The sequence below is a fragment of the Myxine glutinosa genome, chromosome 12 (assembly GCF_964187855.1).
Source record: "Myxine glutinosa chromosome 12, kmMyxGlut1.1, whole genome shotgun sequence".
Classification (NCBI taxonomy): domain Eukaryota; kingdom Metazoa; phylum Chordata; class Myxini; order Myxiniformes; family Myxinidae; genus Myxine; species Myxine glutinosa.
The window spans coordinates 103,587,672-103,715,265 of NC_136272.1; the positions used below are offsets into that span (position 1 = coordinate 103,587,672).

General features: G+C 43.2%; 3 protein-coding genes across 6 annotated transcripts in view; 2 read left to right on the plus strand and 1 right to left on the minus strand.

The window, feature by feature from the left end:
• Positions 1-5,073, plus strand: part of MTIF3 (mitochondrial translational initiation factor 3) — a 6,051-nt gene extending 978 nt beyond the window's left edge. Inside the window, exons 2-7 of one of the 4 annotated variants that reach the window (XM_078766154.1) lie at positions 894-1,044; positions 1,352-1,624; positions 1,730-1,798; positions 2,308-2,592; positions 2,916-3,073; positions 4,617-5,073. In XM_078766154.1, coding sequence (XP_078622280.1) covers positions 1,399-1,624; positions 1,730-1,798; positions 2,308-2,592; positions 2,916-3,073; positions 4,617-4,898 — 1,020 coding nt within the window. In that variant the 5' untranslated portion in view covers positions 894-1,044; positions 1,352-1,398 and the 3' untranslated portion in view covers positions 4,899-5,073. The remainder of the gene's footprint in view (positions 1-893; positions 1,045-1,351; positions 1,625-1,729; positions 1,799-2,307; positions 2,593-2,915; positions 3,074-4,616) is intronic. The other 3 variants (XM_068096472.2, XM_078766155.1, XM_068096470.2) reach the window with 3 other exon arrangements.
• An 8,234-nt stretch (positions 5,074-13,307) lies between these two features.
• On the minus strand, positions 13,308-60,505 carry GTF3A (general transcription factor IIIA). The gene is made up of 9 exons (XM_068099247.2): positions 60,068-60,505; positions 49,951-50,051; positions 49,595-49,691; positions 49,336-49,424; positions 48,983-49,056; positions 31,504-31,587; positions 31,173-31,402; positions 24,349-24,405; positions 13,308-14,846 (listed from the first exon to the last, which is right to left on the minus strand). The coding sequence occupies exons 1-9, from the start codon at positions 60,194-60,196 to the stop codon at positions 14,700-14,702; spliced, it is 1,008 nt and encodes a 335-aa protein (XP_067955348.1). The 5' UTR covers positions 60,197-60,505; the 3' UTR covers positions 13,308-14,699.
• A 5,243-nt stretch (positions 60,506-65,748) lies between these two features.
• Positions 65,749-76,742, plus strand: LOC137416280 (spermatogenesis-associated protein 4-like). Its single transcript, XM_078766355.1, has 6 exons — positions 65,749-65,852; positions 66,113-66,248; positions 66,350-66,456; positions 67,932-68,152; positions 69,939-70,036; positions 76,519-76,742. Exons 1-5 carry the CDS (start codon positions 65,749-65,751, stop codon positions 69,989-69,991), a joined length of 621 nt encoding a protein of 206 aa, XP_078622481.1. The 3' UTR covers positions 69,992-70,036; positions 76,519-76,742.
• The last annotated feature ends 50,852 nt before the right edge of the window (positions 76,743-127,594 follow it).

The following is a 127,594-nucleotide window of genomic DNA, read 5'->3' on the forward strand; positions in this document are numbered from 1 at the left end:
CTGCCTGCAGTGAGTGAGTGAAAGGCCCTCGGAGTTGGCTTCATCGCAGGAGATTCCAATGATTCTGAAAGCTTTGGTTTCAACAGCGTGAAGCCGAGCTAGGTGAGAGGCAGGAGCACCGGCCCAGAGGGGAGAACAGTATTCCATTGAGCTGCGGATGAAAGCCTTGTATGTGGTGAGGAGCTCAGGTGTGCCAAGGAATGACTTTACACGACGGAGGATGCCCAGTCGGCGACTGGCATTGGAGGCCAGCTTGGAAATGTGGTTTTTCCCAGGAAAGATCACGGCAGATTGTGAGACCAAAGAGCTTGAGTGACAGAACTTCTTGGAGAGGATTGTTGAAATCAAATAATCAATAAATCAAATAATAATCATATAAGCAAAGAACAAAGCAGAGGTGTGCATCAGCCAGGATTTTGCTGGTTGAACCAGGTGGGGGTTCTTCGTCGAACGTATACAACCTGGAGTTACTGAGGAGGTCCGAGGGAGTGTTTGAGAATAGACGTTAGAAAACAGATTACCGTCCTACCTGCGATGTGGGAGCAACAAACCTTGTGCTTCGGCCTCATCACGGGATATGCGAATCGTTTTGAGAGCTTTAGACTCCACAATAATCCAAGAGGTAGATGTGATGCTGGGGCACCAACCCATAATGGACAGCAGTACACCATTGAGCTACAGACCAAGGCCTTGTTTTTGAGAATCTAACGGTTTAACGGGTGAAATACACGAGTGTACAAGCATTGGAGGCACTGATGACATCATACATGGCCATATGTGGTTAGGTGGTTGTCCCTAACCAGACCGTGAGGAACATTCATTTAAAAAAAATTTCCCATCAACAAATAACATCCTCTTATGTTACCATTCTGTGTTCTACATTCTCTGTCCAGGAATATTCGTCGTAAAAAGGCGACAAAAAGGGTTGGCGGCAGGAAGGGCATCCGGCCGTAAAACATTGCTTCAAAAAGGGGACCAAAAAACAACAACCACGGTCCCCGAAAAAGGCCAACCCCCGCTTGCGGGGAAAAATGGCCTCTAAAGGTGGTATTTTATGTTACCGTGTATATAATATTAGGCTGTAGTTCCCTGTCAGCATAAAAACATCAATTTAACCCACGCAAAGGTAATAAAGCCATTCCTTTCGATACTTTATGTTGATTTTAGAGAAGGATCCGACAGTGGTGCCCAGGTACTCCACTTACCTTTGAACTGTCTGGACAGGATTTGATTCCCACCAACCTGTTTGTGAAAGGCTAATGTTTACATTATGATTTAGATCTTTATATTATGTATAATTACGCACCAGCTGAGATGCAGCAGCACGTCATTCTGTGTTCTACATTTGCAGACGTGCGCTTCATTGGTAATTTTGTGACATGCTCATGAATCAACACCATGGGCGCTTTTTTGCAAGCACGAGGCCTGTACCTCATATCCAAAACAAACATCATCGTCTCCATTATTGCCCCGAAGCCCACCCTGCTGCCAGCCCAGCACTCTGTGCCAGCACCGAGATTATTTTCCACACTCCTGAGCCTCTCCTTGTCCGCTCCTTTGGCCATGAGCTGGATGAATCAGTGCTGTCGATGTCTGGTGGCGAGGTCGATCAGCAAAAGTGCAGGTACATAGCAACCAGGACTCATGCATGATATGATCAAATTAGTGCAGTCTCGAGAAGGACATGGTGTGAGCCAACTGTTTTTTTTCTTTTTTCTCTGGGCATTAGGCTTTGTCATTCAAGGAATTCCAGGAATTCAAGGAATATGCGCTATATCAAATGATCATGTAACATGTGGTAAATATTCGATTTCCTCCGTTGAACGGTTTTTGAGGTACGCTCTTAACAAAATGCAGACACATACGTACATACAACGTACGCAACCGATCGCAGCATGCATTTAGAAAACGTTTGCAGTCCTTTAACATGAGGTATATATGTATATATATATATATATATTTTTTTTTTTTTGGACAACGACCAAAAATCTGAGTTTATTGTGATCTATTCCAGTTCCCTTTCCCTGTTGCCTTGAGGCCATTAAATATCTAAACACATTGCTTTGATTCATCCATAATGGAGGCCACATAGTTGATGAGCCTGCCCAAAAAGGCCAGGTCGGCTGCATCACCAAAGCTTGCAGAAGAGCCAGCAAAATGTACATAAATAATGTAAATAATAACTCGCACTCACCCTTACCCAATAGGACAGTGATGGTATTAAATCAATCACTCTCCATATGACTAACTCCTCTGAGGGTTTTCCATTTTCTTTGTGAAAGTGTTCCCTTCCCTCTGTCTCGGCAGTACAAGGTCCGCTGAGAAACAAGGGGAGGAAAAACGTGCGCGACCCCTTCGCCAGCGTGGGCCGAGTCATCAATGCTCCCATCGTGGAACTTCAGGATACAAGTGGCGAGAGTTTGGGTCACATGAGCCGTGCAGAGGCTCTTGGCAGGACCGACAAGCTTTACCTGCGCCTCGTGGTTATTAACGAGAGGCGGGACCCGCCCGTTTACCGCATGATGTCGAGCCAAGACATCCTTGCAATACAAATGGATAAACGTGCAAAGGATAAAGCCAAGACTAAGACCGGTTAGTGTTTACATACTCTCTAGGTTGTCTAACCTGTCGTTTTGCATCCAGTAGTATCACCATGCGGTTGCACAATCTCCACTACGTGTTTCAGATACAGTATTGATAATGCATAACCAACATATTGTGTTTTTTTAAATTTATCTGCATGTCTAACATGTGACGTTTCGTTAAAATTTGAAGCACGAAAAGCATGGGGCTTGTGGCACTGCGGTTGACGAAATTATGGGAAGCATCCCGATGTGCGTACTTGGAATTGAACCCAAATCCTTATCGAAAAACATGTCTGCCTTTCATCACCTGTGCCTTTGTATGATGCCAAGGAACCTTCTGCACAAAGGAGTTGCGCTTCACGTCAATGATCGAGAAAAGCCACCTTGGGGTAAAGCAGAACCAGCTGGTACGGTGGCTCCAAAAGGGCCCTTGCCACATTCGCATAACCATCACTCGAGGAAATAAAAGCACCAGTGTGGAGGACGTGGTATGCTCATCAGTACGGTTTCACCAATGGCTTGTTCAAAAAGAGGAAACAAAACTGAGTGGCAGGATGGTCGGCGAGATTGGGTGAACGCTGTCGGTCTATCCGTGTCGTTAGAGCATCGGAAGTTTACACATCAAATCACTGATTTATTAACTCAACAGGATTATGTCAAGCTGAGTTTTTGTCGACACCCAGTGTCCGTCATCCGTCTGTCTGTCTGTCTGTCATCTGTAAACAATTCGTCTTCACTCTAAAAGTCACAAATATTGACCAAATTTGATGAAGCTTGTTATGCAGCATCTTTAAGACATAAACTTGTTTGGGATTGCATTTGGGCGTTGCATGCCCAAAAATGGGCGCGGCAGGGCGGCCATATTTGTAGTTGTAGTTTTACTTTTCATGCCTCACTTAAAACTCAATTTTTTCTAGTTTCCTGTTTAAACATGAGATACCTTCAACGTTACTGTACCTCTTTAGCACATGTAAACTATATAGTTTGTGGTTCTATTATGCATATTCTAACCATATTGTTATAGACCAATTGAGTTCAGGTTCCCTGGAACCTCTCGTTTTACCTTGAGATGGCTTTGAATGGGAAATTTACATTAATATAAATATAATGCATGGGGCTTGTGAATTTGAATGGGAAATTTACATTGATGCATCAAAACGGCAAGGTTATCATATGCAGTATATATATAGCCGAGTTTCTCTGTCCATAAAGCTTTATTACCTCTGCCACTGAAGGTGGACAGAGGTTGTGTTTTCACCCGTTTGTCTGCAAGCAGGATATCTCAAAAGGTTATGGACAGATTTGGACGAAACTGGGTGGACAGGTTGGGTGTGTGACAAGGACAAATTGATCAGATTTTTTGCGAAGATCCGGATCTGGATACTAGAATTAGTTTGTTGAAAATTATGAAAAAAAACAAGTTGTATTCTTTTTTAAAAATCGCTCTACAGTGCTGAAGCTTTTGTAGCTTTGTGAAAGGTAATATTAAATGATCCCCGACCCCATCCCTTAGTGGGTGTAGGGAAGTGTTTTTGTCTCCCCACAAAAAAAATGAAAATCTAAATCATTTGATTTGTTCAAAATGCCAACAGAACTAGAACGGCATTGAGAAACGCTGGGTATCTCCGCTAATACATTATCTAAAAAAAAATAAAAACGTGTTTGACTTCTATGCATTCCTGAACGGCTGGACGGAATGAGTTAAAAACTGCATTGGAAGCTTTTAGGAGGTTAAAAAAATTCATAGTCCCGGGGTGTTCAGGTTGAGCCCCCCCCCCCCCCCCAATTTTCTCGATGTAAATGTGTATGCCATAGCACCATCTAGTGTAAGTCAATAAAACACGCCATAGACGTCATAAAAAGTGGGGGAATTAAGCCGTCTGTCAGAACGGGTTCTTTGCTAATTTATTTAAATTTCCTTCAAAATGATAATTTGATTTGGTCACCACTTCAACATTTTACTTGATTGAAAGGATATTGGTGTATTGTATACAGTAAAACCAACAAGAAGATGATGTTTTTATTTTTCAGAAGGCCTGTCTTGACGAATTTCTCCATCCGTTGCTGGAAGACAGCGTTACGTTCGTGTCCAAACCCAGGCCGGTGCAGAATGAACGCGCCCTGCTTTGCATAATACGAAAAATGACCGACAAGGAAATGTCGCAAAATAGGAAACTGCAGTCGGCGGAGCAGCCAAGTTCACGAACCCCAGCCATGAAAGGGTCGGGTTTGGTCAGGAATCAAACCCAAGAAATTGACCAAAATTCCTCGAATAGCCTTACTTACCAATATGGCTTCAAAGATGAGAAATGATGTTGATCAAATGCTGAACAGGATTCTTGGTTGCAGCCGAATTTAAAATGATGCACAACATGGACATTTGGGATTAAAGTGGGACTTTGCAAAGAGTCATTGATACATTGAAAGGAGCAAAGCCACTTCACGTTCCTTGGACGAACGAATGAATAAAAAGTACATTTTGCTCATTTCCAACTGCTTTGGGTAGATTGCTGTGATAAGATTGGTCTTGGCATCCACCATGGTCCACTTGGATGAAATGCAGCTTTGGTTGATTTGTCTATGGGAAGGTTTTGCTTCAAGTCATGAACTGGCTGACCAGGCCTGACATTTGAGTGAAGGTGATTTGGGCAGGAATTTGTAATTTGTTCAGGGTGTTGGTGATAACTCGCCTACTCTTCACAAAATACCAATTTGGGATATATGTCCACTAAATAAACTGCCAAACTTAATGTCCATCTGAGATATTGCAGACTTTCTAATGCAAAGTATCTTTCTAATGCCCTACCTGCAAAGTATCAGTGTGACAGTTTATAGACCGTGGGCCGAACAAGCAAAAAGTCTTGTTTTTTTTACTTCCATGACCCACCTCTGGTATCTAGCTGAAATTTTGCATATGTTTAGTTTAAAAATCACTTATAAAGAATTCATAACTCGTCAGTGCAAAAACCTGCACATTAATTAGTTATTCTAATTAGCAAAAACTATAGTGCCATCATGTGCCCATTATTATATAGCTGTGTATAACTGAATGGAAATTCCAAATATAAAGTATGTAGTCTATGTAGAGATGAGGAAACTGTCCAGGAGTGTGGGTGATCGAGGTCCTACACACCCTCACACACACACACACACACACATAATTATCCACATCCCCAAACACACACACACATCCCCATACACAGACACACACACATATGCACACACACACAAAGTAGATGTCAATGTAATTCAAAGGCAGATAATTTGGCATGAAAAGTTTTTATTGTCATTTAAAGTCGCCTTCCATAGCTGCATCTGACGACATGTAAGTCGCCATGACAGCTGCACCAGTACTGTATGTACAGTCTGAAATGAAGTGCATGATTGGCTGATTTAGCGCTCACGGCCGCTCATGGCCTTTGTTACCCGTGCTGTGATTGGACAATATTTATTAAAAAGATCGTCAACATTTTGGGTGTTTTTTCCACATTTTGAAAATTTGTGCAAGTTTTGTGCTTCACGTGTTTCAGATATGAATTTTGTAATATTTTTACACAACATCTCTATATAATTCCAGCAATCTCTGTGTGTGTGTGTGTGTGTCTGTCTGTATGCGACCGCTGTTTCTCGACAACTACCGGTCCGATATACTTGAAACTTGCCAGGTATATTGCTGGGGACCCGAGGATGTGCCTTTTCAAGGTTTGAAATTAATCGGACAAGTGGTTCCCAAGGTATGGTCACCGTACTCGCAAGCCGTTCGCTTTGGCTTTGCGAATGGACCAAACCATTTCATGTAAATAGAGGGGGGGGGGGGGTTCTGTGGTCGTTACTGCCACGTGGTTTCAAAGTTTTTTTTTGTTGTTGTTTGCACGCATGTTTTTTTGCACGCACGTACGGGCAAGCACGTACGTGCGGGCACGCCCTAGTATTATAAATGCAGGTAGATATGTGAGGTGGGTCACAAAAGTAAACAAAACAGGGGCTCGGCCCACGGTCTATTATAGTTGAGTTGGGAATAAAACTCAGATTTTAGCAAATCAAAGGCAAATGCGCTACCTATGCACCATGCTGATATTCCATCGCCATATTCATATGATATTCCATATGCACCATCGCCGGATATTAAAAGCATCAAAAAGGGAGAATGGTGTGTATTTAATTATGGGACGTTTCAAACTTCCTCACGCATGACTTTATATAAAGCTATCTCAAGGTAGTGGACAAAAAAATGGAATCATCAATGTAAAGTTGTGATAGGGCCTTGGGCCATGACATGTGGCCAATACACGCAATACAGCCTGTTAGTAGGGAGAATATGTGGCATATTTGAGGCAAGACGTTCCATGTCTGCAGAAAGCATTAAATTTGGTACATAAGGGTTTTAAGGTCTGCTGAGTACAATGGGAAGCGGAGATATTTGATACGGGCAACGGAACCTGTTCAAAATGGCTGCCGTCCGAGCTGAAAATGCACTTTGCATAATTTCTAGATGCAGTAGAGTTGTGTAGTTGGTGTCAAAATAGGGCTTTCGATGTCATTGGTTATGCTTTTATATACTACAATACTCTAAATCTATATTATAATAGCCGTAGATGATTCTGTCTGTCTGTCTGTCTATCTGTTGGGTGTCTGTCCGGGGTGTGGCTTACTCGGTTTGCAGAGTAGCTCCACCCATAGCTCCACCCATTCTGGGAGTGGCTATAAACAAATATCCACCATTTTATTAACTCGCATAGCTTTGAGTCCTGTTTTGTAGGCCCGTGGTGTCTTGCTCTCCCCCAGTTTTATTTCAAATCAAATTCGATAAATCATTTCATTTTTCACAGTCGCTAACATAGTTTTAGACTCGGTTGAAAAAAAACGGGAAGAAAATCCGATGAAAGTTGCCGTTTATAGAACGAAATGAATTCTCAAAGGCCTGTAACTTCAAGGCCATTGAGTCTCTCTCACGCCTTTATCTCCAATCTAACTCACCATATGATTTCATTTTTATCGATGGTTTTACTTTTAGACTCGGTGTCAGCAATAATTGAGAACAATCCACACACGCGGGAAAATGCAGAGATATATTTTTTAAAATCGCGTCATGGTGTATCATACACCGCCCAACATGACACCGACGGCAACGTGTCGATATATATTAAAAATTCGCTTTTGCTTTTCCGTTAAGATATATTACTTTTTCGTTTGATGACAGTCGTCACAAAAACGTCAACAATGATGCCGACATATATTTCTTCGTTTTTATTTAATTCAACATTATTAGCCGGAAGTAAAATATGTTTCAGGAAATTACCGAGAGATATTTCTTCGTTTTTTAAAATTAGTTATGTGCGAATACACTTTAAATAGGTTTATTTGAAATCTTTAATTTTCCACAATATAATTTACTTGCCATTTATCATTTGATGATTACGAGACAAATTCCTCTTGAGGATCGTGACAATTCATGCGCTGCGTGGAAACTTCTATTTCCAAAATGAATGAGACGATCGATGAAGAACGCAGACTTGAACAGGATGCAGCAAGAAAACGAATGAGACGGGCGAACGAGTCCATCGACGAACGTCAATGCAAACTTGCGGGGTCACCCGTGGGAATCCCACGGGCATGGATGTGTGTGACATTTCGACATATTGAGTTAGATGCTGCACATTCATTTTTACAAAATGGTTACTGGCAAGTCATCAGATCCAGAAATGGTGTAAAAACCACCGTTTAGAGGCCATTTTTCCCCGCAAAGCGGGGGTTGGCCTTTTCAGGGACCGTGGTAGTTGTTGTTTTTTTGTCCCCTTTTTGAAGCAATGTTTTACGGCCGGATGCCCTTCCTGACGCCAACCCTTTTTGCCGCCTTCAACGACAAACAGGGAATTACCAGTGAACTGGTACTCAATTAGCCGACCTCGGAAGGATGACAGGCTGAGTCAACCCCCCTGGCATTAATTCGGCGATCGACCGAGATTCGAACCCAGGATCCTAAGCCGGCACCCTAGCCGCTAGCCCAACACCAGAAATGGTGTCATGAACACAATTTATTTACGCACAAGCACAAAAGCAAGACGGGCCGATTTCCGATTCCGACGGCCCGACGGGCGAGACGGGCCGATTTCCGATTCCGACGGGCCGATTTGGAGCAAGAAAAAGAACGAGACGGGAGAAAAAGGAGAGAAACGAGACGGGGAAAGCCGATTGGAGAGGCGAGTGAGGCGCGATTGGAGAGGAGTGTGAGGCGCGATTGGAGAGGAGTGTGAGGCACGATTGGAGAGGAGTGTGAGGCGTGATTGGAGAGGAGTGTGAGGCACGATTGGAGAGTAGTGATTGGAGGGGAGTGTGAGGCACGATTGGAGAGGAGTGTGAGGCACGATTGGAGAGGAGTGTGAGGCGCGATTGGAGAGGAGTGTGAGGCGCGATTGGAGAGGAGTGTGAGGCGCGATTGGAGAGGCGTGTGAAGGATTGGAGAGGAGAGGAGTGTGAGGGATTGGAGAGGTGAGGGATTGGAAAGGAGAGGGATGTGAGGGTTTGGAGAGGAGAGGAGTGCTAGGTGGAGAGAGGAGAGTGTCAGGTGGAGACAGGAGAGTGTCAGGTGGAGACAGGAGAGTGTCAGGTGGAGAGGAGTGAGGGGTCACATATTATGTGAAATAACTAAATTCACACCATTTCTGGATCTGATGACTTGCCAGTAACCATTTTGTAAAAATGAATGTGCAGCATATAACTCAATATGTCGAAATGTCACACACATCCATGCCCGTGGGATTCCCACGGGTGACCCCGCTAGTATATAAATATTCCCTCAAAAAAAATAAAATCTAATACTGGCACTGATATATATAAATATATATATATTTTTTTCTTGCCTAAATCCAGAACCACTGCTCACCACTCACCATTTAATCCTTTTTACCTCAACTGGACTATGTCCAGCTGAGTTTTTGTCGACACCCAGTGTCCGTCGTCTGTCTGTCTGTCTGTCACCAATTCGACGTCTACGCTCTAAAAGTCACAAATATTTATTAAATTTGATGAAACGTGTTATGCAGCATCTTTAAGACATAAACTAATTTGGGATTGCATTTGGGCGTTGCACGCCCAAAAATGGGCGCGGCAGGGTGGCCATATTGAAATATCAATTTTTGTCATATATTTTTTAGCACATATAAACTATATAGTTTGTGGTTCTATTATGCATATTCTAACCATATTGATATAGACCAGTTGAGTTCAGGTTCCCTGGAACCTCGTTTCCACCTGTGGAGCCATCTTCCATGCTCTCTTCAATCTCATTCTTCCCTCCAGGTCTTCAAGACAGCTGTTCATTATCTCAGGTAATCACCCATCCAAAATCATGATCTTTTCTACACCTGTTAAACCACCCCTTCCCTCCCAAATATTTTGCTTATGTATCCATCTTGTCCACCCTTTGTGTTCTCCCTTACCCCTCATCGTTATCTGCATCCCTTGTTTGTCCATCTCTATTTTCTCCCTCCACCCTACTGTTGGTATTTCCCCCTTCTGTTGTTCCCTTTGTTATGTTGTCATGATTTGTTCTGTGTCATAGCTCTTTCACGAGCCTCGACCATGTAGTGAATTTTTTTTTTTTTTTTTTTACCCCTATTCAAACAACGGCCCCACATTTGCAGATTCGACATTTGTGGCATTCTCCAGGAACGTATCCCCCGCGAATATTGCGGTCCGGTTATATATACTACATTTCATGCTTACTGCCAAAACGGAACATCTTTTTCACATATCCGCCCTACTACGTATGCACCGTGGCATAGAGTCCATCAACGTTTGGAATTCTGTAGGAGGGATGCGGCACTATTCTATCACAAGAAAGTCAACCAACTCATACCTATTTGATGAAGGTGGAATACGCTGTCTCAGGCATCATTCCTGAATAACCCATAAATGCTCGATTCAGTTCAGATCTGGTGACTGAGAAGACCATAACATGTGAATAAAATCAGTGTCATCTCATCAAACCATTGGGTGAACACACCTGCTCTGTGGATGGGGGAGTTGGGCAGGGTCTCCTCTTGCAGCCATAATTCTAGGCATGTGCAGCATCTTTATGCATGACCCTAACCATGCTGGGATGTTATTTGCTTAATTAACAAAGGGGCCAGACCGTTGTTTGGTGTCCTTCATTTACCCAGGTGTTTCCATTTTTTGTCCATAACCTGTGTGTCAGTAATGATATTAACTGGTTACAAACCCCTGTTTTCTGTTTAAATTGGATGTGCTCGATTCAGTTTTTTTTGTTAAAGTAAGGAAAGGATTCCTTTCAGTAAATAACCATCCACACTTTGATAGACTGTATTTCTTTACAGAAGTTATAAACAAAATATTTTGTTTATGCATTTTGATATTTGGGGATTTGCAGATCAGATGTTGGTTTTCACAACCCTGAGACCCTGAAAGCAGAAATATAATTGCAAGCTCTGTTAACCGCATTGTTTGAGGGGATGCCCATTTCTTCCTCTCCCAAACTAATTACCTCCACTACCGAAGGTGGATGGAGGTTATGTTTTCATCCGTATGTGTCTGTGAAAAATATATCTAAAATAATAGTGGACGGATTCAGACGAAATTTGGTGAAGTTGGGTATGTGAGAAGGACGAATGATTTGATTTTGGTGAAGATCCGGATCCGGATACGAGAATGTTAAAAGTGATTATTCACCATTGAGTGACAGGGCTGAAACCGATAAATAGCAGACACAACAACAACAGGCATTTTAAGGCTATTTTCCCTGCGAGAGCAGGGGTTAGCCTTGCGGTCCCCATGAAAATATTCTCCATTTTGCCCTATTTTCTGCATCTCTCCTTGTTAACCCCCTTGCCCGCATTTCTTCTTCCACCACCTTTAGCCAAGTCTTTCTCGGTCTTCCCCGTCCTCTACTTCCTTCTACATTCATTTCCATCACTCTTCTCAACCAGTCACTTTCATCCTTCCTCAACACATGACCAAACCATCTCAAACTGTTTCTCTACACAGCATCCATAACAGGCTCTATTCCCATCATCTTTCACAATTCATCATTTGTCTTCCTCTCTCTCAACGATACTCCACACATCCACCGAACCATTCGCATTTCCACCCTTCGTTGCTGCTCTTTGTTTATTACCCATGTCTCGCTCCCATAAATCATAACACTTCTCACACATGCAGCACCCACCTTTCCCTTCAGCTTCAACGACACTCCCGTCCTCGTCAGCACGCCACTCAGTTCCTGAAACTTCTTCCATGCACATCTCACTCTCGGAACCGCTGCCGAGTCTGATCCACCTTCTCCATTCAGCATGTCTCCTAGGTAACAAAATGTTTTCACACCTTCCAGCTTCACGCCTGGTGTTGGCTTAGCAGTTAGGGTGCTGGCTTGGGATCATAGGATCCTGGGTTCGAATCCCGGTCAAATCGCTGAATTAATGCCAGGGGGGTTGACTCAGCCTGTCATCCTTCCGAGGTCGGCAAATTGAGTACTAATTCACTGGTCATTCCCTGTGTGTCGCAAGAGCTGACTAACAGGGTTGGCGGCAGGAAGGGCATCCAGCCATAAAACATTGCTTCAAAAAGGGGACCACGGTGCCCAAAAAAAGGCCAACCCCTGCTCTGCGGGGAAAAATGGCCTCTGACGGTGGTTCTTTTCAGCTTCACGCCGTCTCCAAGATCCAACTCAACATTTCCTCCATCTGCAGCTCCCTCTGTGCACACCCTACACTTGAATGTAGCTGCCACACTGGTAATGACCCTCTCAAACCACCACATTTTTGATGAACCCACTCTGCGCACATTGTACATTGAATGGAGTTCACTCCGACACCCTTCCTGCACACGGCCACTTCCCAGTTCTTTCCACCTCACCACATGCTTTACCACCTGCCATCAACCTTCGTTTTTCCGATATTCACCTTCAGACCTTTTGCCTCCATACATTCCTTCCACTTGTTCATCTTCTCCGACAGTCCATCCATACTCTCCCCAATAAACACCAGATCATCTGCATACAACAACTCCCACGGTAAACCCTCCTTTACATTCCGAGCCAGCATCTCCATCACAGCTACAAATAGTAGTGGACTTAGTACCGACCCCTGATGCACTGCCACCCTCACCTCAAATTCACCACTGTTCCCGTCCTTCGTCCTTACAGCTGTGCGATAGCTATGGACAAATATATAATGGACTGCGATAAATAGCATGATATCTCAAAAAGCTTTTTTTTTTTTTTTTTTTGTATACAAGATCGAGGCTCGTCGGCTCGAGATCGAGATCGAGATCGAGGCTCGAGGGATCGAGCCCAACACCAGGGTCCCAGACTTAATTAATCGCTAATAATTAAATAACTCCTCAATTTATTGATTAATCAAATGGACGGATTTGGACGAAACTTGGTGGACCGGTTGGGTGTGACAAGGTAGAATCGATTTGATTTTGGTGAAGATCCGAATACGGATCCGGATCAATTAATTATTTTATTTTGAAGCGATTCTTCACGGTGGAGATATAGGACCAAAAACGATATATTTCATTTCATGCTAAATTCATGCTTTCATGCGAAGGCATGATATTTCAAAACCTTTTGGACCACTTATGATAAAACTTGGTGGACGAGTTTGTTTGGTGACAAGAACAAGCCGATTCCAGATCTCGCCCATTGGTAGGATACAAAACGTAAACTGCTCAGTCTGGCGGAGGTATGCTCTCCGAGTGCCATTCTGGTTTAATCCAGAGTTTAATTGCACCACACAAGAAAATGACAACACCTTAACTTTAAACGAACGATTTATTGTAAACATACAGGTCAAAAAAACCAAGGAACATGGGAATGAATAACTAACGGTTATGCTATGAACCATTGGAGGACGCTAAACAACGAAAGGAGGGAATAAAATCAAATGGGACGGATTAACCCTCAAATGCATGGAATTGGTTCGCGTTAGGGATGGGGGAGGGCATGGGTGAGGGGACCGAGCATCACATTGTTGCTTTAAATGTCCTGTGTGAAAGGTTTTTATAACCGATTTTTTTTACGTATTCCTCTTTTAATACATGCACTATCATATATTATAATACTATAATATAAGACCCGTCGCTTCGCTGACGGAAATACGAATCTTTGCTGTGATGGCTAATCTATGGGGTAAGGGGAAAAAAAAAAAAAAGGACAAGGGATAACCAACGTCACTGTTGGGATTTGCAGTTTTGACACGCGTATCCATGTACCCATAAAAAAAAAATCTAAATTTTTTTTTTTGCATCACAAACACTCCCGGGAGTTACCCGAATCCACCGTAGTTGGATTTATTGAAATCTGTTGATCCGTTCTCAAGTTATAACACGAGTTACGATCACCCCCAGCTTCGCCATCATGGATGATACACATGGTTTATATTTAATATAAGTATTATTTGCATCTCAACGGTGGAAACAAAGAGCAAGATGGAGAGATGACTGAAAATCTCAGGAGGTGGATAATGAGGGCATCCATGGCACGCACAACACTGCAGTGGCGGTAAGGATTTGTGGGCACAGGCGGAAGCGAGCCAGAAGTGCAGGAATCGTGTACACGGGCCACAACGCCAGCATTTCACCACCAGAACCTCTTTTACACTCTCTCTCATATCCTCAATCCGAATCTCCCACAACTTCCACATTGTGATCAAGACAACTCTAATTTCAATCTCTCCCTCTAAATCTCCCTTTTACCCACTGGCGAGTTCTCTCTCCCTAACCTCCACTCCAAATGACGAGGTTAATGCAGTTTTGGTGGAAAGTTCAGGAATAAATAAATAAAAATCGACAAAATACAAAACCTTCCCTGCACGGCCTAATGATAAAACAGCAACATCCTTCACAAAATCACCATTATGGTAAATAATGTCATTTTAAAAAGTCTAGAAAAAGTCCATTTTATATTCTATTTTGTACAAACATTACACAATGTGGACGAAAAAACATCACCGATATATTTCGTTAGTCCAAAATAAGCAAACTTTGTGACGAGGTCCTTCCAAAGCATTGAAGCTTAGGATGTTGTCACAAACAATCCTTCGGTCGCCTCCACTCAGTACTGCATTCCTGTCAGTAGAAGCAGTCGACTGGCTTTTAGGAAGGTCCTTTTATATCCCTGTCAACCGGTGGTGAAATGTAAACAGCAGACCGAGGAAGTCCATGTGATGGCGAACCTTTGCCTCCACGCCGCTTGTAACCGCTCAGATGTGAAGCCAGGCTCCTTTTCCGTGCTCTTTTTACCTTTAAAGGGCATCAGGATTGGTCAATGGCCATTTGCTTGCACATCAGACTTGTCTAGTACCAGTAATACTCATACAATAGCAACGGGTACAGCGTAGGCCCAGGAAAATCATGGACTTGGCATGATGGTGCAACCTCCCCATAATGGGATTACACCATCATTAAACAGCCAATCAGCTTCTTTTTGTTGTGTTTTTTCTTTTACAGGTTTTGAGAATTATAGTGTAGATAACTAACAAATATGTTAGATAACTAACAACACTAACTAAATACACACTCAGATGACTATTAGATTAGACAAAACACAGCCACTTCCCAGGGGCATTCTGTGTACCAGCGACGCCACAACAATGGTACCTGATTTCCTGAGGAATTTTCTTATGGGGATTGTCCGTGCTCTTATCCTTTTAAATTCTGAACGTCAAGCAAGGAAGCAAAACATACCATTTTAAAAAGTCTTCAGTATGACTTTCCTTTCGGTATTTGCGGCGGTCTGAACTGCCGACCTCCCAGACTGGGAGCAGATGCTCTAACCATTACACAGAGTCTGGTTAAAAAGAGCAATGCACAGTGCACCAAAGCGCACTCCAGCTTGGAAGGTTTTCTTTTATCAGGGACAAAGACTACTACAACAAGTACACTGTTATTGAAAGGAAATTCATTTTCCCAAATGTTGAAAGAGATATATGATAACTGCTGTCAAAAGAAGTTTAAGTGACATTTCAGGTATGTATCCTTTTTAAAAGCAAGAGAGAAAGAAGGAGAGAGAAAGAGAGAAAGAGAGAAAGAAGGAGAGAAAAAGAGAAAAAGAGAAAAAGAGAGAAAGAGAAAAAGAGAAAAAGAGAAAAAGAGAAAAAGAGAGAAAGAGAGAAAGAGAGAGAAAGAGCTGAATATGAAGAGAAAGTATGATTACGAGAAAGGCGCTGCCATTTTGTTTTGTTCTGCTCAAAAATGCTTTGCGTTGGAACCACGATGACCTCTCAGACGAATTAAAGTATATAATCGAATTTGAGGATTAAATAAGTGACTCGATCGATTAAATAAGGTCGTGGACTAAATAAGTGGCGAAATCTGGAGTGAAATCTGAAAATTTTAAGAAGCTTCCGATTCTTATAACTTAGCATATGTTTATTTACAGAAGGCCACCATCCCTCCGAAAAATTTACACAAAAAAAATGTGAAATTGCCAAAGCATTAATCTTAACTTTTTTCTACTGTCTGGACGATTATATTGTGTGAAAAAAAGGATTAATGAATTTGCTGAAATTGTAACTTCATTGAGTGCAACAAAAATAATTAACGAGCAGGATCGCTGCGAAGGTTCCTATGGCTGTGCCTGGGTTCTCTATAGGGGAAATCCCTGGAGTTTGGAAGGCAAAATAAATAAAATTAAAGATCAAATTAAAAGAACAATTAACATAATGGGAGGATAAGAATGAGCAAAGCAACGGGACCACCCACCCCCTCCTCCTTTTCTTCCTCTTCCTCTTCCTCTCTTTCTCTCTCTCTCGCCACCTGCTGGCCGTTTGTATGCTGGTTGTACTGTCATGGCGTCTGCTTGTGGAGGCCTGTGAGTGCTCTGTGTTGTTGCTCCATTTCCCCCCCCCCCTCCCCGTTTTCCCCCCTCTGTGTCCTTGTGCCTGTTCGTGGAGTCTTCCTGGTGATTCCCATATACGTTGAGACGGGAGAGAGAGCCGGAGAGCACAGGGTGATCGCTGGTAAGGGTTCGCCGTTTTTGGGCGTCGCCCGATCGGTGTTTGCTCCTTCATCTTAAACCTCTATTTCCTTTTTTTCCTTTCGTTTATCTTTCCTTCAGTTTGTTTTGTTGCCTCCCTTTTCCGAAGTTAGGGGAATCGGAGAGGTCTGATTACTTCCCATTCCCGGAGTTCGGGTAGGGAAGATTATATTATATATTCACCCTCCCCGAGTTGGGGAGGGGTTGTAAGTGCAGCTGATCCAGCATGGCAGCTGCACTATCTCGATTTACGGCCTTTCAGAGCCTGACCCGTAAGCACGGGTTCTTTTGTGTACCTCCGGAACGTGAGGTTAGTGTCGAGGACGTTGTCCTCGCAACCGGTCATGTTGTCGGGATCGACAAGGTTGTTGCCGCTTCGCGGATGAACAAGCGGATCGTTATTTTTTTGTCCGACGTGGATTGTGTCCCACAAATTGTCGAACAGGGTTTGACAATCGATCCAGATTTATTTGTTATGATTTCCCCACTAGATAGCCCAGCGATAAAAGTCGTGATATCCAATTGCCCCCCATTTGTATCCGACGATGTACTCATTAAAGAATTGTCCCGATACGGTACCATCGTGTCTCGTATCTCCATGATTCCCTTCGGGTCACGAAACAACGATTTAAGGCACGTGGTTTCATTCCGGCGGCAAGTGTTTATGATTTAAAAAAAATTCCCAGAAGGATTTAAACCTTATAATAAAATTAAAACATCAACAGAACGAATATACAGTGTACGTGTCCACCAACGTTCTAAAATGTTTTGGCTGCGGACAATTTGGGCATGTTAAGCATGACTGCCCCCGAAAAGAGAATTCTCCACAAGTACAACCTCCCCTCCGAACCGGGAATAAGCAACCCCCCCACCTTTCCACCATCGAACCAAGCCTTCCCGCTGCCGAACCAAGCCCTCCCACCACCGACCCGAACCTTCCCACCATCGACCCAAGCCTTACCACCACTGATCCCAATCTGTCTACCACCGACCCAAGCCCTCCTACCACCGACCCAAACCCCCCCGCCGTACCCCCTTCCCCTCCCCTTGAAACAGGGGCCCCTCCCTCTACTGAAGGATCTAATTGCAGCCATCTCCTGTTAACGATAGACCTCACCCCCCAGGCGACATCGTCCAATCACAGCTTGTTGCCTGCTATAACTGATCCTACCTCTCTCGCCGTGGTAGCCGATGGGAATCCCCTCCCGATGATCACGTCCCCCCCCCTGTCCCCCCCCAAACCCTTGCAATCTCTTCCCACTAACCAGGACGAGTTTCAATTAGTCTGCCCAAAAGGAAAAAGACATCTGCAAACAACAGATGAAAACGGTCATCTCTTTAAAAAACCTACAACTGAAAACCGACAGCCCCTCCTCTCTGCCCTAGATTTGTCCCTCGTCACAAAAATCGTTTCTCGGTATTGGAGGACATAGATGTGGATGAATCCTCGCCCTTGTCTACTGACCTAGAAACTGATATGGTTGAACCGCAAAAATTAGTACCCCCCCCCCTCCCCTGAAGATGGCTCATTTCTCTCCCTCCCCGTCCCCTCCCTCTATGGACTATGCCCCATCCGATAACGTGGAGGGATGTGATGACGGTGAGGAGATAAATGATGAAAACCAGTGTGACACACCATCTGAGCCATCTGATATAGATGACTCTGTTAGTGAATGTGGTAGCCTTAAGGAAGAAGAAACCCCTCCAATCCCTCCCTCCGAGATAAAAAGTTTTCTTAAGGACACATTCCGAAAAAGGAATGTTGTTATAGAAACCTTTTTTCCGGAGCTACCTGATTTTATACATTCCGCTAGATTGATGGTAAAACGGCCCCACGTTTTTAATTTCAATTCCTCCCAACGTCACCGTTTAAAGAAGTGGTTGCAAAAAGCTAAGAATGAACTGCTATCAAAAAATTGAGTGGTGGTCACTCCTCCTTGTAGCTGTAATGAGTTTTTCCATTTGTAGCCTGAATATTAACGGAGGATGTAGCTCTGTCCGTAAAGTTCAAGTAAGGGATTTTTTATTACAGAAGAAAGTTGACATTGCCATCTTACAAGAGACCCATGCCAACGACTGCTGTGTCGCAGAGTGGTGTAGGCTCTTCCCCGGCCTGTCCTTTTTTAGTAACGGTGACTCCCGCAAAGGCGGTGTCGCAAAAATTCTTAGCCCCTCCTTTTTGCCTTCATCACTTAAATTCGACGAAATACACAAGGGATCCCTAGCATTCCACTACTGTGGAAAATTCTATACTATTTTTAATATCTATGCCCCAAGTACGCCTGTAGCTCGGCGAGTTTTTTTTAATGCCCTTGGGACACACCTAACGTCCCTCGACAGCCAAAAGCCCTAAAAAACCAAGACAATCATGTTTGTATTGGTGGAGATTTTAATTGCACCCTTCAACCCCAACTAGACAGGAACAGTGCAGAGCCCCATCCTGCCTCCACAATCCCTCTCACCAAATTTTTAAAACAAATGAATTTGACAGATATATGGCGGGTACAGCACCCATCAATCAGGCAATACACATGGTGTCGATGCATTCAGGGTAATATTGTACTTGCTCGCTTGGACAAGTTTTATATTAATCCTCCACTTGAACGCCTCGTTCTGTCATCCAAAATTTGCCCATCAGGATTCTCGGACCACAGCGCAACATTTCTCAAAATTTCTGCCCCCTGCCCGAAACACAAGAGTGCTTTTTGGAAATTTAATAACAACTTACTTGATGATAGTACCTTTAAGGACATTTTTCCGGAAATTTGGAATATTCTAGTTGCCTCCCAAGGGAATTTCTCAAACCTCAGACAATGGTGGGATAATGCCAAAACGCACATCAGACTGTTCTGCCAACAATATCGTGCGTATGGTGTTCAAGAGGAAAGAAAAACCACAACCTTACTTGAAGATGAAATCCTGGAATTACAGGAACAGCTTCAGGGAACTGCAAGTGTGGGCTACCAGGGAATGAGGCAACAAATTCATGGAAAAACGGCCTTACTGAATTCCATATCCGAAAGGCGAGCACAAAATGCTTTATTGCACCTGAAGATGAGGTACATACACGACCTTGATGCTCCAACCAAATTCTTCTTCAGCCTTAAAAGGGGGGCCTCTTCGTCAATGATTACACGCTTGCTCCATGATGGGGAACTCCTTTATGAAGATGGCAGAATCAGGGAATGTGCCCGGAAACATTTTAAACAACGGTTTATGCGGCATGACATTAACCAGGATGCAATATCGGAACTTGTTTCTAACCTTCCAACATTGGCGGAGGATCAGAAGCAGCAGTTGGAGGATCCTCTTAGGTTACCTGAGCTCACCGCTGCCTTGAAGGCCTTGGAACCTGATAAAGCCCCTGGACTGGATGGGCTGACTAGTGAATTTTTCCAGTTTTTTTGGGACGCCATTGGACCTCACCTACTGCGGGTATTGAATGAATGTTTAGAGGATGGACAACTGCCGTGGAGTTGCCAGAGAGCAGTCACCACCTTAATTCCTAAGAAAGCGGACACTCAACTTATAGAGAACTGGCGTCCTATTTCTGTTTTATGTACGGATTATAAAATTTTAGCCAAAGCCTTGTCTAATCGAATGAAACCTTTTATGAATGTACTAATAGGAGAACATCAATCCTTTTGTATTCCTGGACGTACTATTTTTAATAATATCTTTCTTATCCGTGATACCATTCGGTTTTGTAACAATTTTAATATGAATGTTGGTCTGTTTTTCATTGACCAAGGAAAAGCCTTTGACTGTATTGACCACATGTACCTTTTTAGAGTTTTAGAGAATTTTGGGTTTGGACCTATTTTTATCTCGTACGTTAAACTTTTGTATTGTAATATATCCAGTGTTCTTAAAATTAATCAAGTATTGTGTAGCCCCATTGCTGTACAACGGGGAGTACGGCAAGGTTGCCCGCTATCTGGACTTTTATACTCTCTTGCCATCGAACCTCTTCTGCTCCAATTACGTACGCACATTTCTGGCTTCACTGGATCAATTCTTACCACACCGCTAAAAGTCTCTGCCTATGCAGATGATGTCTGTATTTATATAAAAAATAGTGCTGACGTCACTGCGGTGGCTCAGGCACTAAAGACATATTGTCAGGCTTGTTCAGGCCAGGTAAACTGGAAGAAGAGTGAAGCCCTTTGGATAGGACCTGGAGATTGCCCGCCAATTGTCCTACCAGGAGGAGTGAACTGGCAGAAAAGTGGCATTAAATACCTCGGTATTTTCCTAGGAGACAACACCTTTGAGCAGCAGAACTGGGTGGGATTACCGGACAAGGGAATGGCAAAACTGGCCCGCTGGAAAGGACTTCTTTCTCAACTTTCGTACCGCGGAAGAACTCTCGTCATTAACAATCTTGTCGCCTCTATGCTATGGCATAAGATGATATGCCTACAACCGCCCGGGAGCCTTCTTATTACACTGCAAAAGAGCATTGTCGACTTTTTCTGGAGCGGGAAACACTGGCTCCAACCCCCCGTGGCATACTTACCACTCACTGAAGGTGGCCAAGGTCTTATTGATATCCGCAGCCGGATTATGGTCTTCCGGCTTCATATCGTGCGCCAACTTGAATATGGAGATGAAGCCCTACTCTGGAGGCCTCTGGCTAACTGCATATTGCAGCTTACATGCAAGCTGGGTTACGACCGAGAACTTTTCTTGATGAACCCTCATCAAATCGATTCATCCTTGCTGCCCACCTTTTACCAAGGGGTGATGAACGCCTGGCAAGCCCTGTCCTTTTCCCGTGAAATGGCAACATACAACATGGAAATGTTGTTGAATGAGCCCCTATGCTACAACCCCTTCCTGGAAAACAGCTTGAATAATAGGGGACTCGTTCAACGTTTTGTTGATGCCAAGCTGCTGCGAGTGAAAGACCTCATGACAGAGTCTGGGAGCTGCCGGCTGAGTGCTGCCGCTGTGGCACAAAAAACCGGAATAAAATCTGTCAGGATCATCTCTCGGTTCCTTCAAGGGATATCCACAACGTATCGTAATACCTGCGAGGAACTTGGCCCTTCCCCCGAGGAAACAGCGGGTGACTTCCCCAAACTCCTAGTCTTCAGCCCGCCACTTAATCTGTCCCCTGGCCTGAACAGCCCTGATGATACTGCATTATCCCTTCCCGCCTTTCCAAAGAAAACTTTGTACAACGCGTACGTTAAAATTTTATACGCAAAAACATTTTCTGAGCACCCGAGGCTTCGATGGCGGGATGTTTTACCCCCAATACCCCCCAATTGCCCCAATTGGCGAAGTTTTTATCTCTTGCCTACTCCAAAGTATGTTGGAGATATTCAATGGAAACTTGTACACTGGATTTTACCTTATAATGTTTTACTGAACCGGTTTTCTACTGCTAACTCTAATCTATGCCCTTTCTGTGCATCCATTGAAACCCTACCGCATATATACCTTGAGTGTGAACGATTGCAACCTCTTTTTTACATTCCTTCAGGAACGCTTTGTGAAGCTTGGTTCCCTCTTCAATCACAATGTTTTTATTTATGGTGTTTTAGGACCGTCTTCCCTTAGAAATGTGGTTTTAATGAATTTTTTAATTGGCCAGGCCAAGTTTGCAATTTATAAATCCAGGAAGAAAAAAATGGGAAACGCTTCTGACTCATCATATGATGTACTGCTCACCTTTAAGGCTCTTGTAAATGCAAGACTAAAGCTAGAATACCGGTTTTTTTAAATGAACAAGAATTTAACATGTTTTAAAGAAAAGTGGGTTTTTAATGATGTCATATGCACACTTGATGATGATGATTTGATAATAACTTTTCCTTGAGACCATTTTTATTGTGTTTTGTTTCTTTATGACTGAACATAACTGATTTTTTGTACTCTTGTAATAAAAGGAAGAAACAGTCAGTCTCTCTCTCTCTCTCTCTCTCTCTCTCTCTCTCTCTCTCTCTCTCTCTCTCTCTCACCACTCCCCCCATCAATATACCCATCAGCAAAGTGATGGGTGGTATTTGCTAGTGGTGAATAATAAAAGAAAACTGGAAGCGATTAACAAAAAAACGGTGCTTCTCACGCTTGACATGCTGCGGTGGGGCTAATAAGGGCTAGTTATAATCAATACAACATTGCCCTTTCTCATAATCAATTTACCCGATTTTTAGCTTATCTGGAGTTGGAATTCCAGATAAGGTATTGTCATCATGCACCGTCTGTCCGTCCATCCGTCGCCTACTTCGACTTTTCCCGTCAAACCGCTGGGCTGAACCGGCTGAAATTCGGTGGTAAGGTTCCGCTCCTGACTGGTAACGGGCATTGCAAAGCTCGTTCCAGTTATGTGACCGGAAGTGTATCGAATGGATGTATGGATTTTTATTTTAATTGCTCTATAGTGCCGAAGCCTTTTTGATTAATGACAGTTATATACAAGTACATATTCACATAAATAAAGACTAAAAAAATCACCAGACATTTGAACACAAATAATAAAACTATTCCGGAAGCCGTCAAAGTTGGTGGTAAGGCTTCTTCCTCTTCCTGAACCTCATCATACTTAACTCAGAAATGTGATGAACGGCACATTCCGCAGCATATATTCAACGAAAAGGTAAAATTATGATTTGACATTTGTGATGGATTCTGATTTGGATGTAATTGTTTTTCCATTATATTTGCTCTCATTTCAAATATGTTAATGTTTCGTTTTCGCTTAAGCAACGCCGGGTACACCAGCTGTAAACGCTTTTATACTTTACTCGGGGTACAAATACAAATACAACTTTGTCTGGGGGAGGGGGGAGGGGGGTGGGTAACATAGGATATGTGGCCACAGCCTCATGCAGGGGTGTGGGGGACCAGGAGAGGGGGATAAATTCTCCATGTAAATGTGTACCGTGTAGCGCCACCTGGTGATGGTAGCAGAGGATATTACAATTTCCTTTTTTACCTGGGCAACACTGAGGTTATGAAGGACTCTTTGCACAGGAAAATCTTTCCTCCTTCCCTTCCCCTTCTCCCCCAAAATTGAGGGGCCTATCAAAGCCAACCCCCTGGCCCCCCTCCCCCCCCCCCCCCAAAAGATGTCTGTATATCTGTGTATGTAGTATATCTTTCCCCTCCCTCTCCCCTCAACTCCCCCTTCCACTCCCCCCTCCCTCTCCCTCTCCTGCTTCCTCCACCCCTCCCCACCCCCCCAGCAATGCCAAGTACTCCTGCTAGTTTGTAATAAAATAATGATTTTAAAGGTTGTAGAAAAAAAGGATTTTTGGAAGTTTACTGCCGTCTACCATTTACTTTTACACCACCTAATTTAAAATGTGACATTACTTCTTCATGCCTGTTTGTGTCCTTTATGATGTCCCGAAAAACAGCAAGTTTCCTGGTTGCAATGATTTTCTATTTTGTTTGACTGCCACACAGGCAAACAGTAAAAAAAAAATAATTATCACTCTTTTCTGCGCATGTGCCACCGGGACAAATTCAGAGCCAAAGTACTGCTTAACTGGAGGTTCGTGTTCGATTTGTGTTCAAAATATAATAACCAATTGAAATCAAGTTGTTCCTCGATCATAAACTGATATTTGTAGACAGATCGTCAGGCAGTCAGACAAAGTGAACCAACTGCTTAACTCCGCTTTTCGCTTCGCACGTGCGGGGTAATAATCACAACTTGCCATCAGGTATAAAAGATGGTTAAACATCTGACCTTTTCATGAATAGTACCCAAGTAATTTGTTAGCTTTTATTCCTATTAAGTAATTACCGTACCTTTGCGTTTGCTCTCTGAGCCGTGTGGACCGCCATCACATGACGATCCAGTCCGCACTGCACACACAAGGAAAGGCAACAATAATATTCCCACATTATATAAATTAACGTGCACTTCCGGGTTCGGTTGCGAGAGGACGCTGGCGTTGCATATTCGCCGCTTCTCCGACTGGATGGATGTACAGGGTCTGCTTCTACTTTTCTGACCTGACATCTCACACCTGTCCTGCCTTTTCACACCCGCACGTGCCGCGTGTTCTCCGGCTGGATAACGGAATCTGCTTTTGATGGTACGGAATACGGAATCGAAAGGCCCGCTCCCGTTGTTTGTGGCCGTGGCCTTGTTTGCCGGTGGCCTTGTGGTCTTGGTGGCCTTGTGGCCTTGTTTGCCGCTGTGGTCTTGATTAGCGGCTGCAGTCGTTTGCCGCTGCGTTTGCCGCTGCGTTTGCCGCTTTGCCTCCTCGACCTTGGCCTCGTACTCGTCCCTTCGCTCCTGCCTGGCATGGCTCTGAAGTACTCCGCCGCAAGGCTTCTTCTGCTCAATACCCGCTCCACCCCATCATGCATCTCTGCCATCAAATCAAATGGACTCCTCCGACGACCCAGGTACATTCACCGTGGCTCCGGTCGCAAGTTTGTTTATTTGCAATCAGGTCACTCCATCCCCGTCCTCTGGTCGGCTCAGCGCACTCTCACTCTTCGTCCCAGCGCACCTGGTCACAGCAACCCACACGATCGCACCTCTTGCCTACGAACCCTGGCTAAATCACCTGAATTCATCCCTGCTGTTCAAAACAACATCAAGCTCACCCTGTTCAACACCCGGTCCCTCAACAATAAATGCCTCATCCTGAACGAATACATCCTGGATAACAAACTGGACTTTCTCTGTCTCACCGAAACCTGGCAACAACCTCTGGACTACTACACACTCAACCTCACCACACCCAATGGATATTCCTACGTCAATAAACCACGCTCGGAGGGCCGAGGTGGTGGAATTGCCGTTATCCACCGTCAAGACATCAAGACCAACCTCATCTCCATCTCATCTGCTCCATCATTTGAACACCTGGCTTTAAAACTCTCTGGTCACACGCAGTCAGTCATGGCTGTCGTCTACCGCCCTCCCAAACCACACCCATCATTCCTGTCTGACTTCTCCTACTTTCTGACCCAGCTATGTTCCCTCTCCCCCTCAATCCTCCTCCTTGGTGATTTCAATATCCACATGGACTCCACTGACTCCACAATAACCACTGACTTCACTGATTTACTCACCTGCTTTAACCTCACTCAACATGTCGACTTTCCTACCCATATCCATGGTCACATTTTGGACCTTGTCTGCTCCACTGGATTAAATTTGCACCATCTCTATGGCTCCGACCTCACCCTCTCTGACCACTTAGCCATCACTCTGACCATCAACATCCCCGCCCCAACACCAAGGCATTATCGCACAATCAACTTCCGTAAGCTAAACGCTCTTTCACCTACCTCATTCTCATCCACCCTCTCTGAAAAAATGTCCACTTCTCCCTTCATTGACCTCCACACCCCTTCCGACCTCACTGACTACTACAACCACACTCTCTCCTCCTGCCTTGACCAGCTTGCGCCTGTAAAAACCAAAACAGTTTCTTTCACCCATTCTGCTCCCTGGTTTACCCCTGAACTCCACCTGATGAAAACTCGTGCTCGCCAACTTGAAAGACTCCGCAATAAAACGGGTCTCACAGTTCACTCCCAAGCCTACAAGGACCACATACAACACTACAAAGATGCCCTCTCCCGCGCCCGCTCTGCCTACTACTCTCAAATTATCCACTCTGGCTCCGGAAACCCAAAAGCACTCTTCTCGACAATAAACAAACTCCTCCGCCCCCTGAACACCACCACCCAGTCATTCACAGTAGACAACTGCATCTCCTTCCTCTCTTTCTTCCAACGCAAAATTGACAACATCTACAACAGCTTGACCACCGCCGCACCCGCTCCCCCTCCAACCACCTGCCCCCCCTTGTCCTGCCATCCCCTGTCTCGGTTCTCCCCAATCTCTCCTACTGACCTCTCTGAACTCCTCATAGGAATGAAAACTGCCACCTGCACTCTTGACCCCATCCCCTCCAGCTTTGTCAAAGCCTCCCTCCCTGCTCTCTCTCCACTTATCATTGCAACAATAAACTCCTCCCTGTCTACAGGCATCGTCCCACCTTCCCTCAAAATTGCTGCTGTTACCCCCATTCTAAAAAAACCTGGTCTAAACCCTGACACCCTAAACAACTTCAGACCCATCTCCAACCTACCCTTTCTGTCAAAAGTTTTGGAACGCGCTGTAGCCACTCAACTCAAACATCATCTCTCTGCCAATAACTTGTATGAAACATTCCAATCCGGATTCCGCTCCAACCACAGTACTGAAACTGCTCTCCTCAAAATCACCAACGACCTTCTCCTCTCCTCTGACGCTGGCAACCTCAACATTCTCGTCCTCCTCGACCTCAGCGCTGCCTTTGACACCATCGATCACACTATCCTCCTCACCCGACTTGAATCCACCTTTAACGTCACCGGCACTGCCCTCTCTTGGATTAAATCATACCTCTCTGACAGATGCCAGTTCATCTCCATCAATAACTGCAAATCCCCCACTGCTCCCCTCCCCCAAGGTGTCCCCCAAGGTTCAGTTCTTGGCCCCCTCCTCTTCATCCTTTACCTGTCCCCGCTCGGTCACTTAATCCGCCGTCATGGTCTCCAATTCCACTGCTTCGCCGATGACATCCAGCTTTTCATCTCCACCAAGTCCGTCTCCACCGACACCCACTCTATCCTGACAAACTGCATCACTGAAATAAAATCCTGGCTTCAAATCAACTTCCTCAAGCTTAACTGTGATAAATCCGAAATAATCATCATTGGCCCAAAAACGCTCACAAAATCCACCCATAACTTTGCCCTCAACATCGACGGTATCCCAGTATCCACCTCCCCTCACATCCGGAATCTTGGCGTCATCTTTGACCAAACCCTTTCCTTCGACAAATACACTAAACAGATCACAAAGTCAGCCTTCTTTCACCTGAAAAACATTGCCCGTCTCCGCTCATCCCTCTCCTCCACGGCTGCAGAAACCCTCATCCACGCCTTCATCACCTCCCGTCTGGACTACTGCAATAGCCTCCTCTATGGTTCACCCTCAAAAATCACCAATAAACTCCAATACATTCAGAACTCCGCTGCCCGTCTACTCACTCATTCCCGGACCCGTGACCACATCACCCCCGTCCTTTACAAGCTTCACTGGCTCCCCATCCCCCAGAGAATCCAGTACAAAATCCTCCTCCTGACATACAAAGCCCTCCATAACCTGGCCCCATCCTACCTGGCTGACCTCCTCTCCAGACACACTCCCACCCGCAACCTCCGCTCTGCTGGTACCAACCTCCTGACCCCCTCCATCCGGACCAAATTCAGATCCTGGGGGGACAGGGCCTTCTCCATCGCTGCTCCCACCCTCTGGAACTCACTACCTCACACCATCAGAGACTCCTCCTCACTCACCACATTCAAAACATCACTAAAGACCCACCTGTTCAACGCTGCATTCAACATTCAACCCACAGCATTTAACCCCTGACTATCTCTTCTCCTTCTCCCTCCTTTTGCTTTAAATATTTCCCTATTGATTCTTGTCTTGTCTTTTTGATTCTTGTCTTATATATATGCCGTATATCGCTGCTGTTTGTTTTCTTGATTCTTGTCTTTTTGCAATTGTTGTTTTCATGTATTGTTATGCATTATGTTTTCCACTCTGTCAAAGCGCCTTTGGGCTTCTGGAAAAGCGCTATACAAAATAAATGAATTATTATTATTATTATTATTATTATTAATAAATAATTCCAATTATTAACATGTCAAATTACAATAATGAGGCAGTGGCATATACAATATTATAATCGATTCCTGAAACGATGCGACTTTTTCCTGCTTTTCTATACAACAACAACATGCATTTTAAGGCCATTTTCCCTGCTAGAGCGGGGGTTAGCTTTGCGGTCCCCATGACAATCTTCTCCATTTTGCCCTATTTTCTGCATCTCTCCTTGTTAACCCCCTTGCCCGCATTTCTTCTTCCACCATCTTTAGCCAAGTCTTTCTCAGTCTTCCCCGTCCTCTACTTCCTTCTACATTCATTTCCATCACTCTTCTCAACCAGTCACTTTCATCCTTCCTCAACACATGACCAAACCATCTCAACCTGTTCCTCTTCACAGCATCAATCACAGGCTCTATTCCCATCATCTTTCGCAATTCATCATTTGTCTTCCTCTCTCTCAACGATACTCCGCACATCCACCGAACCATTCGCATTTACACCGTTTCCAGCCTTCGTTGCTGCTCTTTGTTCATTACCCATGTCTCGCTCCCATAAATCATAACACTTCTCACACATGCAGCATACACCTTTCCCTTCAGCTTCAACGACATTCCCCTCCTCATCAGCACGCCACTCAGTTCCCGAAACTTCTTCCATGCACATCTCACTCTAGCAACCGTTGCCGAGTCTGATCCACCTTCTCCATTCAGCATGTCTCCGAGGTAGCAAAATGTTTTCACACCTTCCAGCTTCATGCCGTCTCCAAGATCCAACTCAACATTTCCTCCATCTGCAGCTCCCTCTGTGCACACCTTACATTTGAATGTAGCTGCCACACTGGCTTCACCTTCTTCCCACACCTCTCAGACCACTGCATTTTTGATGAACCCACTCAGCGCACATTGTACATTGAATGGAGTTCACTCCGACACCCTTCCTGCACACAGCACATGGCCACTTCCCAGTTATTTCCACCTCACCACATGCTTTACCACTTGCCATCACCTTCGTCTTTCCGATATTCACCTTCAGACCTTTTGTCTCCATACATTCCTTCCACTTGTTCATCTTTTCCTTCAGTCCATCCATACTTTCCGCAATCAACACCAGATCATCTGTATACAACAACTCCCACGGTAAACCCTCCTTTACATTCTGAGCCAGCACCTCCATCACAGCTACAAATAGTAGTGGACTTAGTACCGACCCCTGATGCACTCCCACCTTCACCTCAAACTCACCACTGTTCCCGTCCTTCGTCCTTACAGCTGTGCGTGCTCTTTTGTACATTGCCATCACTACTCTGATCAACCATTCCTCCACTCCTAACTTCCTCAATGCCCATGTCAATACTTCGTGTAGAACCCTATCGAATGCTTTCTCCAGATCAACAAACCCAAGAAACAACTTCTTCCTCTTCTCCATGTACTTCTCCTGCAACTGCCTCACAATAAAGAGCGCATCTGTCGTTCCTCTTCCTGGCATAAATCCAAACTGCATTTCGTCGATCTTCACCTACTTCCTTATCCTCCTCTCCAACACCCTTTCCAATACCTTCATTCCATGCTCCAATAACTTTATCGCTCGGTACGAGCCACACTCCAGAGGGTCACCTTTCCCCTTAGAGGGACGAGGGTACTCAGTTCCCAATCCACTGCAAATATATATATATACATATACAATATTATAATTGATTCCTGAAACGATGCGACTTTTTCCTGCTTTTCTATAATAAAACTAAATTGCATCAATCAAAATACTCCACGTATCTAATGTAAGAAGTTTGGTCACCAAATCAAAATCGAATTATTTCCCTGACCAGAGGAGATGGTTTTGTATGTGGGTCCATTCTGTACATCTATAAAGTACATATTACTTGAATGGGAGTATGTCTTTAAAGTACGTGAACTAATAATGTGAGTGCATCTATTAAGTTATCTTGTTATAGGGTTCCGTCAAATTGTGTCCGACTTCTAGTGACATTCATGATCAGATTTCTCCAAACATCCCGATCCTGCACTGCTTCCTGAAGCTCTGGAAAGGACAGCTTTGTTGTTGCCTTTACCCGAACCGTCCAGCGCATACAAGGTCTGCCTCTTCGTCTGCTTCCCTCAACCATCGATAAAGTATGTAATATAAAAATATGTCTACGTCAGTAAAATGTGTGCAACTATAAAATGCGTACATACATATGTCCATAAAATACATACAATTAAAATGTGAATCAATACAATAAAACCTAAAAAGTCTGTTTGCTCACTGTATGAACATAAACATACATCGTCAATGCATTGTCTACACACCACACAACATTTCTTTGGTACATGTCGATCCAATAACATTTCCAACCGATATCAGCATACGTTCAATGAATACCTTGTATAAACCAATGTGATACCTTTGATGAAGGAGGATGAAGACAGCTTTGAGCCGTCTGGAAGAAAGCGGAGTTGAAGGCTTTCTCGTACTTGTTGTATTCACATTAGGACATCTTTGTAGACAATGTTGTGGGTACTGGTGTCTTATGTATACATCGTTGGTGTTTTACTTGAATTTGCTTGTGAAGATCTAGCATAGGACTGGCAATGTGCGAAGCAGAGATCGTGGTGTACGCCGGTCAAACATGCATGCCTAATCCAAGCTCCACCGTAAGAATGGCTAATTATGATATCTCATCTCGTTGGACACTTTCCATAGAGCCTCAGCAGACTGTTAGCATTTTTACATTATGGAAGGTGTTCATGAGGTCAGGTGGCTAACCCCAGCTGCAAAGTTGAGATGGACCAGCATGCAATTGCAGAACACAAGTAACTGTTAAATATGTCATGAGACCATCTACGTGCATATTTATGCGTCGGTGAGACAGCCAGGTTAATAGCATGCCCCATTAAACACACCAATTTCAAACGTACATAACACGTGTTTATCAACACACATTGCACACCTTCAAGCAGAAGGTCTTGCCACATCCAGGGTATGTGCACGGGTGTGGTCGTTCATTTTCGTGGAAGGTCAAGAGGTGTACTCGCAGGCCCCACATGGTCATGTACGTGCGCTGGCAGTCAGGCCTGGGGCAGGTCAGCACTTGGCGTATCCTGTCGTGTGTCTGGGCATGGACTTTAAGCCGGTAGTTCTTGGAGAAAACTCGGCTGCACGTCTCACACTTGTATCGTCCTGCAAAGAAAAGGGAAGCACCTTTTATCCTGTGTCCCGAAAAGGGGGTTCCACTTGTGCATGACATGATATTGGCTTCGGTGACAGATGAGACTTTGTACCTGGATGTTGGACGAAGACGTGTTTCCGCAACTCGGTCCAGGTTTTGGCAACGTAATCACAGCTTTCCTTTTGGCACTTGTACCCTAAAATAATAAAGGTATCATCAAGAAATAATCCAGTGTCAGAAGACAGTCCACGTCTGTGGCTATCAAGTGTTTCACATCTGCGATTAAAAGAACAGAAAAACAGGAACACTTTTAGTTCCCAAAAAGCTTGTGTCTACTCAAACATAATAAAAGACCGGTAGTTCATTGTCATTCTGGTGGTCCAAGGCACAAGATCAATGTTATTGCAATGTGCATGGCAATGGTAACCATTTGAAACGGTGCCGCAATATGGTCGCTCATTACTTCTGAACTCAGTGGAGCTTTTGTTCTGCTCGTTAACCGGCGAATATTTTGTCGATTCCTTCTTAGTGTGGGGAATGTCCATCAATAGGAAATTTTTACGGTGTAGCCTGTGGGGCAAAGCCGTCTCGAATAGTGTTTGTCCGTATGTATGTATGTCCCTCACAAATGTACACCAATCAGAGCTGAGGATCTGGTCACATGGCAAGAGTGATGTTATTACGTCTGATGTCATTATGGCATACTATTATGGCATTATGGCATACCATTATGGCATTATGGCACACCACACACCGCCATTTTTATTTATATGCCGTTCAGGCCGAACATATTGTGGAACCTGTCATATATCACAATTGCCATGCTCTACCTTTACGTTTTTCATTCAGTGTGAAACATAAACAAACTGATTGTTAAAATAACCATCAAATATCGAAAACATAACATTACAGGTCTTCCAATGACACAGGACGTATAGGCCTTAGGCTTCATGCCTTTATGCCTCACCTTCAGGCTACTTCAACCAAATTAGCCTCGGTTTATTCATACAGTAGTATAGTTTTTGTAATAATATCAAAAACGTTAATTATATTAATATAATAAATACTAGAACGGCACTCAGTAGAGAGCATACCTCCACCTGGTTGGCCATATCACTCAATGGTGAAGAATCACTGAAAAAATTATATTAGCTGGATCCAGATCCAGATCTTCACCAAAATTGAATCGATTATTCATTGTCACACACACAACCTGTCCACAAAGATTCGTCCAAATCCGTCCATAAGCTTTTGAGATATCCTGCTACGTATAGTGTTTGGCCGTATCTCCCAATGGTGAAGAATCACTTTTTAAAAATTACACGAGCGGATCCGAATCTTCACCAAAATCTAATAATTTTGTCCTCGTCACATACGCTACCTCTTTGCCAAATTTCGTCCGAATCCGTCCACAACCTTTTGAGATATCTTGTTCACAAACAAACAAACAAACAAACGGACAGACAAACGGGGTGAAAACATAACCTCCATCCACCTTTGGTGGCGGAGGTAATACTCGTAACACTGCAATCCCTTTGTCCTTACTGCAAAGTTACTGGATTGAAGCAGTGTATGGTTGGTTCATGGTTGACTCGAAACATATAGAATAAACCAGTGTCTCAATACAATCTCTTCACTTCCATGGTGACAGACAGCTTGGAGACAGACAGCAGACTTGCAGTACTTCAAAATAATGTAATACTCACATCATTTGCTAACTACCAGGTACCCCGGTTTAGAATAGGTACACCGTATCCCTGCGTGTCATAAGAGGCGACTAAAAGGGTTGGCGTCAGGAAGGGCATCCGGCCATAAAAACATTGCCTCAAAAAGAGAACCATGACAATTACAACTACATATGGGCAGGGTACAGCCCGAAGTACCCCATGGGGGATCTCACTCCCTCTCTTCAAAAATCAAGGTGGGGAACCCGATCGAAGCAAGGGTGGAAATCACTCCATTTATGACGACGAAACGTCTGATGCCCCGCGTGGACATCGGCTTCTGAGGTTTGGGACATGGAATGTAGGGACAATGACAGGGAGATCAGGAGAAGTGGTGGAAGTATTGGTCAGAATAAGAGTGGAGATATGTTGTGTGCAAGAGACGAGATGGAAGGGAAGTGGTGTGAGAATGGTGAAGGGTAGGCAGGGACAGAAATACAAGTTTGTGTGGCAAGGGTGCCCAGAAGGCGTGAATGGTGTTGGTGTCCTGTTTTCTGAGGAGTTTGTAGACAGTGTGGTGAGTGTGACTAGAGTGAGTGAAAGGTTGATGATGGTGAAAATGATGATTGGAAAGCTCTTGGTGAACGTCATCTCGGGATATGCTCCGCAGGTTGGTCGGAGCGATGAAGAGAAGGACAAATTCTGGCGTGCAATAGAGAAGCTGATGGAAAACGTGAAAGATGAGGAAGTTGTTGTGGTAGGAGGATACCTAAATGGACATGTGGGAAGGAGTATGAACGGTTTTGAGGGAGTTCATGGGGGTTATGGATATGGTGTGAGGAATGGAGAAGGTGAAAGGATTTTGGAGTTTGCTGATGGAGCCGGTTTGTTGATTTGTAATACTCAATTCCAGAAAGAGGATAATAAGCTTGTTACATACACGTCAGGTGGGTCGACGACCAGGGCCGTCTTAAGAGCATTGTGGTCTGGGCAAAGCAATCCATGGGGGCCCCTTCCCACCCACCCACGGGAATAAAAATGTAAACGGTCAATAAAATTAAACCTATAGATTTGTTGGTACTTTCAACAAAATCAATGTTTAAACATAAAAAACATGCTGTAAAACGAGGATTAATCAACACAAACTTTTGAACAATATAACATACACTACCGGTCAAGTTTTAGAACACCTCAATTTTTCCAGTTTTTATTGAAACGTATGCAGTTTAATGTCAAGTGAATAACCTGAAATGGTACAAAGGTAAGCAGTAAACTGCTCGAGGTTAAAAAAAAGTTTAGGTTATCAAAAACTGGAAAATAATGTAAATTGCAGTTATATTGTAAAAAAAAAGGCCTTCTTCAGGGAACAAGTAATAGGTTAACAACTTACAGCTGTTCTGTAACGATGTAAGTAAATTAAGTCTTGAAAGTTGATGCAAACAATTCCTACAGGTGTCCCAACCTCTGCTGATTACTTGATTACAAACCCCCTGTCTGTGTAAAAGCAGTATTGGAACAGACTGTTATTACACCCTGTGAATCATTATTTGGACAATATTGCACTGCACGAAGTAGTATATTGGAAACTGGAGGAAACTCTGACAGGAAGAGGTCTGGCAGACCCAAAGCCACAACAGAATCAGAAGACAAGTTTCTGAGAGTCAACAGCTTGCGTGATAGGCGGCTCACAGGACAACAGCTTCAAGCACAGCTTAACACTGGTCAAAGTAAGCAAGTCTCTTTTTCAACTGTGAGGAGAAGACTTCGAGCTGCAGGTTTGACAGGTCGAGTGGTAGTAAGAAAGCTATTGCGAACATGGCAAAATAAGAAAAAGAGGCTTGCCTGGGCTATGAAGCACCGCCAGTGGACTACTGAAGACTGGAAGAAGGTCTTATGGACCGATGAATCAAAATTTGAAATCTTTGGTTCATCACGCACACGCAGGGTTTTTTAGTCCAGGCCCTGCTCATAACCCCGTATACAACTCATCCACAAGAGATTTTGAAACTTGATTTGAGCTATTGGACCATTTACCTTTAAAAATCACACAGGTGCTTCTTTGGAACTGGCTGCGAATGGAACCATTCACCATAGAAGTATGTGTAATACCTTGTTTTATGGGTTTTTGGGTGTGGGGAATCCATTTGTGACATCATTTTCATGATTGAAGGCCAAGGTCACATGCTAAGGTCAAGGTCAAGGTCAGAAATCACAAAAAACGACCAAAATCGCAGTTTCACAGACATCGAGAAGCAAATTATCAAAGTTTGATGAGTGATACAATTACTGATGTTTTGCAACTTAACTGACTGTGGGAATACGTGTAGGCCATGTAGTTTTTTCAAATCTTGTTTATTTTACAACTTCTCATTTTATTTGGCTCACAATATCGTCGGCATGCACATTGTTCACTTATGAATTGGAACATTTTAATCATTCTTTAGAACACACAATCTGAAAAAAAATAAAAAAAATAGCTGCATTACAGTGCCATATAATACCTGTATATAAGCCATATTCCTTATAATTATGACGAAAAATGAATGGGATATGAATCAGATGCCCAGACAAGAGAGCTCAGGTGGGAACTTGGCATTTGTTTATTTATTCACACAGATGGGCTCAACAACCTTCTTATGGCAGTCGATCACACACATAACTTCTGCTGCTTTGCAGGAACAACGCTTTGAGTTACACTTCCCACTACAGCCACACAGGGTCAGAATTTTGGTGGGGATCGGCTTCAGAGACTTAAGGGGCAGGAGCGTGCCATCTTGGTTGATCCAACCATAATGAATAGGGTCAAGCTGACTGGCATCAGCTAGCAAGGTTAAGGCATTCCGGATCACCTAGAATGCTTAAAATGTTTAAAACATGGGAATTCTTCTGGATTATTTGTAGATAATTAGACTTTTCAACTCAACTTCAACAAGACGTGCTTCACGTCGTTCAACAAATGGCAATCGGGATGCGCTGTGAAACTTGTTTGTATTTTACACAGTGAATAAATGAGTGGAAATCTTAATGAAATAAGGTAAATGCATATTGTTACGGAACCCGACGTCAGCCTCGGTTCCCGTTATCGAGGGGGGATTAAGCCCCTCGTCTGTTACTGACCGACGTGGTCCCGGGGGTATGACGCCACGCCCGGTCACCGCTGGGTAGGGTTTTAGGCCCACAAGTCCTATGACCTAAATACCAGCGCTTCCCGGTACGGGAAGGAACACCCCTCGCTCACGGCCGCAGCGTAATGGATGTTGCGCTGAGCGAAGCGAACTGCGGCGTGAGCCGTTTACCAAGACTAGACCCGATTCCTTAAACGTTGGCCAAATCGTGCCACCGGTATTCAATTGGGAAATCACCAAAACGACAAGGATGTGAAGAAGAGGAAGACGAAGGCAAAAGGGTTGGAAATGCTACTATATTTATTACTATTATTTACACAACTAGGGCATGCCCGTACTATATATAAGCTAGGACGTGCCCGTACGTGGGTGCCCGTTCCTTGCCAAAAAAAAAAAAAAAAAAAAAAATTTGTGTAGGGGTGTGTGTGTGTAAACATCCTAGGGCGTGCCCGTACGTGGGTGCAAAAAAACATGCGTGCAAACAACAACAACAAAAAAAAACTTTGAAACCACGTGGCAGTAACGACCACAGAACCCCCCCCCTCTATTTACATGAATGGTTTGGTCCATTCGCAACGACCACAGAACCCCCCCCTCTATTTACATGCAATGGTTTGGTCCATTCGCAACGCCAAAGCGAACGGCGAACGGCTAAATCGCCATAGCTCGGTAAGTACTTGTCCGATTAATTTCAAACCTTGAAAAGGCACATCCTCGGGTCCCCAGCAATATACCTGGCAAGTTTAAAGTATATCGGACCCGTGGTTGTCGAGAAACAGCGGTCACAGACAAACACACACACAGACACACAGACACACAGACACACACACACACACACACACACACACACACACACACACACACACACACACACACACACACACACACACACACACACACACACACAGAGATTGCTGGAATTATAGATAGATGAAAGGAACCAAGGAGAAGGAAGGATAATCAAGTAAAAACAGAAGAAGAAGAAGAAGAAGCGGACACAGTGCACCTTAGCTTACCTATGCAGTCTTAATTAATACCCCAGGACAAGACAAAGACAGACTACAAGCACACTTACACAGGGGACGATGACAGGAATGGCAGGAGGTGGATGACTGGAGGGAGAGGAAGGCACGGAGCTGGCTGGAGCTTGACCCCGCACGGGACGTCGGGCTGGACCTCGACGGCCACCGATGCCACCGCAATCTGGCTCCCGCGGGGTAACGGGTCGGAGCTGCCTGGTGGAGCCAACGCTGCCTGGTGGAGTCAAATCTGCATGGTACTGCTCTTGCTTGCTCTCAGGCTTCTCTTTCAATGCTTGCTCTCAGGACTCCTCTCTTACGCGTCTCCCGTCTCTCTCTGAAGCTCGTCTCAGGACGCGTCTCCCGTCTCTCTCTGAAGCTCGTCTCAGGACGCGTCTCCCGTCTCTCTCTGAAGCTCGTCTCAGGACGCGTCTCCCGTCTCTCTCTGAAGCTCGTCTCAGGACGCGTCTCCCGTCTCTCTCTGAAGCTCGTCTCAGGACGCGTCTCCCGTCTCTCTCTGAAGCTCGTCTCAGGACGCGTCTCCCGTCTCTCTCTGAAGCTCGTCTCAGGACGCGTCTCCCGTCTCTCTCTGAAGCTCGTCTCAGGACGCGTCTCCCGTCTCTCTCTGAAGCTCGTCTCAGGACGCGTCACCCGTCTCTCTCTGAAGCTCGTCTCAGGACGCGTCTCCCGTCTCTCTCTGAAGCTCGTCTGAGGTCGGGGCCTCGTGGTGCGGGTTATATATGCCCCTCCCTCTAACCTTTTTGAACCTCACCGATCGTTCTTTCTCCGCCCGCTCAAGCCAAACCCCTTTGGCTGGGTTGGTTGAGCGGGGCCGACTCACTCCTCCTTTCTATGACGAGGTGGAGACACGCCTTTCTTCTCCGAGCCGGAGCACATGGCAATGGCGGCGAATGCAGTTGGCAATCGAGGCTTTGGGAATGGGGCTTTGGGAATGAAAGGGGATCTACCTTATTTCATTTGGTGCAATGGAGAATGTCAACTAGTGGGAACAGAGCCTTAACCTACATAGAATAAGGAGATAACTGTAAAAGAAGGATATATGATTGGCTACGTGTGGTATATGAAATAACTAGGAGGACGCCCTTTGATATTTTACACTTAGAGGTATTTACAACAATTCATTACATTTTACAGAGGGTGATATTTACACAACAATTGACACAACAATTTCTCAAATCCACAACACTGCACCCTCATCCTCCAGGCATGTCCTCGGGCCTATAAAACTTAACTTTAGTTTGGCACGTAGGTGTAGTTCCCTCTACATTTAACCTGACCCTGAGTGTGACAGTTTTAAAACACAAATAAATATGTCCCGCTGCTCCATTGCACCCTGCCTAACAGATTTACGCCCACAGCTAACCGAATTGCGGAATGGTCTTCAAACTATACATTTACGATGGGGGAGTATTATTTACAGTTGACGCTACTTTAATTTACAATACGCAACCCAGGACCTGTGATTGTTCTTTTGGGGGGGAGACAGTCTGCCCTGCATCTACGCACCATAAAGCACCCAAAACACCATCAAGCACCACAAAGCACCCTTTGGTGCATACTGCACAGTCACCACAGTTCATTAATAAAAATAAACCAACAAACCCTTGGTAGTGTCTTGCTCTTCGGCTCCCTCTGCTGGCTATTGTTCCCTTCCAGATGTTGTCAACTTCTTTGCTGGCGGCCTATTTGGACATAAAATGAAATGCACCAAACGTGTCCGTTTTTATTTATTTATGGCCCACAGGGCCGACTATTGTGGTTCACCTGTGTGGCATCGGTGCCCTGTGACCAAGGTCCGCCAGCAAGATCTCGGGCCTTCATGGCCGGTTCCAGCAGAGGGGCCATGCCCCAACCCATGGGGTCCATGAGTGGTGCTCAGCCACAGACATGTGGTCCATAAGGTGGTGCATCGATGCAGGCAGCTGTGGTTGCAAGAGTTTCGGGCGCACAATGGCGGACTCTCGCACGCTCCCCTCGGCGCCCAGTGGCGCACGGTCCTCGTGTGGGAGACAAGGGGGAGGGGGGGAAGAAGACAGGTGAGCGAGGGGTAAGGTCACAAGGGTACACATCAATAAAGGCAATGCAAGGCGAGGTGCGTATGGAGACAGAGCGGAGAAAAGCTCGTCCCTACCGTACGTCACCCCCCCTGTCACCTACTCTACCCTTGCCCTTACCCCATATTTACAACAATCTACATATTTACAAATTCGTCGCTAATGTCTCGTCTTCCCCATATCTCCCTACACCAAATTCGTCCCCACAATTCCTTTAACCACAATTTGCCATCACCAATTCATCATCAATCCTCATAAGGAGGGAGAGATGGAACACAAAGCACAATGTCACACCCACATCATGATGCATCTCACATTCCAAACATTTGCACAATAAAAATAATAAAAACAACCTGGCATGGTGTGGAGGTACGTCATCTCAGGTGAGTGGATGTAGATGGTGCAAGGAGATCTCAATCCTAACGACCTTCTAAAATGACTTTAACACACTTTACACTACCCGGGGTCTTTCCCTGCCAAACCATTGGCCCTCTTACTCTATGCGGTTTTAAGAACCAAATTCCCATTGACCAAACTGTGGTGCTTCCTCAATTTGGGGTCTCACTCCCCCGATTCAACTCTCTGTGCCCTTGCACAATTTCAGGACTGGGGCGTGTGGCTCTCCCAGCAGGTCTACCCACCTGCACACCTCCACCACTGTAGTTGCCTCCGAGCTTACCTGCTCCTTAACCTAACCTATCTACTGGGGAAGGCCCTCTGGCGCTCTCCCCACTCGGTGCCCTCTGGCACTGGGCTACCCGGGTCCGTCCTCCGGATCCTCGGGCCCCATCCACAACTCTAACGGCTCCCAGAGCCCACCTGCGGCCTCACCTGGCCGACATCCTCACAGTGGCGGAGTGTCCATTCAACTACACACACTAACAGGCCACACGCCCAGCCATTTCCACGTCACCAATGCACCCATCCAAACTCCATTCTTCCACACACGCACCACAGATGCCAATATCCAACCACAATTTACCTGTACCCTCTACCTAACGCTTAAACTACCCTCCCCGGGTATTCGTGACGGGGTCCATCCTCCTTTCCCCCATCCACACCTTCGCACCATCCACCCCACTCCACAGTTTCCACCATACTCACTCCACGACCATCCATTCCATACTCCATATATTCCATACCATTTATTCCACACAACCATTCTCCATTCACCTGCAGTTGCACACCTGTGCAATCTCACCTGGTGCCACCTGCACCCTCCTTCCTCCCTGGACAATTTTGTCAACACAACACACATCACCATCACTCACTCATACACTGCTCCATCCACCTGTTCAGTTGCACACCTGTGCAATCTCAATTGTTCCTCACTCACTGCTCCATACACTTCCACGCTCAATACAACTCACAATCACCTTCTCACAATACACTCCTGAGTACACCTCCAACACTCACACGACATCATCTGAACTACCTGGTGCCCTGCTAAAACTCGCGCTTCCCAGTCGCCCCTTATATTATTGCGCTCCGTCATTATAATCCAAACTAATCTACCTGCGTCCCCACTACAGGTATCGGTGTCACTACCTAACCTTATCGTTACCTATGGTCATCTTCTCTAGATCCCTATCATTATCCTAACCCTCCCGGGCTAGTTTTCACTGCCAACCCCATAACTAGTGCTCCTTTGCCCCCGCTGTGAGGGATGGCAGAGTTGCCATCCCACCACATCGGGCATCTCTCACTATAAATTTTGCTCACCAAATTACAGCCAATTAAAAATTTGCCAATCACTACCAATCATTTGCCAATCATCAATCTGCCAATCCTTTGCCAATCATCAAATTTTGCTTTTCAATTTCGGGTCCAAAACACTATCATCATTACACGTCTACTCACTTGAGCCTCTCGGTGCGCCAATTCATTTCTAAAGCTAGGCTTTGCAAAGCCGAGCAATGAATGCAGGTTGTTTGGTGCCGGCGGTTGGGTTCGTCTGGCATTCGGTGCAGGGAAGGAGGTTTACCCGGGCCGAGATCCCACGCACCATCTCGGCACGGAGCCGTCCAATGGCCCGATCTCGCCCTGCCGGAACGCCTCAACAGAAAGGGGTCGCCATGACGACCCTTCCTACCGGGCCGCCCGCTCCGCTTAGTGGAGCACGGACGCGGCCGTTCAGAGCGCGGCCCGGTGTGGATCGCGTACGGCGAATCTTTCGAAACCGCCGCGGTTACGATCCCCGCTGGTCCCCGCGGCACACGAAGCTGCCCAGCATAAACCGAGGGCTCGCTTCGGCTACACGTCGATCTAACCGCTAACCCGGTTACCGTCGATGCTCCACTTGAATGCTTACACCCCGCAGCCCGTTCCTTGCTCATACATCCAGCCGTTCCCATGCTCTTTGTCATTGCACCTTCCCTGACACACCCTCCGGGTTCACTCATAGACTTCTTCACACACCCGACCACCGCACCCCTTAGCACACACTCGTCGTTCGCACACCTCACCAACACACCTCTTTGCGCCCCCTCCTCGGTCACATCCTCTGTGACAACCACGGGTGTGCACTCACTTGCACACCCATTCACGTGCTTTACAACTAACTTCAGTGTGCATTCCCACACGCGCTCGACCATCTCAGGTGTGCTTCCTTCCATTCCAGGTGTACATCCTCTCTCTCACCTGCCACAACCAACTCACGCTCCGTGTCACTCTTACTACTTTCACCACCACTCTCGGTCGCGCATTCACCCTCACTCTTGACAGCGCACTCTTTCCTCATGCACCCGTCCGTTACACACCTTTCTTGCGCATTCTCTTGCGCACACTCTCCCGTTACACCCTCCGTAACACTCACCATAGGTGTGCATTCTCCCGTTACATCCCTTGTAAAACTCCCCATCCCGCGCTTCCATGTACCCCCCCCCCCCCCCCGCACACGCGCTACGACCAACTCACTCTCGACAGCACACTCACTCCTCGGCGCGCACTTTTTCCTCACACACCCCATAGTCGGACATTCTCGCACACCTCCTCAGCCCATACACTCCGTACCTGTCGCACACTTCACCAGCGGCCTCTCACGAACACCCGGGTCCAAACCAACCCCCAAGCCGACTGAATCTCCCCTCACTCCATACACATTTCCGCGTATATCGCCACTCACCTTGGCACCTCGTCTCCGCACCTCCTCCGCCACCTGCAAACTCTTTATTTGGTTAGTGAGCACACCATCACGATTTGAGCACCGACCTTGTACATATTCCATCACCTCCTTCTTTATCTCCCTCTTAGTTTCCCTCCGTCTCTTCTTAATTTCACTCACCCCCTCTTCCACTTCCTCTAATTTTTCCTTTACCTCCTTCATTTCCCGGTGCGCCCCCTCGAGTTCTTCCTCTAATTTTTCCTTTACCGTCTCTATGTGCGTCCTCACCTCCCGTTCTTTCGTCTCCATTGCCTCTGTCACCTCGTCCAACCTTGTTGTTAGTCCCTCATGTACCGTCTGACACTCCTTCTTTATTACTGCTACGTCCCTCTTTATCTCCTTCTGTGTCGCCTTCAACCCCTCGATCACAGCCGTATTCTTTTGTACCTGATCCTTCAACTCCCTTTGTCCCACTGTCAGCTGTCCCACCCCCTGCGTCAACTCCTCTATGCCACCTTGTAACTTGGCCGTTCCATTTCTCACCTCTTTCTCCATACGCTTCTCACCTTGCTTTACCTCCTCGCATACCCCCGAGACCTCCTCGCTTACACCTCGTCTTATTTCCTCCCCCATCTCCTCCATTTCTTTAGTAGGTGCCGCCCTCATCTGTCCCAATTCATTCCTCTGAGCATCCAATTTAGTGTCTAACCCGATTTTTACCTCCTCTATCTGCTCTCCCATTTGTTTAATTTCCCGGGCGGATTGCTCCCCTATTGCCCGCAATTTGTCTTCCATCCTATCTTCTAGCCCCGTTAACCCATTCTTTACCTCTTTTATCCCGTTGTCTAACCCCTCAAATTGATTGTCTAACCCCTTAAATTGATTGTCTAAACGTTCACTGGTACCCCTTGCTTCGTCCCTCATTGCACCCAATTGCTCACTGGTACCCCTTGCTTCGTCCCTCATTGCTCCCAATTGCTCACTGGTACCCCTTGCTTCGTCCCTCATTACCCCCATTTGGCCCTCCAATCGCTCACCCATTTTTTCCATAAGAGCCCCCATTTGTAGCAAAAAAAGGTTTGAATCCACCAGTGCTGCGGGCGCGGCTGCCGCAACCTCGTGTGAGGGGCCATTTTGCGCCTCTCCAGCCACATGCGCGAGGGCGCCATTTTGTGCGCCTGATCCCCCCTCAACCACTTCACCCTTGCTCTCCTCCTTTTCTTCCCTCTGGTCCTGGGTTACCCCTAACCCCTCTTCTAGTTCCCCCACCGGCATCCTGTCGTCTTGACCATCCATGGCACGATTTTCAAATTTTGAATTTTATAACAAAATTTCGGCCCACTCGTAATTTGAGCGCGCTAAGCGCTTCAGGTCCGTATCTCACTCCCAGACACCAATTGTTACGGAACCCCCGGGACCACGTCGGCCTCAGTTCCCGTTATCGAGGGGGGATTAAGCCCCTTGTCTGTTACTGACCGACGTGGTCCCGGGGGTATGACGCCACGCCCGGTCGGCGCTGGGTAGGGTTTTCGGCCCACAAGTCCTATGACCTAAATACCAGCGCTTCCCGGTACACGAAGGAACACCCCCCGCTCACGGCCGCAGCGTAATGGATGTTGTGCCGAGCGAAGCGAACTGCGGCGTGAGCCGTTTACCAAGACTAGACCCGATTCCTTAAACGTTGGCCAAATCGTGCCACCGGTATTCAATTGGGAAATCACCAAAACGACAAGGATGTGAAGAAGAGGAAGACGAAGGCAAAAGGGTTGGAAATGCTACTATATTTATTACTATTATTTACACAATGAAAGGAACCAAGGAGAAGGAAGGATAATAAAGTAAAAACAGAAGAAGAAGAAGAAGCGGACACAGTGCACCTTAGCTTACCTATGCAGTCTTAATTAATACCCCACGACAAGACAAAGACAGACTACAAGCACACTTACACGGGGGATGATGACAGGAATGGCAGGAGGTGGATGGCTGGAGGGAGAGGAAGGCATGGAGCTGGCTGGAGCTTGACCCCGCATGGGACGTCGGGCTGGACCTCGACGGCCACCGATGCCACCGCAATCTGGCTCCCGTGGGGTAACGGGTCGGAGCTGCCTGATGGAGCCAACGCTGCCTGGTGGAGTCAAAGCTGCGTGGTACTGCTCTTGCTTGCTCTCAGGACTCTCTTTCAATGCTTGCTCTCAGGACTCCTCTCTTACGCGTCTCCCGTCTCTCTCTGAAGCTCGTCTCAGGACGCGTCTCCCGTCTCTCTCTGAAGCTCGTCTCAGGACGCGTCTCCCGTCTCTCTCTGAAGCTCGTCTCAGGACGCGTCTCCTGTCTCTCTCTGAAGCTCGTCTCAGGACGCGTCTCCCGTATCTCTCTGAAGCTCGTCTCAGGACGCGTCTCCCGTCTCTCTCTGAAGCTCGTCTCAGGACGTGTCTCCCGTCTCTCTCTGAAGCTCGTCTCCCGTCTCTCTCTGAAGCTCGTCTCAGGACGCGTCTCCCGTCTCTCTCTGAAGCTCGTCTCAGGACGCGTCTCCCGTCTCTCTCTGAAGCTCGTCTCAGGACGCGTCTCCCGTCTCTCTCTGAAGCTCGTCTGAGGTCGGGGCCTCATGGTGCGGGTTATATATGCCCCTCCCTCTAACCTTTTTGAACCTCCCCGATCGTTCTTTCTCCGCCCGCTCAAGCCAAACCCCTTTGGCTGGGTTGTTTGAGCGGGGCCGACTCACTCCTCCTTTCTATGACGAGGTGGAGACACGCCTTTCTTCTCCGAGCCGGAGCACATGGCAATGGCGGCGAATGCAGTTGGCAATCGAGGCTTTGGGAATGGGGCTTTGGGAATGAAAGGGGATCTACCTTATTTCATTTGGTGCAATGGAGAATGTCAACTAGTGGGAACAGAGCCTTAACCTACATAGAATAAGGAGATGACTGTAAAAGAAGGATATATGATTGGCTACGTGTGGTATATGAAATAACTAGGATGACGCCCTTTGATCTTTTACACTTGGAGGTATTTACAACAATTCATTACATTTTACAGAGGGTGATATTTACACAACAATTTACACAAGAATTTACACAACAATTTCTCAAATCCACAACAATATTATACCATTTGCAAATAAAATGAAATGTAATCTGCCACAGTCTTATTTCGTAACTTAATCCCAGGCCTTTCCAGCGAGAGGTCGAGTAATTATCCACTCTGCCAAGAGATCTCTCATGAACAATATGGCAGCATGGGGCCCCTGGGCAACTTGGGGCCCCTGGGCAACCGCCCAGTGTGCCCATGCCTTAAGACGGCCCTGTCGACGACAACCGTTGACTACCTGATGTTGAGTAGGCGAGATAGGGGGTACCTCCGGGACACAAAGGTGATCCCCGGGGAGAAGGCTGTTTCACAGCACCACTTGGTTGTCTGCGATATAAGGGTGAAAGGTGCGAGGAGAGCTCGGCGGGTGAAGTACTAACCAAGAATGAAGGTGTGGAGGTTGAAAGAAGTGACAGTGAGGGAGGAATTAAAATAGAGGCTGAGTATGGTGGAGGATGATGTGGTTGAGCTTGAAAGTGGTTGGATGTCAATGAAAGATAGTCTGTTGCGAGCCGTTGGTGAGGTAGGTGGATGGACAAAAGGACCACCGAGGCACTCGGAAACATGGCGGTGGGATGATGAAGTTGGAAAGAGGATTGACGAGAAGAGGAAGAATTTCAAGGAGTGGCAGAAGGCGAAGGGTACGGGGACAGGAAAGGCAGAGCATTAAAGTTATAAGGCAACCAAGAAAGCTGCAAAGAAAGAGGTGGCAAACGCGCAGGAGGCATGTAGGAAAATGTTCGGAGAATGCTTGGATTCGGAAGAGGGTCAAAGAGCGGTATTGAGGATTGCAAAGCAGATAGCGAAAGAGAGGTGTGATGTGATGGGGGTGAGTTGCTTGGAGGATGCAGTGGGACAAATCGTTGTGGACCCAGATGGAATTAAAGGAAGATGGAAGAGATATATGGAAATGCTGTTGAATGCAGAGAATGAATGGGATGGCAGCATCGAGAGTAACCCAGTTTTAGGACCAGCAGAGAAGATAACTGAGAAGGAAGTTGAGGAAGCGATAAAAGCAATGAAGAGTAGAAAAGCGGGAAGGCCGACGGGAGTTGTGGGAGGTATGTTGAAGGCAGCAGGAAGTTGGGGTGTGAAGAGAATGACAGAGATCTGTAATCTGGTGGTGAAAGAAGGCCGCATTCCAGTGGATTGGGCACTGAGTACCCTCGTCCCTCTATACAAGGGGAAAGGTGTCCCTCTGGACTGTGGCTCGTATCGAGCGATAAAGTTATTGGAGCATGGAATGAAGGTATTGGAAAGGGTGTTGGAGAGGAGGATAATGAAGAAAGTGAAGATCGACGAAATGCAGTTTGGATTTATGCCAGGAAGAGGAATGACAGAGGCACTTTTTATTGTAAGGCAGTTGCAGGAGAAGTACATAGAGAAGAGGAAGAAGTTGTTTCTTGGGTTTGTTGATATGGAGAAAGCATTTGATAGGGTTCCACACGAAGTAGTGATATGGGCATTGAGGAAGTTAGGAGTGGAGGAATGGTTGATCAGAGTAGTGATGGCAATGTACGAAAGAGCGCGCACAGCTGTAAGGACGAAGGATGGGAACAGTGATGAGTTTGAGGTGAAGGTGGGAGTGCATCAGGGGTCGGTACTAAGTCCACTACTATTTGTAGCTGTGATGGAGGTGCTGGCTCGGAACGTGAAGGAGGGTTTACCATGGGAGTTGTTGTATGCAGATGATCTGGTGTTGATTGCAGAAAGTATGGATGGACTGAAGGAGAAGATGAACAAGTGGAAGGAATGTATGGAGACAAAAGGTCTGAAGGTTGAATATCGGAAAGACGAAGGTGATGGCTTGTGGTAAAGCATGTGGTGATGGGCAAAGAACTGGGAAATGGCCGTGTGCTGTGTGCAGGAAGGGTGTCGGAGTGAACTCCATTCAATGTACAATGTGCGCTGAGTGGGTTCATCAAAAATGTAGTGGTCTGAGAGGGTCATTAGCCAGTGTGGCAGCTACATTCAAGTGTAAGGTGTGCACAGAGGGAGCTGCAGATGGAGGAAATGTTGAGTTGGATCTTGGAGATGGCGTGAAGCTGGAAGGTGTGAAAACATTTTGTTACCTCGGAGACATGCTGAATGGAGAAGGTGGATCAGACTCGGCAACGGTTGCTGGAGTGAGATGTGTATGGAAGAAGTTTCGGGAAATGAGTGGCGTGCTGACGAGGAGGGGAGTGTCGTTGAAGCTGAAGGGAAAGGTGTATGCTGCATGTATGAGAAGTGTTATGATTTATGGGAGCGAGACATGGGTAATGAACGTAGAGCAGCAACACAGGCTGGAAAGGGTGGAAATGCGAATGGTTCGGTGGATGTGCAAAGTATCGTTGAGAGAGAGAGGAAGACAAATGATGAATTGCAAAAGATGATGGGAATAGAGCCTGTGATGGATGATGTGAAGAGAAACAGGTTGAGATGGTTTGGTCATGTGTTGAGGAAGGATGAAAGTGACTGGTTGAGAAGAATGATGGAAATGAATGTAGAAGGAAGTAGAGGACGGGGAAGACCGAGAAAGACTTGGCTAAAGGTGGTGGAAGAAGAAACGCGGGCAAGGGGGTTAACAAGGGGAAATGTAGAAAATAGGGCAAAATGGAGAAGATTGTCATGGGGCCCGCAAAGCTAACCCCCACTCTAGCAGGGAAAATGGCCTTAAAATGCCTGTTGTTGTTGTTTGTATCACTTGATAATGCCTCAGTCACACTGGATCGTACGATTTCTGGATCGTGCGATTGATGGCAATCTGGCCGAGGTACGACCAATCGTCAATGTTTGCGACGCTCTCCATTTGCGATCGCAAACAGCGATTGGTCTTCGGGGTCATCGTACGATTGGTGGTACGCGTGGTTGTGCAATCACCAACGATTGGAGAAGATCGATCGCAAGATCAATCGTAGGTAATCGTGCGAATAGTGGTGGCGATCAGCGACCGATCGTACGGTCAATCGTGGCGACTTGCGACCACTCGGACAATCAATCGTGGCGACCTGCGAACGCTCGCACTACCGATCGTGAGGTTGAACGACAGGTGGCACCACCAATCGTCAGGTGGCAGGACCAGTAGCACGACCAATCGTGCGACTACTTGACCCGCGATCATGCACAACTGGTGGTGCATCCATGCGCGACTGGTGGTACGACCATGTAAGACCTGTCTGCGACCTCTTACGATTTGGAATCGCAGGTCAGAAGTTTTGAACATGACCATCGACCTTGCTGCGACTGATTTTGCTCTGGCGATCACCCACGACCTCTGCGACCAGTCACGCGCTCTTTCGACGATTTGCCCGCGATTCACAAAATTTTCGGTCGCAGCTAGGTCGTAACCTGGTCGCAGGCCCGGTGTGACTGGGGCTTAACTGATATCTCCACCAAGGTCATGCTATCCTCTTCAAATAAAGTATCAAACAAGCCCGGCTAGGCCGCTGTTAGACTTTCGGTCTTGTTTTACTAATAAACATTTTTTGTGTGTCAAGATATTTCAGTGAACCCGAGCTGGAAAAATTCAATGTGCATACCTTCGTGTGTCTTTTCGTGCCTTTTCACCTGGTGGGATAGACGGAAGCGCTTGCCACACTCCTCATATTTGCACCTGAAACAAAAAGTAAATAATTAATATTGCGTGCAGTAAAAACACGCAGTCTCGACCAACATGGAACGTACACAAGGGTTGAGACGTTTAAAAAAAAATTACATCTCCTTGTAGGAACTCAAGTACATTGGCCTGAAGACAGGATAATGACATATTGGGGTAGGGAGCGGGAGATGTTGATGGAAAAATTGAAGAGATTCCACAAAAACACCACCACTCAATGCCCTGCCATGCCCACCCACACCCCCTCATTTGCTCCCGCAGCAGTGAAAAACCCACTGATAAGGAAGCTCATTCGTGTGTTCACACAAATGAACCTTCAGCTGGGTATGCTTTTTGAAAGCCCTTGTGCAGTTTTCGTAGTTACACTGGGGAGGTACAGAAGAACAGAAGGTGTGAGTACAGTTACTGTGCACTTAACAACAGCATGGCATTGAGATTTTGAGAAAACACGGCCTAAATATTGCTGATGGATGTAATAACTTTAGTAACAGTTACCGACTCAAAAGCCAAGTTACCATTTCCTGATTTACTTCACCTTGTAAACCATTTGAATGTTTTCATGGATCCGCTGTATGTGTTTCTTCATTGAGGCCTTTTGAGTGAAGGTGTTCAGGCATCCTTCGTGTGAACATCTGAGACAAATTATGGAAAAGAGACACGGTTGTTGACGTCCTACTGGGTGCCATGGAGGACCTCCTCAAGCTTTACACTTTTTACGACCAAGATCAGTCTTTACAATGTCCACTCGTCTATACCCAAGAACCACACAAACCCAACTAAAGTGAACCGTGTTTGCTGGTGTGTCCTCCCACTCTACCCCACCATCCCTTTCTTCACCTATGGTCCAGACACTGGTGCATGCAAGTGTGTGAGGCTTGAGACAAAGGTCACCTGAATGGTCGTTCGCCCGTATGGGAGAACTGGTGTCTCTGCAAATGGCTCTTCCTCGTGAACCCCTTTCCACAACCAGGAACATCGCAAAGGAATGGTTTCTGCAAACGAACGTCCACGCACACTGGTTTTCATGCGAGACCCGGTCAATGGCTACGCATGCATGGTTTTGTGGGAGGAACGGTTTTGTGGGAGACCCGGCCTGAAAATCCTTTGGACTATGAAATCAATCATTGAACATCCAATAAGAGGTTATGCTGCCAAAACGTGCTGTGACCTCCAAATATTATAACCTGTACGTTTGCAATAATCTTTAGACCATTAGCATTTCCACGATATATTAGTAATCAAACTCACTATTAGCTCGAGATGGAATATTATAAAATTAATATGTTATACTCATGTGGTATAGTCTGGAGCGCAATAAGGAGCACAAAAGACTGGTCAGCAAGTTTGTCATGACAAGCTAAGAAGTATATAAAAGACAAACACTTATTTCAAAACATGCGTTTTATTTAGGGGAGGAAATACTATATAAAACTAGAACAGCACCGCTAGAGCGCAAACCTCCACCAGGATGAACAGTTTACGTTTTGTATCCCACTGATAGGTCGGATCTGGATCTGGACATCAACCAAAATCTAATCGGCTTGTTCTTGTCAGTTACGCAACTCATCCACCAAGTTTTGTCAAAAGTCATCCACAACTTTTTGAAACATCATGTTACATATTGTTTTTGGCTCTATCACTCAATGGTGAAGAATCGCTTAAAAATTGGGATGTTCACCAAAATCGAATCGATTCATCCTCGTCACACACCCAACCTGTCCACCAAGTTTTGTCCGAATTCATCCAGAACTTTGAGATATCCTGTTCACAAAACAAAGACAAACAAATAAACAAACAAGAAAGATGTCGTGCATAGCACGATACTTGCACAATCCACCCCCTCCCAAATTTTTTTTTGCCATGGATACATCAAATTGCCCATTTCACAATGTCAAAGCTCAGCCAAATAGCATAATCAAAGCTCAGAACAATTGGATGAAAAGGGATTATTCTTCAGATGAAAATAGATTTTAGAAGTTTGACTTTGCGTTGACCTTTTGACCTCAAAAATAGTTGCTTTCCCAATTCAGCAATGCACTATGCAATTTCTCTTTAATTAACAGGTTAATCGGATGAAATTGATTATTTTTCAGATGAAAATTTGATGATTTTAGAAGTTTGACCTTGAGTTGACCTTTGACCTTTTGACCTCAAAATAGTTGCTTTCACAATTCAGTGAGGCACAATGCAATTGCTATTTAACTTCCAAATCAATCGGATGAAAATTGCTGATTTTTCAGATGAAAATTGCTGATTTTCAAAGATTGCCCGACCTTGAGCTGACCTCAAAAATAGTTGGTTTCGAAATTCAATGACCCGATATGCAAATCCTGTTCAACTTTCAACTTAATCGGATGGAAAATGACGATTTTAGAAATTTGACCTCAAGATGACCTTTGACCTCAAAATCTGGGTCCAGACCTGAACCAAAATCTAATCGGGTTGTTCTTGTCACATACCCAACTCATCCACCTAGTTTGCCACAAGTCGTCCACAACTTTTTAAAATATCATGCTATATATAGTTTTTGGCCCAATCATTCAATGGTGAAGAATTACTTGAAATTTTTAATAAACCTTGTCATAGGGTTCTTCGTCACATAGTTATGTTAAGTTGGTAAAAAGGGTCACCTAAAAACCACCTTTAGAGGCCATTTCTCCCCCGCAAAGCGGGGGTTGGCCTTTTTCGGGCACCGTGGTTGTTGTTGTTTTTGTTGGTCCCCTTTTTGAAGCAATGTTTTATGGCCGGATGCCCTTCCTGCCGCCAACCCTTTTACGACAAGCAGGGAATTACCAGTGAACTGGTACTCAATTTGCCGACCTCGGAAGGTATGACAGGCTGAGTCACCCCCCCTGGCGTTAATTCAGCGATCGACCGGGATTCGAACCCAGGATCCTAGGACCCTAAACTGGCACCCTAGCCACTAGCCCAACACCAGGCTCTAGCCCATCACCGAGCTATGGTAAATTTCCAATTGGTTAAAAGTGACATAGCCAGGATAAATTGGTTAAATCACCTAGCTATGGTAAATTTCTTATTGCTTAAAAGTGACATAGCCAGGGAAATTGGTTGACATAGCCGCCAGGGTAAATTGGTTAAATCACCTAGCTAAGGTAAATTTCGAATTGGCTAAAAGTGACACAGCCAGGGAAATTGGTTAAAAGTGACACCAGGTAAAAAGGGTCACCTAGTTATGCTAAATTGGTTAAATCACTGAGCCATAGTAAATTGGTTTAAAGTCGCCTAGCCATGGAAATTGGTTAAAAGTGACATAGCCAGGGTAAATTGGTTAAATCACCTCGCTGTGGAAAATTTCGAATTGGTTAAAAGTGACACAGTCAGCGAAATTGGTTAAATCACCTAGCTATGGTAAATTTCCAATTGGTTAAAAGTTACATAGCCAGGGAAATTGGTTAAAAGTGACATAGCCAGCATAGGTTGGTTAAATCACTGAGCGATGGTAAATTTCTAATTGCTTAAAAGTGACATAGCCAAGGAAATTGGTTAAATCACCTAGCTATGGTAAGATTCCAATTGGTTTAAAGTTACATAGCCAGGGAAATTGGTTAAAAGTGACATAGCCAGGATAGATTGGTTAAATCACCGAGCTATGGTAAATTTATATTTGCTTAAAAGTGACATAGCCAGGGAAATTGGTTAAAAGTGACATAGCCAAGGAAATTGGTTAAATCACCAAGCTATGGTAAATTTCCAATTGGTTAAAAGTGACATAGCCAGGGAAATTGGTTAAATCACCTAGCTATGGTAAGTTTCCATTTGGTTTAAAGTTGCATAGCCAGGGAAATTGGTTAAAAGTGACATAGCCAGGATAGATTGGTTAAATCACCTAGCTATGGTAAATTACCAATTGGTTAAAAGTGACATAGCCAGGATAGATTGGTTAAATCACCGAGCTATGGTAAATTTCTTATTGCTTAAAAGTGACATAGCCAGGGAAATTGGTTGACAAAGCCGCCAGGGTAAATTGGTTAAATCACCTAGCTAAGGTAAATTTCGAATTGGCTAAAAGTGACACAGCCAGGGAAATTGGTTAAAAGTGACATACCCACCAGGGTAAATTGGTTAAACCACCTTGCCATGGTAAATCTCTAATTGGTTAAAAGTAGCATAGCCAGGGAAATTGGTTAAGTCACCTAGCTATGGTAAATCTCTAATTGGTTAAAAGTAGCATAGCCAGGGAAATTGGTTAAATCACCTTGCTATGGTAAATTTCTAATTGGTTAAAAGTGACATCGCCTGGGAAATTGGTTAAATCACCTAGCTATGGTAAATTACCAATTGGTTAAAAATGATATAGCCAGGGTATTTGGTTAAAAGTGACATAGCCAGGGTATTTGGTTAAAAGTGACATAGCCAGGGTATTTGGTTAAAAGTGACATATCCAGGATAAATTGATTAAATCACCTAGCTATGGTAAATTTATAATTGCTAAAAACTGACATAGCCAAGGAAATTGGTTAAAAGTGACATAGCCAAGGAAATTGGTTAAAAGTAGCATAGCCAGGGAAATTGGTTAAATCACCTAGCTATGGTAAATTTATAATTGCTTAAAAGTGACATAGTGAAGGAAATTGGTTAAAAGTGACATAGCCGCCAGGGTAAATTGGTTAAATCACCTAACTATGGTAAATTTCCAATTGGTTAAAAGTGACCTAGCCAGGATAAATTGGTTAAATCACCCAGCTGTGGTAAATTCCTAATTGCTTAAAAGTGACATAGCCAAGGAAATTGGTTAAAAGTGACATAGCCAAGGAAATTGGTTAAAAGTAGCATAGCCAGGGAAATTGGTGAAATCACCTCGCTATGGTAAATTTCTAATTGGTTTTTTTTTTTTTTTTTTTTTTTTTTTTTTTTGTATACAAGGTCGAGGCTCGTGAAAGAGCGAACATTAATCACACAGAAAGACAAACCGACACATAAAACATATAACATCGGGAGCGGTAGACAAGATGGGGAGAGAGGGGGAAGGACACAAACACAACATTTGAGAGCAGGGACCGAGAGACATGGAGACATCGAGAGATCTGAGAGAGGGCGAGGGCTTTGGGGGGGGGGGGGGGGCATGGGAAGGGGGCGGTGGGAGAGGTATAAAACATATGGACACTGCCAGGACTTCCAGGAAAGAAGTTGGAATTTCAAACAAGGTGGATCTGGGGTGAATTAGCGGGGGTAGAAAAGATCAAGGTTTTGGATGGGGGAAGATAAGAGATGGTGGTGAACAGCTGTTTTAAAGACCTGGAGGGAGGAGTGGGATTGAAGGGAGTGAGGGAGTTTGTTCCAGAGGCGGGAGAAAAGAGGAATGAAAGAGTGAAGGTGAGCAGAGAGCCGAGATTTCGGCAGTTTAACCATCAGGGGGTTGCTGGCAGATCTTGTGCGACCTGTAGGAATATTTGGGGGACAGAGCACAGAGAGAGCTGGGGGTGCAAGGCCGGAGAGGAGTCGGTAGAAGACAGAAAGACCACCTACCTGCCTGTGGTGAGTGAGTGAAAGGCCCTCAGAGATAGCTTCATTGCGGGAGATTCCAATAATTCTGAAAGCTTTGGTTTCAACAGCGTGAAGCCGAGCTAGGTGTGAGGCAGGAGCACCGGCCCATAGGGGAGAACAGTATTCCATTGAGCTGCGGATGAAAGCCTTGTATGTGGTGAGGAGCTCAGGTGTGCCGAGGAAGGACTTCGCACGACGGAGGATGCCCAGTCGGCGACTGGCTTTGGAGGCCAGCTTGGAAATGTGGTTTTCCCAAGAAAGATCATGGCAGATAGTGAGACCCAAAATCTTGAGCGACAGAACTTCTTGGAGAGGATTGTTGAGAAAGTAGATGGGAGGGTTGTCCAGTCGATCTTTTCGGAGAGACATAGTAAGAGTGTGAGATTTGTCAGGATTGAAAGACATGTTCCACTTGTTTGACCAGTCTGTGATTTTGTCCAGGTCTTCAGAGAGTGAGGAGGCAGCAGACTGCCGATCTGAGGGAAGAGGAATGGAGCGGCAGAGAGTGGAGTCATCAGCAAAGAGATAGAGGATTTTCGAGAGAGTCAGAGAGATCATTGATGAAGACCAGAAAAAGCACGGGGCCCAGAACACTGCCTTGGGGAACTCCAGCCTGAACAGGAAGAGGAGATGAGAGAAACCCATTCAGGGCCACACGTTGACGACGACTAGAGAGGAAGTCCGCCAGCCATGCGTGGAGATTTCCATGGATACCAAAGGAGGAGAGTTTGGTGAGCAGAGCGGGGTGCCAGACCGTGTCGAAGGCACGTGATATGTCGAGGGAGACAGCTCTAATTTCCTGTTTGGCATTGAGGACCTCCATCCATTGTTGAGACAGCAGAAGCAGCATGTCCAGAGTAGAGTGACCTGGTCTGAAACCAAATTGATGATCAGAGATCAAGCCATTGGAGAAGAGGAAAGATTTCATATCCGAAGCAATGATGGATTCCATGACTTTGCTGATAATTGGGAGAAGGCTGATTGGTCTGTAGTTGCTAGGATCTGTTTTTGCACCTTTTTTGTGCAAAGCGGTTAAAAGTGACATCGCCTGGGAAATTGGTTAAATCACCTAGCTATGGTAAATTACCAAATGGTTAAAAGTGACAGCCAGGGTATATGGTTAAAAGTGACATAGCCAGGGTATTTGGTTAAAAGTGACAGAGCCAGGGTAATTGGTTAAAAGTGACATAGCCAGGATAAATTGGTTAAATCACCTAGCTGTGGTAAATTTATAATTGTTAAAAACTGACATAGCCAAGGAAATTGGTTAAAAGTGACATAGCCAAGGAAATTGGTTAAAAGTAGCATAGCCAGGGAAATTGGTTAAATCACCTAGCTATGGTAAATTTATAATTGCTTAAAAGTGACATAGCGAAGGAAATTGGTTAAAAGTGACAAAGCCGCCAGGGTAAATTGGTTAAATCACCTAACTATGGTAAATTTCCAATTGGTTAAAAGTGACCTAGCCAGGATAAATTGGTTAAATCACCCAGCTATGGTAAATTCCTAATTGCTTAAAAGTGACATAGCCAAGGAAATTGGTTAAAAGTGACATAGCCAAGGAAATTGGTTAAAAGTAGCATAGCCAGGGAAATTGGTTAAATCACCTCGCTATGGTAAATTTCTAATTGGTTAAAAGTGACATCGCCTGGGAAATTGGTTAAATCACCTAGCTATGGTAAATTACCAATTTTTTTTTTTTTGTTTGTTTTGTATACAAGATCGAGGCTCATGAAAGAGCGAACATTAATCACACAGAAAGACAAACCGACACATAAAACATATAACACCGGGAGCGGTAGACAAGATGGGGAGAGAGGGGGAAGGACACAAACACAACATTTGAGAGCAGGGACCGAGAGACATGGAGACATCGAGAGATCTGAGAGAGGGCGAGAGCTTTGGGGGGGGGGGGGCATGGGAAGGGGGCGGTGGGAGAGATATAAAACATATGGACACTGCCAGGACTTCCAGGAAAGAAGTTGGAATTTCAAACAAGGTGGATCTGGGGTGAATTAGCGGGGGTAGAAAAGATCAAGGTTTTGGATGGGGGAAGATAAGAGATGGTGGTGAACAGCTGTTTTAAAGACCTGGAGGGAGGAGTGGGATTGAAGGGAGTGAGGGAGTTTGTTCCAGAGGCGGGAGAAAAGAGGAATGAAAGAGTGAAGGTGAGCAGAGAGCCGAGATTTCGGCAGTTTAACCATCAGAGGGTTGCTGGCAGATCTTGTGCGACCTGTAGGAATATTTGGGGGACAGAGCACAGAGAGAGCTGGGGGTGCAAGGCCGGAGAGGAGTCGGTAGAAGACAGAAAGACCACCTACCTGCCTGCGGTGAGTGAGTGAAAGGCCCTCAGAGATAACTTCATCGCGGGAGATTCCAATAATTCTGAAAGCTTTGGTTTCAACAGCGTGAAGCCGAGCTAGGTGTGAGGCAGGAGCACCGGCCCATAGGGGAGAACAGTATTCCATTGAGCTGCGGATGAAAGCCTTGTATGTGGTGAGGAGCTCAGGTGTGCCGAGGAAGGACTTCGCACGACGGAGGATGCCCAGTCGGCGACTGGCTTTGGAGGCCAGCTTGGAAATGTGGTTTTCCCAAGAAAGATCATGGCAGATAGTGAGACCCAAAATCTTGAGCGACAGAACTTCTTGGAGAGGATTGTTGAGAAAGTAGATGGGAGGGTTGTCCAGTCGATCTTTTCGGAGAGACATAGTAAGAGTGTGAGATTTGTCAGGATTGAAAGACATGTTCCACTTGTTTGACCAGTCTGTGATTTTGTCCAGGTCTTCAGAGAGTGAGGAGGCACCAATTATTGGAGGCACCAATTGGTTAAAAGTGACATAGCCAGGGTATTTGGTTAAAAGTGACATAGCCAGGATATTTGGTTAAAAGTGACATAGCCAGTGTAATTGGTTAAAAGTGACATAGCCAGGATAAATTGGTTAAATCACCTAGCTATGGTAAATTTATAATTGCTTAAAACTGACATAGCCAGGAAATTGGTTAAAAGTGACATAGCCAAGGAAATTGGTTAAAAGTAGCATAGCCAGGGAAATTGGTTAAATCACCTAGCTGTGGTAAATTTAGAATTGCTTAAAAGTGACATAGCGAAGGAAATTGGTTAAAAGTGACATAGCCGCCAGGGTAAATTGGTTAAATCACCTAACTATAGTAAATTTCCAATTGGTTAAAAGTGACCTAGCCAGGATAAATTGGTTAAATCACCCAGCTATGGTAAATTCCGAATTGCTTAAAAGTGACATAGCCAGGATAAATTGGTTAAATCACCTAGCTATGGTAAATTTATAATTGCTTAAAAGTGACATAGCCAAGGAAATTGGTTAAAAGTAGCATAGCCAGGGAAATTGGTTAAATCACCTAACTATGGTAAATTTCCAATTGGTTAAAAGTGACCTAGCCAGGGTAAATTGGTTAAATCACCTAACTATGGTAAATTTCCAATTGGTTAAAAGTGACCTAGCCAGGATAAATTGGTTAAATCACCCAGCTGTGGTAAATTCCTAATTGCTTAAAAGTGACATAGCCAAGGAAATTGGTTAAAAGTAGCATAGCCAGGGAAATTGGTTAAATCACCTAACTATGGTAAATTTCCAATTGGTTAAAAGTGACCTAGCCAGGATAAATTGGTTAAATCACCTAGCTATGGTAAATTTCTAATTGCTTAAAAGTGACGTAGCCAAGGAAATTGGTTAAAAGTAGCATAGCCAGGGAAATTGGTTAAATCAACAAGCTATGGTAAATTTATAATTGCTTAAAAGTGACATAGCCAAGGAGATTGGTTAAAAGTGAATTGGTTAAAAGCAAGCATTAAAATCACCTAGCGATGGTAAATTACCAATTGGTTAAAAGTGACATAGCCAAGGAAATTGGTTAAATCACCTAGCTATGGCAAATTACCAATTGGTTAAAAGTGACATAGCCAGGGTATTTGGTTAAAAGTGACATAGCCAGGGTAATTGGTTAAAAGTGACATAGCCAGGATAAATTGGTTAAATCACCTAGCTATGGTAAATTTATAATTGCTTAAAAGTGACATAGCCAAGGAAATTGGTTAAAAGTGACATAGCCAAGGAAATTGGTTCAAAGTAGCATAGCCAGGGAAATTGGTTAAATCACCAAGCTATGGTAAATTTATAATTGCCTAAAAGTGACATAGCGAAGGAAATTGGTTAAAAGTGACATAGCCAAGGAAATTGGTTAAAAGTAGCATAGCCAGGGAAATTGGTTAAATCACCAAGCTATGGTAAATTTATAATTGCCTAAAAGTGACAAAGCGAAGGAAATTGGTTAAAAGTGACATAGCCGCCAGGGTAAATTGGTTAAATCACCTAACTATGGTAAATTTCCAATTGGTTAAAAGTGACCTCGCCAGGATAAATTGGTTAAATCATCCAGCTATGGTAAATTTATAATTGCTTAAAAGTGACATAGCCAAGGAAATTGGTTAAAAGTGACATAGCCAAGGCAATTGGTTAAAAGTAGCATAGCCAGGGAAATTGGTTAAATCACCTCGCTATGGTAAATTTCTAATTGGTTAAAAGTGACATAGCGAAGGAAATTGGTTAAAAGTGACATAGCCGCCAGGGTAAATTGGTTAAATCACCTAACTATGGTAAATTTCCAATTGGTTAAAAGTGACCTAGCCAGGATAAATTGGTTAAATCACCTAGCTATGGTAAATTTACAATTGCTTAAAAGTGACATAGCCAAGGAAATTGGTTAAAAGTGACATAGCCAAGGCAATTGGTTAAAAGTAGCATAGCCAGGGAAATTGGTTAAATCACCTAGCTATGGTCAATTTACAATTGCTTAAAAGTGACATAGCCAAGGAAATTGGTTAAAAGTGACATAGCCAAGGCAATTGGTTAAAAGTAGCATAGCCAAGGAAATTGGTTAAATCATCCAGCTATGGTAAATTTATAATTCCTTAAAAGTGACATAGCCAAGGAAATTGGTTAAAAGTGACATAGCCAAGGCAATTGGTTAAAAGTGACATAGCCAAGGAAATTGGTTAAAAGTGAGATAGCCAGGATAAATTGGTTAAATCACCTCGCTATGGTAAATTTCGAATTGCTTAAAAGTGACATAGCCAAGGAAATTGCTTAAAAGTGACATAGCCAGGGAAATTGGTTAAAAGTGACACAGCCAAGGAAATTGGTTAAAAGTGACATAGCCAGGGAAATTGGTTAAAAGTGACATAGTCAGGGTAATTGGTTAAAAGTGACATAGCCAGGGAAATTGGTTAAAAGTGACATAGTCAGGGTAATTTGACAGCAGAATGAATGAGCAGGAAATGAAACACGAATCACTGTTCGAGGCGAGAACCAGCGACCAGGTAGGTATACAGCACGTGATTCCTGAATAGCGGTTTCTCACATTCTCCACCGGACAGACAATGTCCAACAAACAAATCACCTTTCTTTCAGAACGGTAAAATACAACTGTTGATAGGTAGGTGGTGTGAAGCTTGCGCTCATACACAAACCTTTCCAGTGTGTTTGTACAAATGCGCGTCGAGCAACTTCTTTGACGTGAAACATGCCGAGCAGTTTTCAAAGGAACAGATAAATATATTCGCCCCTTGGGGCACTTGCCCAGTTTCCTCTAGCTCCATTAATTAAAATCATCAAACTTTAGGAAATCGAAACCCACAGTCGTAAAACACGTGCCTTGAAAACATAACCCACGTTCGCGAATCCTGACCGACACTTTCACCACAGTGACGTCGAATCGTCGATAGTCCAGGTGTCGTTGCGGCACGAACTGGACTTGACAGAACGAAAACTACGACTAGATTTTCGTCACGCTACGTTCGCTACACGCTGAAACGGTTCGTGGTATATCACGGGCTTTTGTCACGACTTGCTCGAACGAACATAAAAAAACCCCACATAGACAAGGAGTATCAACCGCCAACTACATTACCATGGCCCATATGAATTGCTTTATATAATCCTGTTTATAACATTACAAAGCTACGGATTAAATCAAAACCGTTTATCTCTTTTTCAGCACATCAATAAAATCGAATAAGGGAAACACTAGTACGAAGATCATCCAGCGATATTGGTGAATCTATGGCCGATAAACACTTTAATCTAAATGGCCCCAATTATTCCCATTCTGTTGTGGGATCGACGCCCGGGTGGCGTTTTTTAGTCCAAATTCTTTCACGAACCGGCTGGTCAGGCTTGACGTTCGATTGACGGTGATCGCCTCGTCCAAAGACATCTTTTCTTTATCGTGTGGCGGACACATTGTCAGTGGGCAATAAATCCGCGCACCAGTGGGTGGCGCGAGCGCCCGGGCGTGGAAGCGCAGCTTGGGCCACGCACGCCCGGAGCAAAGGCGTCACGAGGCGCAGGGTGGAACTGAGATACATGCCCCGCCTTACGGCCGACCGGCCACGCCCGGGGGCAAGGCGTGGCCTCGGGACATATATGCGGGCTCGATGGTCGAGCCCGCCCAGTGCTTACGTGCGAGCTGTTAATAAAGTGTTTCAGTTTGTACAACGCATTGTGGCCTACCTTCTTGGCAAACGAATTGTGTGTGCACAGCACCACACTGGTGACCCCGACTGGTTCAGCCGTAGCTGACCCCTGAACGCGCCATGGCTACCAACGCTGTCGCCGTCAAACTCTCGGAGTTCTGGGAAGCGCAAGCCGACGTTTGGTTTGTGCAGGCCGAAGCTCAATTCCAGCTCCGGGGCATCACGGCGGACGACACTATGTACTACCACGTGGTCGCCGCCCTCGGGCCCGGCAATGCCGCCCACGTCGTGTCCATCCTTCGGCGCCCGCCGGGCACCCACAAGTACGCGGTGCTCAAACGTTTTCTCCTCGCCACGTTCGGGCTCATGGAGGCCGAACGCACCGAATACCTCCTGGACCTTCCCGCCCTCGGCGACACACGACCGTCCGTTCGGATGGATTTTATGTTGTCCCTGCTTGGAGACCAGCGCCCGGATTTCCTTTTCCGCGCGCTTTTCCTCCGCCAGCTACCTGCGCAGGTGCGGCTCGCGCTGGCCGGTTCGAACTTAACGGAACCCCGCGTCCTGGCTGGAGAGGCGGACAAATTTTTCGCGGCCTGCGACACGCGGTCGGTGTACGGTGCTGCCGTAGTGGATCCTGGTGCGGAGGCTACAGCACCCCCTGATTCCCTCGTGGCCGCTGCTACGCCCCGCCCACCACTGCCGCCACCACCACCGCCGGCACGGCCGCCGCGGCAGCCACCACCGCAAACCTGGTGCTACTATCATGCCAGGTTCGGCCGCAAGGCTAGAGCGTACCGCCCGCCGTGTTCTTTCGAAGGGTCGGGAAACGACCGGGCCGGCGCTAACTCGTGGCCATGAGCGTCAGCCATTCTGGCAGCCTCCTGTTCATCACAGACACCTCGTCTGGTCGTCGTTTTCTGTGCGACACGGGAGCGCAGGTAAGCGTCCTCCCTGCCTCCGCGTCCGACAAGCAAGCCGCGGGCCGGGGCCCCGCCTTGCTCGCTGCCAACGGAACACCCATCCGCACATTCGGGAAGCGTTGCCTCTCGCTGCGTTTCGGAGGGCAGCGCTTCAAATGGTCCTTCATCACCGCCAGCGTGCCAATGGCCCTGCTCGGTGCGGACTTCCTTTGTGCGAATGGGCTGTTGGTGGACGTTAAGCATCGACGCCTCGTCCAGGCCGAAACCTTCAGCTCGCTCGCTTGTTCGCTGAGCGGCTCGTTGAGCAGCTAGCTGAGTGGCTCACCGAGCGGCTTACCAAGCGGCTTGCTGAGCGGTTCCGTCCCGGCGAAGTTAGTCTGTATGCTTCCGGCAGCGAACGAGTTTACCAGCCTCCTCGCCAGTTTCCCGGCACTCACGCGGCCCACCTTTTCAGTGGTGGCCGTCAAACACGGGGTGGAGCACCATATCCCCACCGTCGGACCACCGGTCTATGCCCGGGCGCGCCGCCTCGACCCCACGAAGCTCGCCGTGGCGAAAGCGGAGTTCGCCACGCTGGAGCGGCTGGGCATCGTACGGCGCTCCAACAGTGCATGGGCCTCTCCTCTGCACATTGTGCCCCAGCCCGGCGGCGGATGGCGGCCGTGCGGTGACTACCGCCGGCTCAACGATGCCACCACCCCCGACCGCTACCCGGTCCCGGATATTCAGGACGTTTCCGCCCGGTTGGCGAAAACAACCATCTTCTCCAAGGTGGACCTCATCCGGGGCTACCACCAGGTCCCCGTACAACTGGACGATGTACCGAAGACGGCCATCATCACACCTTTCGGCCTCTTCGAGTTCTTGCGGATGCCTTTTGGGTGGAAATATGCGGCCCAGGCGTTCCAGCGGCTCATGGACAGCGTCTTGCGCGACTTGTCCTTCATCTACATCTACCTGGACGACATCCTAGTCGTGAGCGCATCCCAGGAGGAGCACCTGCTCCATCTCCGCACGCTCTTCGAACGCCTGGGCCAGCATGGCCTGATAATCAACCCCGCGAAGTGCCGTTTCGGTGTCACCGCCATCGACTTCTTGGGGCACCGCATCACCAGGCACGGGGCCATCCCTTTACCGGCCAAGGTGGAGGCGGTCAGGAGTTTCCCGCGCCCCCGCACGATCAAGGGGCTCCAGGAATTCTTGGGCATGGTGAATTTTTATCACCGCTTCGTGCCCCACGTCGCCCAGCTCCTGCGCCCCCAGCACGAGGCCCTCCGGGGGAAGCCGGGCAAAGGTGACATCGCCTGGACGGAGCCGATGGCCGTGGCGTTTGCGGGCGCAAAGCTGGCCTTGGCCAACGCCACCATGCTGGCGCACCCGGCGCCCGATGCACCAATCGCCCTCACCACCGACGTGTCGGACTACGCGGTGGGCGCGGTGCACGAGCAGTGGGTGAGTGGTGCTTGGCAGCTGCTGGCGTTTTTTAGCCGGCAGCTCCGCCCGCACGAACGCCGGTACAGCACCTTCGACCGCGAGCTGCTCGGGCTCCACTTGGCGGTCCGACACTTCCGCCATCTTCTCGAGGGCCGCCCGTTCACGGCCTTCGTCGATCACAAGCCCCTTGTTTTCGCGATGGCCAAGGTCGCCGAGCCATGGTCGGCCCGGCAGCAACCTCACCTCTCTGCCGTGTCCGAGTACACGACGGACATCCGTCACGTCGCGGGTAAGGACAACCCGGTGGCGGATTGCCTTTCCCGGTCCGTCGCACACGCGGTCCACCTCGGGATCGACTATGCCCGGATGGCGGCGGACCAGACCGCCGACCCCGACTTCCAGGCCTTGCGGACCGCTGTCACGGGCCTCCGCATCACCGAGGTGCCGTTCGACGTCACGGGTACTGCCCTCTTGTGCGACGTCTCCCCCATCGTGCCCGCCGGCCTTGCCCCATCGTGCCCGCTGGCTGGCAGCGCCCGGTTTTTGACGCCATCCATGGCCTGTCCCACCCGGGCACGAAGGCCTCCCAGAAGCTCATCGCGGCGAAGTTCGTCTGGCATGGCCTCAGGAAGAACGTCCGCGACTGGGCCAGGACGTGCCTTGCGTGCCAGCGTGCAAAAGTCCACCGCCACACCCAAGCCCCGTTGGCCCCGTTTACGGTGCCCGAACGTCGGTTCGACCACATCCACGTTGACTTGGTGGGACCTCTGCCCCCCTCGCAGGGTTTCACCCACCTCCTCACCATGGTGGACCGCACCACCCGGTGGCCGGAGGCCATGCCATTGGCGGCGACGGCTGCGGCTGACGTCACGCAAGCCTTCATCGCCACGTGGGTTGCCCGGTTCGACGCCCCCTCGGACATCTCGTCCGACCGCGGCCCCCAGTTCACCTCGGAGCTCTGGGAAGCAGTGGCGCAAGGGCTCGGCGTCAAGCTGCACCGCACCACGGCCTACCACCCCCAGGCCAATGGCCTGTGCGAGCGCTTCCATCGCTCAATGAAGGCCGTGCTCCGGGCCAGCCTCTGCGACGGCAGCTGGGCCGACAGGCTCCCCTGGGTCCTGCTGGGCCTCAGGACGGCGCCCAAGGTCGACCTGCGCGCGTCCTCGGCGGAGCTGTTCTTCGGACAACCACTGCGGGTACCGGGCGAATTTATCCCTGACTCCACGGCCTCTTGGTCCGTGGTGCAACAGCGCTCCGCCCTTCAGGAGACCGCCAGGAAGTTCGCCCCGATGCCGACGGCACACCACGGTTGCCCGTCCTCCCACGTCGCCCCGGAGCTTCGCACGGCGGAGTACGTTTTTGTCCGGCACGATGCCCACCAGGCACCGCTGCCGCCCCCGTACGACGGGCCCTTCCGCGTGCTGGAGACCGGGGACAAGCATTTAATCGTGGACATCGGCGGTTCTCCAGATCGTATTTCCGTGGACCGCCTCAAGCCGGCCCACCTCGACCTGGACCACCCCCCGCAAGCAGCTCTGCCTCCGCGTCGAGGCCGCCCCCCGGCGGGCAGACCCCCGGCACCCCCCAGCCCCGCTACCCCCCATCCCTGCACGCATCGCCAGAGGGCGTTTCGGCCGGGGCATCCGGCTTCCCCGCAAGCTCACCCTTCAGGTGCGTGGGAATTCTGTGGGGGGCGCGTGTGGCGGACACATTGTCAGTGGGCAATAATTCCGCGCACCAGTGGGTGGCGCGAGCGTCCGGTGGAAGCGCAGCTCGGGCCACGCCCGGAGCAAAGGCGTCACGAGGCGCAGAGTGGAACTGAGATACATGCCCCGCCTTTCGGCCGACCGGCCACGCCCAGGGGCAAGGCGTCGCCTCGGGACATATATATATGCGGGCTCGATAGTCGAGCCCGCCCAGTGTTTACGTGCGAGCTGTTAATAAAGTGTTTCAGTTTGTACAACGCGTTGTGGCCTACCTTCTTGGCAAACGAATTGTGTATGCACAGCACCCCAATCGACGTCTTAGGACACGGACTTACTGACCAATGCCTACGTTTCCTCCCCTGCTTTATCTTCCTTTTATGGTTGTGTATTCCCTTAATCTAATGTGGTTGTACCAGTACCCAATTGTTGCCCCTCTTCCCCACTGTCGAACAGAACGTTTCTGTTCCACGAGCCTCGCTCTCGGAGAGAACAACAAGAAGAAACGCGTCGTGCATTTTGGTTTCTATGGAGACCGTTTGATGACAACAAATTCGTTGCTTTGCACACATAGGATGTCTGATCGACCCCGCCCGCGCACCTTACCTACCTGGGCATGGCTGAAGAGGTTGGACCAACACCTGTTGCAGACCTTCCGATGGAGGTGTACCGGTGGTTACAAAGTCTAGATCTTTCCCTTAGGGTGAGAAACATCCGCAGGTGAGTTTTGTTTCAACAAAACTACATGTTCTGTTGGGAAATCGGTTAATATTCTGTTTATTATATTATATTTTGTGCAGGTACAGGTACAGTTTATATACATCCTAAATGTCCGCAAGGATATTGCAGAACACCACCTGTGGGAGGAATCAATACTTGCATACGTAATAAATAGATGGCTACTAAAGAAGAAAGGTCACACCTCAGATTTTTTTTTTTTTTTTACAAATTAAGGTACATTACTGCCATGTTTCCCACAGAGATTTCAGCAACGGTTACCTGTTGGCCAACGTATTTTCACACTACTATCCAAGAGACATTGCAACACATAACTTCATCAACGGTTCATCCATTCCAGCAAAAATGTCTAATTGGCACCATTTACAGCAGGTAAAAGCTCCTTTTTCACTTCATCTACCTGTTTATGACATCATTGTGGATACAAAAAAAAAAAAACTCACCCTCTTCCTCTTCTTCCTCATCAAGTCATATCCAAGCGGAAGTTGCTGTTGCCGAAGCATTTGGTGGATGGAACCTTACACTGCAAGCCCGGAGCAGCCGAGGCGCTCGTTTTGTTTTCATATGGTCTTCTCACCGGCAGGATGTGAGATGGTGACCCCCACAACCCCACAACCCCCCCCTCCCATCCCCCTCCAGCCTTCTTCCTGACCTCACCACACTGAAGTGTTTAATGGAGGACGTTTAATGATGGCCTATTTCACTGTACACATATTGAGGTCCATGGTCTAGCCAAATGGTCTATCAGAGATCATCTGTGACATCAAACACGCAAGTTAACAAGCATCTGTTACCGGCATTCCGTGTATAAACGTGAGGGAGAAGAGGGGGGAGGGGGGGGAGGGGAGAAGAGGGGGGGAGGGGGAGGGATGGGAGAGGAGAGGGGTGGGAGGGGGGAGGGGGAGGGGAGGGGGGAGGGGGAGGGAGGGGTGCCGGGTACAAAGCCCTCCATAACCTGGCCCCATCCTAACTGACGGACCTCCTCTCCAGACACACTCCCACCCGCAACCTCCGCTCTGCTGGTACCAACCTCCTGACCCCCCCCCCCCCCCCGTGCGGACCAAATTCAGATCCTGGGGGGACAGGGACTTCTCCATCGCTGCTCCCACCCTCTGGAACTCACTACCTCACACCATCAGAGACTCCTCCTCACTCACCACATTCAAAACATCACTCAAGACCCACCTGTTCAACACTGCATTCAACATTTAACCCACAGCATTTAACCCCTGACTATCTCTTCTCCTTCTCCTTCTCCTTCCTTTTGCTTTGATTATTTACCTGTTGATTTTTGTCTTTTTGCACTTGTTTTTTGTACTCTGTCAAAGCGTCTTTGGGCTTCTTGAAAAGCGCTATATAAAATACATGTATTATTATTATTATTATCTGTTCCAAATACCATCCAGAATTTTGTTTGTTTTCAGGAATGGGGAGGATGGTCAAATCAACTGAATCAGAATGAGTGATATGGAGGAAAATTAGATACCGTACGTGCAGTGGACATGGGTTTTTTTCCCGTTGGCCCAGTTGGGTCAAATGGGATTGATGGCATAAAATAATGATAATAATAATAATAATTTATAGTAATGCTGTGCGTGTGCTACAAAATGAGATATAGCTTAAACCAGGTGCTCTCAGGTAAGCGTGGACATCAAATCAAGATCATCACTACAGATTTGGAGGACCATGTCAACAAAACCAAAACCATGGGCTACGTAGATTAGCGAGTTCAACATGTAGCACATACATTAAGAATTGGTAACACTGAGGACGTTTTGGCCAAACAAGGTCAATACCAGAACCTCAACAGGAAATGTCATGGTATCTGTTGTATGGCCCATGCAGGGAGTAATCGTGGTGTATTACCTGGACCAAGAGTGTAAATTGTAAGGACATAGGAGGGGACCATTTGGCTCATCACACCAGCACTTTATCCACACCTCTTGTGTTAAGAAATGCAAGGCCAACAACAATTTAAAGAGCTGTAGCAGGTCGTTTATAACATCGATGAGACAGGTCAGCAATGTAGTTCCAGGAACTTATTTTATACAATGCCAACAGAGTGAAACAACCATCACGGACTGACTGGGACTTCACAGACCGCGCATACCAGCGACAGCTCCCCTTGCACGCCCGTGCAACTGCCTCACGGACCCTCAAGAACAATATCCGGAACTCAGAGCTTTTGGCAGAACCAGGGCAGCAGAACATGCAGCGCAAGGTCCAGGCTTTGCTTCTCGACCATGAGCAGCAGAGACGTGAGGAGCGATCGTTGTTTCCAGGTCGGTGATGGCCTGATACATACACGTACCACCCGGCTTTTAAGAATAATACAAACCACGTCATTTAAACTGCAGACTATTTTATTTACACTGACGGCTGATTAAGAGGCCTCATAGGCTCATAAAAGCACAAGGTGATTCGGAATCAGATTTAGTAGGGTCAATATACGAAAACAACTCACCTAACCCCCAAAACATTGATACAAAAGGTTTTTCAATCGATTCTGGTACCATTGGGCATGCTAAATAACATACTAAAAATCTAGTAACATCTGACTTCCGGAAAGGGGTCATTTTCAAGATGGCGTCCAAGATGGCTGCCAGGAGCTTAAAATGGCCATATCTCAATTATTATTCAACCTAGAAAGGTGGTTTTGGTGTCTAACCCTAAGTTTTAGGGCCCAACGAATCCAATTGAATCAATAAAATTACCATCAGTTAATTATTTATTGACAAGTCCAAGATGGCATCCCAAGGTGACATCCTGATCCACTAAAATGGCTCTGTCGAATAGTAGTCAACCTAGAGAGATATTTTCAGTGTGTATACCTAGGTTTAAGGCACCCAGGAAATCATCAAAATTACTTAAATAAGCACAAAGTAATCGGGTAATCCAGTAAGCCAGGTTTACCAGCCCATTAGGCATTTGTTGTCTTATACAGTTAGTCGCTATTCATCGTCATCCTCCGACTCCTCTGGAAGAAACTTGTTATGTGGATTGTCACATTCTTCTTTAGCATGCCCAATGGTACCAGAATCCATTGAAAAACCTTTTGTATCAATTTTTTTGGGGTTCAACCATATATTGACCCCTCTATACTTTTCGGTATCCACGAGACTCCAGAAATTTGTGACAGATTGCCTTAAGTTTCAACTGAATGTCATTTTGAAGGCTGATAATATGGATTTTGTTTATGCATACATGTACCAAATAATATACTTATTCTTTTTGAGATGAAAATAAATTGTTTGTCAGATTTTTCAGTGCTCCCCCCCCCCCCCTCCACAATATAAAATAGTCTGTCCCTTGCCATAACCTCTCAAGCTTTGTACAAACCTTTGTCTGTAATGATCACTGAATACTGTGGACTGGAGTCACAGGTGGCAGTGGTGTAGACACATTACACTCTTATTTCCAATCTGAAACACACACTTGGTTCATTAGCTGGTGAGTCGGAGGATGACGATGAATAGCGACTAACTGTATAAGACAACAAATGCCTAATGGGCTGGTAAACCTGGCTTACTGGATTACCTGATTACTTTGTGCTTATCTAAGTAATTTTGATGATTTCCTGGGTGCCTTAAACCTAGGTATACACACTGAAAATATCTCTCTAGGTTGACTACTATTCGACAGAGCCATTTTAGTGGATCAGGATGTCACCTTGGGATGCCATCTTGGACTTGTCAATAAATAATTAACTGATGGTAATTTTATTGATTCAATTGGATTCGTTGGGCCCTAAAACTTAGGGTTAGACACCAAAACCACCTTTCTAGGTTGAATAATAATTGAGATATGGCCATTTTAAGCTCCTGGCAGCCATCTTGGACGCCATCTTGAAAATGACCCCTTTCCGGAAGTCAGATGTTACTAGATTTTTAGTATGTTATTTAGCATGCCCAATGGTACCAGAATCGATTGAAAAACCTTTTGTATCAATTTTTTTGGGGTTCAACCATATATTGACCCCTCTAATTAGTCTTTGTCTGGGATTGTCAGAAGGTACATTTTCCCATGAGCCTTTGCACAAGTCAATGAAAGTCTCTGCTCCTCTTGCAGGAAGATTTGATATCAAGCCCACAATGAGAGAACTTGCCATACGATTACGTTAAACATCAGTCAAATGGATGCAATGCAAGCAGTCAGACAACTTCTCAGTGAGTAATATTACATTAGTTGTTCATTCTTTTGTACGAGTGTTACGATGCAGTCATTTGTCCAGGAAGGTGTTTCATTCTATTACATTCCATCAGCTAGGAGTTGAATTTGAGGCTTTGCTGGCAATCCGCATTCTACATTGATAGCAAGCACTGACTGGGACAATCATAGGCCTGACATGTTTATGACTGAAAAACTTTTTTAAAGGTCGATTGGTCTTAAAAAGGTCCCGTTGAACCTTGTCCAAGAACCTTTGCATTGATTTCCGCACAAAATCTATACTATAAAACTTAATTTGTATATTTGTTACTTGCAAAATCGAAGATTTTAAAGTATATTGGTTGGTCTTGTGCGTTATTCTATGTCTGTCAATCGCCTACAGGTCACAATTTGTAACCGATCTTCACGAAACTTCACCAGATGGTAGAGTTGGTTATAAGGAAGAAGCCTAATGATTTTGAGGTGAAAGGTCACCTTGAGCTCAAATTTCTAAAATTGCCATTTGTCATCCGATTGACTTGAAAATTGAATAGCATTTGCATATTGAGTCACTAAACTCGGAAACCAACTATATTTTGATGTCAAAAGGTACTAGACTAGCAAACTCGGTCCGTCAACTTGGTCAACTCAAGGTCAAACTTCCAAAATCATCAAGTTTCTTCTGAAAAAATTGTACATTTTCATCGGAATGACTTTTGGGGGGGGGGGGGGGGGGGATACAGAGTCGAGGTTCATGGAAGAGCGACGCACATTAAACACGAAAACATGAACGGACACATAAAACATACATTAAAGGGAGCGGGAGACAAGAGGGGGAGAGAGAGGAAAGCATACAAGCACAACAACAGTAGGGAACAGGGATGTCGGTAGATCTGTGGAAGGGAGATGGCTGGGGGAGAAGGGAGGGGTACACGGTATAAAGCATATGAACACGACTAGGAATTTCAGGAAAGAAGATGGAGATTAAAAGAGGTGATTCGGGGTGTTTTAACGGGGGTAGAAAAGATCAAGGTTTTGGATGGGGCAAGAAAGGAGATGGTGGTGAACAGCTGTTTTGAAGACCTGGAGGGAGGAGAGGGATTGAACAGAGTGTGGGAGTTTGTTCCAGAGAAGGGGAAAAAGAGGAATGAAAGAGTGAAGGTGAGCAGAGAGTCTTGATTTTGACATGTTTCACCGGAATAAGGTTTCTGGCAGATCTTGTGTGTCCTGCATGAATATTTGGGGGACAGAGTAGAGACAGAGCAGGGGGAGCTAGGCTGGAGAGGAGTCGGTAGAAGACAAAGACCACCAACCTGCCTGCGGTGAGTGACTGAAAGGCCCTCAGAATCAGCTTCATCGCAGGAGATACCAATGATTCTGAATGGTTTGGTTTCAACTGCGTTATGCTGAGCTAGGGATGAGGCAGGAGCACCAGCCCAGAGGAGAGAGCAGTGTTCTATTGAGCTGCGGATGAAAGCTTCGTGCCCAGAAATGAAATGAAAGTGTGCCCAGAAATGAAAGTCCAGAATGAAAGTGCCTAGAAAGGACTTTGCATGACAGAGGATGCCCAGTCAGCGACTGGCTTTAGAGGCCAGCTTGGAAATGTGGTTTTCCCAAGAAGGATCATGGCAGATAGGGAGACCCAAAAGCTTGAGTGACAGAACCTCTTCGAGAGAATTGTTGAGAAAGTAGATGGGAGGGTTGTCCAGTCGATCTTTTCGGAGAGACATAGTAAGAGTGTGAGATTTGTCAGGATTGAAAGACATGTTCCACTTGTTTGACCAGTCTGTGATTTTGTCCAGGTCTTCAGAGAGTGAGGAGGCAGCAGACTGCCGATCTGAGGGAAGAGGAATGGAGCGGCAGAGAGTGGAGTCATCAGCAAAGAGATAGAGAGGATTGTCCAGAGAGTCAGAGAGATCATTGATGAAGACCAGAAAAAGCACAGGTCCCAGAACACTGCCTTGGGGAACTCCAGCCAGAACAGGAAGGGGAGATGAGAGAAATCCATTCAGGGCCACATGTTGACTATGACCAGAGGGGAATTCCGCAAGGTATGCGTGGAGATTTCCATGGATACCATAGGAGGACAGTTCGTTGAGCAGAGCGGGGTGCCAGACCATATCAAAGGCACGAGATATGTCAAGGGAGACAGCTTTGATTTCCTGTTTGGCATTGCGGACCTCCATCCATTGTTGAGACAGCAAAAGCAGCATGGCCAGAGTAGAATGACCTGTTCTGAATCCAACTGAATCTGAATGATGATCCGAGATCAAGCCATTGGAGAAGAGGAAGGATTTGATATCAGAAGCGATGATGGATTCCATGACCTAGCTGATTATTGAGAGCAGGCTGATTGGTCTGTTGTTGCAAGGATCTGTTTTTGCACCTTTTTGTGCAAAGCAGTAATGTTGGCTGATTTCCAAGCAGATGGCAGTTGACCTTGAGCAAAAGAGAGGGTGAAGAGAACAAAGAGAGGGTGAGATAGAGCGGCAAGCAGGATTTTAGGACCCGTGGGCTGATGCCGTCTGGTCCAGTTGCAGAATTAGAGTCGAGGTTTGACAGAAACTTTTCCACCTTGTCAGGAGAGAAGGACACAGAGTCCAGTAGCAACTGGGTTCGACTGAGAGAGGTGGGTACATAGAGCGATGGGTTAGGGACACTATATTTGAAGGCAAACACAGAGTTGAGACATTCAACGTTTTCACGTGTGGTGTCAGATGTGTAGCCGTTTGAGGTAAGGGAGGGGATGGAGGGGGAACAAACACCAGAAACAGATTTGACCAGATGCCACCAGGATTTGGAGGAGGGAGACAGGTTTGAGAGTTCAGTCTTGAGAGTAGAGAGATATAGTTTCCTGGCTCTCCTGAGGGTAGACAAACATTTATTCCGAGCTTTGTGAAAGAAACTGAGATTGCCTTCAGTTGGATTTTCCTTCCAGGAGGCAAAGGGAAGTTATTTCAGGGCAACTGCCTCACCACAAGATTCAGTGTACCATGGACGAGAGAAAGGGTATGACGACTGAAGACAAGATGGGATAAATCTGTGTGTGAGAGAGAGTAGTTTACTTTGGAAGAATTCCCAGGATGAGTTTATCTCAGTGGCAGTAGAGATGAGAGATGAGTACAGATGATTGATGGCTGCTTGAAGACTGTGCTATCGGCCTAAGTGAAATGCCAGTCACGTCGACGCTGAGGACGCTCTCTGAAAACGGCCAGAGAGATGTCCACTTTAACAAGCAAATGATCAGATGAACTGATTGGAGCAGAATAAGAGCAGTTGCAGGGAAGTTAGTCATAACCAAGTCTAGAAGAGAAGATGCTCCGTTGACTGAGATCCGGGTCGGGAAATTGACGGATTGTGTCAGTCCCAATGAATCGCAGAAGTCCTTTGCTGAGGTGCCGTGGCTGGTGCAAGAGGTACCCACACCCAGCCAGCTGGCATGATGACAGTTGAAGTCACCACATATGAGGAAAAGAGAGTTGGGATGAGTGGATAGAAGTTGGTGCATGTTGTCAGACAGCGATATGTAAATGGAGTCATCACTTTTTGGTGGACGGTACAACACACATATGCACAAAAGTTGGGAGTGGAGGGGAAGCCGTAGCCATAGGTACTCCTGGGGGTGTGGTGGTGAGAGGGCTGTACAGGGAGAGTGAGGAAGAGAGTTTTTGAAAAAGATAGCAATCCCACCTCCCGGGCAAGGCTTAGGTCTATCATACCGGAGGAGGGAGTAACCAGGGAGAGATATTAAGGAATCAGAGACATCTTGAAGGAGGAAAGTTTCTGTTAAGCAGATTAAGTCTGGTTTGTTAGAAGCAAACTGTATGGAGAGATCAATCAGGTTTGAGTGAAAGCCCCGGATCTTTGAGGTCCATACCGTGAAGGAAGAGGTAGGGGGAGCTTCGGATACAGGACAGGGGAGGGGAGGGGCAGTGTAAGATGAGGGGTGAGGGGGAGGTAGGGAGAGCTGTTGTTAGTGTGTCAGGGATTGCAGAAGAGCTGGGAGAAAGGGAAGGATGAGGAGAAAAGGTTTGATGGTGATGGGATGAGGCACAGTGAAGTGTTGTTTGAGTGGGGGGGGGGGGGGGGGGGGGGAGCAGAGCGAAGTAGAAGGTTGTGGAGGTATGAGTTGGAAGGGAGAGGAAGCAGGGAGGAGGCAACTTTGTGGAGGATGGGTGATAGGGTAGAATTGGAGGAAAACGGTGGGGGGGGGGGGGGGGGCAGAGGGTGAGATTTGAGGGGGGAGTTTTGAAGGGGAGGGGTGAGGAGGGAGTTTTGAAGGGGAGGGGTGAGGGGGGAGATTAGAAGGGGAGGGGATATTAGAAGGGGAGGGTGAGGGGGGAGATTTGGAGGGGAGGGTGAGGGGTGAATTTAGGAGGGGAGGGGCAAGGGGAGTGTTTGGGAGGGGTGAGCAGGGAGCTTAGGAGGGGAGGGGTGAGTGTGGAGATTTGAATGGGAGGGGTGAGGGGGGAGTTTAGGAGGGGAGGGGTGAGGGGGGAGTTTAGAAAGTGTTGGGCGATTCATGAGAAATGAACATTTATTACAAACTGGGTTTCCTGTGATTTTCAAGTCAGAGATCCATTTGAAAACGTTTGAGGAGGGGTGGAAGGAAGATTCGTTTAGAGAATTTAGAATGGAAGAACTGTAAAAGATTGAATTTTTTTTTGAAATGGAATGATTTGATGAGGAAATTGAAGACAGCCTTTTAAATAGGAAGAAGAAGAGCGTGTTCTAATATACCACTGAATACAACACAGTAAGGGGAAGTTTAAACATTTTTAAACAAAGCTGTGAAAACTATCTGGGGAAATTCCCTGAAGTGAGGGCATGGAACTGAGAAAGAAGGAGAAAGGGTTGAATGAGTATGATGAAAACTAGAATTGGAAAGGTGAGTATGACTGAAGAGGTAGAAGAAAAAGGAGATAAAGGGGGCGGGGTGAGACAACACGTGGTCGCGGGTGGGGGAGGGTGGAGCTGTGAGGAGAGAAGGCAATTTTTATTTGGATTTTTTAAATTTATTTTTTGTATTTAAGACTTTAAACAAAGGGTAAGATGTTCAGGGGAAGTAGGGGTGAAAAGAAAAAATAAAGAAAAAAGCAATACAGCAAAAGAACGAACTTAAATTAGCAATCACCAATGATACGATGGGAAGCCTCGAGGGACCAGGCCCTACACGCGGCACGAACAAAACGATTAATTACACACAGTTTGCACGATTAACAAACCAAGATCTAACTAGAAACACACAGTAAACACATACACAGTAAAATAACCAGTAGAAATTTGACAAAAACACAATTGAGAAAATACTTATCTTTGAAGACGTGGGAGCTTGGAAGGACGCTCCTCGCCGGAAGAAACAGGAGCGGAGCAGAAGTATCCTTGAAAATTGAAAAAAGACTTGAAAATTAAACAGCAATTACATAACGCATCACTGATTTGGGCAATCAACTATTTTTGAGGTCAAAAGGTGAAAGGTCAACTCAAGGTCAAACTTTCAAAATCATCAATTTTCATCTAAAAAACCATTAATTTTCATCCGATTGACTTGAGAATTAAATAGCAATTGCACAGTGCCTCACTGAATTGGGCAACCAACTATGGGGTCAAAAGGTCAACTCAAGGTCAAACTTCTGTCATCAATTTTCATCTGAAAAATCATCATTTTAAATCAGATTGACCTGAACTTTGATTGATATCATCAATTTTAATCTTAATGAAATGGACAATTTGATGTACGATGGCAACTTTTTATTTTGGGGAGGGGTGGATTTTGCAAGTATCGTGCTCTGCATGGCGTCTTCTTGTTTGTTTATCTATTTGTTTGTAGATGCTTCAAAAACGAAAAAATCTACTGAACTAAATCCAACCAAATTTTGCATGTTGCCTGAGGGTGCCTACCCACAAGTATAGGGGGTTCTGTCTGGGTAGCATAGGGGGTTCAAGATGTGTGGGAAAAACACCAATTCTCTCTATGTAAATGTGTATCGAATAGTGCCACTCGATGGTAGCTGGTATTACAAATCATCTTCTATATCAAGAAAGAAAGAAAAACAACTCATCACGAATGTTTAAACAACTTAGTAATATGCATTACAGTGATGTTGAAATCTGAGTGAGAATAACTCAAAATTTTCAAAATGTTTCATTTCACTCATTTCACTCATTTTAAATGGAGGTTCAAACCTAAGAATCCAACATGAAGCTTCGCAGTAAAGCGGAAGTGATTTTTTCTCGTTCCATATATAAGCAGCAAGGATGGTTTATGTAAGTGGAGTTAGCTGAATTCCAATCAAATGGAAGGTGACCTCGATCAAATTCTAGGGTGAGTCGAGCAGAATGTTTGTGAAGTACAACATATTGTCTTTTGATTAAACCTGTCGGCAAAGCGACAGGTAACATGCCTATACTGCTTTAAAATAATTAAATACATTGAAGTGAAAAACAACAAAGCACTGTTAACCTATTGTTACCTCAATACCTGTCCTGTCATTCTGTGCAGGTTCTAACGGGCAAACAACACAGTCCAGGATCCATTTGGATGAATCTTATGGAGAAATCAAACTCATTTAATACATTTTTAGCGATGTAACAATTAGATATCAATATCGGTTTTCAGTGACACCGACTTCTCACGTGTGCACCCGTGTTACACACAGTGTGTGTTGCATATGATGTTTTCTTTCACGTATACACCGTCCAATAAAGAACAATAAAAAACACTGTAAAACACTGTGTACCATTGTTCACTTTGGTCCAAAATTTGTGTTCACTCTGGACGTTCTCAGACGTTCAGCTGAAACCAAACAGTCCGCAAACCTAATTGACAAACATCATTATTGGTGATGGTGAACGAGTGATAAGGCTCTAACGCAATGCTTATTAAGCACACCAGTTCATGACGGCTATAAATCAAAAACCCATTTTTAACAGTGATCCAAAGTTCATGTAGAAGCTACATAGGACAAGGACAGTAGGGGTCATGAGTGTACAGGGACTCTTCAGTTTACGCTCAAGGTGCGTTCCTAAAAAACTGAATGTAAAATGAAAAAACGTAAATAGAAAACGATTTTCCCATAGGCATAATGCTGCAAATTGAAGATGCGTTCCTAGGCAAAAATTTCCGGTCCTAACCTAAATCTAACCTACAGGTTCTAACGGGTCCTCTGGTTTGTCTAACGGGTCTAACGGGTTTGAGTCCTCAGGTTTCCTATGTCTAACCTCAGTAAATACAGTTCCTGAAAGTAAGTATCAAAGACATAATAACTAAATAAATCAATAAACAACATAAATAAATGTTTCAATGAATAAATTATGGATGGTTTTAAGTCTATGCGTACGGTACTCACCAAAATCTACGTCACGCAGCGTGTGTGCATGCCTCGGAGGTGCGGGTGGGATGGAGTGGTTACTGAGACAATGAGGCACTCGACTTAAGTGCACTCGCTTTATTTTGGTGGTGTTACGAGAAATTGTCCTTACAGTCGAGGGAGAAATGCTGAGCGTGCGGGCAATGACCCCCAAACACTCCCCACGCTCGAATCGCTTCACCACATCCATTTTAATGTCCAAACTAATAGCCGGCGAAGCCGGTGTTGTCAATAAACGAGTACGTATTATGTTGAAAACCTGATTATGCCTTGGCTCGAGAATTCCGAACGCAGTGGACGCAGCCATCTTGCGGATGCGGAAGTATGCATAACAAATTTAAAACGTTCTTTAGGAGTTTCTTTCACCCGTCATCGTTTGATTCACAATCTTATGCACCTCCAATGTATTAATAAAACAAGTGAATCCTCTTGGATTGCGCTGAGGTTCGGGCATGGAATTTCTAGGAGGAAGTATAATTTGTATGCAATGAAAGTACATGTAATATGGGATCGAGTAAGATCGAGTAAGCTTCACCAGTGCGCGTGCGCGAATTTACGTCACGTCGGCAGCGAGAAGGCGTTCCCCAACACGAACCAATCAGGAACTGCCACGCCCACTTATATGATCTCAGAATTCCTGTGACAGGAATTAGCGTTACACTGGCTGGAAGTCATTCGCTAGAGGCGCTTCCTCAGCGCCAATAATTTAAGACCAACATCGGCCCGCACGGGCCTGGTTATCTTCAACGAAACGCGTCACCAAACACCTGACCCAATGAGAGTCGAGCATTTGGAAAAAAAATTCTAAAATGAAATCACTCAATGGTGGCCGCCATCGACCGGATGCGGAAGTTTGCATAAAACAATTGCGAAAGAGTTCAATAGGAGTTTGTTTCACTCGTCGTTCTTTGATTCACAATCTAATGAACCTCTAATTTGTAATTAAAATACGTTAAGACCAACGTCGTTATCTTCAACGAAAATCGTCATCAAACACCAGAACCAATGAGATTCGAGCATTTGAAAAAATATTATTACGCGTTTCGGAGGGTGAAAATGGCGTCAAATATTCTAACATTGACGAAGAATTATTTTTTAGAAATCTCGCGGCCGTATGGGATAGTTTTTCACGGCCAGAAATACGGTATAAGCAGTTTACATATTTAGTTTAGAAATACGGATAGTTTTTCACGGCCGGAAATATCCGAAGTTGAGACGGAATTCACCGAATTAATCACTGCAAGCTAACTTCTTCTGGTGGAGGAAGCTGCCATGCCCGGAGGGTCAGAGAACCAGCCCTGGCGCCTGACAGCGACTGAAGTTAGAAGACGACACACATACTGTGAAAACGTATGTTAAGCCCAGTTAAAATTTCTTAAAATAGGCCTTAAGCTAGCACATCGTATGGTTACTTCCTTAAGCTTCTTGTGACATTTATTGTATGCAGGTATTGCCATTGGGGAGGACTGTCTGCTGTTCTCTTTTACCAAGTCTTACCAGGTACGGTACCTACTACACCTACCTACTACCAACTACCTAACCTACTGATGCCATAGTGATGGGTAAAATAGTGGCAAGAGGCTTCGGCTTCGCCGGCTCATTGCGGCTTTGCAGTCGGTACTAGAAAGAGCAATCTGCAAAGAGCAATCTGCTCAATCTGCTCTGCAGAGCAAAGAGCAGAGAGCAAGAAAGAGCAATCAGAGATTGCAGACCCTCGCCAGGATGTGTGTGGTTTTGTCCTTTGGATCCTTGGGGTATTTGGTCTTTTGAGTCCTCTGGATCTTTTGGGACCTTGGGGTATTTTGGGACTCTTGTGTCCATTGGGTCTTCAGTTTCTTTGGGATATTTAAGGGTATTTTGGGTCCTCTGGGTCTTTTGGATCTTAAAGTGTTTTAGATGTCTTCGGGGGTCTTCATGGTCCTTCGGGTCTTCATGGTCTTAATGAGTCTCAGGGTTACAAAGGTTTGAAAGGATCTTACGGTTCTAAATGGTCGAATGTAATTAATACACATACTCACGTTCTGTGTGGACAAACATACAGCCAGAAAAACAAACAAACAAATGGACCCAAATGCAATACCATCTCCTCCGGCGAGGGTAACCAGATTGCACTACCATATGTATGTTAAACGACAGACTAAAGTGCTGCAGCATGCAATCTGTTGTGCTTTGTTACTGGATGGCATTCAGCTCTCACACTCCCAACTTCACCATCATAATTATCAATCAAAACATTGCTGGGAATCACATGAAACCAACAGGCAAACGGCAAAGGGTAAATGGTCGTGATGGCTATACCAAGTTGAAATAACCAGAACAACCTATTGTGTTTGGTGTTTATTGAGATACTGTTGTGCTGTAAAAGAAAGTAATAAATCTGCCAAGTGATCACCTGAAAGGAAAACCTTTTGGCTGAAAATTTGAAGCAAGGTCATAAGGGTATCAGAGGCAGACCGGTTCCCAGGGGGGAGAATGGGTTCACCTTACACCACATTAGTGCTTCGTTCAAAGGAATTGCAGATTTCCCATCCTCTAGGAGAACTGCAGGACCCTGCGAGGAAACACAATTGAATGTTTATATCATAGGTAAACCGAATGCATAATCATCACAGCTAACGAATTGTTCAACAATGCACGTCACCAGATGCAATAAAGAACTTGCTTATCTTGGTTTTATTTCCAGTAACCTCGACATTTATAGGGAAAATCCATCCCTTTCTCTGACCTGTATCATCGCACCGTTTAGGCAGGACATGTATACTTCAGAGTGGCTGGGAAGGTGAGAGGCTGTGACGTAATCTTGTCCCACCATGCTCCGAATTGGCTCCTGGCCAACCCTCTCCATCAGAGTTTCGTACAGAACCAGCTGTGCGTCGCTGCAGGTACATTATAGGTTCAGACAAGCTTTTTGGCAATCGCAGCAGAGAGTTGTTTGCCAAAGCATTTCAGATTAGAAATTAAAAAGAACCCGAGGGGTAGACATGCTTAAATGTGCATTAACAGAGTGAAGGAATTTATGAACTTTCACCATTTGAATGATTCATATTATCTTACGATTCGACTCTTGTTAGCTCACCTGGAACGAAGTTCAGGGGAGCTTATGCAATGGCGCGTCGTCCGTCTGTCCGTCCGTCCGTCAGTAAGTCTGTCCGTCCGTCAGTCTGTCCTTCAGTCCGTCCGTCAATCCGTAAACACCTGAAACTTCTTCTCCGAAACCGATGATGGGATTATGACCAGATTTGGCACAAATGATATTTGTTGTGTTGTGACTAAAGTTTGTTCAGGGCATTAAAGAAATCGGGGTCTAAGGGGGTTCACTGGGGGTCAAAGTGGATCCAGGTTTGACCCCCCAAAATAGGAATTTGCTTTTTCCTCTGAAACTACACATGCTATTCTGATCAAACTTGACCACAACCTTCATCACCCATGATGTACCGAAGTTTTTTTTACGCCACTAAGAAAATCAAAGTCTAAGGGGATCTATGGGGGTCAAAGTGGGTCCAGGTTTGACCCCCAAAAATAGGTATTTGCTTTCTTCTCAGAAACCACACACACGATTTCGATGAAACTTGACCACAACCTTCACCACCCGTGATGTGTCAAAGTGTATTCACAGCATTAAAAAAAAATCTTCCACTTTAAGGGTCTACAGGGGGGGGGGGGGGGGGGGGAATTTCCCCCCAAAATATTTGCTTTCTTCTCAGAAACTACACATGCAATTTCTATGAAACTTCACCACAACCTTTATCACCCATGATGTACCAATGTTTGTTCAATAAATTAGAAAAATTGGGGTCTTAGTAGGTATATGGGGTTGAGGGAGGGGCGTTTGCCCCCCAAAATAGGTATTTTTTTGTTTTCTTTGTTTGTTTAAAGTCTTATAATTTTGTTAGTGTGATTCTACATGCTGCCCTGTCTTCTAGCAACCATAGAAATGGGTTTAAAATACCTTTAGTGAGTGCAGTATACTGTTTATTCTACCAGGTGAGTGCCAGGGGTATTGCCCCCATGTTTTTTGTTTCTTTTTACACACTTTTATTTAACTTCATCTGAACTTTGTTTGTTTGTTCCATTTCAAATCTTGGAGCCGTTCGTTTTCTACGTTCCATACATCGTAGAGAGCTGAAATTTGACCCACGGTCCTCTTTTCTGGTACATTTTCATCTATCAAAATGTAATAATAATAAAAAAAAATAAAAAATATTGTTGTGGATTTGAGAATTGTTGTGTTTTTTTTATTGTTGTAAGTGTAATGAATTGTTGTAAATATCACCCTCTGTAAGTGTAATGAATTCTTGTAAATATCTCCGTTTGGTGTGTAAAGGTCAAAGGTCGTCCTCCTTAGTTACTCCATATACATACACATAGCCAATCATATACCCTCTTAAATAGTTATCTCCTTATTCTATGTAGTTGAAGGCTCTGTTCCCACTAGCTGACACTGCATTGGATCAAACTGAAATAAGGTAGAATCCCCTGAAATATCCCCATGGCCTCCGAAAACCTGCCAGCAAGGTGGCGTTCGCCGCTGCTGCTTTGAGGTTGTGTTCTTCGCCGCAAGACTCCATTACGCACGTGGTCAGCCCGGCGAAGAAGGGGCATTGCCCGCCCATCGTCATCCGAAGGTGGAGCCAGGAAAGCCTTTGCCGACCAACCAAGGATGAGTGGGTATGGCTCAAGAGGGCGGGGTTATAAAACCCATTGCATCAGCCCTGTGGAAATGTAACTCATTGATCGTTGGAACAGGTAACGAACCAAGGTACGAGCAGGTGGTCGTAAGAATGTTAGGAATGTATCTCGCTCTGTCGAAGCTGGGAGTCCGTTGTCCACCTCTATTACAGCCCTGGGCTAGAGCACCCTCCTATTGTGAGGTAAATGGACCTCACAGTAGGAGGGGAGCGAGTTGGTGCCAGTAGGGCGATTGTGAATGACCAAGGAGCTTCAGCGCACGGAGGATTAACAGTTAGCGCACGGAGGATTAACTCGAGCGTGCCGATATAAACGAGGACAAACTTTGAGTCGAGAGCACTTGTCATCAGAAGCTCTGCCCGACGGAACGAACGAGTACCAACGAGAAACAGCGCCAGGAGATCACCGGCGAACGAAGAGGAACCAACACGACTTGAATTACTAGATTCGTTATAGTATTGTAGTACCGATTATATTGAAACAAGTGAATTAGGAGTTAATAAAGTCTGGATCTTTTGTAAACCTGTTTCCGGGCATTGGAGTCTTGAGTCCCAAACACACTTCCACGACAATATGGAGGCACCGCTGAGATCAATTGGACACATACAAGATCTTTAAAAGGTGAGTGTGTCTTGTTTTTGTCCAGTATGATTTACGAACCTGTGTTTAGTTTTTGTACATACATGGTGGAGGAGGTGGTGTTGGGCTTCCCTGCGCACCGATGCCGCGATATAGGTAACATAACGATAATCCAAGGAGTGTAACGTATTTTTGTCACGACCGTCCGAGGTAAAAGTCACGGATGGAACATTTTAAACGATTGTAGCTATTATTCGTGTTTTTTTTCCAATGATTTCTGTAAAATACGTATTTTTCCTGCGCTGTGTAATTCTTCTGACACGCGCCACTGATGTGCGCGAAGCGAACGAATGTCTGCCTGCATTCGCCTGTGTAATTGAGACTGCGTCTTTGCGAAGATTAGTGCGTAGTCACACGAATACGCTGGTTATTAAGGGCCTTGCTGTGAACTGGGAGCGGATGGCCCGTGAGTGCACCATGAGACCATCTGCTTCCAAGTCGTGTAAGGCCGGTACACTCGTTTACATACCCGTACACGTGTAAAGTAGTTTACACTTTTTTTTTTTTTGCACTTGCTCAAAGCACGCGACTTGCTCGGCGTGCGACAGGGAGCCAGGAAATGGAGTTATATTTATATATATATATATTTTCCCTCATTCCAATTTATGGTATTGCGACAAAACGGCTTATATCTTTGGAACGGCTGGTCGGATTTAGACAAATTAAACGGAATTGTGTAGGACGAAAGCCGTGGGTCCAAAGTAAGAAAGAAAAAAAAAAAAAAAAAAAAGGGGGTGGAGGAGAGGAAAATTTTTCGCCAATTTTTTCCCGCCATTTTATAACACCTAAAAAAAATCGTTCGATCAACATATAAATTAATGACAGACAACGCCATCTCATGCCGGTCCAGAATTATTATGAAAGATGGCGATTGAATGAAAATTAAGGATTTTTTGAAATTGTTGTTGACTTTGGCCTATGTTCTTGTTGGTTGAGTATGAGAGATAATTACAGGAAATGTGTACTGTGCTTGTTTGTTGAGTATGAGAGATAATTACAGGAAATGTGTACTGTTCTTGTTTGTTTAGTATGAGAGATAATTACAGGAAATGTGTACTGTTCTTGTTTGTTGAGTATGAGAGATAATTACAGGAAATGTGTACTGTTCTTGTTTGGTGATTATGAGAGATAATTACAGGAAATGTGTACTGTTCTTGTTTGTTGAGTATGAGAGATAATTACAGGAAATGTGTACTGTTCTTGTTTGTTTAGTATGAGAGATAATTACAGGAAATGTGTACTGTTCTTGTTTGTTGAGTATGAGAGATAATTACAGGAAATGTGTACTGTTCTTGTTTGTTGAGTATGAGAGATAATTACAGGAAATGTGTACTGTTCTTGTTTGTTGAGTATGAGAGATAATTACAGGAAATGTGTACTGTTCTTGTTTGGTGAGTATGAGAGATAATTACAGGAAATGTGTACTGTTCTTGTTTGTTGAGTATGAGAGATAATTACAGGAAATGTGTACTGTTCTTGTTTGTTGAGTATGAGAGATAATTACAGGAAATGTGTACTGTTCTTGTTTGTTGAGTATGAGAGTTAATTACAGGAAATGTGTACTGTTCTTGTTTGTTGAGTATGAGAGATAATTACAGGAAATGTGTACTGTTCTTGTTTGGTGATTATGAGAGATAATTACAGGAAATGTGTACTGTTCTTGTTTGTTGAGTATGAGAGATAATTACAGGAAATGTGTACGGTTCTTGTTTGTTGAGTATGAGAGATAATTACAGGAAATGTGTACTGTTCTTGTTTGTTGAGTATGAGAGATAATTACAGGAAATGTGTACTGTTCTTGTTTGGTGAGTATGAGAGATAATTACAGGAAAGGTGTACTGTTCTTGTTTGTTGAGTATGAGAGATAATTACAGGAAATGTGTACTGGTCTTGTTGGTTGATTATGAGAGATAATTACAGGAAATGTGTACTGTTCTTGTTTGTTGGGTTTTGCTGACGGTTCCACAACGTTGTTTCAACGTTTTTTCACATTACTTTCCTGCAACATTGAAATAATGTTGTTGTAAAACGTTTTGGGAACATTCAAATGTTGGGTTTTGCTAACGTTTCCACAACGTCGCTACAACGTTTCATTTTCGTTGTTGCAACGTTTTGCTCCAACGTTTTGGGAACATTCAAATGTTGGGTTTTGCTAACGTTTCCACAACGTCGCTACAACGTTTCACTTTCGTTGTTGCAACGTTTTGCTCCAACGTTTTGAGAACACTCAAATGTTAAGTGAATCGGATGAGAATTCACGAGTTATTTAATTATTAGCGAATAATGAAGTACTTATTTAATTAATTACATTTCTTTCTCTTCTGCCCATTAACTCAGGCACCTTGTGAGTTAGGAAGCTGATAATTGGACATTACAATGACCAAGTGATGTGGCTATCAAGGATAATTTTGATTTATTGATTAATCATTTAATAAATTAATTTGTTGATTTTATAAATGACTTATTTAATGAAAATTCCTAAGAGATACATCTTCGGATGAAGTACTTGCAGATTGGTTATGCTATGAGCCAATTGATTAAGGAAAAATATTTTGTGACGGCCATATTGGAGTTAGGGGAAAATCTTGAAAATATCTATCTTTTTTTTTTTTTTTCCATTTCTGACCTATTGAGCTGAAACTTGGCACACATATACTACACCCCAAGGCGAAGAACGCTCTTTTCTCTGAAGTTTCATTTTCTGATTAACTAGTCTACGACGCACCAATTAAAAAAGTGCTGACTCTGCATTTCTTGTATTTAATAATATTGTGATGCCATGAACTTGGTGTCGACCTGCAGGCCAAACCGTTGGTCAGATGAGCTCGATACCTTGACCAATTATAGTAAGTCACTTGATTGGATGCATATATTAATTATGACATCATAAGTCACGTGACATGGCGGCCATGGTGGATTTCTTGAAAACCTTTAAAATGCATCCCTGCATTCATTTTTCGATCGATTGAGTTGAAATTTTGAACAATTGGATCTGGACTGTCGTTGTTAACGACTCTGGCATGCACCCGTCCAATCAGGATGGAGCGGTATGGTCCCCGGATCATCACTGCCCGCAGTTTTAATTAGTTTTACTTTTACCTTTCACTCTTTCTGTTCATTGTTCTCTTGGTCATACAATTTTTTGAAGACATGCATGTCATGATATAGGAAATGTTTGTTCTGTTGAATGGAAGAAATGTTTATGGTTAATTCAAACGTGGTAGGTGGGCAACACCACAAAGCATACCTCTTTTAAGGTGTGTATAAACCCTGGAACATTTCAGCAATCAATACGATGCTGAAATGGTGTAATTTAATTAAACGTGGTAGGTGGGCAACACCACAAAGCATACCTCTTTTAAGGTGTGTATAAACCCTGGAACATTTCAGCAATCAATACGATGCTGAAATGGTGTAATTTAATTAAACGTGGTAGGTGGGCAACACCACAAAGCATACCTCTTTTAAGGTGTGCATAAACCCTGGAACATTTCAGCAATCATGACGATTTTCTCATGTCACCTGAAATGGTGTAATATTGTGTAATATGGTTGACCTTGGGTTTGTTTGGGTTTGTTGTTTATTTTTGTGGATGTATATTTTTGTGTATTTTGCATATATTTTCACGACTAATTCCAGTTAACACCCTGCAAAATTTGCTCGTTTTTCTGGCCGAGTCGAAATTGCATTGAGTTCCTATGGCATGCGCCATTAAAAGCGCTGTGTAATGGTTGAGCTCCCTTTATTTCGTTTTGGTCACGCGGATGAGCAGACAAAATGACAAATGCTGCGGCTGGAGCAATAGAAGCGATTTTTCTTTTAATTGTTTAATGATTATTCGATATTGTTATGACTTATTGTCAATAGGTATACTAAGTGGTCAGGAGGTAGCCTTTTGCTATGTACAGTTTATTTTATTGTTGATTATACCACATAGCTGTGGTGATAAAGGAAATGTTTGTTTTTCAAATAGATGATTATGATATGACCATGATTATAAAATCATGATGATTATTATGAATGATATCATAGGGTTCCAATGCAGAATGATTGCACGAACCTGGAAAAGAACTTTCAAGCCCTATGGGATAAATTGGGTATTACAAGCGATGGAGTTTCAAAATTTAGCATGATTGAAGGAATTTGACAGTCCAATTTCAGGAGTTTTATGAAATTTATATTGCCAAGAGATTTTGGGTACTATTAAAAGAAAAATGATGATATTTTTCTCATTTTAGTATCTGCCATCCATTTTGGCTGTCTCACGAATGAAGGATGAGTTGCCTTTAGTGGTTGCAAAGAAAATTTGTGGAGACCAGGCAAAATGGAAAAATATGTCAGATATGACCCTAGGACAGAACAGTGATTCGTCAATTGACATGAGGTACGAACCAGAGGTGACGACCGATGAGTCGATCTCAGTCAATGGATGGACCTGTCCTGACATCATTGGGGAAAGGGCTTATGCAAGGAGTCATTCAAAATGATTAATTTGATTTATTGATGAATATTGATGAATTAATTGAAATTGAATAATTGATTGAATTGTTAATTGATTGAATCTAATTGATTGATTCACTGCAAATATGCAAATTGAGTGTTCCACACTAATACAAGTGCAAAAGTGGTTTCCTGCACCAGCACAAGTGCGAAAAGTGGTTTTTCAACACTAACACAAGTGCGAAAAGTGGTTTTTCAACACTATCACAAATGCAAAAAGTGTTTTTTCCACACTAATACAAGTGCAAAAGTAGTTTCCTGCACCAACACAAGTGCGAAAAGTGGTTTTACAACACTAACACAAGTGCAAAAAGTGGTTTTTCAACACTAACACAAGTGCAAAAAGTGTTTTTTCCACACTAATACAAGTGCAAAAGTGGTTTCCTGCACCAACACAAGTGCGAAAAGTGGTTTTTCAACACTAACACAAGTGCGAAAAGTGGTTTTTCAAGACTAACACAAGTGCGAAAAGTGGTTTTTCAACACTAACACAAGTGCGAAAAGTGGTTTTTCCACACTAATACAAGTGAAAAAGTGGTTTCCTGCACCAACACAAGTGCGAAAAGTGGTTTTTCAACACTAACACAAGTGCGAAAAGTGGTTTTTCAACACTATCACAAGTGCAAAAAGTGTTTTTTCCACACTAATACAAGTGCAAAAGTGGTTTCCTGCACCAACACAAGTGCGAAAAGTGGTTTTTCAACACTAACACAAGTGCGAAAAGTGGTTTTTCAACACTAACACAAGTGCGAAAAGTGGTGTTTCAACACTATCACAAGTGCAAAAAGTGTTTTTTCCACACTAATACAAGTGCAAAAGTGGTTTCCTGCACCAACACAAGTGCGAAAAGTGGTTTTTCAACACTAACACAAGTGCGAAAAGTGGTTTTTCAACACTATCACAAGTGCAAAAAGTGTTTTTTCCACACTAATACAAGTGCAAAAGTGGTTTCCTGCACCAACACAAGTGCGAAAAGTGGTTTTTCAACACTAACACAAGCGTGAAAAGTGGTTTTTCAACACTAACACAAGTGCGAAAAGTGGTTTTCCACACTAATACAAGTGCAAAAGTGGTTTCCTGCACCAACACAAGTGCGAAAAGTGGTTTTTCAACACTAACACAAGTGCGAAAAGTGGTTTTCCACACTAATACAAGTGCAAAAGTGGTTTCCTGCACCAACACAAGTGCGAAAAGTGGTTTTTCAACACTAACACAAGTGCAAAAAGTGGTTTTTCAACACTAACACAAGTGCGAAAAGTGGTTTTTCAACACTAACACAAGTGCGAAAAGTGGTTTTATCACACTAATACAAGTGCAAAAGTGGTTTCCTGCACCAACACAAGTGCGAAAGTGGTTTTTCAACACTAACACAAGTGTGAAAAGTGGTTTTTCAACACTAACACAAGTGCGAAAAGTGGTTTTTCAACACTATCACAAGTGCAAAAAGTGTTTTTTCCACACTAATACAAGTGCAAAAGTGGTTTCCTGTACCAACACAAGTGCGAAAAGTGGTTTTTCAACACTAACACAAGTGCGAAAAGTGGTTTTTCAACACTAACACAAGTGCGAAAAGTGGTTTTTCAACACTAACACAAGTGCAAAAAGTGGTTTTTCAACACTAACACAAGTGCGAAAAGTGGTTTTTCAACACTAACACAAGTGCGAAAAGTGTTTTTTCCACACTAATACAAGTGCAAAAGTGGTTTCCTGCACCAACACAAGTGCGAAAAGTGGTTTTTCAACACCAACACGAGTGCGAAAAGTGGTTTTTCAACACAAACACAAGTGCGAAAAGTGGTTTTTCAACACTATCACAAGTGCAAAAAGTGTTTTTTCCACACTAATACAAGTGCAAAAGTGGTTTCCTGCACCAACACAAGTGCGAAAAGTGGTTTTTCAACACTAACACAAGTGCGAAAAGTGGTTTTTCAACACTAACACAAGTGCGAAAAGTGGTTTTCCACACTAATACAAGTGCAAAAGTGGTTTCCTGCACCAACACAAGTGCGAAAAGTGGTTTTTCAACACTAACACAAGTGCGAAAAGTGGTTTTCCACACTAATACAAGTGCAAAAGTGGTTTCCTGCACCAACACAAGTGCGAAAAGTGGTTTTTCAACACTAACACAAGTGCAAAAAGTGGTTTTTCAACACTAACACAAGTGCGAAAAGTGGTTTTTCAACACTAACACAAGTGCGAAAAGTGGTTTTACCACACTAATACAAAGTGGTTTCCTGCACCAACACAAGTGCGAAAGTGGTTTTTCAACACTAACACAAGTGTGAAAAGTGGTTTTTCAACACTAACACAAGTGCGAAAAGTGGTTTTTCAACACTATCACAAGTGCAAAAAGTGTTTTTTCCACACTAATACAAGTGCAAAAGTGGTTTCCTGCACCAACACAAGTGCGAAAAGTGGTTTTTCAACACTAACACAAGTGCGAAAAGTGGTTTTTCAACACTAACACAAGTGCGAAAAGTGGTTTTTCAACACTAACACAAGTGCAAAAAGTGGTTTTTCAACACTAACACAAGTGCGAAAAGTGGTTTTTCAACACTAACACAAGTGCGAAAAGTGTTTTTTCCACACTAATACAAGTGCAAAAGTGGTTTCCTGCACCAACAAAGTGCGAAAAGTGGTTTTTCAACACCAACACGAGTGCGAAAAGTGGTTTTTCAACACAAACACAAGTGCGAAAAGTGGTTTTTCAACACTATCACAAGTGCAAAAAGTGTTTTTTCCACACTAATACAAGTGCAAAAGTGGTTTCCTGCACCAACACAAGTGCGAAAAGTGGTTTTTCAACACTAACACAAGTGCGAAAAGTGGTTTTTCAACACTAACACAAGTGCGAAAAGTGGTTTTTCAACACTAACACAAGTGCAAAAAGTGGTTTTTCAACACTAACACAAGTGCTAAAAGTGTTTTTTCCACACTAATACAAGTGCAAAAGTGGTTTCCTGCACCAACACAAGTGCGAAAAGTGGTTTTTCAACACTATCACAAGTGCAAAAAGTGTTTTTTCCACACTAATACAAGTGCAAAAGTGGTTTCCTGCACCAACACATGTGCGAAAAGTGGTTTTTCAACACAAACACAAGTGCGAAAAGTGGTTTTTCAACACTATCACAAGTGCAAAAAGTGTTTTTTCCACACTAATACAAGTGCAAAAGTGGTTTCCTGCACCAACACAAGTGTGAAAGGTGGTTTTTCAACACTAACACAAGTGCGAAAAGTGGTTTTTCAACACTAACACAAGTGCAAAAAGTGGTTTTTCAACACTAACACAAGTGCGAAAAGTGGTTTTTCCACACTAATACAAGTGCAAAAGTGGTTTCCTGCACCAACACAAGTGCGAAAAGTGGTTTTTCAACACTAACACAAGTGCGAAAAGTGGTTTTTCAACACTATCACAAGTGCAAAAAGTGTTTTTTCCACACTAATACAAGTGCAAAAGTAGTTTCCTGCACCAACACAAGTGCGAAAAGTGGTTTTTCAACACTAACACAAGTGCAAAAAGTGGTTTTTCAACACTAACACAAGTGCGAAAAGTGTTTTTTCCACACTAATACAAGTGCAAAAGTGGTTTCCTGCACCAACACAAGTGCGAAAAGTGGTTTTTCAACACAAACACAAGTGCAAAAAGTGGTTTTTCAACACTATCACAAGTGCGAAAAGTGTTTTTTCCACACTAATACAAGTGCAAAAGTGGTTTCCTGCACCAACACAAGTGCGAAAAGTGGTTTTTCCACAATAACACAAGTGCGAAAAGTGGTTTTTCAACACTATCACAAGTGCAAAAAGTGTTTTTTCCACACTAATACAAGTGCAAAAGTGGATTCCTGCACCAACACAAGTGCGAAAAGTGGTTTTTCAACACTAACACAAGTACGAAAAGTGGTTTTTCAACACTATCACAAGTGCAAAAAGTGTTTTTTCCACACTAATACAAGTGCAAAAGTGGTTTCCTGCACCAACACGAGTGCGAAAAGTGGTTTTTCAACACTAACACAAGTGCGAAAAGTGGTTTTTCAACACTAACACAAGTGCGAAAAGTGGTTTTTCAACACTAACACAAGTGCGAAAAGTGGTTTTACCACACTAATACAAGTGCAAAAGTGGTTTCCTGCACCAACACAAGTGCGAAAAGTGGTTTTTCAACACTAACACAAGTGCGAAAAGTGGTTTTTCATCACTAACACAAGTGCGAAAAGTGGTTTTTCAACACTATCACAAGTGCAAAAAGTGTTTTTTCCACACTAATACAAGTGCAAAAGTGGTTTCCTGCACCAACACAAGTGCGAAAAGTGGTTTTTCAACACAAACACAAGTGCGAAAAGTGGTTTTTCAACACTATCACAAGTGCAAAAAGTGTTTTTTCCACACTAATACAAGTGCAAAAGTCGTTTCCTGCACCAACACAAGTGCGAAAAGTGGTTTTCAACACTAACACAAGTGCGAAAAGTGGTTTTTCAACACTAACACAAGTGCGAAAAGTGTTTTTTCCACACTAATACAAGTGCAAAAGTGGTTTCCTGCACCAACACAAGTGCGAAAAGTGGTTTTTCCACAATAACACAAGTGCGAAAAGTGGTTTTTCAACACTATCACAAGTGCAAAAAGTGTTTTTTCCACACTAATACAAGTGCAAAAGTGGATTCCTGCACCAACACAAGTGCGAAAAGTGGTTTTTCAACACTAACACAAGTGCGAAAAGTGGTTTTTCAACACTATCACAAGTGCAAAAAGTGTTTTTTCCACACTAATACAAGTGCAAAAGTGGTTTCCTGCACCAACACGAGTGCGAAAAGTGGTTTTTCAACACTAACACAAGTGCGAAAAGTGGTTTTTCAACACTAACACAAGTGCGAAAAGTGGTTTTTCAACACTAACACAAGTGCGAAAAGTGGTTTTACCACACTAATACAAGTGCAAAAGTGGTTTCCTGCACCAACACAAGTGCAAAAAGTGGTTTTTCAACACTAACACAAGTGCGAAAAGTGGTTTTTCAACACTAACACAAGTGCGAAAAGTGGTTTTTCAACACTATCACAAGTGCAAAAAGTGTTTTTTCCACACTAATACAAGTGCAAAAGTGGTTTCCTGCACCAACACAAGTGCGAAAAGTGGTTTTTCAACACAAACACAAGTGCGAAAAGTGGTTTTTCAACACTATCACAAGTGCAAAAAGTGTTTTTTCCACACTAATACAAGTGCAAAAGTCGTTTCCTGCACCAACACAAGTGCGAAAAGTGGTTTTCAACACTAACACAAGTGCGAAAAGTGGTTTTTCAACACTAACACAAGTGCGAAAAGTGTTTTTTCCACACTAATACAAGTGCAAAAGTGGTTTCCTGCACCAACACAAGTGCGAAAAGTGGTTTTTCCACAATAACACAAGTGCGAAAAGTGGTTTTTCAACACTATCACAAGTGCAAAAAGTGTTTTTTCCACACTAATACAAGTGCAAAAGTGGTTTCCTGCACCAACACAAGTGCGAAAAGTGGTTTTTCAACACTAACACAAGTGCGAAAAGTGCTTTTTCAACACTAACACAAGTGCGAAAAGTGGTTTTTCCACACTAATACAAGTGCAAAAGTGGTTTCCTGCACCAACACAAGTGCGAAAAGTGGTTTTTCAACACTAACACAAGTGCAAAAAGTGGTTTTTCAACACTATCACAAGTGCAAAAAGTGTTTTTTCCACACTAATACAAGTGCAAAAGTGGCTTCCTGCACCAACACAAGTGCGAAAAGTGGTTTTTCAACACTAATACAAGTGCAAAAGTGGTTTCCTGCACCAACACAAGTGCGAAAAGTGGTTTTTCAACACTAACACAAGTGCGAAAAGAGGTTTTTCAACACTATCACAAGTGCAAAAAGTGTTTTTTCCACACTAATAGAAGTGCAAAAGTGGTTTCCTGCACCAACACTAGTGCGAAAAGTGGTTTTTCAACACTAACACAAGTGCGAAAAGTGGTTTTTCAACACTAACACAAGTGCGAAAAGTGGTTTTTCAACACTAACACAAGTGCGAAAAGTGGTTTTTCCACACTAATACAAGTGCAAAAGTGGTTTCCTGCACCAACACAAGTGCGAAAAGTGGTTTTTCAACACTAACACAAGTGCGAAAAGTGGTTTTTCAACACTAACACAAGTGCGAAAAGTGGTTTTTCAACACTATCACAAGTGCAAAAAGTGTTTTTTCCACACTAATACAAGTGCAAAAGTGGTTTCCTGCACCAACACAAGTGCGAAAAGTGGTTTTTCAACACAAACACAAGTGCGAAAAAGTGGTTTTTCAACACTAACACAAGTGCGAAAAGTGGTTTTTCAACACTAACACAAGTGCGAAAAGTGGTTTTACCACACTAATACAAGTGCAAAAGTGGTTTCCTACACCAACACAAGTGCGAAAGTGGTTTTTCAACACTAACACAAGTGTGAAAAGTGGTTTTTCAACACTAACACAAGTGCGAAAAGTGGTTTTTCAACACTATCACAAGTGCAAAAAGTGTTTTTTCCACACTAATACAAGTGCAAAAGTGGTTTCCTGCACCAACACAAGTGCGAAAAGTGGTTTTTCAACACTAACACAAGTGTGAAAAGTGGTTTTTCAACACTAACACAAGTGCGAAAAGTGGTTTTTCAACACTAACACAAGTGCAAAAAGTGGTTTTTCAACACTAACACAAGTGCGAAAATTGGTTTTTCAACACTAACTCAAGTGCGAAAAGTGTTTTTTCCACACTAATACAAGTGCAAAAGTGGTTTCCTGCACCAACACAAGTGCGAAAAGTGGTTTTTCAACACCAACACAAGTGCGAAAAGTGGTTTTTCAACACAAACACAAGTGCGAAAAGTGGTTTTTCAACACTATCACAAGTGCAAAAAGTGTTTTTTCCACACTAATACAAGTGCAAAAGTGGTTTCCTGCACCAACACAAGTGCGAAAAGTAGTTTTTCAACACTAACACAAGTGCGAAAAGTGGTTTTTCAACACTAACACAAGTGCGAAAAGTGGTTTTTCAACACTAACACAAGTGCAAAAAGTGGTTTTTCAACACTAACACAAGTGCGAAAAGTGGTTTTTCAACACTAACACAAGTGCGAAAAGTGTTTTTTCCACACTAATACAAGTGCAAAAGTGGTTTCCTGCACCAACACAAGTGCGAAAAGTGGTTTTTCAACACAAACACAAGTGCGAAAAGTGGTTTTTCAACACTATCACAAGTGCAAAAAGTGTTTTTTCCACACTAATACAAGTGCAAAAGTGGTTTCCTGCACCAACACAAGTGCGAAAAGTGGTTTTTCAACACAAACACAAGTGCGAAAAGTGGTTTTTCAACACTATCACAAGTGCAAAAAGTGTTTTTTCCACACTAATACAAGTGCAAAAGTGGTTTCCTGCACCAACACAAGTGTGAAAGGTGGTTTTTCAACACTAACACAAGTGCGAAAAGTGGTTTTTCAACACTAACACAAGTGCAAAAAGTCGTTTTTCAACACTAACACAAGTGCGAAAAGTGGTTTTTCCACACTAATACAAGTGCAAAAATGGTTTCCTGCACCAACACAAGTGCGAAAAGTGGTTTTTCAACACTAACACAAGTGCGAAAAGTGGTTTTTCAACACTAACACAAGTGCAAAAAGTGTTTTTTCCACACTAATACAAGTGCAAAAGTGGTTTCCTGCACCAACACAAGTGCGAAAAGTGGTTTTTCAATACTAACACAAGTGCGAAAAGTGGTTTTTCAACACTAACACAAGTGCGAAAAGTGGTTTTTCAACACTAACACAAGTGCGAAAAGTGGTTTTACCACACTAATACAAGTGCAAAAGTGGTTTCCTGCACCAACACAAGTGCGAAAAGTGGTTTTTCAACAATAACACAAGTGCGAAAAGTGGTTTTTCAACACTAACACAAGTGCGAAAAGTGTTTTTTCCACACTAATACAAGTGCAAAAGTGGTTTCCTGCACCAACACAAGTGCGAAAAGTGGTTTTTCCACAATAACACAAGTGCGAAAAGTGGTTTTTCAACACTATCACAAGTGCAAAAAGTGTTTTTTCCACACTAATACAAGTGCAAAAGTGGTTTCCTGCACCAACACAAGTGCGAAAAGTGGTTTTTCAACACTAACACAAGTGCGAAAAGTGCTTTTTCAACACTAACACAAGTGCGAAAAGTGGTTTTTCCACACTAATACAAGTGCAAAAGTGGTTTCCTGCACCAACACAAGTGCGAAAAGTGGTTTTCAACACTAACACAAGTGCAAAAAGTGGTTTTTCAACACTAACACAAGTGCGAAAAGTGGTTTTTCCACACTAATACAAGTGCAAAAGTGGTTTCCTGCACCAACACAAGTTCGAAAAGTGGTTTTTCAACACTAACACAAGTGCGAAAAGTGGTTTTTCAACACTATCACAAGTGCAAAAAGTGTTTTTTCCACACTAATACAAGTGCAAAAGTGGTTTCCTGCACCAACACAAGTGCGAAAAGTGGTTTTTCAACACTAACACAAGTGCAAAAAGTGGTTTTTCAACACTAACACAAGTGCGAACAGTGTTTTTTCCACACTAATACAAGTGCAAAAGTGGTTTCCTGCACCAACACAAGTGCGAAAAGTGGTTTTTCAACACTAACACAAGTGCGAAAAGTGGTTTTTCAACACTAACACAAGTGCAAAAAGTGGTTTTTCCACACTAATACAAGTGCAAAAGTGGTTTCCTGCACCAACACAAGTGCGAAAAGTGGTTTTTCAACACTAACACAAGTGCGAAAAGTGGTTTTACCACACTAATACAAGTGCAAAAGTGGTTTCCTGCACCAACACAAGTGCGAAAAGTGATTTTTCAACACTAACACAAGTGCAAAAGTGGTTTTTCAACACTAACACAAGTGCGAAAAGTTGTTTTTCAACACTATCACAAGTGCAAAAAGTGTTTGTTCCACACTAATACAAGTGCAAAAGTGGTTTCCTGCACCAACACAAGTGCGAAAATGGTTTTTCAACACAAACACAAGTGCGAAAAGTGGTTTTTCAACACTATCACAAGTGCAAAAAGTGTTTTTTCCACACTAATACAAGTGCAAAAGTCGTTTCCTGCACCAACACAAGTGCGAAAAGTGGTTTTCAACACTAACACAAGTGCGAAAAGTGGCTTTTCAACACTAACACAAGTGCGAAAAGTGTTTTTTCCACACTAATACAAGTGCAAAAGTGGTTTCCTGCACCAACACAAGTGCGAAAAGTGGTTTTTCAACACTAACACAAGTGCGAAAAGTGGTTTTTCAACACTAACACAAGTGCAAAAAGTGTTTTTTCCACACTAATACAAGTGCAAAAGTGGTTTCCTGCACCAACACAAGTGCGAAAATGGTTTTTCAACACTAACACAAGTGCGAAAAGTGGTTTTTCAACACTATCACAAGTGCAAAAAGTGTTTTTTCCACACTAATACAAGTGCAAAAGTGGATTCCTGCACCAACACAAGTGCGAAAAGTGGTTTTTCAACACTAACACAAGTGCGAAAAGTGGTTTTTCAACACTAACACAAGTGCAAAAAGTGGTTTTTCCACACTAATACAAGTGCAAAAGTGGTTTCCTGCACCAACACAAGTGCGAAAAGTGGTTTTTCAACACTAACACAAGTGCAAAAAGTGGTTTTTCAACACTAACACAAGTGCGAAAAGTGGTTTTTCCACACTAATACAAGTGCAAAAGTGGTTTCCTGCACCAACACAAGTGCGAAATGTGGTTTTTCAACACTAACACAAGTGCGAAAAGTGGTTTTTCAACACTATCACAAGTGCAAAAAGTGTTTTTTTCCACACTAATACAAGTGCAAAAGTGGTTTCCTGCACCAACACAAGTGCGAAAAGTGGTTTTTCAACACTAACACAAGTGCGAAAAGTGGTTTTTCAACACTAACACAAGTGCGAAAAGTGGTTTTTCAACACTAACACAAGTGCAAAAAGTGGTTTTACCACACTAATACAAGTGCAAAAGTGGTTTCCTGCACCAACACAAGTGCGAAAAGTGGTTTTTCAACACTAACACAAGTGCAAAAAGTGGTTTTTCAACACTATCACAAGTGCAAAAAGTGTTTTTTCCACACTAATACAAGAGCAAAAGTGGTTTCCTGCACCAACACAAGTGCGAAAAGTGGTTTTTCAACACTAACACAAGTGCGAAAAGTGGTTTTTCAACACTAACACGAGTGCGAAAAGTGGTTTTTCAACACTAACACCAGTGCGAAAAGTGGTTTTTCAACACTAACACAAGTGCGAAAAGTGGTTTTTCAACACTAACACAAGTGCGAAAAGTGGTTTTTCCACACTAATACAAGTGCAAAAGTGGTTTCCTGCACCAACACAAGTTCGAAAAGTGGTTTTTCAACACTAACACAAGTGCAAAAAGTGGTTTTTCAACAGTAACACAAGTGCGAAAAGTGGTTTTTCCACACTAATACAAGTGCAAAAGTGGTTTCCTGCACCAACACAAGTTCGAAAAGTGGTTTTTCCACACTAATACAAGTGCAAAAGTGGTTTCCTGCACCAACACAAGTGCGAAAAGTGGTTTTTCCACAATAACACAAGTGCGAAAAGTGGTTTTTCAACACTATCACAAGTGCAAAAAGTGTTTTTTCCACACTAATACAAGTGCAAAAGTGGTTTCCTGCACCAACACAAGTGCGAAAAGTGGTTTTTCAACACTAACACAAGTGCGAAAAGTGCTTTTTCAACACTAACACAAGTGCGAAAAGTGGTTTTTCCACACTAATACAAGTGCAAAAGTGGTTTCCTGCACCAACACAAGTGCGAAAAGTGGTTTTTCAACACTAACACAAGTGCAAAAAGTGGTTTTTCAACTCTAACACAAGTGCGAAAAGTGGTTTTTCCACACTAATACAAGTGCAAAAGTGGTTTCCTGCACCAACACAAGTTCGAAAAGTGGTTTTTCAACACTAACACAAGTGCGAAAAGTGGTTTTTCAACACTATCACAAGTGCAAAAAGTGTTTTTTCCACACTAATACAAGTGCAAAAGTGGTTTCCTGCACCAACACAAGTGCGAAAAGTGGTTTTTCAACACTAACACAAGTGCGAAAAGTGGTTTTACCACACTAATACAAGTGCAAAAGTGGTTTCCTGCACCAACACAAGTGCGAAAAGTGGTTTTTCAACACTAACACAAGTGCAAAAGTGGTTTTTCAACACTAACACAAGTGCGAAAAGTTGTTTTTCAACACTATCACAAGTGCAAAAAGTGTTTGTTCCACACTAATATAAGTGCAAAAGTGGTTTCCTGCACCAACACAAGTGCGAAAAGTGGTTTTTCAACACAAACACAAGTGCGAAAAGTGGTTTTTCAACACTATCACAAGTGCAAAAAGTGTTTTTTCCACACTAATACAAGTGCAAAAGTCGTTTCCTGCACCAACACAAGTGCGAAAAGTGGTTTTCAACACTAACACAAGTGCGAAAAGTGGCTTTTCAACACTAACACAAGTGCGAAAAGTGTTTTTTCCACACTAATACAAGTGCAAAAGTGGTTTCCTGCACCAACACAAGTGCGAAAAGTGGTTTTTCAACACAAACACAAGTGCGAAAAGTGGTTTTTCAACACTATCACAAGTGCAAAAAGTGTTTTTTCCACACTAATACAAGTGCAAAAGTCGTTTCCTGCACCAACACAAGTGCGAAAAGTGGTTTTCAACACTAACACAAGTGCGAAAAGTGGCTTTTCAACACTAACACAAGTGCGAAAAGTGTTTTTTCCACACTAATACAAGTGCAAAAGTGGTTTCCTGCACCTACACAAGTGCGAAAAGTGGTTTTTCCACAATAACACAAGTGCGAAAAGTGGTTTTTCAACACTATCACAAGTGCAAAAAGTGTTTTTTCCACACTAATACAAGTGCAAAAGTGGTTTCCTGCACCAACACAAGTGCGAAAAGTGGTTTTTCAACACTAACACAAGTGCGAAAAGTGCTTTTTCAACACTAACACAAGTGCGAAAAGTGGTTTTTCCACACTAATACAAGTGCAAAAGTGGTTTCCTGCACCAACACAAGTGCGAAAAGTGGTTTTTCAACACTAACACAAGTGCAAAAAGTGGTTTTTCAACTCTAACACAAGTGCGAAAAGTGGTTTTTCCACACTAATACAAGTGCAAAAGTGGTTTCCTGCACCAACACAAGTTCAAAAAGTGGTTTTTCAACACTAACACAAGTGCGAAAAGTGGTTTTTCAACACTATCACAAGTGCAAAAAGTGTTTTTTCCACACTAATACAAGTGCAAAAGTGGTTTCCTGCACCAACACAAGTGCGAAAAGTGGTTTTTCAACACTAACACAAGTGCGAAAAGTAATTTTACCACACTAATACAAGTGCAAAAGTGGTTTCCTGCACCAACACAAGTGCGAAAAGTGGTTTTTCAACACTAACACAAGTGCAAAAGTGGTTTTTCAACACTAACACAAGTGCGAAAAGTTGTTTTTCAACACTATCACAAGTGCAAAAAGTGTTTGTTCCACACTAATACAAGTGCAAAAGTGGTTTCCTGCACCAACACAAGTGCGAAAAGTGGTTTTTCAACACAAACACAAGTGCGAAAAGTGGTTTTTCAACACTATCACAAGTGCAAAAAGTGTTTTTTCCACACTAATACAAGTGCAAAAGTCGTTTCCTGCACCAACACAAGTGCGAAAAGTGGTTTTCAACACTAACACAAGTGCGAAAAGTGGCTTTTCAACACTAACACAAGTGCGAAAAGTGTTTTTTCCACACTAATACAAGTGCAAAAGTGGTTTCCTGCACCAACACAAGTGCGAAAAGAGGTTTTTCAACACTAACACAAGTGCGAAAAGTGGTTTTTCAACACTAACACAAGTGCAAAAAGTGTTTTTTCCACACTAATACAAGTGCAAAAGTGGTTTCCTGCAACAACACAAGTGCGAAAATGGTTTTTCAACACTAACACAAGTGCGAAAAGTTGTTTTTCAACACTATCACAAGTGCAAAAAGTGTTTTTTCCACACTAATACAAGTGCAAAAGTGGATTCCTGCACCAACACAAGTGCGAAAAGTGGTTTTTCAACACTAACACAAGTGCGAAAAGTGGTTTTTCAACACTAACACAAGTGCAAAAAGTGGTTTTTCCACACTAATACAAGTGCAAAAGTGGTTTCCTGCACCAACACAAGTGCGAAAAGTGGTTTTTCAACACTAACACAAGTGCAAAAAGTGGTTTTTCAACACTAACACAAGTGCGAAAAGTGGTTTTTCCACACTAATACAAGTGCAAAAGTGGTTTCCTGCACCAACACAAGTGCGAAATGTGGTTTTTCAACACTAACACAAGTGCGAAAAGTGGTTTTTCAACACTATCACAAGTGCAAAAAGTGTTTTTTTCCACACTAATACAAGTGCAAAAGTGGTTTCCTGCACCAACACAAGTGCGAAAAGTGGTTTTTCAACACTAACACAAGTGCGAAAAGTGGTTTTTCAACACTAACACAAGTGCGAAAAGTGGTTTTTCAACACTAACACAAGTGCAAAAAGTGGTTTTACCACACTAATACAAGTGCAAAAGTGGTTTCCTGCACCAACACAAGTGCGAAAAGTGGTTTTTCAACACTAACACAAGTGCAAAAAGTGGTTTTTCAACACTATCACAAGTGCAAAAAGTGTTTTTTCCACACTAATACAAGTGCAAAAGTGGTTTCCTGCACCAACACAAGTGCGAAAAGTGGTTTTTCAACACTAACACAAGTGCGAAAAGTGGTTTTTCAACACTAACACGAGTGCGAAAAGTGGTTTTTCAACACTATCACAAGTGCAAAAAGTGTTTTTTCCACACTAATACAAGTGCAAAAGTGGTTTCCTGCACCAACACAAGTGCGAAAAGTGGTTTTTCAACACTAACACAAGTGCGAAAAGTGGTTTTTCAACACTAACACAAGTGCGAAAAGTGGTTTTTCAACACTAACACAAGTGCAAAAAGTGGTTTTTCAACACTAACACAAGTGCGAAAAGTGGTTTTTCAACACTAACACCAGTGCGAAAAGTGGTTTTTCAACACTAACACAAGTGCGAAAAGTGGTTTTTCAACACTAACACAAGTGCGAAAAGTGGTTTTTCCACACTAATACAAGTGCAAAAGTGGTTTCCTGCACCAACACAAGTTCGAAAAGTGGTTTTTCAACACTAACACAAGTGCAAAAAGTGGTTTTTCAACAGTAACACAAGTGCGAAAAGTGGTTTTTCCACACTAATACAAGTGCAAAAGTGGTTTCCTGCACCAACACAAGTTCGAAAAGTGGTTTTTCAACACTAACACAAGTGCGAAAAGTGGTTTTTCAACACTATCACAAGTGCAAAAATGTTTTTTCCACACTAATACAAGTGCAAAAGTGGTTTCCTGCACCAACACAAGTGCGAAAAGTGGTTTTTCAACACTAACACAAGTGCGAAAAGTGGTTTTTCAACACTAACACAAGTGCGAAAAGTGTTTTTTCCACACTAATACAAGTGCAAAAGTGGTTTCCTGCACCAACACAAGTGCGAAAAGTGGTTTTTCAACACTAACACAAGTGCGAAAAGTGGTTTTTCAACACTATCACAAGTGCAAAAAGTGTTTTTTCCACACTAATACAAGTGCAAAAGTGGTTTCCTGCACCAACACAAGTGCGAAAAGTGGTTTTTCAACAATAACACAAGTGCGAAAAGTGGTTTTTCAACACTAACACAAGTGCGAAAAGTGGTTTTTCCACACTAATACAAGTGCAAAAGTCGTTTCCTGCACCAACACAAGTGCGAAAAGTGGTTTTTCAACACAAACACAAGTGCGAAAAGTGGTTTTTCAACACTATCACAAGTGTAAAAAGTGTTTTTTCCACACTAATACAAGTGCAAAAGTGGTTTCCTGCACCAACACAAGTGTGAAAGGTGGTTTTTCAACACTAACACAAGTGCGAAAAGTGGTTTTTCAACACTAACACAAGTGCAAAAAGTGGTTTTTCAACACTAACACAAGTGCGAAAAGTGGTTTTTCCACACTAATACAAGTGCAAAAGTGGTTTCCTGCACCAACACAAGTGCGAAAAGTGGTTTTTCAACACTAACACAAGTGCGAAAAGTGGTTTTTCAACACTATCACAAGTGCAAAAAGTGTTTTTTCCACACTAATACAAGTGCAAAAGTGGTTTCCTGCACCAACACAAGTGCGAAAAGTGGTTTTTCAACACTAACACAAGTGCAAAAAGTGGTTTTTCAACACTAACACAAGTGCGAAAAGTGTTTTTTCCACACTAATACAAGTGCAAAAGTGGTTTCCTGCACCAACACAAGTGCGAAAAGTGGTTTTTCAACACAAACACAAGTGCAAAAAGTGGTTTTTCAACACTATCACAAGTGCAAAAAGTGTTTTTTCCACACTAATACAAGTGCAAAAGTCGTTTCCTGCACCAACACAAGTGCGAAAAGTGGTTTTCAACACTAACACAAGTGCGAAAAGTGGTTTTTCAACACTAACACAAGTGCGAAAAGTGTTTTTTCCACACTAATACAAGTGCAAAAGTGGTTTCCTGCACCAACACAAGTGCGAAAAGTGGTTTTTCCACAATAACACAAATGCGAAAAGTGGTTTTTCAACACTATCACAAGTGCAAAAAGTGTTTTTTCCACACTAATACAAGTGCAAAAGTGGATTCCTGCACCAACACAAGTGCGAAAAGTGGTTTTTCAACTATCACACAAGTGCGAAAAGTGGTTTTTCAACACTAACACAAGTGCGAAAAGTGTTTTTTCCACACTAATACAAGTGCAAAAGTGGTTTCCTGCACCAACACAAGTGCGGAAAGTGGTTTTTCAACACTAACACAAGTGCGAAAAGTGGTTTTTCAACACTATCACAAGTGCAAAAAGTGTTTTTTCCACACTAATACAAGTGCAAAAGTGGTTTCCTGCACCAACACAAGTGCGAAAAGTGGTTTTTCAACACTAACACAAGTGCGAAAAGTGGTTTTTCAACACTAACAAAAGTGCGAAAAGTGGTTTTTCAACACTAACACAAGTGCGAAAAGTGGTTTTGCCACACTAATACAAGTGCAAAAGTGGTTTCCTGCACCAACACAAGTGCAAAAAGTGGTTTTTCAACACTAACACAAGTGCGAAAAGTGGTTTTTCAACACTATCACAAGTGCAAAAAGTGTTTTTTCCACAGTAATACAAGTGCAAAAGTGGTTTCCTGCACCAACACAAGTGCGAAAAGTGGTTTTTCAACACAAACACAAGTGCGAAAAGTGGTTTTTCAACACTATCACAAGTGCAAAAAGTGTTTTTTCCACACTAATACAAGTGCAAAAGTCGTTTCCTGCACCAACACAAGTGCGAAAAGTGGTTTTCCACACTAACACAAGTGCGAAAAGTGGTTTTTCAACACTAACACAAGTGCGAAAAGTGTTTTTTCCACACTAATACAAGTGCAAAAGTGGTTTCCTGCACCAACACAAGTGCGAAAAGTGGTTTTTCCACAATAACACAAGTGCGAAAAGTGGTTTTTCAACACTATCACAAGTGCAAAAAGTGTTTTTTCCACACTAATACAAGTGCAAAAGTGGATTCCTGCACCAACACAAGTGCGAAAAGTGGTTTTTCAACACTAACACAAGTGCGAAAAGTGCTTTTTCAACACTAACACAAGTGCGAAAAGTGGTTTTTCCACACTAATACAAGTGCAAAAGTGGTTTCCTGCACCAACGCAAGTGCGAAAAGTGGTTTTTCAACACTAACACAAGTGCAAAAAGTGGTTTTTCAACACTAACACAAGTGCGAAAAGTGGTTTTTCCACACTAATACAAGTGCAAAAGTGGTTTCCTGCACCAACACAAGTTCGAAAAGTGGTTTTTCAACACTAACACAAGTGCGAAAAGTGGTTTTTCAACACTATCACAAGTGCAAAAAGTGTTTTTTCCACACTAATACAAGTGCAAAAGTGGTTTCCTGCACCAACACAAGTGCGAAAAGTGGTTTTTCAACACTAACACAAGTGCAAAAAGTGGTTTTTCAACACGAACACAAGTGCGAAAAGTGTTTTTTCCACACTAATACAAGTGCAAAAGTGGTTTCCTGCACCAACACAAGTGCGAAAAGTGGTTTTTCAACACTAACACAAGTGCGAAAAGTGGTTTTTCAACACTAACACAAGTGCGAAAAGTGGTTTTTCCACACTAATACAAGTGCAAAAGTGGTTTTCTGCACCAACACAAGTGCGAAAAGTGGTTTTTCAACACTAACACAAGTGCAAAAAGTGGTTTTTCAACACTAACACAAGTGCGAAAAGTGGTTTTTCCACACTAATACAAGTGCAAAAGTGGTTTCCTGCACCAACACAAGTGCGAAATGTGGTTTTTCAACACTAACACAAGTGCGAAAAGTGGTTTTTCAACACTATCACAAGTGCAAAAAGTGTTTTTTTCCACACTAATACAAGTGCAAAAGTGGTTTCCTGCACCAACACAAGTGCGAAAAGTGGTTTTTCAACACTAACACAAGTGCGAAAAGTGGTTTTTCAACACTAACACAAGTGCGAAAAGTGGTTTTTCAACACTAACACAAGTGCAAAAAGTGGTTTTACCACACTAATACAAGTGCAAAAGTGGTTTCCTGCACCAACACAAGTGCGAAAAGTGGTTTTTCAACACTAACACAAGTGCAAAAAGTGGTTTTTCAACACTATCACAAGTGCAAAAAGTGTTTTTTCCACACTAATACAAGAGCAAAAGTGGTTTCCTGCACCAACACAAGTGCGAAAAGTGGTTTTTCAACACTAACACAAGTGCGAAAAGTGGTTTTTCAACACTAACACGAGTGCGAAAAGTGGTTTTTCAACACTAACACCAGTGCGAAAAGTGGTTTTTCAACACTAACACAAGTGCGAAAAGTGGTTTTTCAACACTAACACAAGTGCGAAAAGTGGTTTTTCCACACTAATACAAGTGCAAAAGTGGTTTCCTGCACCAACACAAGTTCGAAAAGTGGTTTTTCAACACTAACACAAGTGCAAAAAGTGGTTTTTCAACAGTAACACAAGTGCGAAAAGTGGTTTTTCCACACTAATACAAGTGCAAAAGTGGTTTCCTGCACCAACACAAGTTCGAAAAGTGGTTTTTCCACACTAATACAAGTGCAAAAGTGGTTTCCTGCACCAACACAAGTGCGAAAAGTGGTTTTTCCACAATAACACAAGTGCGAAAAGTGGTTTTTCAACACTATCACAAGTGCAAAAAGTGTTTTTTCCACACTAATACAAGTGCAAAAGTGGTTTCCTGCACCAACACAAGTGCGAAAAGTGGTTTTTCAACACTAACACAAGTGCGAAAAGTGCTTTTTCAACACTAACACAAGTGCGAAAAGTGGTTTTTCCACACTAATACAAGTGCAAAAGTGGTTTCCTGCACCAACACAAGTGCGAAAAGTGGTTTTTCAACACTAACACAAGTGCAAAAAGTGGTTTTTCAACTCTAACACAAGTGCGAAAAGTGGTTTTTCCACACTAATACAAGTGCAAAAGTGGTTTCCTGCACCAACACAAGTTCGAAAAGTGGTTTTTCAACACTAACACAAGTGCGAAAAGTGGTTTTTCAACACTATCACAAGTGCAAAAAGTGTTTTTTCCACACTAATACAAGTGCAAAAGTGGTTTCCTGCACCAACACAAGTGCGAAAAGTGGTTTTTCAACACTAACACAAGTGCGAAAAGTGGTTTTACCACACTAATACAAGTGCAAAAGTGGTTTCCTGCACCAACACAAGTGCGAAAAGTGGTTTTTCAACACTAACACAAGTGCAAAAGTGGTTTTTCAACACTAACACAAGTGCGAAAAGTTGTTTTTCAACACTATCACAAGTGCAAAAAGTGTTTGTTCCACACTAATATAAGTGCAAAAGTGGTTTCCTGCACCAACACAAGTGCGAAAAGTGGTTTTTCAACACAAACACAAGTGCGAAAAGTGGTTTTTCAACACTATCACAAGTGCAAAAAGTGTTTTTTCCACACTAATACAAGTGCAAAAGTCGTTTCCTGCACCAACACAAGTGCGAAAAGTGGTTTTCAACACTAACACAAGTGCGAAAAGTGGCTTTTCAACACTAACACAAGTGCGAAAAGTGTTTTTTCCACACTAATACAAGTGCAAAAGTGGTTTCCTGCACCAACACAAGTGCGAAAAGTGGTTTTTCAACACAAACACAAGTGCGAAAAGTGGTTTTTCAACACTATCACAAGTGCAAAAAGTGTTTTTTCCACACTAATACAAGTGCAAAAGTCGTTTCCTGCACCAACACAAGTGCGAAAAGTGGTTTTCAACACTAACACAAGTGCGAAAAGTGGCTTTTCAACACTAACACAAGTGCGAAAAGTGTTTTTTCCACACTAATACAAGTGCAAAAGTGGTTTCCTGCACCAACACAAGTGCGAAAAGTGGTTTTTCCACAATAACACAAGTGCGAAAAGTGGTTTTTCAACACTATCACAAGTGCAAAAAGTGTTTTTTCCACACTAATACAAGTGCAAAAGTGGTTTCCTGCACCAACACAAGTGCGAAAAGTGGTTTTTCAACACTAACACAAGTGCGAAAAGTGCTTTTTCAACACTAACACAAGTGCGAAAAGTGGTTTTTCCACACTAATACAAGTGCAAAAGTGGTTTCCTGCACCAACACAAGTGCGAAAAGTGGTTTTTCAACACTAACACAAGTGCAAAAAGTGGTTTTTCAACTCTAACACAAGTGCGAAAAGTGGTTTTTCCACACTAATACAAGTGCAAAAGTGGTTTCCTGCACCAACACAAGTTCAAAAAGTGGTTTTTCAACACTAACACAAGTGCGAAAAGTGGTTTTTCAACACTATCACAAGTGCAAAAAGTGTTTTTTCCACACTAATACAAGTGCAAAAGTGGTTTCCTGCACCAACACAAGTGCGAAAAGTGGTTTTTCAACACTAACACAAGTGCGAAAAGTAATTTTACCACACTAATACAAGTGCAAAAGTGGTTTCCTGCACCAACACAAGTGCGAAAAGTGGTTTTTCAACACTAACACAAGTGCAAAAGTGGTTTTTCAACACTAACACAAGTGCGAAAAGTTGTTTTTCAACACTATCACAAGTGCAAAAAGTGTTTGTTCCACACTAATACAAGTGCAAAAGTGGTTTCCTGCACCAACACAAGTGCGAAAAGTGGTTTTTCAACACAAACACAAGTGCGAAAAGTGGTTTTTCAACACTATCACAAGTGCAAAAAGTGTTTTTTCCACACTAATACAAGTGCAAAAGTCGTTTCCTGCACCAACACAAGTGCGAAAAGTGGTTTTCAACACTAACACAAGTGCGAAAAGTGGCTTTTCAACACTAACACAAGTGCGAAAAGTGTTTTTTCCACACTAATACAAGTGCAAAAGTGGTTTCCTGCACCAACACAAGTGCGAAAAGAGGTTTTTCAACACTAACACAAGTGCGAAAAGTGGTTTTTCAACACTAACACAAGTGCAAAAAGTGTTTTTTCCACACTAATACAAGTGCAAAAGTGGTTTCCTGCAACAACACAAGTGCGAAAATGGTTTTTCAACACTAACACAAGTGCGAAAAGTTGTTTTTCAACACTATCACAAGTGCAAAAAGTGTTTTTTCCACACTAATACAAGTGCAAAAGTGGATTCCTGCACCAACACAAGTGCGAAAAGTGGTTTTTCAACACTAACACAAGTGCGAAAAGTGGTTTTTCAACACTAACACAAGTGCAAAAAGTGGTTTTTCCACACTAATACAAGTGCAAAAGTGGTTTCCTGCACCAACACAAGTGCGAAAAGTGGTTTTTCAACACTAACACAAGTGCAAAAAGTGGTTTTTCAACACTAACACAAGTGCGAAAAGTGGTTTTTCCACACTAATACAAGTGCAAAAGTGGTTTCCTGCACCAACACAAGTGTGAAATGTGGTTTTTCAACACTAACACAAGTGCGAAAAGTGGTTTTTCAACACTATCACAAGTGCAAAAAGTGTTTTTTTCCACACTAATACAAGTGCAAAAGTGGTTTCCTGCACCAACACAAGTGCGAAAAGTGGTTTTTCAACACTAACACAAGTGCGAAAAGTGGTTTTTCAACACTAACACAAGTGCGAAAAGTGGTTTTTCAACACTAACACAAGTGCAAAAAGTGGTTTTACCACACTAATACAAGTGCAAAAGTGGTTTCCTGCACCAACACAAGTGCGAAAAGTGGTTTTTCAACACTAACACAAGTGCAAAAAGTGGTTTTTCAACACTATCACAAGTGCAAAAAGTGTTTTTTCCACACTAATACAAGTGCAAAAGTGGTTTCCTGCACCAACACAAGTGCGAAAAGTGGTTTTTCAACACTAACACAAGTGCGAAAAGTGGTTTTTCAACACTAACACGAGTGCGAAAAGTGGTTTTTCAACACTATCACAAGTGCAAAAAGTGTTTTTTCCACACTAATACAAGTGCAAAAGTGGTTTCCTGCACCAACACAAGTGCGAAAAGTGGTTTTTCAACACTAACACAAGTGCGAAAAGTGGTTTTTCAACACTAACACAAGTGCGAAAAGTGGTTTTTCAACACTAACACAAGTGCAAAAAGTGGTTTTTCAACACTAACACAAGTGCGAAAAGTGGTTTTTCAACACTAACACCAGTGCGAAAAGTGGTTTTTCAACACTAACACAAGTGCGAAAAGTGGTTTTTCAACACTAACACAAGTGCGAAAAGTGGTTTTTCCACACTAATACAAGTGCAAAAGTGGTTTCCTGCACCAACACAAGTTCGAAAAGTGGTTTTTCAACACTAACACAAGTGCAAAAAGTGGTTTTTCAACAGTAACACAAGTGCGAAAAGTGGTTTTTCCACACTAATACAAGTGCAAAAGTGGTTTCCTGCACCAACACAAGTTCGAAAAGTGGTTTTTCAACACTAACACAAGTGCGAAAAGTGGTTTTTCAACACTATCACAAGTGCAAAAAGTGTTTTTTCCACACTAATACAAGTGCAAAAGTGGTTTCCTGCACCAACACAAGTGCGAAAAGTGGTTTTTCAACACTAACACAAGTGCGAAAAGTGGTTTTTCAACACTAACACAAGTGCGAAAAGTGTTTTTTCCACACTAATACAAGTGCAAAAGTGGTTTCCTGCACCAACACAAGTGCGAAAAGTGGTTTTTCAACACTAACACAAGTGCGAAAAGTGGTTTTTCAACACTATCACAAGTGCAAAAAGTGTTTTTTCCACACTAATACAAGTGCAAAAGTGGTTTCCTGCACCAACACAAGTGCGAAAAGTGGTTTTTCAACAATAACACAAGTGCGAAAAGTGGTTTTTCAACACTAACACAAGTGCGAAAAGTGGTTTTTCCACACTAATACAAGTGCAAAAGTCGTTTCCTGCACCAACACAAGTGCGAAAAGTGGTTTTTCAACACAAACACAAGTGCGAAAAGTGGTTTTTCAACACTATCACAAGTGTAAAAAGTGTTTTTTCCACACTAATACAAGTGCAAAAGTGGTTTCCTGCACCAACACAAGTGTGAAAGGTGGTTTTTCAACACTAACACAAGTGCGAAAAGTGGTTTTTCAACACTAACACAAGTGCAAAAAGTGGTTTTTCAACACTAACACAAGTGCGAAAAGTGGTTTTTCCACACTAATACAAGTGCAAAAGTGGTTTCCTGCACCAACACAAGTGCGAAAAGTGGTTTTTCAACACTAACACAAGTGCGAAAAGTGGTTTTTCAACACTATCACAAGTGCAAAAAGTGTTTTTTCCACACTAATACAAGTGCAAAAGTGGTTTCCTGCACCAACACAAGTGCGAAAAGTGGTTTTTCAACACTAACACAAGTGCAAAAAGTGGTTTTTCAACACTAACACAAGTGCGAAAAGTGTTTTTTCCACACTAATACAAGTGCAAAAGTGGTTTCCTGCACCAACACAAGTGCGAAAAGTGGTTTTTCAACACAAACACAAGTGCAAAAAGTGGTTTTTCAACACTATCACAAGTGCAAAAAGTGTTTTTTCCACACTAATACAAGTGCAAAAGTCGTTTCCTGCACCAACACAAGTGCGAAAAGTGGTTTTCAACACTAACACAAGTGCGAAAAGTGGTTTTTCAACACTAACACAAGTGCGAAAAGTGTTTTTTCCACACTAATACAAGTGCAAAAGTGGTTTCCTGCACCAACACAAGTGCGAAAAGTGGTTTTTCCACAATAACACAAGTGCGAAAAGTGGTTTTTCAACACTATCACAAGTGCAAAAAGTGTTTTTTCCACACTAATACAAGTGCAAAAGTGGATTCCTGCACCAACACAAGTGCGAAAAGTGGTTTTTCAACTATCACACAAGTGCGAAAAGTGGTTTTTCAACACTAACACAAGTGCGAAAAGTGTTTTTTCCACACTAATACAAGTGCAAAAGTGGTTTCCTGCACCAACACAAGTGCGGAAAGTGGTTTTTCAACACTAACACAAGTGCGAAAAGTGGTTTTTCAACACTATCACAAGTGCAAAAAGTGTTTTTTCCACACTAATACAAGTGCAAAAGTGGTTTCCTGCACCAACACAAGTGCGAAAAGTGGTTTTTCAACACTAACACAAGTGCGAAAAGTGGTTTTTCAACACTAACACAAGTGCGAAAAGTGGTTTTTCAACACTAACACAAGTGCGAAAAGTGGTTTTGCCACACTAATACAAGTGCAAAAGTGGTTTCCTGCACCAACACAAGTGCAAAAAGTGGTTTTTCAACACTAACACAAGTGCGAAAAGAGGTTTTTCAACACTATCACAAGTGCAAAAAGTGTTTTTTCCACAGTAATACAAGTGCAAAAGTGGTTTCCTGCACCAACACAAGTGCGAAAAGTGGTTTTTCAACACAAACACAAGTGCGAAAAGTGGTTTTTCAACACTATCACAAGTGCAAAAAGTGTTTTTTCCACACTAATACAAGTGCAAAAGTCGTTTCCTGCACCAACACAAGTGCGAAAAGTGGTTTTCCACACTAACACAAGTGCGAAAAGTGGTTTTTCAACACTAACACAAGTGCGAAAAGTGTTTTTTCCACACTAATACAAGTGCAAAAGTGGTTTCCTGCACCAACACAAGTGCGAAAAGTGGTTTTTCCACAATAACACAAGTGCGAAAAGTGGTTTTTCAACACTATCACAAGTGCAAAAAGTGTTTTTTCCACACTAATACATGTGCAAAAGTGGATTCCTGCACCAACACAAGTGCGAAAAGTGGTTTTTCAACACTAACACAAGTGCGAAAAGTGCTTTTTCAACACTAACACAAGTGCGAAAAGTGGTTTTTCCACACTAATACAAGTGCAAAAGTGGTTTCCTGCACCAACGCAAGTGCGAAAAGTGGTTTTTCAACACTAACACAAGTGCAAAAAGTGGTTTTTCAACACTAACACAAGTGCGAAAAGTGGTTTTTCCACACTAATACAAGTGCAAAAGTGGTTTCCTGCACCAACACAAGTTCGAAAAGTGGTTTTTCAACACTAACACAAGTGCGAAAAGTGGTTTTTCAACACTATCACAAGTGCAAAAAGTGTTTTTTCCACACTAATACAAGTGCAAAAGTGGTTTCCTGCACCAACACAAGTGCGAAAAGTGGTTTTTCAACACTAACACAAGTGCGAAAAGTGGTTTTTCAACACTAACACAAGTGCGAAAAGTGGTTTTTCCACACTAATACAAGTGCAAAAGTGGTTTTCAACACTAACACAAGTGCGAAAAGTGGTTTTTCAACACTAACACAAGTGCGAAAAGTGTTTTTTCCACACTAATACAAGTGCAAAAGTGGTTTCCTGCACCAACACAAGTGCGAAAAGTGGTTTTTCAACACTAACACAAGTGCGAAAAGTGGTTTTTCAACACTAACACAAGTGCAAAAAGTGTTTTTTCCACACTAATACAAGTGCAAAAGTGGTTTCCTGCACCAACACAAGTGCGAAAATGGTTTTTCAACACTAACACAAGTGCGAAAAGTGGTTTTTCAACACTATCACAAGTGCAAAAAGTGTTTTTTCCACACTAATACAAGTGCAAAAGTGGATTCCTGCACCAACACAAGTGCGAAAAGTGGTTTTTCAACACTAACACAAGTGCGAAAAGTGGTTTTTCAACACTAACACAAGTGCGAAAAGTGGTTTTTCCACACTAATACAAGTGCAAAAGTGGTTTCCTGCACCAACACAAGTGCGAAAAGTGGTTTTTCAACACTAACACAAGTGCAAAAAGTGGTTTTTCAACACTAACACAAGTGCGAAAAGTGGTTTTTCCACACTAATACAAGTGCAAAAGTGGTTTCCTGCACCAACACAAGTGCGAAAAGTGGTTTTTCAACACTAACACAAGTGTGAAAAGTGGTTTTTCAACACTATCACAAGTGCAAAAAGTGTTTTTTCCACACTAATACAAGTGCAAAAGTGGTTTCCTGCACCAACACAAGTGCGAAAAGTGGTTTTTCAACACTAACACAAGTGCGAAAAGTGGTTTTTCAACACTAACACAAGTGCGAAAAGTGTTTTTTCCACACTAATACAAGTGCAAAAGTGGTTTCCTGCACCAACACAAGTGCGAAAAGTGGTTTTTCAACACTAACACAAGTGCGAAAAGTGGTTTTTCAACACTATCACAAGTGCAAAAAGTGTTTTTTCCACACTAATACAAGTGCAAAAGTGGTTTCCTGCACCAACACAAGTGCGAAAAGTGGTTTTTCAACAATAACACAAGTGCGAAAAGTGGTTTTTCAACACTAACACAAGTGCGAAAAGTGGTTTTTCCACACTAATACAAGTGCAAAAGTCGTTTCCTGCACCAACACAAGTGCGAAAAGTGGTTTTTCAACACAAACACAAGTGCGAAAAGTGGTTTTTCAACACTATCACAAGTGCAAAAAGTGTTTTTTCCACACTAATACAAGTGCAAAAGTGGTTTCCTGCACCAACACAAGTGTGAAAGGTGGTTTTTCAACACTAACACAAGTGCGAAAAGTGGTTTTTCAACACTAACACAAGTGCAAAAAGTGGTTTTTCAACACTAACACAAGTGCGAAAAGTGGTTTTTCCACACTAATACAAGTGCAAAAGTGGTTTCCTGCACCAACACAAGTGCGAAAAGTGGTTTTTCAACACTAACACAAGTGCGAAAAGTGGTTTTTCAACACTATCACAAGTGCAAAAAGTGTTTTTTCCACACTAATACAAGTGCAAAAGTGGTTTCCTGCACCAACACAAGTGCGAAAAGTGGTTTTTCAACACTAACACAAGTGCAAAAAGTGGTTTTTCAACACTAACACAAGTGCGAAAAGTGTTTTTTCCACACTAATACAAGTGCAAAAGTGGTTTCCTGCACCAACACAAGTGCGAAAAGTGGTTTTTCAACACAAACACAAGTGCAAAAAGTGGTTTTTCAACACTATCACAAGTGCAAAAAGTGTTTTTTCCACACTAATACAAGTGCAAAAGTCGTTTCCTGCACCAACACAAGTGCGAAAAGTGGTTTTCAACACTAACACAAGTGCGAAAAGTGGTTTTTCAACACTAACACAAGTGCGAAAAGTGTTTTTTCCACACTAATACAAGTGCAAAAGTGGATTCCTGCACCAACACAAGTGCGAAAAGTGGTTTTTCAACTATCACACAAGTGCGAAAAGTGGTTTTTCAACACTAACGCAAGTGCGAAAAGTGTTTTTTCCACACTAATACAAGTGCAAAAGTGGTTTCCTGCACCAACACAAGTGCGGAAAGTGGTTTTTCAACACTAACACAAGTGCGAAAAGTGGTTTTTCAACACTATCACAAGTGCAAAAAGTGTTTTTTCCACACTAATACAAGTGCAAAAGTGGTTTCCTGCACCAACACAAGTGCGAAAAGTGGTTTTTCAACACTAACACAAGTGCGAAAAGTGGTTTTTCAACACTAACACAAGTGCGAAAAGTGGTTTTTCAACACTAACACAAGTGCGAAAAGTGGTTTTGCCACACTAATACAAGTGCAAAAGTGGTTTCCTGCACCAACACAAGTGCAAAAAGTGGTTTTTCAACACTAACACAAGTGCGAAAAGTGGTTTTTCAACACTATCACAAGTGCAAAAAGTGTTTTTTCCACAGTAATACAAGTGCAAAAGTGGTTTCCTGCACCAACACAAGTGCGAAAAGTGGTTTTTCAACACAAACACAAGTGCGAAAAGTGGTTTTTCAACACTATCACAAGTGCAAAAAGTGTTTTTTCCACACTAATACAAGTGCAAAAGTCGTTTCCTGCACCAACACAAGTGCGAAAAGTGGTTTTCCACACTAACACAAGTGCGAAAAGTGGTTTTTCAACACTAACACAAGTGCGAAAAGTGTTTTTTCCACACTAATACAAGTGCAAAAGTGGTTTCCTGCACCAACACAAGTGCGAAAAGTGGTTTTTCCACAATAACACAAGTGCGAAAAGTGGTTTTTCAACACTATCACAAGTGCAAAAAGTGTTTTTTCCACACTAATACAAGTGCAAAAGTGGATTCCTGCACCAACACAAGTGCGAAAAGTGGTTTTTCAACACTAACACAAGTGCGAAAAGTGCTTTTTCAACACTAACACAAGTGCGAAAAGTGGTTTTTCCACACTAATACAAGTGCAAAAGTGGTTTCCTGCACCAACACAAGTGCGAAAAGTGGTTTTTCAACACTAACACAAGTGCAAAAAGTGGTTTTTCAACACTAACACAAGTGCGAAAAGTGGTTTTTCCACACTAATACAAGTGCAAAAGTGGTTTCCTGCACCAACACAAGTTCGAAAAGTGGTTTTTCAACACTAACACAAGTGCGAAAAGTGGTTTTTCAACACTATCACAAGTGCATAAAGTGTTTTTTCCACACTAATACAAGTGCAAAAGTGGTTTCCTGCACCAACACAAGTGCGAAAAGTGGTTTTTCAACACTAACACAAGTGCAAAAAGTGGTTTTTCAACACGAACACAAGTGCGAAAAGTGTTTTTTCCACACTAATACAAGTGCAAAAGTGGTTTCCTGCACCAACACAAGTGCGAAAAGTGGTTTTTCAACACTAACACAAGTGCGAAAAGTGGTTTTTCAACACTAACACAAGTGCGAAAAGTGGTTTTTCCACACTAATACAAGTGCAAAAGTGGTTTTCAACACTAACACAAGTGCGAAAAGTGGTTTTTCAACACTAACACAAGTGCGAAAAGTGTTTTTTCCACACTAATACAAGTGCAAAAGTGGTTTCCTGCACCAACACAAGTGCGAAAAGTGGTTTTTCAACACTAACACAAGTGCGAAAAGTGGTTTTTCAACACTAACACAAGTGCAAAAAGTGTTTTTTCCACACTAATACAAGTGCAAAAGTGGTTTCCTGCACCAACACAAGTGCGAAAATGGTTTTTCAACACTAACACAAGTGCGAAAAGTGGTTTTTCAACACTATCACAAGTGCAAAAAGTGTTTTTTCCACACTAATACAAGTGCAAAAGTGGATTCCTGCACCAACACAAGTGCGAAAAGTGGTTTTTCAACACTAACACAAGTGCGAAAAGTGGTTTTTCAACACTAACACAAGTGCGAAAAGTGGTTTTTCCACACTAATACAAGTGCAAAAGTGGTTTCCTGCACCAACACAAGTGCGAAAAGTGGTTTTTCAACACTAACACAAGTGCAAAAAGTGGTTTTTCAACACTAACACAAGTGCGAAAAGTGGTTTTTCCACACTAATACAAGTGCAAAAGTGGTTTCCTGCACCAACACAAGTGCTAAAAGTGGTTTTTCAACACTAACACAAGTGTGAAAAGTGGTTTTTCAACACTATCACAAGTGCAAAAAGTGTTTTTTCCACACTAATACAAGTGCAAAAGTGGTTTCCTGCACCAACACAAGTGCGAAAAGTGGTTTTTCAACACTAACACAAGTGCGAAAAGTGGTTTTTCAACACTATCACAAGTGCAAAAAGTGTTTTTTCCACACTAATACAAGTGCAAAAGTCGTTTCCTGCACCAACACAAGTGCGAAAAGTGGTTTTCCACACTAACACAAGTGCGAAAAGTGGTTTTTCAACACTAACACAAGTGCGAAAAGTGTTTTTTCCACACTAATACAAGTGCAAAAGTGGTTTCCTGCACCAACACAAGTGCGAAAAGTGGTTTTTCCACAATAACACAAGTGCGAAAAGTGGTTTTTCAACACTATCACAAGTGCAAAAAGTGTTTTTTCCACACTAATACAAGTGCAAAAGTGGATTCCTGCACCAACACAAGTGCGAAAAGTGGTTTTTCAACACTAACACAAGTGCGAAAAGTGCTTTTTCAACACTAACACAAGTGCGAAAAGTGGTTTTTCCACACTAATACAAGTGCAAAAGTGGTTTCCTGCACCAACACAAGTGCGAAAAGTGGTTTTTCAACACTAACACAAGTGCGAAAAGTGTTTTTTCCACACTAATACAAGTGCAAAAGTGGTTTCCTGCACCAACACAAGTGCGAAAAGTGGTTTTTCCACAATAACACAAGTGCGAAAAGTGGTTTTTCAACACTATCACAAGTGCAAAAAGTGTTTTTTCCACACTAATACAAGTGCAAAAGTGGATTCCTGCACCAACACAAGTGCGAAAAGTGGTTTTTCAACACTAACACAAGTGCGAAAAGTGCTTTTTCAACACTAACACAAGTGCGAAAAGTGGTTTTTCCACACTAATACAAGTGCAAAAGTGGTTTCCTGCACCAACACAAGTGCGAAAAGTGGTTTTTCAACACTAACACAAGTGCGAAAAGTGGTTTTCCACACTAATACAAGTGCAAAAGTGGTTTCCTGCACCAACACAAGTGCGAAAAGTGGTTTTTCAACACTAACACAAGTGCAAAAAGTGGTTTTTCAACACTAACACAAGTGCGAAAAGTGGTTTTTCAACACTAACACAAGTGCGAAAAGTGGTTTTACCACACTAATACAAGTGCAAAAGTGGTTTCCTGCACCAACACAAGTGCGAAAGTGGTTTTTCAACACTAACACAAGTGTGAAAAGTGGTTTTTCAACACTAACACAAGTGCGAAAAGTGGTTTTTCAACACTATCACAAGTGCAAAAAGTGTTTTTTCCACACTAATACAAGTGCAAAAGTGGTTTCCTGCACCAACACAAGTGCGAAAAGTGGTTTTTCAACACTAACACAAGTGCGAAAAGTGGTTTTTCAACACTAACACAAGTGCGAAAAGTGGTTTTTCAACACTAACACAAGTGCAAAAAGTGGTTTTTCAACACTAACACAAGTGCGAAAAGTGGTTTTTCAACACTAACACAAGTGCGAAAAGTGTTTTTTCCACACTAATACAAGTGCAAAAGTGGTTTCCTGCACCAACAAAGTGCGAAAAGTGGTTTTTCAACACCAACACGAGTGCGAAAAGTGGTTTTTCAACACAAACACAAGTGCGAAAAGTGGTTTTTCAACACTATCACAAGTGCAAAAAGTGTTTTTTCCACACTAATACAAGTGCAAAAGTGGTTTCCTGCACCAACACAAGTGCGAAAAGTGGTTTTTCAACACTAACACAAGTGCGAAAAGTGGTTTTTCAACACTAACACAAGTGCGAAAAGTGGTTTTTCAACACTAACACAAGTGCAAAAAGTGGTTTTTCAACACTAACACAAGTGCTAAAAGTGTTTTTTCCACACTAATACAAGTGCAAAAGTGGTTTCCTGCACCAACACAAGTGCGAAAATTGGTTTTTCAACACTATCACAAGTGCAAAAAGTGTTTTTTCCACACTAATACAAGTGCAAAAGTGGTTTCCTGCACCAACACATGTGCGAAAAGTGGTTTTTCAACACAAACACAAGTGCGAAAAGTGGTTTTTCAACACTATCACAAGTGCAAAAAGTGTTTTTTCCACACTAATACAAGTGCAAAAGTGGTTTCCTGCACCAACACAAGTGTGAAAGGTGGTTTTTCAACACTAACACAAGTGCGAAAAGTGGTTTTTCAACACTAACACAAGTGCAAAAAGTGGTTTTTCAACACTAACACAATTGCGAAAAGTGGTTTTTCCACACTAATACAAGTGCAAAAGTGGTTTCCTGCACCAACACAAGTGCGAAAAGTGGTTTTCAACACTAACACAAGTGCGAAAAGTGGTTTTTCAACACTAACACAAGTGCGAAAAGTGTTTTTTCCACACTAATACAAGTGCAAAAGTGGATTCCTGCACCAACACAAGTGCGAAAAGTGGTTTTTCAACTATCACACAAGTGCGAAAAGTGGTTTTTCAACACTAACGCAAGTGCGAAAAGTGTTTTTTCCACACTAATACAAGTGCAAAAGTGGTTTCCTGCACCAACACAAGTGCGGAAAGTGGTTTTTCAACACGAACACAAGTGCGAAAAGTGGTTTTTCAACACTATCACAAGTGCAAAAAGTGTTTTTTCCACACTAATACAAGTGCAAAAGTGGTTTCCTGCACCAACACAAGTGCGAAAAGTGGTTTTTCAACACTAACACAAGTGCGAAAAGTGGTTTTTCAACACTAACACAAGTGCGAAAAGTGGTTTTTCAACACTAACACAAGTGCGAAAAGTGGTTTTGCCACACTAATACAAGTGCAAAAGTGGTTTCCTGCACCAACACAAGTGCAAAAAGTGGTTTTTCAACACTAACACAAGTGCGAAAAGTGGTTTTTCAACACTATCACAAGTGCAAAAAGTGTTTTTTCCACAGTAATACAAGTGCAAAAGTGGTTTCCTGCACCAACACAAGTGCGAAACGTGGTTTTTCAACACAAACACAAGTGCGAAAAGTGGTTTTTCAACACTATCACAAGTGCAAAAAGTGTTTTTTCCACACTAATACAAGTGCAAAAGTCGTTTCCTGCACCAACACAAGTGCGAAAAGTGGTTTTCCACACTAACACAAGTGCGAAAAGTGGTTTTTCAACACTAACACAAGTGCGAAAAGTGTTTTTTCCACACTAATACAAGTGCAAAAGTGGTTTCCTGCACCAACACAAGTGCGAAAAGTGGTTTTTCCACAATAACACAAGTGCGAAAAGTGGTTTTTCAACACTATCACAAGTGCAAAAAGTGTTTTTTCCACACTAATACAAGTGCAAAAGTGGATTCCTGCACCAACACAAGTGCGAAAAGTGGTTTTTCAACACTAACACAAGTGCGAAAAGTGCTTTTTCAACACTAACACAAGTGCGAAAAGTGGTTTTTCCACACTAATACAAGTGCAAAAGTGGTTTCCTGCACCAACACAAGTGCGAAAAGTGGTTTTTCAACACTAACACAAGTGCAAAAAGTGGTTTTTCAACACTAACACAAGTGCGAAAAGTGGTTTTTCCACACTAATACAAGTGCAAAAGTGGTTTCCTGCACCAACACAAGTTCGAAAAGTGGTTTTTCAACACTAACACAAGTGCGAAAAGTGGTTTTTCAACACTATCACAAGTGCATAAAGTGTTTTTTCCACACTAATACAAGTGCAAAAGTGGTTTCCTGCACCAACACAAGTGCGAAAAGTGGTTTTTCAACACTAACACAAGTGCAAAAAGTGGTTTTTCAACACGAACACAAGTGCGAAAAGTGTTTTTTCCACACTAATACAAGTGCAAAAGTGGTTTCCTGCACCAACACAAGTGCGAAAAGTGGTTTTTCAACACTAACACAAGTGCGAAAAGTGGTTTTTCAACACTAACACAAGTGCGAAAAGTGGTTTTTCCACACTAATACAAGTGCAAAAGTGGTTTTCAACACTAACACAAGTGCGAAAAGTGGTTTTTCAACACTAACACAAGTGCGAAAAGTGTTTTTTCCACACTAATACAAGTGCAAAAGTGGTTTCCTGCACCAACACAAGTGCGAAAAGTGGTTTTTCAACACTAACACAAGTGCGAAAAGTGGTTTTTCAACACTAACACAAGTGCAAAAAGTGTTTTTTCCACACTAATACAAGTGCAAAAGTGGTTTCCTGCACCAACACAAGTGCGAAAATGGTTTTTCAACACTAACACAAGTGCGAAAAGTGGTTTTTCAACACTATCACAAGTGCAAAAAGTGTTTTTTCCACACTAATACAAGTGCAAAAGTGGATTCCTGCACCAACACAAGTGCGAAAAGTGGTTTTTCAACACTAACACAAGTGCGAAAAGTGGTTTTTCAACACTAACACAAGTGCGAAAAGTGGTTTTTCCACACTAATACAAGTGCAAAAGTGGTTTCCTGCACCAACACAAGTGCGAAAAGTGGTTTTTCAACACTAACACAAGTGCAAAAAGTGGTTTTTCAACACTAACACAAGTGCGAAAAGTGGTTTTTCCACACTAATACAAGTGCAAAAGTGGTTTCCTGCACCAACACAAGTGCTAAAAGTGGTTTTTCAACACTAACACAAGTGTGAAAAGTGGTTTTTCAACACTATCACAAGTGCAAAAAGTGTTTTTTCCACACTAATACAAGTGCAAAAGTGGTTTCCTGCACCAACACAAGTGCGAAAAGTGGTTTTTCAACACTAACACAAGTGCGAAAAGTGGTTTTTCAACACTATCACAAGTGCAAAAAGTGTTTTTTCCACACTAATACAAGTGCAAAAGTCGTTTCCTGCACCAACACAAGTGCGAAAAGTGGTTTTCCACACTAACACAAGTGCGAAAAGTGGTTTTTCAACACTAACACAAGTGCGAAAAGTGTTTTTTCCACACTAATACAAGTGCAAAAGTGGTTTCCTGCACCAACACAAGTGCGAAAAGTGGTTTTTCCACAATAACACAAGTGCGAAAAGTGGTTTTTCAACACTATCACAAGTGCAAAAAGTGTTTTTTTCCACACTAATACAAGTGCAAAAGTGGATTCCTGCACCAACACAAGTGCGAAAAGTGGTTTTTCAACACTAACACAAGTGCGAAAAGTGCTTTTTCAACACTAACACAAGTGCGAAAAGTGGTTTTTCCACACTAATACAAGTGCAAAAGTGGTTTCCTGCACCAACACAAGTGCGAAAAGTGGTTTTTCAACACTAACACAAGTGCGAAAAGTGTTTTTTCCACACTAATACAAGTGCAAAAGTGGTTTCCTGCACCAACACAAGTGCGAAAAGTGGTTTTTCCACAATAACACAAGTGCGAAAAGTGGTTTTTCAACACTATCACAAGTGCAAAAAGTGTTTTTTCCACACTAATACAAGTGCAAAAGTGGATTCCTGCACCAACACAAGTGCGAAAAGTGGTTTTTCAACACTAACACAAGTGCGAAAAGTGCTTTTTCAACACTAACACAAGTGCGAAAAGTGGTTTTTCCACACTAATACAAGTGCAAAAGTGGTTTCCTGCACCAACACAAGTGCGAAAAGTGGTTTTTCAACACTAACACAAGTGCGAAAAGTGGTTTTCCACACTAATACAAGTGCAAAAGTGGTTTCCTGCACCAACACAAGTGCGAAAAGTGGTTTTTCAACACTAACACAAGTGCAAAAAGTGGTTTTTCAACACTAACACAAGTGCGAAAAGTGGTTTTTCAACACTAACACAAGTGCGAAAAGTGGTTTTACCACACTAATACAAGTGCAAAAGTGGTTTCCTGCACCAACACAAGTGCGAAAGTGGTTTTTCAACACTAACACAAGTGTGAAAAGTGGTTTTTCAACACTAACACAAGTGCGAAAAGTGGTTTTTCAACACTATCACAAGTGCAAAAAGTGTTTTTTCCACACTAATACAAGTGCAAAAGTGGTTTCCTGCACCAACACAAGTGCGAAAAGTGGTTTTTCAACACTAACACAAGTGCGAAAAGTGGTTTTTCAACACTAACACAAGTGCGAAAAGTGGTTTTTCAACACTAACACAAGTGCAAAAAGTGGTTTTTCAACACTAACACAAGTGCGAAAAGTGGTTTTTCAACACTAACACAAGTGCGAAAAGTGTTTTTTCCACACTAATACAAGTGCAAAAGTGGTTTCCTGCACCAACAAAGTGCGAAAAGTGGTTTTTCAACACCAACACGAGTGCGAAAAGTGGTTTTTCAACACAAACACAAGTGCGAAAAGTGGTTTTTCAACACTATCACAAGTGCAAAAAGTGTTTTTTCCACACTAATACAAGTGTAAAAGTGGTTTCCTGCACCAACACAAGTGCGAAAAGTGGTTTTTCAACACTAACACAAGTGCGAAAAGTGGTTTTTCAACACTAACACAAGTGCGAAAAGTGGTTTTTCAACACTAACACAAGTGCAAAAAGTGGTTTTTCAACACTAACACAAGTGCTAAAAGTGTTTTTTCCACACTAATACAAGTGCAAAAGTGGTTTCCTGCACCAACACAAGTGCGAAAAGTGGTTTTTCAACACTATCACAAGTGCAAAAAGTGTTTTTTCCACACTAATACAAGTGCAAAAGTGGTTTCCTGCACCAACACATGTGCGAAAAGTGGTTTTTCAACACAAACACAAGTGCGAAAAGTGGTTTTTCAACACTATCGCAAGTGCAAAAAGTGTTTTTTCCACACTAATACAAGTGCAAAAGTGGTTTCCTGCACCAACACAAGTGTGAAAGGTGGTTTTTCAACACTAACACAAGTGCGAAAAGTGGTTTTTCAACACTAACACAAGTGCAAAAAGTGGTTTTTCAACACTAACACAAGTGCGAAAAGTGGTTTTTCCACACTAATACAAGTGCAAAAGTGGTTTCCTGCACCAACACAAGTGCGAAAAGTGGTTTTTCAACACTAACACAAGTGCGAAAAGTGGTTTTTCAACACTATCACAAGTGCAAAAAGTGTTTTTTCCACACTAATACAAGTGCAAAAGTAGTTTCCTGCACCAACACAAGTGCGAAAAGTGGTTTTTCAACACTAACACAAGTGCGAAAAGTGCTTTTTCAACACTAACACAAGTGCGAAAAGTGGTTTTTCCACACTAATACAAGTGCAAAAGTGGTTTCCTGCACCAACACAAGTGCGAAAAGTGGTTTTTCAACACTAACACAAGTGCGAAAAGTGGTTTTCCACACTAATACAAGTGCAAAAGTGGTTTCCTGCACCAACACAAGTGCGAAAAGTGGTTTTTCAACACTAACACAAGTGCAAAAAGTGGTTTTTCAACACTAACACAAGTGCGAAAAGTGGTTTTTCAACACTAACACAAGTGCGAAAAGTGGTTTTACCACACTAATACAAGTGCAAAAGTGGTTTCCTGCACCAACACAAGTGCGAAAGTGGTTTTTCAACACTAACACAAGTGTGAAAAGTGGTTTTTCAACACTAACACAAGTGCGAAAAGTGGTTTTTCAACACTATCACAAGTGCAAAAAGTGTTTTTTCCACACTAATACAAGTGCAAAAGTGGTTTCCTGCACCAACACAAGTGCGAAAAGTGGTTTTTCAACACTAACACAAGTGCGAAAAGTGGTTTTTCAACACTAACACAAGTGCGAAAAGTGGTTTTTCAACACTAACACAAGTGCAAAAAGTGGTTTTTCAACACTAACACAAGTGCGAAAAGTGGTTTTTCAACACTAACACAAGTGCGAAAAGTGTTTTTTCCACACTAATACAAGTGCAAAAGTGGTTTCCTGCACCAACAAAGTGCGAAAAGTGGTTTTTCAACACCAACACGAGTGCGAAAAGTGGTTTTTCAACACAAACACAAGTGCGAAAAGTGGTTTTTCAACACTATCACAAGTGCAAAAAGTGTTTTTTCCACACTAATACAAGTGTAAAAGTGGTTTCCTGCACCAACACAAGTGCGAAAAGTGGTTTTTCAACACTAACACAAGTGCGAAAAGTGGTTTTTCAACACTAACACAAGTGCGAAAAGTGGTTTTTCAACACTAACACAAGTGCAAAAAGTGGTTTTTCAACACTAACACAAGTGCTAAAAGTGTTTTTTCCACACTAATACAAGTGCAAAAGTGGTTTCCTGCACCAACACAAGTGCGAAAAGTGGTTTTTCAACACTATCACAAGTGCAAAAAGTGTTTTTTCCACACTAATACAAGTGCAAAAGTGGTTTCCTGCACCAACACATGTGCGAAAAGTGGTTTTTCAACACAAACACAAGTGCGAAAAGTGGTTTTTCAACACTATCGCAAGTGCAAAAAGTGTTTTTTCCACACTAATACAAGTGCAAAAGTGGTTTCCTGCACCAACACAAGTGTGAAAGGTGGTTTTTCAACACTAACACAAGTGCGAAAAGTGGTTTTTCAACACTAACACAAGTGCAAAAAGTGGTTTTTCAACACTAACACAAGTGCGAAAAGTGGTTTTTCCACACTAATACAAGTGCAAAAGTGGTTTCCTGCACCAACACAAGTGCGAAAAGTGGTTTTTCAACACTAACACAAGTGCGAAAAGTGGTTTTTCAACACTATCACAAGTGCAAAAAGTGTTTTTTCCACACTAATACAAGTGCAAAAGTAGTTTCCTGCACCAACACAAGTGCGAAAAGTGGTTTTTCAACACTAACACAAGTGCAAAAAGTGGTTTTTCAACACTAACACAAGTGCGAAAAGTGTTTTTTCCACACTAATACAAGTGCAAAAGTGGTTTCCTGCACCAACACAAGTGCGAAAAGTGGTTTTTCAACACAAACACAAGTGCAAAAAGTGGTTTTTCAACACTATCACAAGTGCGAAAAGTGTTTTTTCCACACTAATACAAGTGCAAAAGTGGTTTCCTGCACCAACACAAGTGCGAAAAGTGGTTTTTCCACAATAACACAAGTGCGAAAAGTGGTTTTTCAACACTATCACAAGTGCAAAAAGTGTTTTTTCCACACTAATACAAGTGCAAAAGTGGATTCCTGCACCAACACAAGTGCGAAAAGTGGTTTTTCAACACTAACACAAGTACGAAAAGTGGTTTTTCAACACTATCACAAGTGCAAAAAGTGTTTTTTCCACACTAATACAAGTGCAAAAGTGGTTTCCTGCACCAACACGAGTGCGAAAAGTGGTTTTTCAACACTAACACAAGTGCGAAAAGTGGTTTTTCAACACTAACACAAGTGCGAAAAGTGGTTTTTCAACACTAACACAAGTGCGAAAAGTGGTTTTACCACACTAATACAAGTGCAAAAGTGGTTTCCTGCACCAACACAAGTGCGAAAAGTGGTTTTTCAACATTAACACAAGTGCGAAAAGTGGTTTTTCATCACTAACACAAGTGCGAAAAGTGGTTTTTCAACACTATCACAAGTGCAAAAAGTGTTTTTTCCACACTAATACAAGTGCAAAAGTGGTTTCCTGCACCAACACAAGTGCGAAAAGTGGTTTTTCAACACAAACACAAGTGCGAAAAGTGGTTTTTCAACACTATCACAAGTGCAAAAAGTGTTTTTTCCACACTAATACAAGTGCAAAAGTCGTTTCCTGCACCAACACAAGTGCGAAAAGTGGTTTTCAACACTAACACAAGTGCGAAAAGTGGTTTTTCAACACTAACACAAGTGCGAAAAGTGTTTTTTCCACACTAATACAAGTGCAAAAGTGGTTTCCTGCACCAACACAAGTGCGAAAAGTGGTTTTTCCACAATAACACAAGTGCGAAAAGTGGTTTTTCAACACTATCACAAGTGCAAAAAGTGTTTTTTCCACACTAATACAAGTGCAAAAGTGGATTCCTGCACCAACACAAGTGCGAAAAGTGGTTTTTCAACACTAACACAAGTGCGAAAAGTGGTTTTTCAACACTATCACAAGTGCAAAAAGTGTTTTTTCCACACTAATACAAGTGCAAAAGTGGTTTCCTGCACCAACACGAGTGCGAAAAGTGGTTTTTCAACACTAACACAAGTGCGAAAAGTGGTTTTTCAACACTAACACAAGTGCGAAAAGTGGTTTTTCAACACTAACACAAGTGCGAAAAGTGGTTTTACCACACTAATACAAGTGCAAAAGTGGTTTCCTGCACCAACACAAGTGCAAAAAGTGGTTTTTCAACACTAACACAAGTGCGAAAAGTGGTTTTTCAACACTAACACAAGTGCGAAAAGTGGTTTTTCAACACTATCACAAGTGCAAAAAGTGTTTTTTCCACACTAATACAAGTGCAAAAGTGGTTTCCTGCACCAACACAAGTGCGAAAAGTGGTTTTTCAACACAAACACAAGTGCGAAAAGTGGTTTTTCAACACTATCACAAGTGCAAAAAGTGTTTTTTCCACACTAATACAAGTGCAAAAGTCGTTTCCTGCACCAACACAAGTGCGAAAAGTGGTTTTCAACACTAACACAAGTGCGAAAAGTGGTTTTTCAACACTAACACAAGTGCGAAAAGTGTTTTTTCCACACTAATACAAGTGCAAAAGTGGTTTCCTGCACCAACACAAGTGCGAAAAGTGGTTTTTCCACAATAACACAAGTGCGAAAAGTGGTTTTTCAACACTATCACAAGTGCAAAAAGTGTTTTTTCCACACTAATACAAGTGCAAAAGTGGTTTCCTGCACCAACACAAGTGCGAAAAGTGGTTTTTCAACACTAACACAAGTGCGAAAAGTGCTTTTTCAACACTAACACAAGTGCGAAAAGTGGTTTTTCCACACTAATACAAGTGCAAAAGTGGTTTCCTGCACCAACACAAGTGCGAAAAGTGGTTTTTCAACACTAACACAAGTGCAAAAAGTGGTTTTTCAACACTATCACAAGTGCAAAAAGTGTTTTTTCCACACTAATACAAGTGCAAAAGTGGCTTCCTGCACCAACACAAGTGCGAAAAGTGGTTTTTCAACACTAATACAAGTGCAAAAGTGGTTTCCTGCACCAACACAAGTGCGAAAAGTGGTTTTTCAACACTAACACAAGTGCGAAAAGAGGTTTTTCAACACTATCACAAGTGCAAAAAGTGTTTTTTCCACACTAATAGAAGTGCAAAAGTGGTTTCCTGCACCAACACTAGTGCGAAAAGTGGTTTTTCAACACTAACACAAGTGCGAAAAGTGGTTTTTCAACACTAACACAAGTGCGAAAAGTGGTTTTTCAACACTAACACAAGTGCGAAAAGTGGTTTTTCCACACTAATACAAGTGCAAAAGTGGTTTCCTGCACCAACACAAGTGCGAAAAGTGGTTTTTCAACACTAACACAAGTGCGAAAAGTGGTTTTTCAACACTAACACAAGTGCGAAAAGTGGTTTTTCAACACTATCACAAGTGCAAAAAGTGTTTTTTCCACACTAATACAAGTGCAAAAGTGGTTTCCTGCACCAACACAAGTGCGAAAAGTGGTTTTTCAACACAAACACAAGTGCGAAAAAGTGGTTTTTCAACACTAACACAAGTGCGAAAAGTGGTTTTTCAACACTAACACAAGTGCGAAAAGTGGTTTTACCAC

Excerpts from the sequence above, each read along its gene's own strand:
- LOC137416280 (XM_078766355.1), top strand. The coding sequence starts at position 65,749 with ATGGCTGAAGAGGTTGGACCAACACCTGTTGCAGACCTTCCGATGGAG. Across the intron at positions 66,249-66,349 it reads ACCATTTACAGCAGGTAAAA|CGGAAGTTGCTGTTGCCGAA; the intron begins GCTCCTTTTTCA and ends GTCATATCCAAG. Across the intron at positions 68,153-69,938 it reads GGAGCGATCGTTGTTTCCAG|GAAGATTTGATATCAAGCCC; the intron begins GTCGGTGATGGC and ends CTCCTCTTGCAG.
- GTF3A (XM_068099247.2), bottom strand. The coding sequence starts at position 60,196 with ATGGAGCTAGAGGAAACTGGGCAAGTGCCCCAAGGGGCGAATATATTT. Across the intron at positions 49,692-49,950 it reads ACGGGCGAACGACCATTCAG|ATGTTCACACGAAGGATGCC; the intron begins GTGACCTTTGTC and ends AATTTGTCTCAG. Across the intron at positions 31,403-31,503 it reads CGTCTTCGTCCAACATCCAG|GACGATACAAGTGTGAGACG; the intron begins GTACAAAGTCTC and ends TTTTCTTTGCAG.